The sequence below is a fragment of the Monocercomonoides exilis genome (assembly GCF_001643675.1).
Source record: "Monocercomonoides exilis strain PA203 chromosome Unknown scaffold16-1735695, whole genome shotgun sequence".
Lineage (NCBI taxonomy): Eukaryota > Preaxostyla > Oxymonadida > Polymastigidae > Monocercomonoides > Monocercomonoides exilis.
In genome coordinates this window covers 1,097,355-1,220,253 of record NW_027150561.1, presented here as the reverse complement: position 1 = coordinate 1,220,253, position 122,899 = coordinate 1,097,355, and the positions used below count along the sequence as shown (strand labels likewise).

The 122,899-nt window shown below is 35.9% G+C and overlaps 23 protein-coding genes across 23 annotated transcripts; 8 read left to right on the top strand and 15 right to left on the bottom strand.

The window, feature by feature from the left end:
- Positions 1 to 19,306: 19,306 nt before the first annotated feature.
- On the bottom strand, positions 19,307 to 19,510 carry MONOS_15270 (uncharacterized protein; the record flags this gene model as incomplete). Its single annotated transcript, XM_067868135.1, has 1 exon — positions 19,307 to 19,510. The coding sequence occupies one exon, from the start codon at positions 19,508 to 19,510 to the stop codon at positions 19,307 to 19,309; it is 204 nt and encodes a 67-aa protein (XP_067729677.1).
- A 3,152-nt stretch (positions 19,511 to 22,662) lies between these two features.
- On the top strand, positions 22,663 to 23,004 carry MONOS_15847 (uncharacterized protein; the record flags this gene model as incomplete). Its single annotated transcript, XM_067868747.1, has 2 exons — positions 22,663 to 22,816; positions 22,865 to 23,004. The coding sequence occupies 2 exons, from the start codon at positions 22,663 to 22,665 to the stop codon at positions 23,002 to 23,004; spliced, it is 294 nt and encodes a 97-aa protein (XP_067729676.1).
- Positions 23,005 to 24,101: 1,097 nt separating this feature from the next.
- Positions 24,102 to 24,605, bottom strand: MONOS_15848 (uncharacterized protein; the record flags this gene model as incomplete). The annotated part of the gene is made up of 2 exons (XM_067868748.1): positions 24,102 to 24,310; positions 24,506 to 24,605. The coding sequence occupies 2 exons, from the start codon at positions 24,603 to 24,605 to the stop codon at positions 24,102 to 24,104; spliced, it is 309 nt and encodes a 102-aa protein (XP_067729675.1).
- Positions 24,606 to 24,644: 39 nt separating this feature from the next.
- On the bottom strand, positions 24,645 to 25,421 carry MONOS_15849 (uncharacterized protein; the record flags this gene model as incomplete). The annotated part of the gene is made up of 1 exon (XM_067868749.1): positions 24,645 to 25,421. One exon carries the CDS (start codon positions 25,419 to 25,421, stop codon positions 24,645 to 24,647), a length of 777 nt encoding a protein of 258 aa, XP_067729674.1.
- Positions 25,422 to 25,616: 195 nt separating this feature from the next.
- On the bottom strand, positions 25,617 to 25,883 carry MONOS_15850 (uncharacterized protein; the record flags this gene model as incomplete). The annotated part of the gene is made up of 1 exon (XM_067868751.1): positions 25,617 to 25,883. The coding sequence occupies one exon, from the start codon at positions 25,881 to 25,883 to the stop codon at positions 25,617 to 25,619; it is 267 nt and encodes an 88-aa protein (XP_067729673.1).
- Positions 25,884 to 32,463: 6,580 nt separating this feature from the next.
- MONOS_16710c2 (uncharacterized protein) lies at positions 32,464 to 33,672 on the bottom strand (the record flags this gene model as incomplete). The annotated part of the gene is made up of 1 exon (XM_067869591.1): positions 32,464 to 33,672. The coding sequence occupies one exon, from the start codon at positions 33,670 to 33,672 to the stop codon at positions 32,464 to 32,466; it is 1,209 nt and encodes a 402-aa protein (XP_067729672.1).
- A 694-nt stretch (positions 33,673 to 34,366) lies between these two features.
- Positions 34,367 to 35,020, bottom strand: MONOS_13294 (uncharacterized protein; the record flags this gene model as incomplete). The annotated part of the gene is made up of 1 exon (XM_067865986.1): positions 34,367 to 35,020. The coding sequence occupies one exon, from the start codon at positions 35,018 to 35,020 to the stop codon at positions 34,367 to 34,369; it is 654 nt and encodes a 217-aa protein (XP_067729671.1).
- Positions 35,021 to 35,058: 38 nt separating this feature from the next.
- On the bottom strand, positions 35,059 to 35,508 carry MONOS_13293 (putative Reverse transcriptase (RNA-dependent DNA polymerase); the record flags this gene model as incomplete). Its single annotated transcript, XM_067865985.1, has 1 exon — positions 35,059 to 35,508. The coding sequence occupies one exon, from the start codon at positions 35,506 to 35,508 to the stop codon at positions 35,059 to 35,061; it is 450 nt and encodes a 149-aa protein (XP_067729670.1).
- A 607-nt stretch (positions 35,509 to 36,115) lies between these two features.
- Positions 36,116 to 36,421, bottom strand: MONOS_13292 (uncharacterized protein; the record flags this gene model as incomplete). The annotated part of the gene is made up of 1 exon (XM_067865984.1): positions 36,116 to 36,421. The coding sequence occupies one exon, from the start codon at positions 36,419 to 36,421 to the stop codon at positions 36,116 to 36,118; it is 306 nt and encodes a 101-aa protein (XP_067729669.1).
- An 8,711-nt stretch (positions 36,422 to 45,132) lies between these two features.
- On the top strand, positions 45,133 to 45,704 carry MONOS_13291 (uncharacterized protein; the record flags this gene model as incomplete). The annotated part of the gene is made up of 2 exons (XM_067865983.1): positions 45,133 to 45,220; positions 45,502 to 45,704. 2 exons carry the CDS (start codon positions 45,133 to 45,135, stop codon positions 45,702 to 45,704), a joined length of 291 nt encoding a protein of 96 aa, XP_067729668.1.
- A 460-nt stretch (positions 45,705 to 46,164) lies between these two features.
- MONOS_13290 (uncharacterized protein) lies at positions 46,165 to 47,220 on the top strand (the record flags this gene model as incomplete). The annotated part of the gene is made up of 1 exon (XM_067865982.1): positions 46,165 to 47,220. One exon carries the CDS (start codon positions 46,165 to 46,167, stop codon positions 47,218 to 47,220), a length of 1,056 nt encoding a protein of 351 aa, XP_067729667.1.
- A 1,061-nt stretch (positions 47,221 to 48,281) lies between these two features.
- On the bottom strand, positions 48,282 to 49,754 carry MONOS_13289 (uncharacterized protein; the record flags this gene model as incomplete). Its single annotated transcript, XM_067865980.1, has 2 exons — positions 48,282 to 48,886; positions 49,244 to 49,754. 2 exons carry the CDS (start codon positions 49,752 to 49,754, stop codon positions 48,282 to 48,284), a joined length of 1,116 nt encoding a protein of 371 aa, XP_067729666.1.
- A 44-nt stretch (positions 49,755 to 49,798) lies between these two features.
- On the bottom strand, positions 49,799 to 52,331 carry MONOS_13288 (uncharacterized protein; the record flags this gene model as incomplete). Its single annotated transcript, XM_067865979.1, has 4 exons — positions 49,799 to 50,115; positions 50,306 to 50,865; positions 51,530 to 52,022; positions 52,181 to 52,331. The coding sequence occupies 4 exons, from the start codon at positions 52,329 to 52,331 to the stop codon at positions 49,799 to 49,801; spliced, it is 1,521 nt and encodes a 506-aa protein (XP_067729665.1).
- A 2,955-nt stretch (positions 52,332 to 55,286) lies between these two features.
- MONOS_16710c1 (uncharacterized protein) lies at positions 55,287 to 56,495 on the top strand (the record flags this gene model as incomplete). The annotated part of the gene is made up of 1 exon (XM_067869590.1): positions 55,287 to 56,495. The coding sequence occupies one exon, from the start codon at positions 55,287 to 55,289 to the stop codon at positions 56,493 to 56,495; it is 1,209 nt and encodes a 402-aa protein (XP_067729664.1).
- A 5,267-nt stretch (positions 56,496 to 61,762) lies between these two features.
- MONOS_13287 (uncharacterized protein) lies at positions 61,763 to 64,648 on the bottom strand (the record flags this gene model as incomplete). Its single annotated transcript, XM_067865978.1, has 1 exon — positions 61,763 to 64,648. The coding sequence occupies one exon, from the start codon at positions 64,646 to 64,648 to the stop codon at positions 61,763 to 61,765; it is 2,886 nt and encodes a 961-aa protein (XP_067729663.1).
- Positions 64,649 to 75,229: 10,581 nt separating this feature from the next.
- On the bottom strand, positions 75,230 to 76,849 carry MONOS_13324 (putative Farnesyl pyrophosphate synthase 2). Its single transcript, XM_067866018.1, has 7 exons — positions 76,572 to 76,849; positions 76,434 to 76,520; positions 76,260 to 76,376; positions 75,910 to 76,212; positions 75,698 to 75,847; positions 75,572 to 75,637; positions 75,230 to 75,486 (listed from the first exon to the last, which is right to left on the bottom strand). The coding sequence occupies exons 1-7, from the start codon at positions 76,830 to 76,832 to the stop codon at positions 75,343 to 75,345; spliced, it is 1,128 nt and encodes a 375-aa protein (XP_067729662.1). The 5' UTR covers positions 76,833 to 76,849; the 3' UTR covers positions 75,230 to 75,342.
- A 71-nt stretch (positions 76,850 to 76,920) lies between these two features.
- MONOS_13325 (ORC1-type DNA replication protein 1) lies at positions 76,921 to 79,961 on the top strand (the record flags this gene model as incomplete). Its single annotated transcript, XM_067866019.1, has 2 exons — positions 76,921 to 78,366; positions 78,648 to 79,961. 2 exons carry the CDS (start codon positions 76,921 to 76,923, stop codon positions 79,725 to 79,727), a joined length of 2,526 nt encoding a protein of 841 aa, XP_067729661.1. The 3' UTR covers positions 79,728 to 79,961.
- A 2-nt stretch (positions 79,962 to 79,963) lies between these two features.
- MONOS_13326 (putative U3 small nucleolar RNA-associated protein 21) lies at positions 79,964 to 84,562 on the bottom strand. Its single transcript, XM_067866020.1, has 6 exons — positions 84,415 to 84,562; positions 84,311 to 84,338; positions 84,154 to 84,254; positions 83,588 to 84,104; positions 82,864 to 83,409; positions 79,964 to 82,509 (listed from the first exon to the last, which is right to left on the bottom strand). Exons 1-6 carry the CDS (start codon positions 84,541 to 84,543, stop codon positions 79,994 to 79,996), a joined length of 3,837 nt encoding a protein of 1,278 aa, XP_067729660.1. The 5' UTR covers positions 84,544 to 84,562; the 3' UTR covers positions 79,964 to 79,993.
- Positions 84,563 to 84,852: 290 nt separating this feature from the next.
- MONOS_16835 (putative Hsp40) lies at positions 84,853 to 86,257 on the bottom strand (the record flags this gene model as incomplete). The annotated part of the gene is made up of 3 exons (XM_067869704.1): positions 84,853 to 85,574; positions 85,688 to 85,727; positions 85,787 to 86,257. The coding sequence occupies 3 exons, from the start codon at positions 86,255 to 86,257 to the stop codon at positions 84,853 to 84,855; spliced, it is 1,233 nt and encodes a 410-aa protein (XP_067729659.1).
- A 125-nt stretch (positions 86,258 to 86,382) lies between these two features.
- MONOS_13328 (uncharacterized protein) lies at positions 86,383 to 89,275 on the top strand. Its single transcript, XM_067866021.1, has 8 exons — positions 86,383 to 86,480; positions 86,585 to 86,678; positions 86,762 to 86,850; positions 86,905 to 87,736; positions 87,926 to 88,108; positions 88,253 to 88,340; positions 88,451 to 88,628; positions 88,733 to 89,275. Exons 1-8 carry the CDS (start codon positions 86,424 to 86,426, stop codon positions 88,841 to 88,843), a joined length of 1,632 nt encoding a protein of 543 aa, XP_067729658.1. The 5' UTR covers positions 86,383 to 86,423; the 3' UTR covers positions 88,844 to 89,275.
- Positions 89,276 to 98,791: 9,516 nt separating this feature from the next.
- Positions 98,792 to 106,586, bottom strand: MONOS_13330 (uncharacterized protein; the record flags this gene model as incomplete). Its single annotated transcript, XM_067866023.1, has 2 exons — positions 98,792 to 105,291; positions 105,410 to 106,586. The coding sequence occupies 2 exons, from the start codon at positions 106,584 to 106,586 to the stop codon at positions 98,792 to 98,794; spliced, it is 7,677 nt and encodes a 2,558-aa protein (XP_067729657.1).
- A 2,657-nt stretch (positions 106,587 to 109,243) lies between these two features.
- On the top strand, positions 109,244 to 116,737 carry MONOS_17429 (uncharacterized protein; the record flags this gene model as incomplete). The annotated part of the gene is made up of 2 exons (XM_067870348.1): positions 109,244 to 109,729; positions 109,928 to 116,737. 2 exons carry the CDS (start codon positions 109,244 to 109,246, stop codon positions 116,735 to 116,737), a joined length of 7,296 nt encoding a protein of 2,431 aa, XP_067729656.1.
- Positions 116,738 to 116,771: 34 nt separating this feature from the next.
- On the top strand, positions 116,772 to 117,548 carry MONOS_17428 (uncharacterized protein; the record flags this gene model as incomplete). The annotated part of the gene is made up of 1 exon (XM_067870347.1): positions 116,772 to 117,548. The coding sequence occupies one exon, from the start codon at positions 116,772 to 116,774 to the stop codon at positions 117,546 to 117,548; it is 777 nt and encodes a 258-aa protein (XP_067729655.1).
- Between the last annotated feature and the right edge of the window lie 5,351 nt (positions 117,549 to 122,899).

Here is a 122,899-nt window from a genome sequence, read left to right as displayed (position 1 = left end):
TTTTTTAGAACAAGCAGAGAAGTGAATTTCGTTGGTGATGCTGTTCACTTCTTGTAGATTTCATAAGCTGGAACAGACATCAATGGACAACTCAATATTTGAAAATGATGCGATATATGTATCCACAAAACTCAAGACTTTCAGATCCAGCGAAGACATCACAGTTCCATTCCTCAAGGAGGATCACAAGCGAATATGTCCGGCAAGAGCTATTTTCGCCCTTTGGGAGAGAGTTAAAGCAACGTATGAAAATTGAGATTCGTTCCTTCTCAACACAACGCATCACACACCACTTACTGTGAAGACAATAAGGAAGCTTGCAAAACAGAGATGCTGAAAGGAGGAGAAACGTAAAAATTCTCCACAAACGCATCAAAACAAATTTCGATATCCAAGCTAGAGTCAAGTGGGATCCAAGAGGTTTGTGTCGCAAAACACGCACGCCTATCAACAACTGCTCACACACCGTCCAGATCATACGATAAAGCAAAACTGGCAAACCGGATTGCCCACGCGCTCTTTTCTCCAGAGAAAAATAGTTCACGATGGGAAGAAGACACCACAATTGAGAAAATTCGCTTTTTTAAACAAACTAATGGCATTTCCTTTTTGACGACACAGAAAACAACTATCATAATTTTGGTCTTCCTCCAATTCAATAATCAAATCTCGCAAACAAAGCAACCGCACAATTCTCGATACAAACAACACCAACAATGAAACCTCCATATCAAACGATTTCATATGGGCAGACTGGTTAATCAGAAAAACGAACAATGAGTGTCGAAGAATCTGAGGACAGTAATTCGGGAGAGAGGAAGGAAACAGACCCTGAAAAGAACAAAGAGATACCAGATATGCAAGGAACAATAATGTGCATTTCAATGAATAAAGATAAAGGATTATCCAGTGAAGAACACTTTCTTATTAATGAGTTGTTGCAAATCGATTGTTCTCCTCGAAAAAGAAAAAGTCCCAATAAAAATTATCACATATACATATGATTTCTCAGTATTTCTCACTTTTTTTTAAATTTCAACTTTCAGAATCACCAAAAAATAATTCCTTTGAAATATTTAAAGTGTTTTTAACAGTCGAACTTTTTGCAAAAATCAAATATTTTTGAAAAACTCAGAAATATGAAAAGAGAAAATTGTAACAATGACAAAATTACAAACATGTTTTTGATAATTTGTCTTAAAACTTCATTTTTTCTATTCTCAATTTTTGTAAGAAAAAAATTTTTCCCAATGAATCAACAAATAACAAGTCAAGATATTTTTTTTTTTTCGAAAAATAACTTTGGTTTTATTTTCAAAAAAAAATAAAAATTTCGTATTCTCATTAATTATCTGTAAACACTTTCTCAACTTTTCTGAAATGGAAATAATCACAGCTTAAAGGTTCTGTTTCCATTTTATTGATGTTTTATTAGTGGGAAAAGAAAATTGATGAAAATAAGAAAATTTAGCTTTATTTGAGAACAAAACGAAAAAAAGTTAAAAAAATTAGCCATGTTCATATCAAATAAAAATTCTATTCATTTTTATTGTAAAAACACATGTTTTAAATTTTCTTTGTTATTGATTTCTTTGTTTAAAACCGATATTGAAGCTCCAGTGCGTTTTCCTTTATTTGTTCCAATATCCTTCCACGCTTTTGAATGAGGCATTTAATATGCGACCACATTCGCTCGATGGTTTGAATGTGAACTTTTTTGTCTTCAGGTTTAACAAAATTTTTTGAATGATTCACATAATCGTGCTGATATCCTGCAATCTTTATTCCATTGTGAGAAGACCACATGTCGGAGTAAACAATGGCGCTTTTATCGATATTCTTTTCCAAAAAATACGTGAGTGTTTCTTCGGTTCTGTTTGCAACAAATTCCACTTTGAAATGTTGAGGTGCTCCTTCAATCTTTCTTTCACACAATCCCCACAGCCACTGTTGATCCTGAATTCTGCCAATTCCATTTTTTCTTTTGTGCACAAGAGTCTCGTCGATTTCTTCGATTCGATTTTTTCCAATTTTTTCTAAGCATTCCATCTCAATGAAACCGCATATTCTTCTTATTATTTGATTGAATTTTAGAACTGTTTTATTAGAAAGATTTGTTTCATGAGTAACTTCGCTAATTGAATGTTTATCCCTTTATAAAATAATTGGCAAATGAATAGAAATGGTTAAAGTTTGAACTCTGAAAAGATTGTGAAATGATTCCAGTTGAGTTTGTTTCCGTTCTTTGAAAATTAATTATTATATTTATCTTGTTCTCCACCATCAACAAAATGCATATGATTTCTTCAACGATGACAATTTGCATAGCTTATAATGAAATCGAAACAGTTCAATATCTTTATTGCTAAACTGCTGTTCCCATTTGAGCGATGAATGAATTCGCTAAAAGAAATTGTTTCGAAAATGTTTTTAATATTCTTTATCGTTCGTTTCTTTTTGAAATTGTTTAATATTTGTTTTTAAAATATAATTTTTGTATGAATGATCGATTTCTTAACAAAAAATCTCAATAACTCGCACATGAGCATTCGATAAGAAAACATTTTTTACCAGAATGATTTGCATTATTTGTCTTTCTTTTTCATCAAAAATCAATTTGTTTTTATTTTAAAACAATTTCAAATTGTTTTAAAAAAAAAGCAGATTATTAATTGGGATAATGCGTTTTTTCAAGCTTTTTTTGCACAAAGTGTGAAATATTTGATTTTCTAAAACTTTCTTTTACTTAGTCAGATTACAAAATATATCAAATACTCATAATTGATTGAAACCATCTCTTATATAAAAACAAAATGTGTTGTTATCTCACGAGTATTTCTAAAAAAATAAAACACCATTTAGTTCATGTTATTCGAGAACGAAAAGTCCATTCACTGTGCAATATTTTTCTTTGAAAAAGCTTTAAGTTTTGTATTTTTTCCTGTATTTTTTCATTTTTTCAGATAATCATAAAATAAATAAATTACAATAAAAAAATGTTTTAAAAAAGAAATATGCCAATAATCAACAAAAATAAACGAAACAATTTTTTTCTTGTTTTTTTTTCGAAATATGATGCAATATAATACTTACAAAAATAAATGTTCCATATGATATTTCTTCGTTCCACAAATGTTGTCCAGTGATTGTTAATCAAAAAAATTTAATGTATAAGAAAAAAAATATGTTTAATTAAACAAAAAATGGATAATGAACAAATGAGAAAGTGTCCTATGTGGCTATGTCAGGTGTTGAATGTTTATTAATGATACGAATAGAATTGAAACAAATTCATTTTCAAACAGGTGTTTCTCGTCCAACCATAGGCTTTTGGACAAGCGTTGTTCGAGTTGTTTGCACACAAATATAAAGTGAAACAATTCCAAAATTAGGAGGATTATGAGAAAGCACGGGAATTGATGAAGCTGTTTGGAGGAGAAGGAAATATGGAAGAGGAGGAAAGAAGGATTTGCTGTGGATTTTCGGAGGAGTTGAGAGGAAGGAAGGAGGAGGAGCTGGAACAAATTTTGTTATCATTGTTCCAAGCAGAACAAAAGAAACATTGATCCCGATAATTCAAGATAGAATTTTACTAGGAACAACAATAATTAGTGATGAATGGAAAAGCTATAATTGTCTGAAAGATATTAGCAATGAACATATTTCGGTCTGTCATAAAATGAACATCAAAGATACAGAAACAGGTGCATTTTCAAATACTGTTGAAGGGCTGTGGAATCATTTAAGATTGTTTTTACCAAATCACTGCATTCGAAAAAAAATCATTGCAGATTGCTTATCAATGTGGCTTGTGGTAAGGAATCTTAATCCAAGTTTTGCCGACATTTTCGAAAAATTGATTCATTTTATTCAGGAAGTCAAGCCCACAATTGCGGAAAAAGAAATTGATCTTTCAAAAAATTAAGATATTCATTATGCTGAACATATTCTGAATGATCAACACAATGCAGAAAATAAAGAATATTCTAATAACGTTCATATAAATAATGATATTTTTTTATAATTTTGATGAATAAATAGAAATCATCATTAAATCAGTTTGAGGAAAATTCTTTCATTTTAACTTAATCAAAATCGTATATGATTGCATCTGTTTTTGAACAACTTTTTGTGACTGCAATACAAACCGGATGTCATCATGTCAAATATCGTCAACATCAGTTAAATAGTTGGTGTTAATAATTGTAAACACTTTCAATAACTGTGGACAGTGTGATTATCTCAACAATCGTACAGTTGCTTTTAAACAATTAACCCAATTATTCCATTATAGAACACAAACTCATAAGTCACCTAAAATGAAACAACTTGCTCCCAAGAATAAAGAAAGACATATTTTCATTTTTCGGAGATATTTTGAGATTTAAATTTCTTTGGGTTTCTCCGAAAATTAAAAATGTTTTATTCAAAATTATGCAGAGCAAATTGTTTCATTTCTGTATGTCTTATAAGTTCATATTCATTGAGGGAATAATTCGGTTTGTTGTCAAAATGCAACTGTACGATTGTTGAGATAATCACACTGTCCACAGTTATTGAAAGTGTTTACAATTATTAACACCAACTATAGTCACATTTTTTTTCAATGCATCGATGTTTTTGACCGATTGTTCCTTATTTTCCACCACATATAATCACAGGGTTGAATATATTTAATCACATTTATTATTATTATGCATGATTTTTTCAATGAAAAACCGAATTTTTAACCAAAAAAGTCCATTTTTTCATTTTTCAAAAATGTGCTCAAATAAGTTCAAACAATGTGCATTTATGGCAAAAATAATTTTTGAAAATGAAAATTGTATATTTTTGAAGAATTTCAAAAAATAAAAAAACAGTCATAATATTAATTATTTCAAATATTTGTTTTTTTTTCATATTTCAATGTTGAGTCATATCGAATATTATCACAATCGGAAATAGTCACAAAAAGTTGTGCAACACCAGATGTTATAAGATCCGATATTAACAGTATTCAGAATTGATTAATTTGAGTATTTTTTTTAGAGATTTTTTTTTTGAGTTAATTTGGTTATTGTCTGAGTTTCGAAAAAGTGATAAACATACTTTATTTTGTTAATATTCAAAAAAATGTTGAAAAATTGAACATCGATTTGTGTTATTTGTCAACAAACATGAAATAAATGAATTTTTCTGAAATAAGTGGGTGATTATTTTTGTTATCATATCTTTTTTCGGGGTGTTGATTATTCAAAGATTGAAAGTCTTTCGAAAGAAATTTTTGTTTCAAAAGAAAAGAAGCATGACAATTGTATTTAAAATATAGGATTTTTTCAAAATATAAGATGAAAATGTCTTCAATAAACCTATTCACTTTTCAATTTATTTTATCGATATTTAAGAAATATATTTACACCGAAATTATTGTGTGTGAAAATATGATTTCATAAATAATCACCCAAGTCATCACAATTGAAATCAAATAATTTTAAATGAATTCATCTCCCATTGTTTGATTATGAATTGTGAAATCAAAAAACTTTATTTATGTTGATATATGTACAGGAAAATCATAAAAAAACAAATGAAGAAATCTTTAAGAACCTGAATTGAATATTTCAAATATGAAAAATTCCTGTTTTCATAATTTGTTTTTTGATAATAACGTTTTTTTGATTAAATAATTTATAATCCAATAATAGAAGATGAATTCATTTGAAAATAATCGAATTTCAATGATGATTTTTTCTGAAAAATAAAAAAATTCATATTTTTCAACAAATGGCTGTTTTTTTTTTTTTTTTTTTTTTTTTTTTTTTTTTTTCTTTTAGAAAACTTCCTTTCGTTATATTTTTAAAATAATACATAAATTTAATATTTTCTTCAATTTTTTGTTTTCAATTATATAGCTTTTCAAAAATATAAACAAAACCATAACAATGTTATTATTTCCATTTTAGAAAAGTTACTTCATTGTGAACAGAAAATTTATGAACATAAGAAAATTTTGTATTTTTTTTTCAAAAATATGGGAGAAAATATCTAACATCATGCATTTTCATAGCAAAAATTTTGCACATTTCATTGGATTTTTTTTATATCAAAAAACATAACAAAAATTGTTTCATTTTTTGACATTCGAGAAATTTTGGAAAACCTTATGTTTTGATTTCTACGATGCCTGTTAACATATGGGGGAAAATATGGACTTTCAAGCATTTATTGCACAAAGCATGAAAAGATTGTTTCACTAATAACTTTATAAATCTTTCTCAGATTTAGAAATTAATTTGACTTTCACATCCTCAAACAATCATCGTTGAAATCAAAACATAAAGTATTGTGTTGTTTCACGAATTTCAAAAAATGGACACATTTTTGTTGAGTTTTTTTGAAATAAAAAATTCAATGAAATGTGCATAATTTGTCAATGAAAATGCTTGAAGTCAAATAATTTGCACCAAAGCAATAAGTTATTCATTGAAAAATTGATATTATTCCTTTTTGTGATAGAAAAAATTCACCAAAAAAATTTTTATTATTTTTCGTTATCTGATTCGAAATGCAGAACTTTCAAATGAAATAAAAATTTATTCTATTTATATGAGAAAATGAATTATTTTTTAGTTAAATATATAATTCTTTCATTAATTATTCATTTTGAAAGAATTAGTTCTTTTTTGAATATTTTTAGGAATTACTAAAAACCATGAAATAGTTATTTATATTATTCAAACAATTTTTAAAAATGATTTCAAAAAATTTGTTCTTTAATAAAAACAATAACTTAAATCCAATTTTCTAAAACAAATTCTCCATTTCCAAAAAAAAGAAAAAATTAAAACTCAAGCTAATTAATTCAGAATATTAAAAACCTTTTTTCCTTCCAAAATTTATAAGAAAATAATTTTTAGTAATTATCTAATCATATCTCGTAAAATACTTTATGAAAACGTTAATTCACTTTTTATTAATAACAACTGATTTATATTTTTAGCTAAAAAATATTCTGAAAGAAATAAATTATTTATTAAATAATCAAATTTAAATCAAATGTTTTTCACAAACATAATTTTTCCTTTTTCAAAAATATCAAAACTTATTCATCAACAAAAATATAAGAAAATAATTAATTATGTTATAAAATAAACACTTTTCATAATAAAAAATAAATTTCTTCAGAATATAAATATTTGATATTTCTATTTCATTATTTATATATCTAGAATTTATCTTTTGTTTCCAATTTTTATAAATGTATTAATTCTGATGAAGGAAGTGATATAATTTTTTATCTTCAAAAAGTTTATTTAATTTTTTTCAAAATGATAAAGATAAATTTTATTTTAAAGATAATAATTGTTTTTTTTGAACAAATTTTTTGTTTATATTTTTTCTTATAATATCAAAATATATGTTTTTTTGAATCAATTCATCATTTCAAATAATAAATTAATAAGTATTAACTTTTCCATTTACAGAGAAATAGAAAATAATTGATATTATTTTTTTTCTTAAGAAATTAATTGTTAGAGAAACTATCTGTTGTTCGAGAAAACGTTTTCAAATAAATTGATTATTTTGATTCGCAGTTTCGTTAGTGTATCCATTTTACATCAGAGAATAATAAACTGTTCATTGATCAAAGAAAAAAATTTTTTTTGGGAGAACATGTTTTTTTATTAACGGAATTAATACTGAAGCAGATCGGTTTTCCACAGGGAAAACAAATGCTTTTCCTCCACGTTCCTGAGCACCGAAAATCCAAATTTGCTTTTTAGCACGTACTAATAAAAAAAAAAGGAAAATTGATAATTAAGTTTCAAAAGATTAAAATTCAGAACCTCTCTTGTATTTTAGCCTTCTCCAAACAGCTTCGTCAATTTCCACAATGCGGCCAGGACCTCCAATGGGAGTTTGGATTCCACCAATCATCCGAGCGCATGTTCTCAGGCAAATGCATTAATAATAAGAAACACTGTGTCTTTAACATGAAGTTAGAGATGATGTTTGTTTTATATTGAGCTGATGGTGAAAGAAGAAAAGGATCAGAATAAGATTTGAAATTGAAAGCCTAGATTTTGAAAACGGAGTTCCTGTTCTATAAGAGACTTCTTTTCAGTATTTGCTGCATCTGAAGAACCATTTTCCTTCGCTTCCTCTAATCAAAATCATTAATGAACGACATGTTGCTATAGAGCATTTTCATATAGCGTTCACAACGTTATAGTGGAGCCATTGTATGGTTTCTCCATAATAACATAAATTCTCCAAAAAATTCTATTTTTCATTCAATAAAAAAGATTTAATGAATATCGATCTTCACTTTTTTGTTTCAATAAAAAATGGAGGTGAATACGGACATTCAAACTGCTTTTGCACAAATCATTAAAACTTTATTATTCCCACAATAAAACAAAACTTCTTCAGATTTGTAATTAAATTGGATTTTCATTCCAACAAACAGGGATAAATGATTGCCTAACATTATATTTTATGATATTTCATAAATTTCAAAAATAGAACACAATTTATCAAAATTTTTTATTCTCAAAAAGTTAATCAAAAGTTCACAATTTATCGATTAAAACATTTGTTGTGTTTTATTTTTTTCCAAATAAAAAACCTCTGGGTCCTTTTTTTTCTATTTTTTTTGAGAATTTGTGAAAATATTAATTGATCTGAAAAAGGCCTCAAATGAAAAACAATATTTGATTGTTAAATACCCATCATATAATGTCTGTAAATATTTCTTTTAGCACATTTCGTTTATCATCAAATATTATGTTTTTATTTTGTATCAAATGAAATGTGCCATGATTTTAAAGGAAACATCTTCTTTCTTCCTTCTCTTTGTCAACAAGAACATCACTTTATGGGTCAGTCACGATCACTAATCTGAAAAATTGATAATATCAAATTCCTCTTTAGAAGTTGGACTTACGGACGAGCGTAACTCTGCAACGCTGACAGGTGGTCCTTCAAGTAGTTTCACAACTTTTTTGGTAACTTTTCCTTCTCCGTAAACTATTCCCTCTCCACTTTTGTATTCTCATGCTGGGCAAGAAATAAAAGAAGATTCAATCTCCTCCGACTCTCCTGCTGACCAGGGAATTAGTCTAGAGAATTCCTTCTTCGATATTTTTTGATAATCACCAGAAATCACCCTGCAAAACATGAATCTTTCAGTGAATGAGAACTCAAAAATAGTTTCTACCTTTTTGTGCAAAGATCTGTCTCCCTTTTTGTCGAACACTCCACCACCTTTTTCAAGAACAGCCACCTCTTGAAAAGACGAGTTGGATTGAATGGGAGAAAGATTCGAGACTTTTTTTAAACAAAGATGAAAAGATCACTATATTCTCACTAAATAACTTCAGAAAAATATTTCAAACAAAAAATGATTGCAGACTTTTGTCTCCTCCTTGGAAAAGCATTGAAGGATGCAGGACATGAACTCTTTGAAGCAAGATTTGTGTTTCCAGAAGCCTCGAAGATAAATGACGAATTTTCTTCAACGATTCTTATAAAAAGATAAACAGAATCAATAGAAGAATCAAAGAAACAAGAAAGAAAAGAGCAGTTGCACACATATATAAATATCCATATCTCGCCTTGCTATTCCAACAGCAAAAAGATATACTCGAAACCGTTTTTGTCTAACGTGTCAAAAAAACAATTTTTTCATCCAGAACCCCGGACGTTTGCCAGAAAGAGAATTCCGATCTTTTTCAACATCAGAAACCTCTCCAGGCAACGATCCATGGAGCAGAAGCAAAATTAATCATGAATGAAGACATTATTGGGGGAAGAACTGCAAAGCGTTGGAAAGAATGTGGAAAACCGATGGAGCAAAACTGGAAAGAAAACACTCATTCGCATTTTGGAAAATCATGCGAGTTCGGAAAAAACTATCCAACCAAAAGATAAATAAAACCAACATTTATCAATCAAAAGAAGCACAAAAAGCAATGAGCATAATGATATAAGAGATATTGAAGTTGAAAATAATCAAGCCGATCCAAAAGAAAGAAGTTAAAAACTTAAGTCCAGTTTTTGTTATAAAAAAGAAGACCGGAGGATGGAGACAGATAATCGACAACAGGGAACTGAACAAAACTCTCAAATCTGTCTGCTTCAAATTGGAAGACTTCAGATCATTGGTAAGAATCACAGAAGTGCGACATTTCTATGTTTCGATCGATCTTCATCAGGCTTTCAATTTCTCTATGGTGGATAACTTTCCTTCTCCCTATCTTTCATTCGAATTCAACGGAAATTTCTATCGTTTCAACGGAATGCCTTTTAGCTCAAAAAACGCCCAGAGGCTTTTTCCAATAATAATGAGAAAAGTTTTCATGTTTATTCGACAAAAATTCAAAATCAAGTTCATTACTTTCCTCGACGATATGAAACTATTCTGCAAAAATCTAGAATTTCTTCAGCACACAGCACAGGAAGTCGTCCGCCTTTTCAACAAGTTAGGGCTTCTTATAAACAAAGAAAATTGTCAATTTTATTTCTCTCAGACATTTTCGTGTCTCGGTTTTATGTGGAGCACAAAAAACTTCACTGTTCGTATGCAAAAAGGAAAATCACTGAAACAAATCTCAAAGTGTGGATAATTGAAAGAGAATCAATTCGCACAAGCCAGACTCTGGTGAGAAACTTGTCCACATTCATCGGAAAACTCAATGCAATAAGATTCGCTAACAAGGAAACATCCACTTTCCTCACACAGATGCAAAAAGTTCAAAACAAGAGTATTCGAATAACTTCATAAACATGAAAGATGAAAATAACTCAGCCAACTACGATCAGTCCACAACAATGTTGATTGAAACTTTTTTTGAATTTGCCGAATTTTCTTTGCTATCCGTTTCAGTCCAATGAAACTGTGACAACAGTTCCTTTCAAAAGAGCAATGTGAACTTGTCTAAAAAAATTGAAACACAACACAGGACTATCGTCACAATCTCCCTCCAAAGAAAGAAAAGAAAAGATCAAACTTTCGAGAGTTATGGGCAATGTGGAAAATTTAAAGCAATTTTTTGTCAACTTTAAAAAAAGGGACATTACAAACTTATTATCAAATCAAGCAATTCAACATCAAGATCCAACGTCATCTAATGGAATGCAGGATTGGAATGGGATCTTTGTAAAAAAAGGATCTGAAGGTTAACAAACAAGAATCAAATTCAATTGAAAGCGCGACTAATCCCGAGAATAAGGAACACAAGAGCAGACTCCCTGTCAAGGCTGGAAATGAGAGGCGATTACGCAATCAAACCGGAAGCATTTCGAGTACTGAAGAGGATGACGAATCTGAAATTCACTCTCAATGCGTTTGTAACAAGATTCAATCAAAAGGAGAAGCGCTACTGAGGTCTAGGAAAACCTGTGTGCGAAGAAGTGATTTAACTTACACAAGGAGGAGAGACAGTTTAAGCCAATCATCGTATTCCTCTTATTGCTCATGTTCTCATGAAAACAATGAAAGAGAAAGCGCGAGTATTGCTACTCATGCCAGACTGGAAAGGACAGATTTGGGAGCCAATTCTGAACAGAATAAGGACATTCAAATGGACGTGGAGGAACCAGGCGGTTCTGCTGAAGTTGGGGATTTGGATGAAACGAACAGAAGCCAACCTTCCGCCAGGGAAAATGAGAGTTGTTCTTCTCAATCCGTAACAATCTCTGGTGAAGAATTGTTCAAGGCTGTCCTCAAAGTGAAAGGTTTCTCAAACAATGTTATGGAAATTTGCAAATCCAGTCAAGCACAAACAACGTGGGACGGGTACATGTTGGGCCTGTCTAATTTTGGATCGGAATGGGCTCAACGTGGATATGGCCCACCTTCGGATGAGTGGAGTGATTGGGTTAGAAAATGCTCCGATATTTTCATCACCCTTCGCTTTTGATGAACAAACGAGTCTTTGTTGTTCCAAAAAAGATCTGCAATGTCAACAATAATTCAGCTTCTATTAGACAGATGATTAAGTGAATTTTAACTCATAAGAATGCAGTTTCATTTGTCGAAAAGAACAGAAAGGAAAAAAAAAAGAAAAAAAACCTGTTAATTTTATATCCAAAGATGATGTCAAACATCATCAAAACACTTGGGGAAAAATCAAAGCTTCAATTGCGACAACAAAACAAAGAAAACAATCTGCTTGTTTATGCTCTTTTCTGCATGCAAGTTTTCTGAGATTGAAAGAATTGATATATACGAATCCTCAATAAGAAAAGATTCAATTGTATGGGACACCGTGTTAAATACAACTCTCGGACAAACGGACAACATCATTCCCTTCTTCATTAACTCTCCATTAATATGTACCTCATCTGCAGTCATGGAGTTGTGGGAGGGACTTAATACAACACAATCCAACCCAGTCCATTTATTTGTTGGAAAAGACCAAATGAACACCTTATCAGCAAGGTCATTGAGAAAACTAGCAAAAGAGTTCCTAACTGAAGCAGGAGTTCCAGAGTTCTTTGGCCCTCATTCGTTGAAGCATGCTTCCATTTCCGCACTAACAATGGCCGGAGTTCCGGTGGCACAAATTGCAAGATATGCAAGGCTATCTCCTAAGAGTGGCACGATCTCAATACACTTCTTTCGTTCCGACGTGACAATGACTTGTGCAAAAACAATTTCATGTCAAACCGATACAACACTACTGGAACATAGCCAAGCGCAACATGAAACCTTCATTCAAACAGTGGAAGCAGGCACTTCCCAAAAGCAGAAAATTATTTATGATGACACATCAAATTGCAACACTCCCAGTGAATTCTTATGTTAGAGCGAGAACTGGGAAGATGAGAGGGAGCCAAACTTCAAAGAGGTTCAAACACCAGTTTTCTGTGAAAGGAAAAAGGCTCGCGCGAAAGATTACAGTTCATCAGCCGAGGCTGTTCAAGAAAAGACGATTTGACTGTCGGTGCGAACAAGATTCCAGTGCAAAAAGGAACAAATGTTTAGATTGTTCAACGTTTATTAAAAATGAGATAATTTTTAAGAAAAATAATCTCATAAAAGGCTCAACTACGTGTATTCTCTCCGAATAAAAAGAAGGAAGTGAGATAAATACTATCTTTTTTATTAATGTCATGTTTATTGACAGCTTAATCTTGATATTTTGTTTCGAAAAAATTTTTTTTGTTGCCATTTGGTGGAAACAATAACTTTCATTTATATGTTCATTCTTTTCTTACATTAATTATATTTTTTTATTTCAGAATGTTGAAAAATGAAAATAGACAGATGATCGTCAAAGTTGAATCTTCTTTTATAATGATTATTTGAAATATCATGAAAATAAAATAATCAAAATATTCATATTGAAATTAATGATTCGCAAACTTTGAATAAGTTGTGATGTTTATTTTAAACGGAAAATAAATTGCAGTTAGAATGTTGAAAAGAGCAGAAACCAAAATTTTGTGCAAATACTGTTTCTCATTTATTGATCAAGTTGTAAATCTCATTTAATGCAGCTTTCGTTCATTATTCATCTTTTCATTTTTTCTTATTTCAATACAAAGTCTGAAAACATTCAATAACTTTTCTGTCCACATTCGACCTTTTTGACACATCGAGTTTGTGGGGGTTATTAACGTTGGAAGCTAAGATGAACAAGACCGAATAATAAATATTTTTGAGTTGCATGAGGACACTTGCGTAAAAGCGCGAACATGCCAAAGTTGCTGATGCTGTATCCGCTAAAGCTGAAGACTTTGCGGGAATATGGATTATTATTCATGCAGTAATGTTTTTTCTGTCAAAAATTTCGATATGAAATATTGAATTCAATCTTGTTTTTTGAACATTGCAAAGTTGTTATGTCTATTTATATAACTTTTTTTTCTCTTTCATCTTTTTCATTGACTTATATTATTTATGGAATTGATATTGCATCAGTTGATAAAGTTATTATTAAATACATTAAATAAATGAACAAATTAATCTCTTTAAAAAAACAATCGATTTTTGTTTTATCGCACATATGTTGAAAAATTGAGTATTGCACTGTATTGGTGTGTTGTGAGTGTCTTCTACGTGGAGCTTTCTGCAATGCTTTAGGTTCCTCCAGCAGCTCCGCTTTCGTTTCTTGCAGTGTCTGTTGATACGAAATCGTTAATCAAGCGGATATTTGATGATACAGATGCAAATGCATTCACATCGATCGAAGATCTGTTTGAAACTTCGCTGATTCCAACGAAGATAGATTTCCTGATTTCCCTATATGAACAGTTAGAGATTGGCTTGGTGAAGCATGTAGATAAAGAGATTGGATGAGGTGAACTGCGTGTGAAGTGACGAAGACAAAGGTGATGGAGAAGCAGGAAGAAATAGGAAAAGGATGGCAAGGAAAAGAAGAGGAAAAATATGCAGGAGCACATGATACAGAAAGAGTATTGCAAGAGAAGGAGGTGAAGTTGACAAGTGGCCAGCAGAATTTTTGGCAAGATAAGAACAAATTCATCAAGAAAAATTAGAGGAAGAATATGGAGCAGAGAGATAAGCACGACTCAAAGGAAACGAGGTGAAGGAGGTGAAAGAATTGCCGGAGGCTATAAAGGAGAAGAAGGAGATGTTTGGTAGAATGAGAAAGAAGGAAAAAAAAAAAAAAAAACGAAAGATGCAACAGGGTGATGTGGTGAAAGTGGATAGTTGGTGAGAACTGCAGAGTAGGTGGAAATGCTTGTCAAAATTTCTTCACTCGTCACTGAAAGTGGAGAGATGGTTTTTATTTCTGATTCGTGGATTTTTCTCTTGCGGCTGTATGAAAAGTGCAAGGAGAAGTTCAGAGAAAGCATTGTTCATAAAAGAGCTGTGATGCTTGATCAAAACATAAATTGGAAGGAGGTCGTTGTGAAAAGTGAGGAAATGGGTACATATCGTGTGAAAAATAAACAGAAGTGGGGATGGAGGAGGCGGAAGTGAGGAAATGAGATGTGGGATCTGCGAGAAATCAGAGTAGAACGAAAATGGGGCCATTGGTGGTGGAAGAAGATATTTGAAAGCAACTGTGTGGTTGAAGTTGAAAAAGATGGAAAAGGAAACGAAGAGGCTGATAGAGCTTGCACGAAATTAGCAAAAGCAGAAAAAAATAAAGGCTACGTTTGAAGCAATGGGGAGAGTCTGGCTAAAAAAAATGAAACTTTTTGAAGAATGTCTGTTAAAGAAGTTCATTTGTGTTGGAAGAAAATGCATAACAGAAGAGAAATGGGCAAGTGAATTGTCTTTATCGATGTGATTGACTGCAATGGATAGGTTGATGAGTATAATGTTTGGGTTGATGGTGAAAGTGGAGAACGAAAAAGATCATGCACTTCCGATTCATCCCACACAGATGTTGTCGTCGTGGAAGAAGCATCTGTTTGCGTAACAGAAAACATTCTGCAATTGTCACACGTGTGAGTAATGCATATTATCCTGTGGATATGGGACAAAATATTTTGCTTCAAGCATTTTCATAGAAAATTTTTGCACTTTTAATGAACATATTTTTGTGATCAAAAAATTTGAAAAAATTGGGTTTATTTTTCGAAATACATTTGATGTCATAAAACATGATGTCATTATATCAATGATGTTTGTTAACAGTTATGAAAATCAAATTTATTTTGAAATCTGGGAAAGTTTAAAAATGTTATAAGTGAAACTATTTTTTCTTGCTTTGTGCATAAAAAGCTTGAAAGTCCGTATTTCCCCCCATATGTCTTCATTTTTTTTGAAAAGTTCCATTGGTTTAATTATCAAATAATATTAAAATTTCATTTTTCAATCAAATTTCTGTTCATGCTCACAAAACTTCGCAAAAAATAGAAATAATAACATTGTCAAAATTTTTCTTTCCTGATCTGAAAATTTGGTGAGTGGGAACATAAATTTGATTGAAAAATGAAATTTTTATTATATTTGAAAATTACACAAAAGGAACTTTTCAAAAAAATTTAGAAACTTATAGATACGAGATCATTGTGGATTATTGAAGACAAGAAATTTGATGAAAATGTGTAGCACTTCTAATTCTGTCACTTTTTTCTGGATTTTGTGCGAATACGGCTTTGTGAAATGAAACAGTGACAAATGGGTGATAGCAAAAAGCATAAACAATTATCATTTGAGAAGAGTTGTTTCAAAAAAGTTTAGCAGAGGAATAGACATATTTGAAGTTCGTGCAAGAAAAGTCAATTGGATGTGAGCTGAGGTTATTATTGTTAATCTATCAGTTGCTGCTTGCAGGATAGTTGGAGAAAAGAAAATAGATATTTAATTATGAGTTTGACATGTGGAAGAAAAAAGTTGGATACATATATTTTTCTTTTTCTTGGGGTTTTTCAAAAATGAAAGTTTGTGAATGAAAAAGATAATTAGCCATCAGTTTCATTAATGATTGAATTTCAATAATTTTGAAAAGAAAGATTTTACGAAAACTGAAAACTTTTTATCCTTTCTTTCTCTGAGGGAATAAAATATCCTCTTTATTGTCAACAATTGTTGAATTCAGATTCACAAAATTCACTGAAATAGATTGTAAAGATAAAACGATTGCATCTCATGCTTCATAAATCCCAACAATTATCGTCTTCATCAAGATCAACATTTGTGAATCAAAAGATGAAATTGTGAGCTCAAAATCAAAATTCGATATGTGACATGGAGCACGGAACTCTCAACATTGCTTTCTGTCTTTTTGAATATCTGCCTAAACTTAAAAAAATATATATATATATATTGTCTCGCTCCAACACTTCACAACCCTCAGCAGAATATCTTCTTCTCCTTAAAACGAATTTGTTGTGCAGCCCCATTTTGAATGTTTTTTCACAAAATGTTTTCTGATCAACAGTGAACTTACCAAGCTTTGAAAAAAGTGAGAATTTAAATTTTTATTTATATATCATGGATTCATATGAATGCTGAAGGAAAACCGTTTGATTTGTATATTTTTCACCTCTTCAAAAGTTGCAAGAAAAATCTTTCAAAGAAATATTGGTTATATGACTATCTTTTTTTTATATTTTTGAGACCATTGATAATTGGGAAGGTTTGATAATGTTAATTTGTTTGAACTGATATTATTTTCTTCGTGTTGTTTCTTTTCCAATTCTTTTTTTCTTTGAGATTGTGTGCAGATAATGAATTCAATCTTAATCTTGCTGATTGCTGTCTGTGAAGCATTGTTTTCTTCGTTGTCCTCTGGTTCTTCAACTTAATCTGGGTTTGCAAGAACTGTTTGTTGTTTTTGATCTCCGCTTTAACATATTTTCTTTGTTGGTGTTTGTTCCTCGGATTTTGAACTGGAATTTGTTTCTGAATAGGATTCCGCCTCAGAATCTGAATCGGATTCTGACTCATGCCCACTTTCTTAAGATTGGAGAATAGTTGAATTGCATCTTGCTATCACGTGGGCTAGTTTGCTTGACACATCTGATTGGACGTTATGCTTTATGATGGTGTTGCTTCTAGGAGAGAGTCTGGCAAACTTGGCAATTTGGGCTAATGGAATTCCTGCAATGATTGCTGGAGTCCATCTTCGTTTAATGCACTTCCTGGACCGCACTATCGGTACGCTTTCGTGTTCTCGTTCGTTGCTAACGCATCCAATGTTATTTTGAAATTGAGGTTTACCGTGATCTCGTTTGACTCTTCTTGTTTAATGGAGTAATCTCCCCCTCTTTCTAGCCTGGATAGAGCATCTGCTCTGACATTCTTCGTCCCTGGCAAGTGTTGGACTTTTATCTAAATGCGACTGTTCTGAACAAATGTCCATATTTTCATTAGCAACTTCCTGAGATTTGTTCCTGCATTCCATCGATTGACATTGAAAACTGCTGTTGTATTGCCTAATCTGATTAGCAAACTGTGGGCTTTGTTCGCCTGAAGAATATATCTGAAATGGTTGAGTACTCGATTGATTGCATATAATTCCCTGTTATTCGAGCTCTAGCATCTCAACTTCCCTGGAAGCGATTGACGGAAATCGTATTTCTTGTTGTTCATTAGCAGGACCGCTCCCACAGCTCTCTCTGATGTTTCTGTCATTATAGTTGCTTGTGGTTGGAATATTTTGCTAAATTGTCTCCGTTTGTTCACGTTCAGTCTCGATATCCATTTTTGAATATTCGGAAGGATTGATGAGTTGATTTTTATCTTTCCTTTCCACCCCACGTATCTGACAATTTTGTTCAGCAATATATTTTTCGATGGAAGAAAGAGTGAAGTTTCCTTGAAAACGAAGCGTGTTGCACTTAGCTTACCAATGCACGATATGAAATCTCTCATTCTTTGTAATTCTCTCCATAGATCGATGGTTCTCTTGTTTGAAGTGAATCGTTTTTGTCGTATTGTTTAACCTCCTGCAATCCACAATCTGTTTCCAGCTCCCGTTCCTTTTCCTGACTTCAAATATTGGATTGACAAATTTCACTTGGTTTTGGTGATTTTCCTGAGAATTCCAGTTTTCACTTGAACTTTGATTAACACCGCCAAGGCTTCCCTTGCTTCTTGTGATTGCTTCAGTCTCCTGCAATTCACCTGAGAATTGATAAGGGTTTTCCGAGCTTTGGCACTCCTCCAAACAGGAACAACTCCTCTTTTGATCATCTTTTCTCCTCCCACCATTTTCCAACCCTTAGCAAATAATGCCGTTCTTCCACCAATTGTTAAGTCGTGTTTTATTGAGACTTTGCATTGTCTCCTGAACTCCCTTTTGAGTAACCTCTTGGAGCGCTGTTTGTGATGAATGATCGTCTTGTGCTGGTTTTCAAGTGACTATCTCGAAAAAAAGATAGTTCTTTGTACAGCTTTGATATCCCCTGGTTTGTTTCTTCCTTGCATTTGAATTTTTAAGACTTGCCGATCCCCATTTCAATTTAGTGGATGTTTTCTTTGATTTTTCTCATATTTCTTTTTATCTTTGAGTTAACAGCTATAACAAAAAAAACTCGTCTTTCATTTTTTTCTTCTACAAAAAATCCATATCTTGCATGTTTTCTAACGTGAAGAGCTTCTTTCAGTGCCTGAGCTGAAAGCAAACATAAATCTGCAATTATTTCTTTTGTTGCATCTCCTGACTTGATTGTTGAGCATGCTGAGATAAGAAACTTTATTGCCGGATAAAGATATGTTTCCGTCCGTTCCCTCCGCACGATCGAGCGCATCATTCCAAAATATATTGGATCTTGTTAATGGTGGTGGAGCATTCTGAAGAAAGGGACTCAAATCTTCGTCTTTCATTAATGAAAGCGCTTCGTTAATTTTCTTCTCTGAAAGATGCATATCGTAATGTGAAACCTCTGGTGGCTATCCAAATATTTCCATGAAAGCTTGCTGCAAAGAAGAATCTCCTTCAACTTCTTCAGTTCGTGGTAGATCTGTCCTGCCATCAAGCGACGACTGAACGCTTGTTTGTGAAGCGGAATAACTCTCTGATATTGAGGGAATTGCATTCGGAGGGACACCAGTCAGCGGAGCTGAGCAAGGTTCGGTCGCGAGTCCGGTTCCCATGAAAATAGTCGAAATTCTTCTTTTTGATCAGCGATCGTGACTGACCAATAACGTGGCGCTCACAAAAATATAAGAGAAGGAAGCGAAATAAATGCTATCTTTGTTATCAAAACGCTTGTGTTTTGATGAGCATAAAAATAATAATGAATGACGTGTTGAAACACGAAAGCAAAAAAATCTATAATAAATCTTGTTTTTTTTTCCAGAAAAAAATGTTATCACATATGTTTTGATTATTTTTTATTCTATCGAATATGTTGGAATATTTGTTTTATCTTTCATGAATTCAACGATTTTGAAAACAATATTTTTGTTTGATGAACAATAAGATGGGAAAAAAAAATGCCATGATAAAGAATAACATCTATTGAAAAAGTTTAATCTTGTAACATGGGACATTATTTAGGATTAAATACATTTTCATTTGCAAATTATGCCCTTCTCAATAAATAATTCAATAACTCGAAACATTAACCAAATATTAAAAATCATTTCATATAAATACAAATATAATGTTTGAAGTGTTATTTGGGTATTTTTTTTTAATGAAAAGTCACGATAGATCAAAATCTTCTCCCATGGAAGTTTAATTGAAAAACACTCCAAAACTATCATTTATTTAAAATCTGTGCATTTTTCTATGAATGTTTATTTGATAATAAATTATCAATTTATTCAAAAAGCATTTCCTCTTTAATATTTTTTTTATGTTATTTTATGATCAATTTAAAATATTATTTTCTATTGAAATTGAATTTGTTGTTTTGTGGAGTATTTTCTAAAAGAAGAGACAATTAAACGACAAGATGCCTCTTGAAATACATCATTGAAAAACAACGAGGCTCTTTCCAACTCATATATTTGCAATAATTGCATTTAATTTTGTCAAGGCTATACTGAGGATGCACAATTTCTATGCATAGCTGGCATCAATAATCTATTAAAGCAAATTCCATTTTCAGGAGTGAAAAAATTACAATCAGAAACATCTACAGTTATAAACACATTTTTGGGATTCCGCAATTCTTCAGTAGAACTGAAAAATGTGGCACTTGAACATTCATCTTCGCCATTTGTGCTAATAACAGAATGCTCAACTCTGATGATGGATTCCTGCATTTCCAGTCAAAGGTCAGGTTCTCCTTTTCATCTTCAAAGCGGATCAATCAACATGGTGAATTTGAGTTTGATCCCCCAAAAGAATCTTAACCCTTCAGGCCTCAAATTTTTATCTGAAGATTCTTATTCAGTAGTTTTGAATAATTCCATTATAACAGATCTGACTTTCGCACCATCAAACTGTTTATTAGCGTCTGTAAAAACCGAATGCAAACGGATACGTGACCATTCCTTTTGAAACATAACCTTGAAATATGAAAAGAATAGTGATTATCAAAAAGAGGACCCGTTCTGTGTGAGATTACTGGAATAGGAGAAATACAAATTGGTATGTTTGGCATGCCCGTTGGAAATGAGATCACTCAAAATACAAAATTTAACGCAAAATTGATTGATACTCAGAATGTTCTGCTTCAGAGAGATAAGCTCAATCACATGCATTGGTATAAGCTCAATGGAACATCGTTTTTTGAATCATTCTCCACACTCAACAAGTGATTGGAGAAGCGAGACCTACCAGCCTGCTGATTCACTTGAAGCGGGAGGCTGAAGAGAAGCGGAATGTTCTTAATGAGAAAAGATGGTGTTCATTCTGCATCGAAGTGCAGAAGAGGTGCAGAAGCGGTGAAAAAGGAGGAAGTGATTTTTGGGAATTTCAAAGTCACTTTTAAGAAGGCACGAAATCAAACAGAAAAATAACTACTACGTAGAGAAAGTCTCATTTAATCCAATACATGCAACCAAAGTTATACGTTCTCCACATCAAACATATACAACATTGACAAACCTTTCTTTTAATTATCTCTTTTCAACGAAATTTCTCCGGTTATCTCCTCGAAAGTTCATAATTTCAACAATGAACTTTTCATTAACTTCACAAGAAGATAGTCTTGCCAACATGCACCTGCGCCAATATCAATTTCTTCAAAGTTTTAAGAGTGCAACGAAACGGCAAGTGATATTTTCACATTCAGAATTTGCTCTTCTTATTCTTCTTATCCTTTCGCACACATCTTCGCCCCACATCCACTTCATCAATAACTGAACGCAAATCCTTTCAAAGCATTTCCTCAGCTCACATATCTCACTCAAAAAGAATTTACATGCATTCTAAAAACAACTTAAAAAAGAAAGAAAGAAAGAAAGAAAGAGCCTATTCCAGTGCCATTTTCTCTTCAAGAAGCTCCCCTTTCCCTTTTTCTTATATTACAGTCACACCTCTTTCCTCGTCTGCGCCTTCAAACTCGTCTTCTCCTGCTCTTTTGCCTCTATCTTGCATATTTCCGTGGAGATATTCTTCTTCGCCAGGATCACATAATTCAAAAATATTTTTTTTCATTATCAATATCATAATCATCACCTTCTTCTTCTTCTTTTGAATCATTCACTTGAATATCCCTTGACATTTCCCCCGCCTTTACCAGCACGGCCTTCAAAGAAGGAGTGCTCCTTGTGGGACTGATGAACTGGAATTACAACAAAGAATCGCAGTTCAATCGAACTGCTGCTCTTTTCGCGCATCGACACACTCAACCATTGTTCATCACATCAACAAACCACTTCGCTCATGGCTCTCGCACTTCGAGTTCTTCAGCCAAGACCTATTCGGTGCACCGGTCTTCACACGTCTAATTCCTTACAACCTAAATACAACCTGTCCTCCTTCATGAGTATGTCTCTCTTGTCATCAAGTTTCAGGAAGCTAAATCGTTCAGCACACAAGTCTCTCAGAACTCCGATACCGATACCAACTCCATGAGCACTTGGTTCGAATAATGCTAGAATTTGGATTTTTTCATTTCACAATATCGCAATTTCCAAAAGACATTGAAGTCGCTTATCCAGCGTTGCCTCGCAGCCAAAGTGGAGCAAAGAAGATATGTGTAAGCAAAAAGCTTTCTTCCAGTGAGTTACGTGATATGTCAATTGGCTCGTAAGTCTCCTTGTGTCTGGATACGTTTGGAGCGTTGGTGAAGAAGCTAAACATGCTGAAGGCAAGCAAATCCTAATCAAAAAACGAGTTGAGTGGGATGATGAAGGCTCTCGCTCAACAGCTTCCTCCTTACGTTGCAGACAAAAGATGCGTTTCAGGAGAACCTGAAGGCTACGATGACGATTATGATAGACGAAAGAAGGCTGTTTTTGAAGCAAAGGTGGCAGATCAAGCAGAACATGCATGTCATGCAGGTTTATGAAGAGACAAACTATGATGCTATTTCGGCTTTTTTTGCAAAGCTGAAAGAGAAATTGAAGAATGCAGAGAGGGAGATAATGAATGTTCCTCTGACAAACCTGCTCTTTACCATTCGGTCTTGTCAGATGATAGTTCAGGCTTCCCTCTTTATTGTGGAGAAAAAACAAATGCTTGCGATTAAAAACAGCCTGCCTTCGAATGTTTATTCTGCACTTGGCTCGAAGGCAAAAACAAATTTACCACAAACTTTTTCTTTGGATTCACTTTTGATATTATCTGCTTCACCGCTTTTTTTAGTGCTCCAGCTGAAGATGCAGAAGATGATGCGTTCACCAGGTTGTGGGCGATTATCTTCAACTTCTTTTGTTTCTTCTTCTTCTTCTACCTTGATAAACTCTTTCAATCAGACCTATCTTCATCGCTTTCAAGAAAAAACTGTTCATTTGACATCAATTTGTTCAACATCAACAACACATTCTTCTTTTCATTTTTATCATCATTCTCATCTTCCTCACCATCCCCCGATATCAACCACTGTGACGATATCACATCATCCACCTGCTCGACTCCACAATGGAGAAGCTGTCAGATGTGATGAACTTAATGACTTCACAGATATCAATGACGTTTCTACATAGTTGTCGACAGAGAACTTTGAGACAAAAAAACTCTTCTTTTCTGTCCGTGATGAAATGATTATATTCTCAAAGTTAAAGATATATTCACTCGATAAGACGTTTGAGCTCTTTCTCTCATCATCCAATGAAGGCAATAACTGTAATAATTAAGATGAAGGCAACGATTATCACAACTCATTGAACGGTCCGTCAATTCCTCTCTTCACACAATTTTCTGAAAAACTGGTTTTGATGAGCAAGCAATTGAACAAAAAAAAGATCACGAGAAACGAATTGCAAAAGCCAGGAGATGCGCATGCGCTAACTGATGAAAAGATGCAATTGCAGTTTCAGGCACAAACACAAACAGGAAAACAGATTAAGACACAACATCTTGTAATTATTCCTCCTTCTGGAAATAATTATTTCCTTCTTCTTCGACAGCTGCTGAGCTCGCGTCCTCAGCTAATGTGGCAAAGTTTGTTGTGTCGTTGATTTTGTTTTCTTAATCTGCATCAACTGCTTCATCAACGTTATATTATTCCTTTTCTTCCTCTGCTCCTCATCGATGTCACTTTGACACTGCTCCTTCTACAACCTGCCCATCTTTCACTTCCACTTCCTCTTCCTCTTCCTCTTCCTCCTCCTCCTCTTCTTCTTCTCACTCTTCTTCTTTCTTTTTATCCTGTTCTTCTTCTTCATCTTCAGCAGCAACAATGCCATCATCTTCAAACACTTCAGCTTCCTCTTCCTCCTCCTTTTCTTCTTTCTCTTTTTCTTCCTCCAACACTACGCCTTCATCATCAACATCATCATCATCTTCTTCTCGTTCTGTTTCCACCCACAACTCACTCACTTCTTCCACTTCATCTGTCAGAAGCACCACAAAATCCAAACAAACACCACTAGTTGGATCTTCCTCTCCTGTTTTTCGTTCTCATTCGTCTCAAACAAGGCATTTTCAACGATGCTCATCCACAAACAACATTTTTGTTTGCAGCAGAAAAGACGCGAAAGACAAAGCAGCCAGCGGGATTTTCTTACAGCCTGCAAAACGAGTCAGACCTTCCAGTGCAACAACATTATCAACTGCAACATTATCTTCATCTTCGTCTTCATCTTCGAGCGCTTCTTTTGCAGCAGCCTCAGACACACTGAACTCCATCAGGCTGGACAGAAGCAAGTTGGGCGTGTCGAATGTCAGCTACGTTGGTCTTCGTGCGATCAACAAGAGATTCATTGCATCGACGCTGGAAGGATTTTCAGGTGGGAGAGGAGGCTCTGAGAATGGAAGTGAAAGAATGATGGATGGAAGTGGTGGAGGAGGAGGAGGAGAAAGAGAAGGAGATAGAAGAAGTGGAAATGGAGGTGCAAGTGAACTGACAGATAGAAGTTGAGAATCAGGTTGTTGTGAAGAAGGGAAAGAAGGAAAAGAAGGAGGAATGCAGAGCAGCGGGAGAACAGGAAGAAAAGGAGAAAAGGAAGAAAGCAGTGCAAAGCAGATACAAATTTTGAAGGCGCCTATTTTGATGAAGAAGACACAGCCGATGAATCTGCGTGTGTCACCAAAGCCAAAACAGTTCCGCACACCAAAAACAGCTTCTTCTTCTTCTTCTTCTTCTTCTTCTTCTTTTTCTCCTTCTTCTTCTTCCTCCTCCTCCTTTTCTTCCTCTCCTTCTTCCTTCTCCAAATCATTCGAATTACCCTCTTTTCCTTGCTCCTCATTCATCCCCAAATCATTCGTATGCATTTCCACCTGTTCCTCATCTTTCCCCACATTTTCTTCTCTTCCATCTGAAGCTATTCCCAAAGACCTGTTTGCTGCTTCTTCTTCTGCTCTCCTGTTCTCCTGTTGGATGCTATCAGATGGAGAAGAACTGCACACTTCAGGTTCCACTGAATGCAACCTGTCCGCCTCAGCCTCTGCCTTCACAAACCTCAGCCCACTCAGCCCATGCGCCTCCACAACCAGCGGCGCCATCGCTTCTTCCAGCTTTCCCTGGTTCTCTTTGATTCTCTCCACAAACTCTCTGTGCGCTGTCAGATGCCCGCCTTTCTCCTCATTCCCTTCACCTTCCTCTGCTTCTTATCGCTCCTCAAGCTTCAACAGCGCAATCGCTGCTGGAGAAAGAATCACATCCTCCATCATCACCCTCGCAGCCTCCAGAGCTATCTCCTAATTCTTCCATTCATCGCATACTCCAATCACTTCTCTTATAACTTCATCGTCCATCTTCACCACCAAATATTTCAACGAAAACAATCGCCATTTCTGCAGCGACGGGTCGAACAGATCGTAGATCGACGGGAGCGCATTCACATCTGCTTCCACAAAGATCCGCTTGCTCCCCAACTTCGTGCCTTCCGATGCATCAAGCGATGGAAGCGGTTCCACCAGCGTAACTGAAAGCATCGCAGAAAGCACTGAATTATACGCACACATAACACCTCTATGCAACGCAGCCCACCGCTGCACAACACAACCATCGAAGTTTCTGTTACTCCCTCAGAAACAACTATCTGTGATTTTCTTTCATCCCAGCCGCAACAGACAACACAATCTGCAGCCGTCTTTCTATGTTGTTTTTCACTGCTGCTGAATATTATGACAATTCATCTGAATCATCCGATGAGTCAATTGCAGACACAGATGCTGATGATGACTTTTTATCTTCTTCGATTTTCTTCTCTTTGCTAATCAAGTACGCATGAATCGAGTTTGAAATGAGCGTGCTGCTCCAGTGAAGAAAATGAAGAAGTTGAAGTGCTCAGTAGACATCATTACAAAGAATACAGGAAAAAGAAAAGAAGGAAAGGAAATGCTTCAAAAAATGTTAAAGAAAATGCAGCTGTTAAACACAATGATTGCAAAGATGAAGAGATCTGAAAGACTACAGAAATTGACACATCTTTAGCAAACGTCAACAGGATGCAGAAGTTTAACCGACAGAAGAAAAACAAAAAGAACAGAGATGGAAAGAGATGAAGTGTTTCAGATTGAGATAAATATAAAAGCTACATTTGCAAGGTCATTGGCTAAAGATACAATTTTTCTGATGGAGACAAAGAGAACATATTATGAAGATTTCTTCAAGAAGAAGAGATAGATACCAAAAAGAAACAGAAAATTATTATATATTTGATTAATCTATAAATAACGCAAAGGAAAATATTAAATATTTGAAGTCAAAGAAGAAGAAAGAGACGTCATAAAAATAATGCAGATGAGGCTGAAAGAGATAACAGAAAAAAGGAAAAAGAAAACGATGAAGTTTTGAAAGAAATAAGAAATAAATTAGTTAAAATCGAGAAAAAAAATTTAATTGAACCAAAATGATTGAGAGAAGTGATCCAGCAGGAGAGATTCCACCAGAAATGGAAAAAGAGTTAAATGAAAAGCAGAAACTGATAAAAGATCTGATCAATTTGGTTACTATGCTGGAGATAGCAGGAATCACATTCGATGGAGAAGTGATCAATGAGCAAATGAAAGGCATTCTAGCTGCGAATACGAGAATCTCAACGTTGAACAGTAAAAGAACAAGGAGCTAACGGAAGAATTCAGCAAGCGAGAGAAGAGGGGGATATTAAATAAGTCAAATAAATTTAAGCAGAATAACAGAAAATGTGAACATGTGAATTCCTGAACGAATTAATAGTTGAAACTTTTGAATGAGCAAAATCAATTTTTTATTTTCAAAATGTGAAACATTTACTGGTTCTTCTTTATTCAGTCGTTTCAAATGTGATTTGAAAAGTACTATTTTTTTCTTTTCTTTTTTTATTTGAATGTCATTCGCTAAGCTTATAAAGGGATCGATCTTTCTGTGAAAGATATTTACAACATTGAAGATAGAAAACACACAAATGCAACCAAAACAATACACTCTGAGCAAGTGGTCCAGAAAGCTGTGGGAATATGCCACCTCCATTTCTGGAGATTACACTTTCGAGTTATTTGACTATTTCATTTTTTCATTTCGAAAAATGAAGGAAATCAAAGATTCGTTATATAAAAAATCAAATGGTGTGTGCAGCATTTCATAAATAATTGAAATTTTATTGTTTGATTTTTTTTTATTTATGCATGTGCTATTTTACAGATCAACTTGATGGAGTGATGAATTCTTTGAGTTCAATATTTCCAAAGCTTCAGAATAAAATGCAAGTTGAATTACTTAAAAATCTGAGCACTTACTGTTCTTATTCACAATTGAGAGATTACCATTACGATATTACGCAGGGACAATACAATTATGCGAAATATGGATCAATCCTTCATTACTTGGATGAGGAGAGTGATTGTGAAGATAGAAGATGCAAAAAAAGGCATTATCTCGATGAAGAATCACTTGAAAAAGTGAATAGGTTTTTGCTTGAAAACACAGATGAATCCTCAGAGCTCCAAAAAAGAAAAAATAAAGTCAGAAAAAGTCTCCATGACTCAGAAGGTCTATATTTTTTTATTTTCGGTTATTAATTTTGTTTTTTATTTTTCAAAAAAAAAAAGATCTCGACAATGATGATAGTTGGGGCATTTTGAGCGAAAATCGTTTTTCTTCAGGTGTTGATGCACAACAAAATGAATATTCCAACGAAAACATTCAAAATTTCGATAAATCAATTCAGGCATCTGTTTCACACGTTCCACAATTTATTGTCAATGTTCAGAAGACACATGAATTGAATCTTTGTTCTCCATCAAAATCAGTTGGCTTGAAAAATTTAGGAAACAGCTGTTACTTAGCTGCAGCTATCCAAATGTTTGCATCAATGAATAAATTCCATTCGTGGGAATTTCAGAAAGAAACGAAAGATATTCTTTCTTCAACAATTATCAATATTTGCAAATCAATCAATGATCAACAGGAGAATGTTGGATCTTTCTGGAACGAAGTGTTCTACGAAAAATGGAACAATAAAAATGATATTTCAAAAATGGAGGAGCACGAATTTGATGATGCAGTTGAGTGGTTTCTGAAAAAAATACGTAAACAATCTCCTACTGCCATGAACAATTTGGGTTGTCATTCAACAGATAATATCATTTGCCTAATGTGTGGATATGCATCTTTTGAAATGCCACAAAAAGTTGATATTATCATTCTGCAAGGTCATTCAATTGAACATTCGTTGAACAAGTTTCAAATCCTTCAATCTCAAAGAAAGAACGAAGAATTGAGCTGTCCATTGTGCAGATCGATTGGTGGAGTGATTCAGCAAACTCAATATGCAAACAACTCAGATTTCTTGTTATTTCGATGTGAGAATAATTCTATTTCTACAAATGAACAAAACGAAAAAACAGCTGGATTGAACAAATCATTATGGATGATTGAAGTTACCAAAAGCATGCAATGCACTGATCAAGATTCAACTCAGAAAGAGAAATACAATCTTCTTTCTATTATTTTGTTTAATCCAACAATCCATCATTACATTTGTATTACATTATCCCATATTGAACAAATCGAAAACAGCAACGAATACAATTTCCATTGGAAAATATGCAACGATGAAAATGTGGAAGTTGTTAATGATCTTGAAATTAAAAGCAAATATGAAGAGTTGTGTTCAAACGGATGGAAAACAAGTTTTCTATGTTATGTTAAAAGTTCATTTATTCAAATAGAAACTCAAAGACAATCTGTTTTTCTCGATTCATCTTTTGATCACTTCAGCAATGATTCAAATAGTTCAAACAATGCACCTGAAAACAACATGAATGATTCTATGTTTTGTGGTGGAGTTAACAGAACAACTTATAAAACTAAAAAACAACTTCACAGTGAATTGGTGTTAAAAACAGGAATCAATATGTCCTACTCATATTTCTGCAAGAAAACACAAGGAATCATCACAAAACCTAGAAACAGAACTGACTTGTGCTCCATTTGTGAAAGGGCAAGATATTTACAGAAAATATCTCAAAATAGAGAACTCAGTGATCAGGAAAATGAAGAGCTGCAATACATAACGGAGCACAAAAAATGGGCAGAATGCCAAAAACAATCATTTGTTGATTCAAAGAGCAAATTGAAAAATGGAGATCTTCTTTTGCTGCTAGACTTCAAAGAGAATTGGCAGCTTCCGCTTTCAAGAAGAGAAATCAGTAAAGATTTTTACTCAAAAAAACAAGTGTCAGACCTATGCATTATTTCATACACAAAACAAAATGATTCACTTCACAAAACATGTAATCACTTCATTTCGGACTGTTTAACTCATGATTTCAGATACGCCATTGAATGCTTGAACATTGTTATCGAAAAACATATATCGGAATCACACCCACTTCAATCAACTCTGACAATTTTTTCAGACTCTGGCCCTCACTTCAGGAACAAATACTTTTTAAGTAATTTTCTGAATGACAACCAAAATCTCAAACAATTTTCTTGTATATTTGTGAATTATTTCACAGAGCAGCATGGAAAATCGGAATGCGATGGAGAGTTTGGATTAATTTCATCCAAATTGTCAACTTCAAGCTTAGAAACTGGAAGTAATGCTTCATCATTTTGTGCCTTTTTGAAACAAGTTTTTGATTCTTCAATTCAAAGCACCTCAAATGAGAAAATGAGCAGACAGTTTCACTTGTGTGTTTCACTTTTTTTCTTTTAATAACGTTGAATTTTTTATTTTAATTGATTTTGGCTTCAGATACACTCCTTCAAATAAAAAAACTTGGAGTTGGCTGAAAATACCATCGATGATGATTTATTTATCTTTCAAAAGACAAAACGATCATATATTCACAGCATCTCATTCACAATTGTTAGAGGATAAATGGAAAATCATCAGTGATTGCAAAAGTGGGCAAGAAAGAATAGTTGCAGAAAGAAAGAAGTTTGCAGGAGCAATTGCAGATCATACAAACAATATGCCCATCAATGATAGAACATTATCTCGAATAAATCAAAGAATGTCAATGGAAAAATCAGCAGCCTTTTCACTTCCAAAGAAAACTGCATCAAAAGGTTGTTCATATTCAAATCAAAGCATTCAATTCGAAAGAAAAAAAGAGACCGGAAAATTGCGAAACAAAAATGATTCACATATTATTTACCACACGCGAAGGAATTCTTCTAATATCGATGATGATTTGATGATTGTTGAAACAAATGAAATTATAAAATTAAATAAAAAAAAATCTTCCAATTCAGAAATTGACAATCACTCAAACAAACGAAAATGTTTTTAATCTCTTATGAGTATTTTGTTGTTCAAATAAGTTGAAATATTGTGTTTATTGTTTTTGAACTGTTTCCACAATTGTTAATTTATTCATTAATTTCAAAACTATTTTTTCAACTGCAATGATTTGAAGTTCTTGTGCATTTTTTGATTTATGTTGTTATTGTATTCTAATTTTTTTTTTGAGTCTTCTTGACTTTATTGCTCAGCTCATTGCAGTCTAGTCGGTTCCGAAAAAAAATATTCATAAAACATAAAGGGGTTGGGGTTCCCGAAACGCAGACTCCCAGGAAAAAATGATAATACTGTTTTTCAAACTTTATTGTTATTTTTTTGCTTAGCTTGCAAAAGTCTAGTCGGTTTCGCTTTGTGTTAAATGAATATTTGGGGTTGGGGTTCCCGGAATTATGACTCCCAGGATGAAGTTATGATAAATCTGTTTTTTATTTTTTCATCCTTTTTTCTAAAAGCAGTTATATTTATTTTGAAATTGAATGAATTAGTAACATTTGTGGAAATGTTTCAAATTTTTTTGAGTTTTTTTTTTGATTATTTTCACATTTTGAGAACATCAAAGTACTATTATTTTTTTCTAATTTATATTTATTGGAATGTTGAAGTTTGTTTTGAGAATTATTTGTTTTTAATATGGAAGAATTAAAAAATCAAACGTTATTATCATTCAAACATTTATGATGAAGAATTTTTATTTTCAAAAAAAACAAAAACTATTTCCCACAATGAAATTTATTTCTTTGAAGATAAACAAACAAGGGCATAAAAATTATGATTTTCCGTATTTTGTCCCATATGTATAACAGATCATGAAATATTCAAAATTATTTCTTTTGCAACATTCATCCAAACTGTTTGTTCGTTGATATCAAATAATATAACTCTTCTTTTGTTGGAAAAGAAATGATTTTTCAATTAGCAAACCATTTCTGGAAAAAAAATTTTGATAGAACGCAGTGAGACAGGTTTGCTCGGAGATAATGAGTATTGATCACGATTTATGGGAGGTTTAAGTGAAAACTCCACCTTCCCAAATTCGACGTGGAAAAAAAGGTGAGATGGAAATATGGACAATGACATGTTAAATAATAAAAAGAACATTATGAATTGTACACTTTTATTCCCCACAGACTTCGCCTTTTCGCCTTGGTCTTGAAGACCAATGGGCAGGAGACATTGCCCCTCGGAGCTGTCTCCTGCAGGCTGTGCAGGGATCCGGTGATGCGAGTATTCTTGTTGGAGCAGAAAGAAAAACCACTCTCGCTTTCGCGAGGCGTGGAAAAGAAAACTGCCTATGCAGGACTCTGCCTCCCGCACTTCTGCTGGTCCAGTTGCACAAATTCATTCACCACACGCTGTGTGGGCTTATCTGCCTCTTCTCTTCGCAAATAGTTCAAAAAACAAAACAAGGAGTAGGATTATTCATAAAACTTTCAATTTATTCCATGTTTCTCTATTCAGGTTATATGAACACACTGATCTGTTCAGTCGGTTGATCCTTCTCTTTCTCCTTCCACATCTCGCACCTTTTTTCTCGTCATCTTCTCACAAGCATGTCGCTTTCCTTCGCACACAGCCGCTTTGAGTCTATCCATCCGCGTTTCCATTATCTCGGAGCAAACCTGCCTCACTGTGTTTTTATTAATTCGCAACGGAGCGAATCATCAAACGCAAGGAGCAGGTTTTCTCCTCAATAATGAGTCTCGAAATCCCTTTTCTTTCCGTATGTGTGATCTAAAACCCCTTTTCTAGTACGCTCTAGTGCTGCGGATGAGTTGAGAGCGTGCGTGTAGTGGTGCTGACCTCCTGCTCTACCCCCGCTCCCTCTTGGGGTATCTTTGGGGAGACATCGATCTGACCCTTGCCTCCTCAGTGTTATCCCCTATCTGTCCTATTCTTCTTCCACTGCGCTTCCTCCGATCCTTTGCTCTCTTCTTCAGCGGAGTTGAATCCTTCTCTCCCATCAGCTCACAGATATTATTGGGAATAATGGAGGGTGTCTTCTGGCGACTCGGTTGTCGGGGTGTTGAGCTTTGTGACTGAGCCATTTCACCTCTGTTTTCATCTCCACTCTGCAATTTCTTTCTTCCTCTTGATCGCTTTCTCGTAAGCTTCTTCCCTATCTCAGATCCCGCTTTGTGTAATTCCTCTGTGCGATCCTTCATATCTGCATCTGCTATCTCTAGCGTCCCCTCCTTCGAATCTCCACTCTTATCTGGCTTGTAATCTTCTCCCCTCTGGAGTACTGATCCACCGATTGTCTCCAGGATCCATCTCGTGTCTTGAACTGGCAGCACGGTGTAATACTCCTTGGCCACTCTCGAACCCTTCGCCCATCTCGCATAAGCATTGATAGCCTTCCAGTCCACTCCTTCTTGTCTTGCAAAGTGTGTAATCACTGCGTGTCTTATAGAGTACGCGATGAAAGTTTCGGGAATTTCGTTCTCTCTCAAAATAGCTGTTAGTTCTTCTTTGATCTTCTGTAGGTTAGCGGGTCTACTCCCCTCTATATCGAACCACACATGTTCGCACTTAAAGGTCGTCTTCACATAGTCCATCCAACATTGAAGCGCCCATATTGCATCGATACGTGGGTTGGGATGTTTCCGTTTTATAACTTTGATAATCTCACCTCCCGACGTCTTTGTTCGCACTTGTGTCTGGACAGAGTTATCTTTAAATATCGTTGTCACACTTCTCATTCTTTCCAGCTCTGCTGGGCTTAAAGCACCAAAGATCATGGTAAGGATGAGGGCTCTCCTCTGGAGGATCTGTGGGTCCGTCATCTCATGGGTGGCTTCTGCCCATTGAATGATTATTGTGAGATCCCACATCGTCTTGAACCGTTTGCCCTTTCTCGGCTTATCTCCCACATAAGTTTTTAGAAAAATTTCTATGTCCTCTCGATCAATCTTTGTTTCTCTAAATAGGTTGATGGAATCCAGTATTTTCCGTACTTTCTGATGAATCACTCCATTTGAGAGGTTTGTATTCGAGAGTGTTTCGGTGAACTCTGCCATAATCCATTTTGCATCTTTCTCTATAAGGTGTCTGTTTCATCTATTCTTTCTCTGTCCAAAAATTGTTAAAAAATTTGTGCAGCGCTCTTCACGTATCTCTCTCACTCTTTTGATTTCTATGTATTGCTGCTGCTATGTATTTTGCTCCAATGTGATCTCCATATGTTAAAAAGAGATCCATTCCAGGGGAATTTTCCTCTCCAGTGTGATGCTTATCACCTCTCCTGGGGGTAATTTCCAGCCTTCCCTTCTCATCTTCGCTCCTAGGATCATGCACTCCTGAAAGGTCCTGAGGGTCTTTGTCAAATGCACTGGCTGCAGCAGCGGGGTCCAGGTCTGCCCCCGCCAGGCTGGCAGAATCAGAATCGTTAGTTCCCTCTGAGCTTCGTTCATCTTCTCCTTCAGCACCCGTCCAATATTTCTCAGGAACGTGTGGACAAACACTGCTTCGTTTTCTTACATTTCTCTCCCTCTCTTCTTTCTCAGATAGGATAGTCTCCAAGTTCTTCCGCAGGGAACCTGTGCAATCTGTTCTAAGATTGTATCTAGTATTTTCGGTGCGATTGTTTGTAATATCTCTGCGACTTTTTCCTCTCTCAGTGCATAGTCCGGCTTTTTCGCTATCCGGCTGAGTGCATCTGCTTCCGTGTTCTGCTCTCCCGGGAGGTGTTCCGTTTGTATCGTAATGTCCAGGCTATTCAGTTTCTTCTCCAATGCTCTCAGTGTTGGAATGAGCGATGGCGCTCCCCTCTTCTTCTGTATTGTCCATCTCGTGGACATATTGTCTGTCTTCAGACGAATATGGTTTATCTTCTGTTGTTGCAGCCATGCTCCTTTCTTTTCTAAAGTCCTCAACACTGCTCTGGACTCCTTCACGTTGATCGCTAACGCATTCTCCTGGAGGGTCCAACTCCAGAAAACATATATCTTTTCCTCTTTGTTCTCTGTCGGTATTGTTAATACTGCACCCCATCCCAGCTCCGAAGCGTCCGTTGTTAGCTCTGCTGGTCTGTTCCTTCTCCTCAGACTCCTTGGTCTGTTCTCTCGCAGGGTTTTCCTCCAATGTGTTAATTCTCCTAACATCATTGGGTTGACTTTTACCGTTCCCTTCCAGCCCCCGCGGGCTATCGCCTGCCTCAGCACGGATTGCATGCGTTTCATCCACAAGCTCGCTGGCGGGTGTTGTAACCTCACAAAATTCAACCTTCCGAGGAGTGCTGCCAGGTCTCTCGTCTTCTGTCTCCTTCTCTTCTTTGCCAGTGCTATCCAAATTTGCATATCCTTTAGAAGCAGCACTCTCTTCCTCTCCTGGAGTGTCACTTCCATCTTCTCTGAGTTCCACCACCATCGCAGAAACTCCACGCTCCTTGTGCGTTCCAACTTCAGTTACTCTTCCGACAGAATCCAGCCCAGATTCCTCAGGAACTGGGCTATCTCCTGTGAGATCAATCTCAATGCATCCCTGTCTGGGTGCATGAGGAGGATGTCGTCCAGATATATTACAAGCTTTACCTTCCACTGTTCTCTGATATATGACGCTGCCCGTCTCATTATCTTCGTGAAAACTCTGGGCGCATCCTTAGCCCCAAATGGTATCCCTACGTAAGCGGAACATTGACTTTGAAAGCTGAAACACAGATAGGGACTGAGCTGCTCGTCCACTTTGACATGCTGGAATGCACTCGTTATGTCCAGAGTGGTCATCCAATCGTTCTCCTCCAGGAGTTCTACCACTGTCTCCTGGGTATCCATCTTGAAGTGTTTTCCCTGCACTTCCTCGTTTTGCGCCCTGCAATCCAGGATCTTTCTCCACTTTCCGTTATTCTTTCGCACCATGAATGTTGGGTTGAACCACTACACCTCCGATTCTGACACGGGCTTCACCGCTCCATCCTTCAATTCCTCCTTCAAGAAACCCTTTCACGTTCTCCCAGTTTGACTGTGGTATGACTTTCAATAGATAAATGCGACTTATACAGTCAGTAACAAGGGTTTTAGCACAGAAGAGTCCTCAAAGCCGCTCTTTCTCCTCCTCTGACTTGTGAGTTCTCTTCAGCTCCTTTACTGTTAGGGCTGCGATCGCTTTCGCTGCTTCAAATCCCGATTCCTGAACCAGTTGGAGCAATTCAATAACCCGGGCAGCTTCTGGTGAGTCCTTTCTTCCTTCAGCGGTGACCCCCATCACCGCTAAGGCGTTCCAACTCGCATCAGTGTGTCTGGTGAAAAAGTTCTTTTCGTTCTCTGGGATGAATGTGTTAAGAATGTCCTCATTAATTCTGATTGATCCGGCTTTTCAGAATTCCATAAACTTGTTCAGCTCACCAGCCTGTCTCTGGTGTATCAACCATTTATCCGGGAAATTTCTCAAAAAGTGAAGTGATCTTTCTAGTTCTTCCCGCTTTTCTGTTCTTCAAGAATCGCTCTCGCTGTCTTCTTCTTCGTCCTATCTCTTCATTTGGTTACGTCTGCGACGGATCCTCAACGAATGTCTGTGTTTCTTCTTTGTGATCATCTCTGAAAAATTAGTTTCGGACTTAGATTCACTTGATCTCGACAGAGATCTTCTTCTTGGCTGGTTCCTCTTCGTCTTTCTCATTGGTAATATTCCTTCTGCTCCGGAGTGACTTAGTCCTCCTCTGCTCCTCGACATTTCATCGATCCAGTTTTCAACTCTCTTGAGCCTTTGAACAAGATCAACGGTCTTCTCCTCGCTGTCGCTATCTGCCATACTAACAGGATTTTGCGTCATTTCAACAACGGACAAAGGTGGAAACAAGAAGTCAATTCGTTAGCGAAATTTGATCTTTAACCACCCATAATTTAAGATCAAACTCATTATCGAGGAGCAAACCTGCTCCTTGTGTTTGTTGATTCGCTCAATTGCGAATTCATTATGAAAGAAACTTTATTTAAAAGTTTTCGTTTGTTATCTAATTTGATAGTTCCAGACACATCAAATATAACAAGCATCTTTGCAAGCAGTTAAAACAAAAAGAAAACAACGAATTCTATTTCATCATAAAAACAATTTTTAAAAAATTTAAAGAAATTGGAAAAAATTATTATATAAACACCCAAAATTTGCTCCTCAATAGTCAGGGAGAAAACATGTGCCAGGGAGGAAACCCGAGCCTCGCCCAGAGATTGATTTTTGTGATCTCTATTGAAAAAAAACAATAAATACTGCATCAAGGCTTTGCCCAATCGCTGAAATTCTTGAGTTGGAAGATGCACATGCAAAAACAACTTATTTTCCAACATTTTGAACATTTTGACAAGAGAAATAGATTGAAGTTTGTTTCATTCTCTTTTTTCAATGAAAAGAGATCTTGTTGCAGATAAAAAAACAATACACTTGGAAAATGTGGAAGACCAACTCTCTTTGACAATTTGGACGAACAGTATTTAACCACAGTGATTACTCGCAATTCAGGGCATTGCACATTTCATTCAATAATGGAATTAACACAAATGGTTTGTATTTAACTTATTATTATTTGTCTTATTTTTTTTATTATTCAGACAAATGATTTGTGAAAAACAAAGGGAAAAGAAGGAGATGAAGCAAAAACTGTAGACAAACATTGCGTGAAACGATTTTTGAAAAGGCACATTGAAACAAGTCTTGCAAAACCAATTTTTTTGCCTTCAAGGAGAGCAGCCCACACTTCGAGATACACAATCATCTCCTTCTTTGACGAAGTGAAGAAATTGTTAAAAAGCACCTATTCAATTCCCCAGCTATTATTTTACAAAGATGAAACTTCCACATTATTATCCAAACAACAACCAGAACTTGTTGCTTCTTCATCCTCTACACCTTCAGCAGTTGTTCCTGAAGTTCACTAACCAACTTCCACTTCAATTATCTTTGTGAAAAGTGCAGACTGGTGTAGATATTTGACACACATATTAATTCCATTTTCAACGCTTCCAGAAGAATTCAAGCTCGGAACAACTTCACACGAAGTATTAATTCCTTCTTTATCTGGTCATCTGACATCAGAATTTTTTTTTGGACTTGGACAAGAAGTGAGCAATTACAGAAATCAGAAATAAAAGAATTGCAGTCGAAAAGAAAAAAAGCATGCGGTCCTCATTACATACGGTGGAGTGGGACATTTTCAGCCGGAAATTCTTCAATTATAAAAGGATAATATTATTGATCTTGTGAAACTTCCATCACACACTTCACTCATTTTGCAGCCTAATGATCAATACATCTTCGCAAGTATGAAAAGGTTGTTTGGAAAAGCCAAAGAATGCGGAACAACAACCTCAGCATCTTCAAAAAGAGAAATTTTTATTGAAATCCTAAGAAATGGACTTGCAGCCGCTTCGTATCCAGAAACAATAAAATCTTCTTGGAAAAGCACAGGGCTATAATTGTTCAACTCAGATAAGATTATATCAAAGCATCCTGATAATCCTCCTCAATGGGCATTTCATGAAGTTGAACACAAATTAACATCAATGGGATCTGTATTAGAAGCTGTTAATAACTCTTCTGATGATTTTTGTGATCATTTTCCAAAAACAATTAGTGTGATTTACTAATTCGAATAATTTTTTTACCAAAAAATTCTTTTTAAAAATAAGTATAATCAACCAACTTTTCATATTTTATTAATTGTTTTTTATATGCATGAGGAAAAGTCAGCAATTAGAATTTCAGATTAAATTACTACACCTAATCTCTGATGGGAGGGGGAAGATGGGTGGGTTAGCTCCTCCATCTCTGATTGGTGCCTCCCCTGAGAAGATTAGGGAATACTAACGGGGCTGACTTAGAAAGAATTTGATTGAAATTTTTTTTCAATTATTTATTTTTATCATTTCAAAAATAAAAAAAAAGATCATTACCAGAATTTTTTTGAAATGAGTGTTGTCGAAAATAAAAAACAACAAGGATTAATGAAAATAAGAAGTTTAATGAGATCCTTTCAATATCGGCATATTGAAAGAAGATGAGAACGAATTGCTGCAATTATTGCAAATGGAGAAGCTCGGGTTACTGATGCTGCAAACATGAAGGATTTAACTCGCTCGACAATTGATAGGGCTGTTATTGCTGTGGAAAAATGAAGAAAGGTGGGAAAGAATGGAAGACCAGAATTATTCAATCAGGAAGAAAATGAAACTATATTTGGAGTGCTTGAAATCGAATGTGAAAGTGGGACAAGTTTCAATGCTACGCAAATGAGGAAATAAGTTTGTAACAATTTTTATAATATGTTGTGTTCATCTTTTTTTATATATTCAGATGAACACTGTTATCAATGATAGGAAAAAAGACCACTTCGATAAAGAAGATAAAGAAGTGAACATTTCAAAAGCATATCCCTATCAATACACCAAAAGGAACCCCGAGCTTAAGGCTTCACATCCTCGAAACGTCGACATCCAAAGGCTCTCTGCATCAAATCAACAAACTCTTCTTCCATTTTTCACTCTTCTACAAAACCTTCATGATAAGCATCATTATACTAACTCTCTCATCTTTTATATTGATGAATCCTCTCTTTAACTCTCTGATTCTTTCTCGGCTCTTGTTTTCCATCCTTCAGACATGCCAGCTGGTTTCTCCAAAACACCGATGAATATGCCGAATGCAACTCTCGTCGTTGCAGCTGCAGCTGACGGCTACTCCCTAAAAAGCGTCGTTCTGTGGCCTTGTCACAAATTCCCTGATGAACTGCGCCTCGTTCTGAACTTATGACTTGATGGGAAGGGAGAATATGCAGAATGGATGATTGAAGCGTTGTTCCTCAATTATGCTGAAGAAGTGTTGCCTCCAGGGATCACACAAAGAAGAGAAACTATGAAGAAGAGTGATGAACGTTGACTTCTCCTTTTTGATTCGCATTCATCGAGAGTGCAGCCCGACTTATGGAAGAAGTTTGCAGATTCTTCAATAGATGTCGTCACCTTCGTGCCACACATTACTCACATCGCACAGCCTTTGGATCGTGGAGTGTTTGCTGTGTTTAAAAAGACAATAAATGCTAATTATGAAGCACCTTCTTCTTCTTCTGTTGTTTTGCGACGAGAAGCGCTAGCTGTTGTGCTTCCACAAGCTTTACAAACTTCTTTGTAGCCTTCAACAATCAAATCATCATTTGCGAAGAGCGGAGCGCTGTCGCATCAGTGGCACAAAATGTTAGCGAAGCTGCCAAAAGAACCTTCTGTAACTCTGAAGAAAAGAACAAAAAGGTTTGATTATTTTGGAAAATTAATTACCGATGAAGAATTTTTAATAGAATGGAAAAAGGAAAAGGATGAAAGAAAAGAGTCAAAAAATGAAGAAAAAGATAATGAAGAAATTGAAAAGGCTTTGTTTGAAGATGAAAAACAGAAAAAAAGAAAATTCAACTTATTGAAAATTTTAAATGTTGATTTTTCTGATGATGAAAAAAAAAGGAAGAAATACTCGAAAAATTGTGAAACGAAAGCTTGTTGATTATATTTATTATTAAAATTTTTTCAAAAACGAAATCAATACACAATACACAATAACAAATTCATTTATTTTTTGTTCGAGTTTAATAAAATATTCGGGTTTATAAATCACCCTAATTATTAATTCCATGTTATCGAAGTTTTTTTGGAATACACTGCTTATTCATCATAGTAAAATATCTAGATGTCAAATTTTTTTTGAAAAGTTTCTTATGTAAAAAAATTTTCTAATGGAATAAAAATATCATATTCCCATCATATTTCTGTTCCCAATCATGAATATTCACAAAATTGGAAACAATAGCATTGTCAAAATTTAATTTTAACAACAGCAAAATTTAGTGAGTGGAAACAGAAATTTGATTGAAAAATGAAATGTTCAATTGATTTGATAATTACACAAAAGGTTCTTTTCTAAAATATGGGTAATTATTTTTGCAATCAAAATTTTTTCGGGGTGTCCGTTTTCAAAATTTGTCAGTTTCATAAAATAAAATTTTTATTCAAAAGTTAAAAAGCATGAAAAATTATTAAAAAAAATGGTTATTCGGAATCAAAGATTTAAAGGAATTTAAAAAGCCTTTTCACTTTTCAATGTTCATTTGATAAAATTCAAAATCATTTTCATAACCAAAAATTATGTTTGAAAAAATTTGATTTAAAAAATAATCACCCATATAAATTAATATTGATATAATTTTGTTAGAATAAATAAATATTTATTTTTTTGAAGTATTTTAAATTTATTTTTGAATTTTCAAATAATGAGAAGACAATTAAAGTTGATTATTATTTTTTCCGCAATGAAAAAAAATTTTAGAAATTTTTAATTAACTTCAAATATTTTTTTAAATTTTTTAATCGAATCTTATTAAATATATATTCAAAATGAGAAAAACACTGTTTATTTTTTATGTTCAATTGTTAATTGATCAGAAATTCAACATATTCAGTTGAATTTGTTTTTCATAATTTTTTTTATTGTTTTATGAGTTCCATTTCTCGTCAAAAAATTCCCATATTTTGCAATTTCATTGACTGGATCGGTTTATCGACAATGTTGTCAGCTAAAAGGGTTCATAATGGATTGGAATTTAGAAGCCTGCAGAAGGATATGGCCCAACTCACAAATTTTTTTCAAAAGATGTCACCCGCTCATGCAGAAATGGTTTCATTTATGTTTTTCCAACAAACACAAGTAGGAATGCAACTTTTCGAAAGTTTATTGAATACATCAAATGGCGTGCTTTTTTTAAACTGTGTTTTATTTAAGTTATTTTTCTTTACACAATGTTTTTTCAATATATTCTTTTTTTATTTACAAATACTTATTATTATTTCTATTTTTATTTTGAAATATGAAAATCCATTGAAACGAACTATCAAAGAGTTGAGCAATATTTTCAATTGCCTCTCCTATGAATTACAAAGTGAAATGCTGTTGATTCTTACGAAAGAATTTTCTCAGCAGACACTAAGCCAAGAATTTGGATTAAACATTAAACCAGCGCCTTTTCGAGCATCCTTTTTCGATCTTAAGAAAGAAATTTCAACAGACAGAATACCGTTAATGAAAAGGAAACAACGTTCTTCTCAACGTGATTCTTCAAAATCATATTTTGGATATCTTGGAGCAGAAAATGAAATTATTGAAACAATTGAAATGGAAATGGATGATTCAGAAGATTGCATTTCACTCAATGACACTCCAAAATCATCTTCATAATCATCATCAATTTCAACATTATCATCATCCTCATCTTCCTCAATCAACCCTCTCTCCTTTCCATCTCCTTTTATGTTTTCTGCTTTTCCTCCATCAGGAAAATCAATTCCATCATCTTCTTCATTTTTCCCATCATTCTCATCTCCTTCCTCCTCCTCATTCCCATCGACTTCATTTTCTTCCTCATCCTTCCCTTCTCCTTCAAATTTATCCTCTTTCCATTCTTCGAATATGGCTTCTCCATCTTCATTTAAATCTTCTTCCTCCCCATCATTTCCATCTTCTTTCCCATCAACTCCTTTAAATATTCATCCTTCAACAGTTTCATCCTCATCCTCATCTGCTTCCTTTCCTGCTTCCCCCTCTTCCTCTTCCTCTTTGTCTTCTTCTCTTTCTCCTTTTCCTTCCCCTTCCACTTCTCCTTCTCCTCCATCTTGCTCCTCTCCTTCCTCTCTCTCATCCTCCTCTTCCTCTTCCTCTCCTTTATTTTCATCCTCTCCTTTTCCTTCTCCTCCATCTCACTCCTCTCCTTCCTCTTCCTCCTCCTCCTCCTCTTCTTGTTCTTCTTGTTCTTGTTCTTCTTCCTCCTCCTCCCCTTCCTCTCCCTCGTTAACTTTGTCAACTTTTTCACCCTATGAGCCAGAGTTAGCAACACTCTTTCACAGCAAAAATAAAATATCTTCAAACGAAGATGACGATATGGAATCCAATTCAAAAAAACCCTTCAAAAATTGACACAGTTTATCTGATTTTTGCACCAATTGAGAGATTTATCGACTGTTTATCAATGCATGTGATTGATGGTGATGTGGGTTCAAGATCTTGTGTTTTCAAAAACAAAATGTCGAAAAGAGGATTGAGGAATCTGGGAAAAACTTGTTCATTCAGTTCATAATGTCAATGTTTTGTATCTCTGGATTCGGGTAGGAGCTTTTCGAGCAAAAAGAACTGAACAGATTGACAATCGCTTCAATTGGTTCTGCAATGTTTGAGTGTGTGATTTTTAGAAATTCTTTTTGGGAACGAAGAGAATGATTCATATGTATGAGGATAATTTTGGACCATTGTTGGAACCAAAGGGTTCTCTTTCAATATATGAAAAATTTTTGGAGTTATTGTCGGAGGAGGATGATGGTGTTATTAAAAAGTTTCAACTTCACACTCATTAGTTTATGAAATGTCAGTCTTGTAATCATTTGATTTCAAAGCCAAGTGGAATAATGTTGGAGGAGACAATATCAAACGCTGACATTGTTGAAGGTTTTAATTCTTATTTTTCTGTTGTGAAAGAGGAGGAGGATCAAATGAAACAAGAATGTGGAAAATGTTCAACTGGAAGAATTGAATTGAAATGGATCAGGCTTGATGCTTTTCCCTGTGTTTTGTGTGTGTTTCATAACAATCTGACACCTTCATCAGTCAATCCCCCTCCAACTCAACTGTTTGTTGCTGAAAAAGGAAATGGCACTTTTGATATCTGCTTTATTGATCCTTTGAGAGCAAAAACTGCACTGAAATTCTTCTCTGACAATAATATGATTGCAGCAAAATATCAGGTTTGTGGAACTGTGATTCATTCAACATCAAAATTAAAAGATGGACATTTCATTGCTGTTGTGAAGGATAAAAAGCATTTGATTGACGAGAAAAGCATTTTCTTTGAATGCGACGATGAGGTTGTGTCGCTGCCAGCATTAGATAAATGGTTTCAGTATTTAAAATACTTTTCAATAAAAGTATGGAAATCAGGATTAACCTTTTATAAACTTTGTAAATAAATATTAATTTATTTGGACATTATTTTTAAGCTTCTGTCAATATTTTTAATAAAAAAAAAATAAAATATAGCAATAAATAATATTTATTTTTTTCCACCTATATTCAAATAATAAAAAATACTAAACTAATTTCTGATGACATGTTGGCATTAATAAAGCAATAATATTCACAAATTAAATAAAACAAAAATATAAAAATATCATTCATTTTTGAAATTTTTGATCATAAAAAATACAAATTATTATTAATGGCACCATTAAGAATACCTTGATCTATTTTGCTCAATGTGAATAAATAACGATAATAAACATGTCTGATGCTTTTTTTGAAAATTTGTTTGTGGAAAAAGAAGGTAATAATTTGTTTTTTTACATATTTTTTATTTGGGATGAAGTGTTGTGTGAAATGAATTGTTTCCCATGCACTGTCTTCGAAGATTTTCTCATTTTTTTGCAGTTATTCTATATATTTAATGTGCGAAAACGTTTGACATATAATGACAAAGCTGTATAAAAGGTTTGGAACAAATCTTTGTTATTTCACCTTAATATAAGAATTTTGACCTATTTGTTTAGAAACTGGTAATTCTGTTTGGCACATAGACAATTTTTGATGAAACAAACAGAAAGATTATTCAATGTGAATTTGATAACTGTTTTTCATTTTTGACGAAGTTTGTTTTTATTAATAATTCACAAAATACTCAAAAATCAATTATTGTATTGCTTTTAATATGTAATATGAAATTATTATCAAATTATCAATGATTCTCTTCATTAGGAAGTGCATCAGAAATATGAACTGTCACAGAACAAAAGCATTGTGTGAAAGATTGGAAAGTTAAGAAAAGAACTATATAAAGTACTGGATAAACTCCGCAGACAGAACAAGAAAGATGAAGAATAATAGGGGGTGGAGAAAGATACAGGAGATAGTGAAAGTGTTCAGAAGAAAAGAGGAAGAGTTAGACGACTGCGACTGGTGGAGCATAAGCTAAATGTATGGATGGTAGTTTGAAGAGGACTATGCAGATGATGAGAAGATTCTGAAGCTGATGAGCTATGAGAATATGGTGAATGTTGGGGGAATTCTATCAGATGACGAATCAACTGATAGTTTGGAGAGCGATGTGAGTGAAAAGGAAGGAGCATATGATGATGATGCGAATGACACTGAAACAAGACAAAGTGCTTCGATGAAAAAGAAAGGAAATGAAAACAATAAAGCTCAGGAAAGTGTTGAAAGACTTCAAAAGAAAGACAGTCAAACAGAAGAAGAAAAGAATGCAAACACCAAAGAATCAATAAAAAACAACAAAAAAGGCGAAACAAACAATGATGAGCCAAAACCAGAGCCTCATTCATCGCTCGCACAGCAAAAACAACTCCATTTCCCCCACCTTCACCTTCATCTCCTCCGCAACATAAACAATATTCTTCAGGAAGAGGCGACTTTGGAACGATTCATTATACTCGAGGGAAGCGAATGGACGGAGGATGGAGATGGGGAGAGGAGATGTTGGTGCAGCAACAATGCAAGTGTCACCTGCTGTTGTTGTTGTTGGAGGAGAAGTGGTGACGTTAGGTGTGATGGGTGTGAAGGATTTGAACAAAGAAGTGGCAAGGGCGATGCCAGATGAGTTTCAGAACGAGAAAGGATAAGAAGACGATGAAGAGGCGAAAATCACGTTTCATTCATTGGAATCTGATGATCAGAGAGAAAAACTGCTTTGTCTGATGAAGAAACAACAGTAAATATCGAAAAATGGGAATGAGAAAGAAGAAAAAGAGAGGAGGAGATAGAGGAAAAAGACAAAAATCTGTAAAGAAAACTCCAAGGAATACTACAACCACACCTTGGAACAGGCACACAGATCAACCAGAAGGAGAACAAAACGGTAAGCGATGCACAACAAGAGTCAAAAGATAGCCAAACGCCACTTTTGTCAAGAGAAAGGAAATTGGACAGCATGCTGAATGATTTAGCGAATTCTGGCTTTGAAGATTTGAGCGATGAACAGGATGTGCCCTTCCGTTATGTGCGTATCAAAAGCGAGGAAAATGGGTAATTTGTGTAGAAGATGCGAAAAGTGCCCATGTTTGCAGCAGTCGACGCGAGACAGACAAGAACGCGGTTGGATCTGATGAGAGCGCTGAAGAGCGTTCAAAAGAAAACCTGTGCGGAACTGCGAAGAGGAGACAGAAGAAACACACAGAAAGGGATAGAAAGGAGTAGGGAAAGGATCGCCTCTGCTGTTTCAGAAGGAGAAAGGGATAAGAACATTCAGTCAGAGCAGTGTTCCTGGAAGAAGAGATGCTCTGTCGAAGCAGTCTTCTTCGCTTTCGTTCTCAAAGTTGGTGTCTTTCTTCACTTCGCAGAATTCAATGGAGATGAATCTAATGCAGAAATACCCTGCCCTCAATTTGGTTGCGCCTTTTGATTCAGCTGCCGATTTTGCTTCAAATGAGAATATTTCTCTTCATCCTCTCTCTAACTGCACTTCTTCGCTTGTCATTTCGTCCTTGTTTATGAACATCCAACTTCAATTTTCTCCTTCATTCAGAATCTCTTCATCTCTCTTCCTTTTATCTCAAGCTGTTCATCCATCTGCTTCTAATCTTGCTGCTCCTGGTTCACTTTCTCCGCTATCCTTGCCTGCTCTTTCTTCGTCTTCTCTTTCACCATCGTTATCTTCTGTTCCTTCTCTTTCATTCCACTCGCCCTCAAGTTTTGTCTCTTCGCTTCATCCATCTTCATTTCTCACAGCAGAAGAAAGAACTCAGTTTCTTCTGTTGGCCCTGAAGACTTTGGATGCTCATCTCAAAAAGGATCACAAAATCGACTCAGAATCAACAGCTCTTTCAACCTCTTCACCAAGTTCGGGTGCTTCTTCTCCCGCTATTCAACCTCAGTCCATTCCTATTCGAACGAAGGAAAATGAAAAATCCGCAACTCAGCAAACTTCTTCTTCTTCGTCTTCTTCGTCATCTTCTTCATCTCCTGTTTTTTCCTCTGCTTCTTCTGATTCTATTCCTCCTGCTATTCGACAGCTTGCCATGGAAGGAGGGAATGGTACTTTAACTTTAAACAAATTGCACCTTTCTTCGTCTGAGCAAATCGCTTTTGATCCTTTGGATACAGTCAACCAGGTGAAAGAACAAGCACAAAAGACAGAAACAAACAGAAAAGAGGTTTCACCAAAAGAGCAAACAGGAAATCTTCCTATTGAAAATGTGAATGAAACTGCTATTGTTCAAAAGAGACAATTGATTTCAGATGAGTTGCTTCAGCTTTCCATTTCAAGGAATTCGTTTCCAGTGCATCCTGTTCCTTCTCAACAGCAAGCAACCTCAATGAAAAAGAAAGCTGCTTCAATGTTGCCACCGAAGCCAGAGGACCTGCGAAAAGTAATGTGGCTGTGTGAGCTGACAAAAAAGTGGCATGTGTGTGAAGCTGCAGACCAGGATGCATGGAATAAGATGAGAGAGATAGCTGCAAACGAGAACAAGGAAGGATTTGAATATGAAAGAAGAAGGGATGAGGAAGAGGAGGAAGAGGAAGAAGAAGAGGTTGATGCTGAATAATTTGTGGGTTGTGGATGAAGAGCATTCAAAACTTGTGGACTCAGCTTCAAAGGGAATGAACATTAATATTGAAGAGCAAAGAGCTGAGCAAGAGAAAAAGGAAATGTTAATAACAAAAGGCAAGCGAAATAGTTCAACAGGCAAAAAGGAAGAAGAAAAAGAGCAAGGAAAAGAAGAAAACGGTGCAAAGAACAGAATTTGCAATTCATCTTCTTTCGCAAGTTTTCTGGCAAAGTCAGATTCGTCTTCTGTTATTTCTCGTTGTGTAATTCCAAAGAATTCCAACTCTTCATTTTCTGTTCAATCTCCAACGTTTCATAATTCTGTGTCTTCCACTTATTATTCATCGATTATTCAATCTCCGCGGCTTGGTTCATCTTTCCATTCTTCTTCTTTCTAATCGAATTCATCGTTTTCGACCTTCTTCAACTCTGACTTCATCATCAATGAGTTCTCCAGATACATCTTTTCTTTCTTTCGCTCCATGTCTTTCATGAAATTCCATGTGTTCACTCTTTTCAACAATTGAATTTTCTCATGTGTGGATTAAACCACTATCCAGTATTATATTCTATCATTCATTAAACGATCAGGTTATTCCATTTTCATCATCACGCTCTTCTTTAAAAAAGAAAGTGGAGAATCAATTCGTTCTCTTGTTTGAGAGACGCCACAATCTTTGGGTCAGTCGCCCGTTTGTGTGTTTTGGTGAATTGGATGAAAGCCACTTTGCGCTTATAAAACCAAAAGGCGCAAAGAGAAGGAACTACAAAAAACACGAACAGTTTTGAAAACAGAACTTCAAAGGATGGGAGTGAAAACGGTGGTGGGCAAAGAGAAGGAATTGATTCTTTCCTTTCTTTCTTAATTCAAGTGCATAAGCACCTTAATTATCAAGAAAGTGTTTCATCAATTCCTTCTCTTTTTGAGAGAATCAATTAGTTGGATGATGAAGCCATCATTACTACAACAGTGTGCGTCTTCTTTGCGTTGTTGCTCTCTTCCTCCTTTTTTGCTTGTGATCTTGTTCGAATAATGAATTGTTCTCCAAGTGACTTCTGTTACTCCATCTCCTCATCAGGCTCGTCTACTCTAGAAGGGAATTCAACAGAATTTTTAGCTTCTTCCTCACTCAAACATGGCTTCATCAGGCGCTTCTTATCCCTCAGTACCATCCCAGATTCCATTTCTCGTCTCTCCTTTTTGTTCTTCTGGTCTCTTTCTGGTCTGACGCACATCTTGACACCATTTTCTGCACAAGGATTGTTTGCTAACTCTTCACTGGGAATACTCAAAGTTGAGGCAATCACTTTCCCCAAAGTTGAAGCAAGATTGGCCTTCACATAATGCTTCACCAAAGTGTCTGTTCTAGGGGAAAGACGGGCAAACTTCGAAATCTGAGTTGGTGGAATTCCAAACATCGTTAGCGTTGAAAGTGTTGCAGCCTTTATTGAATAAGGAGTAAAATGGCTTGGAATTCCTGCTTCCTTTAACGTCTTCTTTGCCAATCGTCTGATTTTTTCCACCGTTAGAGGATGAAATGTTTCGGTATTTAAAAACAATTTCTTTCCATCTGGTTCTCTTTTCTGTATCTCTTCCCACAAAACCTGAATGACCGAAACTGGGCAAACAGAAGAGTTTTCATTCAAAAATGGAACGGAAATCACTGTTCGATTAAGTGATGTTTTTTGCCTAGTGTCCAGGTATATTCCTTCCTGCTCGAATCTGTATCTTTCCATGTCAACTCATTCCAACTCTGTCAACCTGCACGCAGTGAATAACATGGTGAGCACAATGGCTTTCATTGTCAGATGTTTGAAACTCAAGCTTTGATTTTCTCCAAGATTAGAAAAGTATGTCAGAATGGTCTTCGGATTCCAGATCTCTTGAATCTTCTTCTTTCTTGTCATCTCCGTTCTTCTAAACCCTCTGAACAATATTTTCAAAATAGGAATATCCCCCAAATTTGTGTTGAAAACCAAGCTTGTGAAGTATGAAACTGTTGAGCGGATGAGTTGCAAACATGACAGTTTCAATCCATTGTCTTTGAGAGTAATAAATATACTGGAACATCGAGCTGCCCACTCGTGAATATCCTCTGGAATTATGCACATATCACTCTTTTCCCACTGTTCTCCAAAATGCTCGAAGCCGAATAAATATCCGTCCCAAGTCGACTGAGCAATTCCCGATTTACACTCCTCTGCCAATGAAACTGGGAAAGATCTCTCTTCCAACGCTCTCTTCCACCAACTCTCGCCTTTCTCTCTGGTGGATTGATCAATATGACTCTCAATCTGCCTGGAGGGAGACATGCACCTGTGTTTGTTATTGATGGCCCCTTTCTCAACACTGTTCTCAGACTCCTCCATTCGAATGTCCGATGATGTGTCTTCTCCAATAACACATCCCAGTTCTGCCCCTTCCAGTTCGGCAGGAGTAATACTACTGGTGCTCTCTCCTTCTGTGCCTTCCGAATCGTCATTGGAATCAGTGGAATTGGGGGGTGTTCCAGAACGCACTCGTTCTTCCATGGATATGTCAGACCGTCTTCTCCCAATGGGCTTCCTATTCCGCATCAACGCTCGACCTTGTGATTGTGTTGAGCTGCAAAGGTGTCCAGTGTCGGAGTAACATGAAGTACCTCCAGAATCTGAGAGAGATCTTCGTCCGTAATACTGTAGTCTCCTGCTCTTTCCAGGCGGGGCAAATCATCGGCTCTTGTGTTCTGCAATCCGGGGAGATGAACTGCTTTCAAGACTATTTTCAATTTCTCCTTCAATGTCCATATCCTTTTGAGTGTCGGGCGAAGATTCCTTCCTGCATTCCATCTGTTCACGTTGAAAACGACTGCCGAATTGCCTGATCGAAGTTGTAACTGTGATATCCGACTTTCTGATAAGATTGAGGCAAAGTGAGTTAAAGCAAGTTCTACTGCTTTTAATTCTCTGTAGTTGGATGATTGGCTTCTCACGGAGAATGGAAAACGACTGTGACAATCTAGTGACATTCTGTTTATTCTGAGGGTTGCTCCCCAGGAGCATTCAGATGCATCTATGGTTATAACTGCTTCTGGAATAAACACTGGATTTAGTCTGCGCCTGGTGTTCTTCCTCAATGTCCATCTCCTTCTTCTTATCTGCTGGAGGATTGAAGCATTCAGCCTCATCATTCCATCCCATCCGTTTGTTAAAACTCCTTTCTGCAACAATTTGAAGATTGATTGGAGGTGCAAAGATGCGTCTGGCAGAACGAAGCGTGTAGAACTGAGCTTTCCTACGAATGATGTTAAGTCCTTCACTCTGACAGTCTTGACTCTTATGCACCTTCTCTCCCACTTGTGACACAACTCTCGCACTGCCTTTCTTCTCTCCTCCGTGAGACAAACATCGAAGCTGGTTGTGTTCCATTCGAATCCCAAAAAACGGAACTGCGAACTCGGTATGAGGTTGCACTTCTTCTTGTTTATCAGCAGACCGAGGCTTTCCAAAAATACGATTATCTCCTGTATTATGTTCTTCAAGATTTGCTGATCTTGATACAGAAAAAGAAGGTCGTCCAAATAGGCAATGACTCTGACATCCCATCTCCTTCTTATTTCCACTGTCACCTTCCTCATAATATGTGTGAACAGGCGCTGTGCATCTACAAAGCCGATAGGAATGCCTTTGAAGGAGTAGTCTTTTCCCATGAATCTGAAAGCAAGATAGGGCATTAGTTCTTTTGAGACTGGGATTAGGAAATAAGCTTGTTCCAAGTCTAGGGATACAGCGTAATCCTTCCGTCTTATCAGCCGTTCCACTGTTTTCTCTCCGTCACACTTGAAATGTGTTCTTTTCACCGCTGCATTCAGTTTCCGACAATCGAGAATTTGTCTCCAGCTGCCTGACTTCTTTTGAATGAGGAAAACATTATTTCTGTATTTCACATCCTCCTGCTCCATCGGGATAACGACTCCTGTTCGTGTTTATTCTTCTAATATTTTCTTGAATTCCTTGATCTTTTGTTGGTTGAGAAGCAACGCTCCGTCTCTGAATTGAGTTTTTCTGAGAGCTTTTCTGGCTTGCTTGCTCTTCCACGTGGCCTGCACTCCTCTGCTTATCAATTTCTCTCCTCCGATTCGCTTCCGTGCCGAGATAAACAATGCTGTTCTTCCTCCTATCTGCCTCCTCTGCTCTGTCTCCTTGTGAACTGAACCTTAAATTGTTGACGCCCCCTTGGTCTCCTGCTCCAACCGCTCTGGCTCCTCCTTCTTTCGAATTGCTGTCTTCTTTCGAGCGCTTAGGACCGGGGAGACTTCCGAAAAAACCGCGGGTTAGTACGAGGAAGGAAATAACTAAATCTTCTTTTAAGTGTATCTGGTTGTTCTCTTGCAGAAGGCTGAACTCGTGTAAGAGGAAATGCTGGTCTTTGGAAACCTCCTTTTAATTTAGCTTCTTGTCTTGCTTCTCTGAGAATCAGTTCCTGTCTCTCTGTGAGGATTCCCGTTGAAGCGTCTGTACTCATTAATGTGGCAGCTCTGAAACCGAACCTGCCTTGAATTCGAACCGTTCGTGCATCTTGAAGCGCCTTGGTTACCAAAATCAAGATGTCAGCCAGCCTTTGTTTTGCACCTTCACTTGAAGTCGGTATCTCGGCGAAGCCTATGAGCGCAGCTTTAATCGCCTGGAAAAGAAAAATCTCCACCTTGGAACCCGCCTGATCTAACGCGTCGTTAATCCAGTTCTTTGTTCTCTTGGAAACTGGTGGTTCTTGAGATAACAAAGGGCTGAAATCCTGTGTTGAATACTCCCCAACAACATCTTGGACGGATCATGGGGAAAACCTTCGATCAAAAATTGAAATATTCGGCGTTTGTCCGAAAATGTCCTCAAACTCCTGACCAATACGTTGAGATATCTCCAAGTCATCTTCATTTTCCTTTCTGTCATCCGAATGTGTTACCTCCTGTGTGTTAAACTTTCCGATAACGAAGGCGAAAAAATTGAAGCGGAAGAAAAGATGTTCGGTTGTGACAAGGTCCCTGGTTGGCTTTGCGCACCACTGTTCTGCATTGCAGCCTCAGCAGACGGCGTAAGTCCAACAATCGCAGGGAATTGTGAAGAAGACATCATTGATCAAATGTGGTGACTGACCCATAGATTGTGGCGTCTCTCAAACAAGAGAAGGAATTGATGAAACACTTTCTTGATAATTAACGTGCTTATGCACTTTTATTGAAAAGTTCTGCACCTCTTGCAGCCAATTCATCTTTTTCTTCGAATTCACTTAATCTTCAATCCTCTCATAAGGAATTGCTTTGAAAGGCTCAGAGTGCGTTTTTGAATGCTTGCTGCAAAGAGAGAAAGATAAAGCATCAAAGGAGAAACCGGAATCGACGATCTTCTATGAGACGATTACAAAAATCAAAAAAACAGAAAATGGACGAAGATAAGTATGAGGAAAAAGAAGATGCATCTTTTGGAGACTCAAAAATTCTCGATGTTTCGAAAAGAATAAAGATTCCAGCAGAACAAATGTACAATCCTTCAAAATTAATAGCATCTCCTTTAAAGATTATTAAAAATGATTCAACTTCTTCATCTTCTTCAATTTTTTGTATCCTTTTCCTGCCAAATAAGATCCTCCAAATCCATCAAACATTCAGCTCAATCTCTTTCTTTCTCTCCAACAAATAATATGAAATATTGAGCAATTCCTTTTTCATTCCATCTCTTCTTCTTTCGCTTCCCTTATTTCACAAAAAATCTTTTTTCCTCAATTCGCAATAGAGCGAATCAACGAACACAAGGAGCAGGTTTGCTCCTCAATAATGAGTATTGATTACGATTTACGGGTGGTTTAGGATCTAACTTCTCCAATACTCGAATTCAAAGAAGATCCAAATTGTCCGCAATGAAAATGAAGCAACAGCCTGTTACCAAAATACAGAGACGGTGATGGAAAAGATTTTGATCGAATTCTGAAACTGGCAAGAGAGGAAAATATTATTGAAGAACTTTCCAGGATCTGAGCATGTTAGACATCATCCAGAATATGAGATAATGCACAGCTAATAAAGACGAATAGAGAGCCGCGCATAGTGAAAAGACAATACAAGAATAGAAGCTACAAAACATTGAAAGATAATCATTGGACAGAGTTCAACGTTACGCCGTGAAACAATTTCAGAAATTGAAACCACGAAAAATCGTTAACCATTTTCATAGAATAAAGATATGTATTTCAATGTATTTTCAAGGAAAATAAAACTGCAAAATATTTTTTAATTTATTTATTAGGAAAATGAGCCATCAAATGCGGCGAGATGTAGAAAAATTTTGAAATCTTTATATATTTCAAGAATTAAAGAAGATATATGAATATATTGCAGAGAGATTTTAATAGAGAAAGAATCTCCTTTTTATTAAGATATAATTAATTAAAATAAAGACATGCATACTCAAGAGTTTATTTCAGAGAATGAAAAAACATAAGAAAGAAAAATATTTACACAGACTAAAAGGGAAAAAAAGCCGCATATTGCAGCGAAATAGGGATAAATAGATAATTTGCTAAATATTGAAGGAAGATTATAAGAGTCAGGAATAGCGCGGTTACGCAAGATATGGATAATTGCATCAACAAAACATATTCATTAATAAATCGCAAGTCTAAGGATAATTATATTGCCGCTGAAAAATAATCAATAGAAATGAGGCTGTGCATATTCAAGAGATTTTCACATAGAACAAAACTACGTTAAGTCTTGAGATCATGAGTATAGAGATAGAAAAGAGATTCTCGCTCTGCCGCTAGTCCAAGAGAGGAGAGAGAAACAGCGTTTTATCGCGAGATCATGTGAGGAGATAGAGCAGAGAACCGCGCTTCGCATTGAGATGACAATAGAGATAGAAAACTCACTAAATCGATAGGCTTTGCATAGGAAATATCGACAAGCTGTATTACGAAACAATATCAAAACAAAAGAAGTGAAATATAATTAATTTATAATTAGAAATGAAACGACTCATTATAAAAGAAATTATCACATAAGTGAAACCGCGAAATATAACGGGACTGAGAGATATAAGAGAGCCGTGTATTGTCGCGAGATTATTATAGAGTGACAAATTGCTTTTGATCGAAAGTGTTTGAGGGAACAGAAAGCTGAGTTTGCTGTGAAAAAAGGAAAGAGAAAGAAATTGAGAGAAATTGCGAACTGATAATAAGGTCAGAAACAGCGCATTAATACAAGATAGGTGCAGATATTGAAACCTCGAAACTTTTCGAGAAGACAGAAGAGGTGTAATCCGCGAAGAATCGCGAGGAGAAGACAGAGAATGAGACCGCTGAAGAACGCGAGATGCGGATCCAGAAAGAAGCCGCATAGTGCGGTGTGATGATACTCGGAGGAGACTCCGCATATCTCAGCTTAAATGCTGATAGACGCACTCAGCCGGACTTTGAAAAAACCGAACCATGCACTGAGAGAGGAAAAAGTCGCAGAGATATTACAAACAATCGCACCGAAAATTCTAGATACAATCTTAGAACAGATTGCACAGGTTCCCTGCGGAAGAACTTGGAGACTATCCTATCTGAGAAAGAAGAGAGGGAGAGAAATGTAAGAAAACGAAGCAGTGTTTGTCCACACGTTCCTGAGAAATATTGGACGGGTGCTGAAGGAGAAGATGAACGAAGCTCAGAGGGAACTAACGATTCTGATTCTGCCAGCCTGGCGGGGGCAGACCTGGACCCCGCTGCTGCAGCCAGGGCATTTGACAAAGACCCTCAGGACCTTTCAGGAGTGCATGATCCTAGGAGCGAAGATGAGAAGGGAAGGCTGGAAATTACCCCCAGGAGAGGTGATAAGCATCACACTGGAGAGGAAAATTCCCCTGGAATGGATCTCTTTTTAACATATGGAGATCACATTGGAGCAAAATACATAGCAGCAGCAATACATAGAAATCAAAAGAGTGAGAGAGATACGTGAAGAGCGCTGCACAAATTTTTTAACAATTTTTGGACAGAGAAAGAATAGATGAAACAGACACCTTATAGAGAAAGATGCAAAATGGATTATGGCAGAGTTCACCGAAACACTCTCGAATACAAACCTCTCAAATGGAGTGATTCATCAGAAAGTACGGAAAATACTGGATTCCATCAACCTATTTAGAGAAACAAAGATTGATCGAGAGGACATAGAAATTTTTCTAAAAACTTATGTGGGAGATAAGCCGAGAAAGGGCAAACGGTTCAAGACGATGTGGGATCTCACAATAATCATTCAATGGGCAGAAGCCACCCATGAGATGACGGACCCACAGATCCTCCAGAGGAGAGCCCTCATCCTTACCATGATCTTTGGTGCTTTAAGCCCAGCAGAGCTGGAAAGAATGAGAAGTGTGACAACGATATTTAAAGATAACTCTGTCCAGACACAAGTGCGAACAAAGACGTCGGGAGGTGAGATTATCAAAGTTATAAAACGGAAACATCCCAACCCACGTATCGATGCAATATGGGCGCTTCAATGTTGGATGGACTATGTGAAGACGACCTTTAAGTGCGAACATGTGTGGTTCGATATAGAGGGGAGTAGACCCGCTAACCTACAGAAGATCAAAGAAGAACTAACAGCTATTTTGAGAGAGAACGAAATTCCCGAAACTTTCATCGCGTACTCTATAAGACACGCAGTGATTACACACTTTGCAAGACAAGAAGGAGTGGACTGGAAGGCTATCAATGCTTATGCGAGATGGGCGAAGGGTTCGAGAGTGGCCAAGGAGTATTACACCGTGCTGCCAGTTCAAGACACGAGATGGATCCTGGAGACAATCGGTGGATCAGTACTCCAGAGGGGAGAAGATTACAAGCCAGATAAGAGTGGAGATTCGAAGGAGGGGACGCTAGAGATAGCAGATGCAGATATGAAGGATCGCACAGAGGAATTACACAAAGCGGGATCTGAGATAGGGAAGAAGCTTACGAGAAAGCGATCAAGAGGAAGAAAGAAATTGCAGAGTGGAGATGAAAACAGAGGTGAAATGGCTCAGTCACAAAGCTCAACACCCCGACAACCGAGTCGCCAGAAGACACCCTCCATTATTCCCAATAATATCTGTGAGCTGATGGGAGAGAAGGATTCAACTCCGCTGAAGAAGAGAGCAAAGGATCGGAGGAAGCGCAGTGGAAGAAGAATAGGACAGATAGGGGATAACACTGAGGAGGCAAGGGTCAGATCGATGTCTCCCCAAAGATACCCCAAGAGGGAGCGGGGGTAGAGCAGGAGGTCAGCACCACTACACGCACGCTCTCAACTCATCCGCAGCACTAGAGCGTACTAGAAAAGGGGTTTTAGATCACACATACGGAAAGAAAAGGGATTTCGAGACTCATTATTGAGGAGAAAACCTGCTCCTTGCGTTTGATGATTCGCTCCGTTGCGAATTAATAAAAACACAGTGAGGCAGGTTTGCTCCGAGATAATGGAAACGCGGATGGATAGACTCAAAGCGGCTGTGTGCGAAGGAAAGCGACATGCTTGTGAGAAGATGACGAGAAAAAAGGTGCGAGATGTGGAAGGAGAAAGAGAAGGATCAACCGACTGAACAGATCAGTGTGTTCATATAACCTGAATAGAGAAACATGGAATAAATTGAAAGTTTTATGAATAATCCTACTCCTTGTTTTGTTTTTTGAACTATTTGCGAAGAGAAGAGGCAGATAAGCCCACACAGCGTGTGGTGAATGAATTTGTGCAACTGGACCAGCAGAAGTGCGGGAGGCAGAGTCCTGCATAGGCAGTTTTCTTTTCCACGCCTCGCGAAAGCGAGAGTGGTTTTTCTTTCTGCTCCAACAAGAATACTCGCATCACCGGATCCCTGCACAGCCTGCAGGAGACAGCTCCGAGGGGCAATGTCTCCTGCCCATTGGTCTTCAAGACCAAGGCGAAAAGGCGAAGTCTGTGGGGAATAAAAGTGTACAATTCATAATGTTCTTTTTATTATTTAACATGTCATTGTCCATATTTCCATCTCACCTTTTTTTCCACGTCGAATTTGGGAAGGTGGAGTTTTCACTTAAACCTCCCATAAATCGTGATCAATACTCATTATCTCCGAGCAAACCTGTCTCACTGCGTTCTATCAAAAATAATTCTTCTCCAAAGGTTAATACCAGGAATCTTCGATTTATCTCGCAATTCATCTGTCCTTCTTTATTCTTCCTTCCCTGCTTTTCTTCTTCTTCTTCAAAGCCATATAATCCTTCATTCTTTCAGCATTCTTGAAACAAAATAATAATCACTTCAAAAAAAACAACAACAAACCTTCAGAACCTATTTTTTTAGCCAATGTCTATATTCTATTCAGTTGGTATCTGTTTCCCTCCAATAAAAATTCATTATTCCTTCCTTTTTCAAGTGTATCATCATCTGATTTGCAAATCCATATTCCAGAAGTCATTTCTCAATCAAATCCATCAATTTCCCTCCCTTCTGAAACATGAGAAATTTACGTTTTTTGCTCAAATTCCATTATTCAAAATGAAAAATATCATTGTATTTGCTTGTGAAAATATCATCTCCAAATCACTCCCCAATCCCTTCGCCCTGGACACTTTCCATATGGGGCAAAACATTTCACTTCAGGCATTTTCATTGAAAAATTATACACTTTTGATTTTCTTTTTGCGATTAAAATTTATTGAAAATGAGAACGACTTTTGAATTACGTGTGAGTTCACAAAACATTTTGTTATTATATCTATGACGTTTGTTTGCGGATAAGAATAATTCGATTTAATTTTTAATCTAATTAAGTTTAATTATGTTATAAATGAAGCAATTTTTTCGTGCTTTGTGCAAAAAAAGCTTGAATGATAGTATTTTCCCCCATATGAAGAATTAAGAGAAAAAGAAGAGCTTATGAAAGATGTTATCATAAATTATTGTAACTCCTTCATTTTTTGAAACAAAATTCACTAAGTCTGTTGAGCAGATCAGCAGATGTGGAAATTTTTGATGAGGTTTCAGATTGATTAATGGAAAACACATTTCTTTTTCTTCGTATTTAAAAAATTCACAAATTTGTTGCATTTTTATAAGTTTTTTCAAATGTTTTTTCCTTTTATTATCTTTGTTTGATATGTTAAGAATCTTTTATTTTATATTTTCGATGAGTTTTGTTGGTTTAACTTTATTTATTTTTGGTTAATTTTTTTTTCTTGATCAAAAAATCCTTTTTAACTAAAAACATAAAAAAAGGTGTGTTTTTTTGAATATAACAATAAAACAAATATATATGACAGAAATAAAAGCTTAATACTGTTATAAATCAATTTTCTCTTTGATCAAAGAATACCACAATAAGTATTATTATTTCGATTTTTGATCTTTTTTTATGACGTCAAAAAAAATCACCCATATAAAAAAAATATGATTTCAAAAATGAACACCCATATTTAGACAAATGTTTACTATTTTTCTTTGTTTCTATTCATGAAATGAAATGCAAACATTTCGAAAGTTAAAAATAAAAAATTCCCATTTGAATATCAAAGGCCCTGGTTTCCTCCCTGAAGAAATAATGAATGACAATATTTTTGACTTACAACATCAAATTACAGTTATTTTTGTTTCTCTGATGTGTCCACATCAAGAAAGAGTGAAAAATGAATAGATGGAGATGGTTTCTTTGAGAAGAAATCTCGGAATGAAGCAGGACATATGATGGAGAATATGTTCTGACATTCGAATACCGAAAAAAAAATTTTTCTAAAATTCAAGCAATATTTGATGGTTTGGCAATCAATTATGGAGTTTTCAATTTTGACATTTTTGTTCAATATGCAATTTTTGAAGAATAAAACAGTAACGTTGATGCAAAAATAACAAGTGTGTATAACTCGCAAACAAATGTTCACAGCAAAGTTGCATTGCTAAAAGCTGTATCTTATAATTACAGTTTTCAGAAATGATAAAAAATTCGGATTTGATTAGACACAAGGAAAACACCACCATACAAGGCAGTTCTGCTCAGATAGAAATTTTGTCATAGAAAAATCTACAAAATCCAGTGTCTTATTAATTTGATGAATTATTAATGATTTTTTTTTAATATCGGGAAAAATATAGACTTTCAAGATTTTTCATTCAAAGCATAAAAACTTTGTTTCTCAAACGACTTTACAAATCACTCTTCTATTTCAAAAAAAGTTATATTAACATATTGGAAAACAAACATCATTGACATAATAACAAATGATAAAAAGTGATTTTTTTTGAATAAGAAGAAATGTGCTCATTTATTTAAGTTTTTTGATAACTAAAAGTCAATTAAAAGTGTTCAATTTTTCAATGAAAAGGCTTTAAGTTTCATTTTTTTCCATACGAAAAAAAAGAACACAATTTTCATTAGGTTCAAAAAAGAGGAAACATCGTCTTTGATCCAACTTCAATATTGCACTTTAAAATTAAATGGAACGCATTCATTATTCGAATGAAAAATTATTTTCGATATTATTAATTTTTCATTGATCAACTTGCATAAAAACGAAATGACATAAATAATAAACAAATATGAATCAACACAAAAAGGCTGTGATAAAAGAAAATCAAAGCATAAATTTTTACATCCAACGTTTCTTATTTAAAAGAACAGATATTCTGTTAACATTGAATTACATGAAAATCGTATCCAGAGGGCTTGAGATGTCACAGAAGCGTCTGGCGTTCATTGTTGTTGAACAACTGCTTGACTTCTTTTGTGAAGTGTTTTATCCAAGTTCTCGATTCGATTAAAGACCATTCGAAACGAATTGCACAAAACAACAAAGAAAATTCTTTGCCGAGTGCTATTTGAGAGATGACAATAAATAAAAGCATTATTGTTTAACTTACAAAAAAAAATGACATCGGCAGGACAGATAACAGCATAATAACATGGGTTCCATTGAACGATTTTATTTCAAACGGTCACCTAAATCAGAAGTTTATGTTAAAACTTATGGAATGGGAAGCAGTTGGGATGGATTTCAAGAGTCAATTGTTAACATTCGAAAATTCAATTAATTCAGTTGATCATGTGAATATGTTAAAATTTTAATGTAAAGTTCCTATTGTTTTGTTTTCAGGGTGAAATGCAAACTGAAGATTCTAATCAAAATTTTATTCCAACTCATTATGTTTCAACAATTTGAATGTAAATGATAGATAATGTTATCACATCCATCGTGGTGAACAATTTGGAGTGTCGGTATGAAATTTTGATGAAATTATTCAATTTTCATTTTTTCCTGAATATTTAACAAAAGGAACTTTTCAGAAGGATTTAGACATATTTTGAAGCATTCTATGTAACCTCAAGCTGATGCAAAGTGGTCTTTTTGCTGGAGGTTCAAACATGATAACACACTTATTCTTAGAACAAAACTTGAAAAAAACTTCTGTGAAGAAAATCGAATACTCATTGTCCCTTGTACCTCTTCAACCCCTGATCTCAATCCAATAGAAATAAAATGGAAAATGATGAGTGATAGAGTTTTTGAAGATGGCATCCCTAAAACAACGATTACAGATTAAAAAGACTTTCCAACTACAAACTGATTTAGATCTTTTCCATACTTGATCAATAATGCTTTTACGTGAAAATCAGATTGAGTGTTCTGAGTGAAAGAAACAAAATGAAGTTACAGAAAGAATTAAATTGTTTTTCAAAGTTTTTGGTTTTTTTTTGAACCTTTTTATGGATGTATCATTTTTGGCTCATCTTTTTTTTTGAAACAATTTTGTTTAATTCACAAAAGAAAAATGTTACAATTATGATTCCACTTATGTCTATTTGTTATCATATTATCGTTTATACAAAAAGAAAAAGCATAACACCCTTCAATTGAAAGAAAGAGAAACTAACCATGAAAATATCTGACAGTTTTCATTTGCACTGTTTGTTAGAAGAAAAGCAATCAATCCCTTTAGATAACTATTGATAAAGCAAGCAAACAAAAAGACAAGTAAATGAGTTGTGATGCTGAGACAGAAATATCGAAAAAAGAAAGGAAATAGTTTAGAATTTCAAAAAAGTCAAAGCCAAGAAGAAAATTGAACAAAAACATTACAGTCAGTTAAAAAAATTTCTGAAATTAAACGAATAAAGTGAAATGCTTCCTACTAATACTTCCTGTTGGAAAAATACACAAACACAGCATTTGCAAAAATAAAATTATTGAATAACAATGAATACAAAATATTTTGTGAAAGAATGAGGTACAACAGTAATGGAAACAATCTCTGGTTCATATTGAGGCAAAGCTATCCCGACTCTTCTCTTTTAAGAAGATACAGCAAAAATGTTCAATTGGGAGGATCTTTCATTTCGCAAATGAACTGATTTTCATGGAGCACTGCAGTTCCATCAGCGCTTTAATCATTTGAAAGTTCTTTCATATTATTATTTTTTCTGTTTTCTGAGCTTCATTCTCCCCTCTCTCACATCCTCCTTCATTTTCTGAACCAACCACAACAATATTATCTATCTTGATCAACAGCCTTTTATCCCGCATCAATCAACCCCATTTCAGCAACATCCTTAACAATTTCCGATTTATCTTCCCTTTTCTGATTTTTCTTTTTCTTTTTCTTCCTTTTCTTGAGTTTAATCACTTCTCCTTCTTCTTCTCTGACTTCTTTCACCACTTTTCTTTCTTCTTCCATTGTTCTCTTCATCCCCTGATCTTCTGAATCGTCTCCAATCATCGAAAAATGGCTATTTGGTGCTGAACATATCCCAATATAATATTCTGTTGGACTTCCATTTCTTCCATCATCAGAAGCTGCTCCACCCAACTCATTCAATCCAATCTCCGAACCACCCCTCTCATCCCCAATTTCATCAATCTCTTCCACTTGCCTTCGTTTCTTCCCCTTCCTTCTCTTCCCCCTTTTCGCTTTTCCATCTCCTTTTCGCATATTCTGATCTTCTATTCCACCCGCACAAGCAGCACTCTCCATGCTTCCATCCTCTCCACAGCTTTGAAGCAAAGCAACTGTTTGCATTTCAACATAATTCACTGGCATCACTCCGATCACTTCCTCACAATCAAATGTATTCTCAATAACTTCTTTGTTCTCATGTACATCAAGCTCCTCGACTTTCTCTGTTGACATTCCCATCTCATTTCCCGTTTCTCCATCCAATACTACTTGCACCTTATCTTCTTCCTCCTCCTCTCTTTGCACAACATCTTCTTTTCTCCATTCCCCTCTCACAATATTCTTTGTTCCTTCTATATCTCCATCTCCAACTTTCCTTTTACCTTTATTTTGTTTCTTCTTAAGCACAACAATTATTATTATTACAAACAACAGAATCGCAACAACTATCACACAACCAATGAATGCAATCAAACTCCATTCGATTTTGTTATCTTCCTCAGATATTCTTTCGTCATCCTTCACTTTAACACTTCTATTCTTCAGAATGATAGAATCAGTGGATGATGGACTATTTTTATCTCCAAACAAAATGTATACACTCACTTCCACCTCTTCTCCACAGTTGCTGACGAGATCTTTTCCCACGCTCCCTTCAACTTCTCTTTCCGTCAAAAACCCATTTGTTTCAAAATCATGTTTTTCAATCTCTTTCTCTTCTCCATTCTTCTTAACAACTGCGAATGATAGATTGCATGGAACAAGAAGCATCCCTTTGAAAGTCAACTTCATTCTATCTGTCTCTTCTTTTGCTTCCACACTCTCCAGAACAGGAATAAAGAATGATGAATCCCTCTCTGAAACAATCCCTTCAAAGCTGCATCCATCATTCAATATCCAAAGTGAAGTATTTCTTTCCAATCCATCTCCTCCTTTCACACTCATCACATTTACAACCCCAAAATCTGAGCAAATGATGTTCCGTCTTACCGATGGATAGTGCAAAATAGATGGATTATTGTTGTTGAAATTGCATGCTTCAATCGTCACAGCACCGCCACTCGCTGTCAACCCGCCTTTCGAGGAGTCGCAAACTGTTGTGTCTCTTATCTCAGTGACACAATCAGAGAAATCAACAACAGAGCCGTTCCATTCGCAGATGCCCTCTTCAGCAACATTCATTTCCTCTGAACCACCAGCAAGATTCCCTTCAAACTTGCACTGATCGACCATCATCTCATCGGCAGAGACCATTGCCACTTGACTCCCTTTCGCAGATGCTGATGCGCATTCGCAAAATGAACAGTTGAACATTTCAGAGGCAGACTTTGCGTGAGACGTGAAAATAACGCTTGGTCCAGATGATGATCGGCTGATGTTCGCAAATGATGATAATGACAATGAAAAAAGCAAAGAAGAACTCTCTTTCGAAGAAATCATACAACCATTTTGCAGAGTTGTATTTTCTGCTTTCAATTTGGAAATGCTAACACTCTGGCTAATACCGCACTCTATCACTGAGCTCAGGCATTGAACATTGCTGATTGTGAGATCCTGAAACTTTACGCTTTCAGAAGTCAACACACGAAACGCTGACTTTGCTAATTGCAAGCTGCATATGCTGCACTCGCTTCCCTCGAGCAGTCCATCCTCAACAGTTAACAATGAAAAATCTAAATTGTTCTGTGAATTCCAAAGTGATCCACTCTCAGCCAGAAATGAAACAGATCCCAAAAAGAGAAATCCATTCAATTGGCGTATTAAGCACGAGCAGGCAATGTTACACATTCCATCAAAAACAAGTGACACTCTCTCAAATCGAACAGATTCCGAAGTTCTCACAACTTCCTCCCCTGCCAACTCAACCTCACTCACTTTTATCTCGGCATTCCTATTCGATTCCATTGACTTGGTCGTCACCTTTTGAGCAGAGCACGAGCCTGTTAAAGCTGTTTCATTCCAGATAAACAGCTGAGAATAATCAGACGGGATGATGTGGCTCACCCCAACATTCAGCGATGAGCATGCGCTCTTCATTTCCCCACAATTCTTGCTGTCGCTGCTGTTCCCCACAATCGATGACACAAATATGAATTCGCTCCTGAACACATACACCCTTCCCAACAGATCCTCTTCATCCTCATAATTGTCTGCTGTGCATCCCCATATTGCCAGCTCCTTCACAAATGGCTCCCCAAAATTTATTAGGAACTGTGATTCACTTATCTGCGAGTCAAGGTCAGTGCACTTCACAAACACATCTCTCCCCTTCAATGCAGCATTCCCTCGGAATGTGATGTTCGATAGCACAAATGGCAATGCCTTCTGCGAGGCACTTTGTGATTTCAAAAACATCCCTCCTCCTCTCCCAATATTCGAGCAGAAACACTCTGTCACATTTGTGTGGTTGATTTCCAACAACCCGCCTTCGCTGAGTCCAAAGAATACAGATCCCCCTTCATTCGAGCTTGTTGATCCACAATCACGGATCGTTGAATTATTCATTTTCAATTTCACAACATTTTGCTCACCACAACAAAGCAATGATGGATTTCCCGATGAACTGTGCTTCACATTCAGGAATGCACATTGCTCAAATATGGTGTTCCATCCTTCGTCGGCTGCATTGCTTCCACCTCCAGATATCCGCGTTTCGGCCAGAGCAAAAACACTTCCTCCATTCAAAGAAATATCTTCGAATGCTGCATTCTTCATCAACACTTTGCAATCAACTGATATGCTCATTATCTCGTGCATCGATCCCAGCTCTGTGATCTTTGTCGATTCTATCTGAACAATTCCTTTTGCAGCCAAAATCAGAACAAAGGATAAATTGTTTCCAGCATTAGAATATGCATGGATTGAGCAGCACACAAGACTCGCTTTGATTGAATCTGAACCTGTCCAGATGAAAATTTTTGCTGGATTGTCAAAGGATGATGGAATCGAAATCTCCACTTTTTCAAATTCAGTAACTCCGTTGCATTCAACAACAACGTCTGCATTTCCCTCAATCGCTTGAACAAATTTGATTTTGTCTGATTCGTCATTTGTTCCTTCCATTTTCATGCTGCGCAACCTTATTTCCCTCTTCACATCGCAAATCCCCTGTATTATCATCCCTTCAAGAGATAGGTTGCTTGCCCTATTGAGCGCATAATCAACGGATCCGCACGGATATTCTTCTAATCCACATACAACCACGTTGTTTCCTTCTCGTGAAACATAGACGCTCGATCCAATAGATTTCCAGAAATAGATCAGCGGGATTGCACACTCTCTGTTTCCTCCGTCATATCCTCTCAGAGAGTCTTCAGTCAGCATCTCCAATCTATCTCTCACAAATGGAAGTGTTTCGTTCTTGACGCTGCTGGCAAGCGATGGAGACGAAACGAACAGATCCTTCCCATATTTCGCATTGTTTGGCTTGTTTGGTGAAAAAACAGGTGAGGATATCACAAACCATCCATTAACCTCTTCTTCTCTCAGTATCTTCAGCATTATTCCTCCACCATATCCAACAACTTCACCTTCATATGGTGCTGTGCAACCATCAAATGTGCATTCATTTGCCACAAGATTCGTTTTTGGAGATGCTTCAAAAAAGAATGCCCCTCCACCGCACTCTTCTTCCTCCCCATCAACGGCACATCCTTCGAATGTGCAGTCATTTATTTCCACTTTGTGATCTCTTCCATCATTATCGTTCTCGTTCGTAATGCTGATGCACCCTCCACTTCCCTTCGAGCGTGTAATCGATGAAAATGTGCAACCAGATATCTCTTCGATATTTCCGTTGTGGCACGCAACAACACATCCATCAACAAATGAGATTTCTCCAAAATTGCTGTTCGTCATATTCATCGAAGGCACACTTTCGGAATTTCCTTCAACAATGAAAAACGAAAAACCCCATTTGGCAACACTTTCTGATCCAAACTCAATCACTTCCACAACCCCTCCAATAGCTTTCACAAACACTGTTGTTATAGCCTCAGAGCCTCCTTCCATCCCACACTTGCTCAGTGTGAGCTTCTCTGAACGACAACAAAACACACTTTCATGATATGTCAGCGATTGAGATATCGAAAATACAATACCAGTTACAGATGTTGTGACTGTGCTCTCCATCAATCCACTTTGTGCTCCTTCTGCCAGATCAGCAACTCCGCACTTCATTTCATTCTCCTTTGCTTTGATGCTCCATTCTTCCGAATCAAATCCCAATTCATCCCCAAAGACAAATGGCTCAAGAACAGTAACATCTTTTTTCTTCCCTTCAAAATGAACAGATGCTGCCTTTGCAATCGTGGTGCATGGAAACGCTTCATATCCACACATCGAAAAATCATGGCTTGACGATCCTCCTCCAACAAATGCTGATGCAGAAAAGTTGTTCCACAAATACACCACCAGCGGAATGGCAAATGTCTCATTCAGCGTTGATCTCTCAAATCCACTCAGTTTTGAAAAGTTATTCAAATCAACATCAAATCTAATCGAGTTTCTGTCAATCACGCCTGAAAGATCATGTGCATTAACGAAGATCTCTTTCCCTTCTCTCGCATCGCACCCAGGAAATGAAACATCCTTCAAGATGAATGAACTCGCTCCATCATCCAAATGAACATAAATCCCTCCCCCATATCCACGCTCCCCACCTGCTGTTTGTGTTGCCTTGCAGCTCACCAGTTGCAACAAACCACTTTCATCACTCGAAAATATTGTCCTTGCTGAGTTAGTATTTGTCATGTTTCCCACAGTGAATGTCGATCCTTCTTTCATCTCAACCCACAACCCTCCCCCATTTCCTCCTTTGCTCTCACACCCAGATATCAGCCCTCCAACTATTTCCAGAGAGCACTCTCTCCCAAGTGTGCATTCAAAAGCTCCTCCATTTCCTTCAATTCCTCTGAATCCGCTCATCGTATTGTTTGTGAACTTCAGCAACTTGGCGGAATTTGTGGAAATAACTCGAATAGATCCTGATGGCAAATCTGCCTGTGAAGATGCTTTCACTGAAAGTGTTGAATCTTCACTCGTCAAAGATGCTCCATTCGCCACCCCAAACAAAACACTATTTTCTGTCGAGCTAATATCCTCAACATTCATGGAAGTGAATGTTCCAGCAGCATTGTTTCCATCAAGATTAATCAACGGACAGTTCCCAATAACCAAAGACAAGACATTCAACGATGAAACAGACGCCTCACCTGCTGACACTGACAAAAACACAAAAGACAACGCTGATTGGGAATCTTGAAAAGTCAGTGTGCAATCTTCAAGCGAAAATGATTGTGACGAAGAACTGAAGAAGATTTCGTGATTTGGAAGAGCAGAAGGAACAGAGAAAATGAGTGAGCTCATGTTCGCATTTGCACTGACAGTTATCATGCTTCCTTCACTTCCATCAGAATCATCAATAACCTTCCATCCACTGTTTCCATCTTTCCCTCGGATTGTGTGCTTCAAGGAGTCAAATGTCAGCTCACTGTTCACTTCCGCCATCCCAAAGATAACAATCTTCTTTTCTTCTTCTTGCCTTGTCAAGCAATGCTTCAGAGTCTGACACGGAATTTCAGCGTATCCACAATAAGAATTGTCAGAAGCATCAACATTGCTCACAACAATCTCTTCTGGCAAAGGAATCAGATAAACGCATAGCGGAATTGGAGCTGATTCATCTCCATTGTTGAATCCTTGCATCTTGCTCTTTGTATCAAATGAGGGTGTTAACGAGGCAATTTTCCCACTTGTTGCTGTTGACTCCAGATCGATCGAATCAACAAAAATATCACTCCCAAATTTTGCTCGATTTCCTTCAAATGCTGATGAAATAAGAAACTCTGCATTTGTGTCTTTCACTTTCAGCCCAATCCCTCCTCCTCTCCCTTGAGTGGCTGAGGCATAACAGTTCTTCACAACACCTCCATTCATCGTAAATGAACCAACATTCCCCATTTCAATCATCATTCCTCCTCCAAACTCAGAGACTTCACTTCCACACCCATCAACAGTGCATCCATCAAGAGTTATTGAGTTTGATCCTTCACCCACATTCATCAGTGATGATCCAGCTGTTGTCCTCACAATGTTGTTGAAAGTGCAGTTATCCAGAGGCAATGAAACAGGCGATCCTTGAGGCAGAGACATCACACTTGTGGCGCTGAATGTTTGGATCCATCTCACATCTTTCATTTTCAACTCTCCCCCTTCCAATTTCACAAGCGAGTTCTGGATGCTCCTCTCTTCTGAATGAGCTGCATCCATCGATATATTCATTCGCTTCACGTCCATTAATCCACTTCCCCGAACCTCAAACAAACTGCATTGTCGGTTGTTTTCAAATGAAGAATTGTGAATCACAGACAGATCGCTCACAACCAATTTCCCTGTTCTAACACAAAGCAGACTCAGTCCACTTTCCTCAAACTTTGTTTCAATGGCCGAGCCAGCTGGTGAAGCCCCATTCATAGTGATCGTTTTCTCCCCAACATCAACTCCTTTTCCTTCCACAACTGTTCCAGAAAGCACTTTGATTTCCTCCACAAACCCCACAATCATTTGAGACAGACAATGGCTGATTGTGAGACATGCACAACTTTCATTCAACCCACAGCTGAATGTGTCTTTTGCATTTGCTTGATTCTCCACCGAAGCGACAAATCTGCAATTTCCACCAGTATTCGGAAGCCAATCGCTTCTGTCTATGCCTGCAAAATATCTATTTCCATTTATGCTTGTTGAGAAGCACCATGAGGTTATGGAGTTCATGGAGTTATCATAAACATTTATATCGATTCCTTGAGGTGAGCTGTTGTTGTGAAAAAAACAAAACCACATTAGATTTCCATTATATCCATTTGTCTGAATACATACTGCACCGCCGGTGCAGTCTGAATGGCACCCTTTAAAAAGGCAGTTGTGCGTAACTATTTTGTCAACTGTGTTCCAAAAATTAAAACCTCCTCCACCCGAGTTGTCTCGGTTATGTGCACTGCAATTCTGAACCAAGCAGTTCAACACACAGTCTTTCATTTTTGTTGCTTTTGAGCTCCAAATCCCCAATCCTCCACCATCATTTTCTGTCCATCCATCTTTGAACAAACAATTGTCAACAAGAATTTGAATAATTAAACCTTCAAATTCCACTCCAGCACCTCCATGATCTCTTGATGAAAGACAATAACATTCAATAAATGCGGAATGTTTCACTGTGCATTCAGCAATTTTCTCGGCAAAAATACCTCCACCTCTGGTTTCAGTTGCGTTGCATTTCACAAAAGATGAATTCTCAACAGTCAGCGTTGCACTCGAATTGTCATGCACATACAGCGCTCCTCCACATGGAGCAGAGCATTCAATCCATTCAGCATTCTTATAAGTCTGTGTTTGAGTTGTTGTATTTCTATCCGTATTTCTCACTCTCCTATCCATTCTTTCATTCTGAACAAATGTGCAATTGTTGCACAAAAATGAACCAGATCCTTCTGTTCCACTTACAATCCCTCCCTCAAGAACGTTCATAGAAGATGACGTAAGGCAATTCTCCATCAAACTTAAACAAGAAAAATGATCAATATGGTGATAATTGTTTTTGTCATGCTTTACAGAAAGGTTATAAAAATGGCAGCTATCAATTTGTTCGCTTTGGCTCTTTCCAGAAACGAGGAAATTATCTTTCGAAGACATGGTCAAACTTGAAAAAACGGAATCACTCAAAATAATAGAAGAAAATTCGTCAGATGCATTTACGATACTGTTGGGGTACGCTTCTGCTTTTTGAAGAAAGCTTAAGTTCCAAATAAAAATTGAACTTTCTCGTAACATAAATAAAAATGAAGAATTTTGGTAAACGAAGCATGATTCAATTCTTGTTTTAGAATACGTTGTTGAAAGTAGAAAAGACGAAATAGCATGATGATCCATCGTTAGCAACCTCAATCCAATCGAAGAATTGGAAATTGAGAAAAAAGTAATTATCTCCGTGTAAAAGGTAGGATGTTGCTCACTCGCATTAGAAAAAGAATATAAATTATTCGCAGTCGCATTAAGTATGTTTGTACTCAACTCTACGGGAAACAGCTCTCGCTGACCAGAGAAAATGTGTCATCAAAAAAAAATCAATACCAGAACAAACATAATTATTATTTGATTCACTACATCGAAAGACATCTTGCATTGCAAGTGCCTTAGCTATGAGCAAACAAATTAATAGAAGTAATTGTCCGCTCATATGTAAAATAAAACAATTGATAAAATCAAGACTTAATATTACAATTATTGATCTGAAAGATATTTATTTGTATCAAAAGCAATCAAATAAATTTGTTTAACAATCAAATAAAAATTAAACATATATTTCTGAGAAGTATTTCACAATTTTTTTGAACTAAAAGTGAAAAAAAAAGAAATTCCAATCACACATAATAAATTTGCGATGATAAAATGAAGATCTGAACTCAAAAATTCAAATAATTTTATTTTTTGTTGAAAATATGTGAAACCGAGTTAATTCATGTTGAAACTTTGTGCATTACAGTTGAATTCATGGGTTTTATAAAAAAATAAAAATTAAAATTGGAAAAAGCAGATCATAATTTATCAATCTCTGTCCAAATCAAATAAAATCACATCGTGTTTTGCAATTTTACTGTGATAATATCCGATTGTGATTAAAAGTTGTTTCTGTTTTTACAGAAAAAAATAAAAAAAAATTGATAATTATTTTTGCAAGCATTTTTTTCCTTTTAAGGATTTCTGTTATCAAATATTTTTTTAGAATCAACAAAAGAATACTGAAAAATGAAAACGTTAAAAAAAGTCATCATCGTCTTTTTTTTGAGCAAAAATATTTGTTATTAAAGCAATTGTGATAAATACACAAGTTATGGACAAAATTTCTTTGCTGTGACAAACAATCTTTAAAAAACAAACACACTGAAAAAAGTTGTGATTTCAAAAAATTATTTCACAATAAATAAATAATCAATAAAGTTTTGGTCAGTTATTTGATTTTTAAATATTTTTCAAGAATACTCGTTTTTCTTCATCAATAAAAAAGAAATTCGTTTTTATTTGTTATTTGGACTTGTTAAACATAATTTTGAAAAATCAAACAATTGAGACTTTCGATCAAAAAAACGATTTATATAAGAAAAAAAATCTCACAGTAATTTAAAATGTGATTAAAAATATTTGGCTCTACGATAAAGAGTGATTGAAAATAAATGAAAAAACATCACATGAAAATTGTTTGTCTTCAATAAGAATCATAAAAATATTGAACTCAGAAAAATCTATTCAAATCATGAACTTATTTTATGTGCGTTTCTTGGTTTTCTAGAAAATATCCTTTCAACTTTAACAAAAAAACGAAATTGGCAAATGAGTTGTGAATAATTAGAAATAAAACAAACAGTAAATAAATTGTGTGAATATTGTATTCAAAATGTTTTTTTGAAGAACTGAAAGCCAAAAATGTCTTTTCAGTAGCTTGCAAGCAAATACAAAAAAAGTGTAAATCGAAAAAAAATGTTACATAAAAAATTTGATCATGAAATACAAAATAATAAAAAAATGAATAAAACAAATTTCAGGATGCTTTTATATGTTATTTTTGACCAAGGAAATAACGTTGAAGTGATATTTTTTAAACTCAACAAAGATTATTGTCGAAATCCTGAGCAACAAAAAATAATTTTCGAAAGTTTGGAATATTTAACAATATTGTTGACTATCTAACGATAGAAAATTGTGATTCCAATTCGGTTTGAGAGAAGAAAAGAAAGTTGAGTATTTATTCATGAACATCTCTAAAGCACTTTCAAAATGTATTATATGGGTCATTTTTTTTTTTGAAAAGTCACATTAAAAAAATTTTCAAATTGAATAAAAATTACATATTTTGATCCAATATCTGTTTCCTCTAACGAATCAACAAAAAATTGAATGAAACAGTATTATCAAGAAATAGATTCCCCATTCGTGAAGTTTGGTGTATGTTTATTGAAATTTTAGCAAAATACGGAAATTAATGATCTGTTTGAAAATTTTCCATTTGCTTCTTATCAAAAAGAAATGCCAAAATGAACAAAAGTTAGAAAGTTATGAGAATCGAGTGATATCAAATTATATAAAAAAAACATGTTTCAACACATGAGCAGCAAATTAGAAATCTCACTATGATGTCTATCTAAAACAATTACTTTTTCTTTTCCTTTTTTTTTCTTATCTTATTTCAGAAAACAAATATTTCACTGCTCGCTGATCGAGACAAATAAGAAATTTATTTGCTATTGTTTGTAGAAAGCTATTAATTGAACTGGAAAACAATTGATTCAAAGAGCTTCTAAAGAATCATTTATGTTTTGATCAAAAGAATCCAATGAGAAATTTTGCAAGTTTTTATGATAGAATTGTGTATTTATCCTGAAGATAATGATATAAAATGAATGTTGAATGAAAATGAAATACTAAATCCAAATGGCAGCTTTCGACTGGAATATGAAGAAAAGAAGACAAAGACGATCCATCAACACACATACTATCACAAAAAGTCGAATTTGTAGTTTTCTGGGGAATTGGACGTGAAGGGGGGACAGTCAAAACGGGATATAATCACTTCGAAAACAATCACATACGTATATTGTCACATTTTTCCATGAATCGACATTTTTGGCCTATTTTCATTCACTTTCTATTTCATATTATCACATGGATGAAAATATAAAATCACATTTATTATTATTATGCATGATTTTTTCAATGAAAAACCGAATTTTTAACCAAAAAAGTCCATTTTTTCATTTTTCAAAAATGTGCTCAAATAAGTTCAAACAATGTGCATTTATGGCAAAAATAATTTTTGAAAATGAAAATTGTATATTTTTGAAGAATTTCAAAAAATAAAAAAACAGTCATAATATTAATTATTTCAAATATTTGTTTTTTTTTTCATATTTCAATGTTGAGTCATATCGAATATTATCACAATTGGAAATAGTCACAAAAAGTTGTGCAAAAACCGATGTGATTATGTACTGTTTTAACTGTATTATTCAATTTGCAACAGCATGTATGTTTTTTTAAAAACATTTCGTAAATCTTTGGTGGAAAATTTTGATGAAATATCCTCCTCCTTTCCGTTAATTATTTCTTTGTTTAAAAAAACCAAAGGTGTCAAAAATATCACGAGAACAAAAATTTCAAGAAGAAAAACTAACGTTTGAAGTTAGAAACAATAATTCATTATTCGAAAAAGTTATTGTTGTTCTTGATGCTTATCCACAGAAGGTTTGTTTGATATCAGAAGCGTTAAGCATAACGATACAAAAAAATTTTAGCGCTGTCAGAGGATATTGCTCCGGACAAACTTCGAACGAAAAAGAAATTCACACAAGGCCATGTTTGCTTAACTTCGAGGGTGAAGAAAAGGTGCTGAATATTGTTCATGAAAAATGTCATCAACATGATGGAATAACAACTCAAGAATTATGAGAAATTATTTATTCGGAAATACAAAGGCAAAATCTGAAATCATTCAAGATGTCTCTTCACTTTGGACTTAGTCCTTTTATCAAGCATTTTGATTAACAACTTGATCCACATTCTCAAGCATATGTGTCCGGATTCATTTTAAAGTTCAATTTTGAAGTTTTCTCTTATTCTGAAAAAACCCCAGCCAAATTGAACTCAGCATTCGCGTCAAACATCAGAGCGTGGTTCGATTTAATGTTCAACAAAGATTTCAAGCCATCTGAAAACAAATTTAATATATCTTACGCAGACGAATGGAATGATGATTTTTGCTCTTCCCATAAATTAATCGTGCCAACCGAAGCCAAAAGAGCACATGCTTTCACAGAAGATAACTCAATAATCATATATCAATAATGACCACCATTGGACCATCTTGCATAGCGCCTCCGCCATTTATCATTTTTTTGCCTTGAAAACAGTTCCCTCTGAATTATTGGATTACAAAAAATCATGTTCTTGTAAAATCCACGTAATTGCATCTGGATGAATGGACAGAAATGCTTTCCATTGTTATGCTGTTCATTTCTGCTCATGGAAAACAATTTGCAGGTCGCTTGGAGTTATTCCACTCAATTCTCCTGTTTTTTTTGATTCTTTATGGTCATCCATCTCGTCTTTGCTCTTCAGCTTTGGTTTTATTTGCAAAACATTTAATTTTCGTTTTCACTCTGCCTGGAAATATGACTCACATAATGCAACCTTTTAATGTTGGAATTGCTTGTCCTCTTCGAAATGTATTCAGAAAGCTGACGAGGAGAAGGAAAATCTTATGGGTGGATGAGCACAATGATGGACAAAAAATGAAAGCCGCTGACAGAAGGAAATTAATCGTTGAGTGCGCAATCGATGCAGAAAAGACGGCAACATCATTACTGAACAAGGAAAGCGCATTCAGGACAACTGGATTGTTCCCAATCAATACAGAAATCTTGATTTTAAATCCATATGTTTCTGATGATACAGAAGACCCAAAGTATCTAGAAGGGATTGGGACAGGAGAATTTGAAGTTTCTTTTAAATGGTAAACAAGTCTTTGTTTTATTTTTGCACTTCAAAAAAGAGAAATGGAAAAAAGAAAATAATTAACGTATGGGGGAAAGAACGGACTTTCAAGCTTTTTTTGCACAAAGCACAAAAAAAAAAGAACAACTCTTAACTTAATTTAACTTAAACAAATTTAAAAATAAATATGATTCTCATATTTGTTCACAAACATCATTGACGAAATAACAAAATGTTTTGTGACCTCACATGCATTTCAAAAAATAAACTCATTTTTTTTGTGTTTTTTATTTATTTCAAAAGTCTATTAAAAGCGCATAATTTTTCAATGAAAATGCCTGAAGTGAAATACATCGCCCCATTTTAATAACAACTGCTTTTATTCATTCAAAAAAAAAAAAAAAAAAAAAAAAAAACAATAATGATAAAAATAATATTTATTCTGGAACCGCAAAATAATGAGAACAGACAAGCGTAATAGTTAATGATTGAATATGAGTACATCTTATTCTTTGAATTTTGTAAAAAATCTATTCACTTGTATTTAATAACGTCAATTGTTTTTTTAATTTTGTGTGAAAAAATTAAAAAATGAACTTTCTATCCCATTCCTTATCATTTGTAATTTGTTGTTTCCATACCTTGTGTTAACCTTTTCATTTCTTTCTTTCTTTTGATAAATAACACAAATTTCTGAGAATTGTGTCAGGAATTTCTTTAACTTTGATGTGCAAAGAATCAATCTCCTTTTTAATGATCTCAACTTCTTTTTCAGAATATTCCTCAAAAAGCTCTTGTAACTTTATTTCAGTGGAAAAAAAAAAGTTAACAGTGAAGGAGGAAAAAAAAAAAAATAACAAAGAAATGATATTTTGAAAAGCATACTTTAAATTTTGCATAAAGCTCTTTTATTACCTTGACGGAATCAGGTTCGTTTCTTCCATAATGAGTCTATCAAAATCATAAAATAAATTATTATCATTCAAGATAATAACGAAGACATATTCATACAATCATAGTTTTCAGGATATTTGCTTTTTCTTCTTCGGAACATGAGATTGATAAGATTTTTGATGAAAACCAAGTGCACTTCCCATCTTCAATATCTGTACCGATTTTTCCTGTAATTGCAGGATCTCCATAGCAATCAAGATAATCGTCCTCACAAACAAATTTCAATTAAAAGTGCAAAATTCATCTCTTATTTTAATAATATCAAATACCTTAGCTTGAAACAAAATTCCAATGTGTAGACAGACATCTTCCACAGATTTTAAGGCTTCTTCGCTAAGGTTTATCCCTCCATAAATGCACCCCAAAATAAATGGATGAAAGAACGTATAGACTCCAGTTTTCAAGCTGCAAGTATTCCTATAATTTTCAGATGTTAGACATTTTGTCAATAAATCAATTTGCTGAACTTCTCGCTTATTATCTTCGGAAGGCAAAGCAGTTATTGACGGATGGTTTGGATGATAGCACAACTTTGTATCAATATATTCTCCAATTGTCGTTCTCCAAATGGTCTGTTTTATATTTATAAAAAAAAAAATAAAAATAAATTTGTTCAAACATTTTGGAAAACAGAAATTATCCGATCTAACAAAATATGCTCTTTAAAAAAATGCCTTAGAACAACATAGACTGTATTTTCCAACATGAAAGCGTCATTTATCCCAGAAAGTCCAATCTACAGTTACAGAAGAAATTTTGTGAAGCAATTAAATATTATCATATTATAACACACATCTGGGAGTTTGTACCAAGTTGGTTTGCCTCTACGAGTCGGCGATCGGTCAATAACATCATCGGCAATTAGAAAACTTGCATGCATCTTTGAAAGCAATTTTTTTAAAATTTGGTAATGCTTAATAACTCATCGAACCATTTCCGTGCAGACTCCAAGAATTGCTGCCTGTTCAGCATCAAATTTTTGTTCGTTCGCTTCACAAATATATTGTGCTGTATTTATAATAATGGAAGCACGAAAATATTTTCCTCCAAGTGTGTTATAAGTTACAAGTTTGGATATATGTTCTTCCTCGTGTAACTCAACAATATCAGGATGTGAAGCTAAAAAAAGACGAATTCTTTCAATGGTAGATTCTATGAGATCAATGTTATCGGGAAAATAATCTTTATTCATTTGATAATTTCCGATTCAAAAGAAAAAATTTGCGATTATTTTTCTGATCAAAACAATTAAATTTTTTAATTTTGTTTTGATATTAACCATGGAAAACATTGGGCCTACGCATAGAGAAATCTGTAGCTCATATAAATTAAGGTTTTCACAACTATTAGAAGCATATCAAAAAAAAAAGAAAGAATTTAAGCAACTTCGATCAAGACTTCGTCTTGCATACGTTCCACAAAAATTTTTGTGCAGATTAAAGGAAACCACACAAATCTCTGCATTTTTAAATCAGCGTCTTGAAGATGGAACAGGAGGACTTCTTCTTTCATTGGGTATTCCTGGAACAGGAAAAACAGTTACAATTTTATCAATAATTCGCCAAATTTGTGATGCTCTTTCAAACGAAAATAATACTCATCACAAAAAAGTGAAATCAGTTTTGCACTTCCTAGAATTTAACGCTGCAAGGGTTCCTGATCCTCAACAAATTTACATTTCATTATATGAATTTATTGCCAAAGTTGAAGAGTTTTACAAAAATAGTGACAATCATTTGGACGAATTAGGAAGTGGCTGGGGAGTAATTGAATCGCCTGGTATTTTTCATCAAATTAAAAACATTCAACTTGAAAAACAAGGAGATCCTTTAATCTCTCCAGCTAAGATTATGTTATCTCCACAGTCATTTGCATCACCTCGTACACCGCAAACTTCGTTTCCTCAAGGATCATCTTTTTTTTCACCTGTTTCGCAAACAACAGTTTTCAATTCTATTTCCTCAAAACACGCTCTCAACGAATTGAATCGAATCTTTGATGCAGCTGATGAAAAAGAATCTGCAACTAAAAAAGAAAAGCCAATAACTTTAGTTGTATTAATTGATGAGGTTGATTATTTTAACAAAGAAAAGCCTTCTGAATTGGAAAATCTGGTTGCATGGACAAAATCTCAGGCATCATCAGCCCCATCATCAAGTCGAGGAAGGCTTCAAACAACAAGGCCATACAGGCTCTGCATCATTGCCGTGGCGAATGAGCTGGGAATGGCGAGCGACCTCAACACGCGAGTGGGGTCGCTGTTGCGTGGCTGCCCGAAAGTTATCTTCCAGCAATACAACAGAGAACAGATAGGCACAATCATCGAACAGCGAATTGGAAAAGAAGAAGAGGAAGAGGAAGAAGAAGAAGAATCGGATAATGAAGAGAAATCAAGAAAGATTGAAAGGAAAACAGCAACGCTATCGAGAAGCACACAACTGCGAGTGGAGAAAACGCCTTTTGGAGCAGCAGCAACGCCAGGCGTTGGCAGAGGGATGGGCACGCAAATGCTCCAAAGAGCAGCCAAAGCAGATGAGCCGCGGAGTCTGTATGACTCGTCTGCTCGGAGTGTTCTTGTGGGGAAGATCAACGGAATGTCCCTCAATTTCAGGATGGCACTGCAGTTGGCACGTGAGGCAGCGATCATTTCTGAGCGAAAGCTGAAGGCGCAAATTGTGAGGGAGAGGATTACAAGAGCAGAAGATGTTGAGCAGTGGAAGATATCTGTATGCATTTGACAGATCTGTTATTTCCGTCTTTTATTCATTCTTTGTTCTTTATTCTTTAATTTTTATTCTTTATCATTGTAATTATTTTCCAAATTTTTTTTTCTCATTTTGTTTGTTTTTTCAAATATCTTTATTTGATCTAAATTTCTATCATTTACAAACTTTGTTTTTTTAAAACTTCATTCAATTATTCTTTATTTTTTAAATGCTTGTTTGTTTACGTGTGTGTGTGTGTGTATGTATGTGTGTATGTATGTGATTGACTTCTATTTGCTCAGACGAGCGATGTTCTGGCAGCCGCAAAGGCGCTTGACGAGAAGCCAGGCAAAGAAGGACTTGTTAGCGAGACATCTCACATTGAAAGAGCTCTTCTTGTGGCGATGCTGGCTGTGAAGAGGAACATCATCCTTGGCGAAAAACACACTCAAAATGAATCTTCTACTTCTTCTTCTTCTTCTTCTTCTTCAAAAAAGGGAAAAAAGGCTGATTCAAGTTCATCAGCACAAACTTCGTCAACATCATCATCTTCTTCTTCTTCTTCTTCTTCAGCACCATCTCTTCTGAATCTCTCTGCCTCTCCTCGTCTTCCTCTGCGCCAAGTGCTTTCTGTGCTCCGTTTCGGCTCGCCAGAATGCCTGCAGAGTTGGATTGAGTCGCAGAGCGGGAACAATTCTCTTCTGGAAAGTGCGCTGCTTTCATTGGAAAGACAAGGGCTGATCACACTCTGCAAAAGAAGAGCAGCCATTTTCGGAGGAAGCAACGGCGGTGGAAGAGGCGGAGGAGGAGGTAGAGGAGGAAGAGGAGGAGCAGCTGTGGTTGGAGTGACAGCGGGTGGAGAAAGACTGGCATCGATGGATTTGTTGGCATCTTCTTCTTCCATTGCGACGAAGGCGGGGCGCTATGGAAGTGCAACGGAAGGTGGGCTGATTGAAGGAGGGGCAGCGAAGCTGAGGATCGAAGCAGAGCAGCTGTCGCAGTTGCTGGTGGCGCGGATAGCAGGATACAGAGCAATGCTTGAAATGGACGAGTTCTGCGGAAGTGAGGAAGAAGAGCTGTTTGTGGAAGACGGGATTAAACAGACGCCGATGTATCTGATGAAAGAATGCGAGCAGAAGATGGATATTGAAACAGAAGGTGAAGATGGAGAAAAAAGTAAAGAAAGTGAAAGAGAAGGAGAAGATGGTGATGAGTCTTTAAAGAAGCCAATGAAAGGGACGCTCATGTCGATGCTGCATCCAACAAGAGAGGAACTTTCTGTTGACAAGACAGTTGAGGTGAAGCGCTCTTTGATTCTGGCTGATCTGTCGATTGATGAAGGGCTGAAGAGATGGGTAGATACCATTCGCACTCAGAGGTGAAAGTGATTGAACGATAAATGTGAAAAAATTAAACGATAAATAAATAAATAAAGTTATAATCATTTCAAAAAATAAAACATTTCACATTATCATTAATGCAATTATTTATTGTATTCAATTGCACTTCATTTGACACTTCAAACATTTCTCTCTCTTTTCTAAATTGTTTTTCACATAAAGAGCAATCACTTCATCGCTTCTGTGAAAAACATGCACTCAAAAAGGAAAAAAAAACATTTTTTTAGTGTAATGTGACATTTTCTGTTTTAAATGTTAGTTTTTGTTAAAAGTGAAATGAGAGCAAGGCCATTTTGGAACAAAGTATCCAACGCCTTCCAGCGGTGTTGTGTTGTCTCCAGCAGCTTTTTGAAGAGCTGAGGAAACCTTTTTGAGAAGCTGGAAGCAGAACTGAAAGAGCTCGAGTCAATCCAGTTGTCTTCATCATCTACTTTCTCTTCAGAAGAAGAAGAAGATGATGATGATAAATCTGAAGGTTGCTCTGAGCATTTCGCACGGATCGCATCGCTGTGCGCCTTCAGAAACACATTCAGCATCGCCATCAGCATATCGAATTCTCTTCCTTTCCCTTTCGCCCCAAGCTCAGAATTAAAGAACACACACATGTTCGTAATGTCGTCTTCATCCATCTCTTTCTCTGCTCCTCCGCCAATTTGCAGCGGCGGCAGCTCCGAAAGCATCACAATGGCCGAGTGAATAGAAGCCGGCGAAAGTGTGTGGATGAACTGGTAAAGCGGGTCAAAGCAGTCGTGTTCAGAGGGTGTGCGCCTGGCAGACTGGGGCGCAATCTTAGACAAGCTGAGAAGGCATTTCTCTTTGTGTGCTCTGACACACCTCATCAGAATAGACGAAAACTGTGAGCGATGTTGAACCTGGTTCCTGAGGATTTTGGAGGCTGGGGCAGAAGATTTTGCTTCGTCATCAGCAGCAGCTTTGCCAGAAAGAGAAGAAGATTGTGAGTCAGTTGAGCCAGACGTGAAAAAGGCGACAGAGCCAGACAGCTCCTTTGATGAAGATGAACCTGATTCTGCAGCACTTTGCAGCAGCTCAGCCATCGCTGCCTCCAAATTGAACGGCTTCTTTTCTGACTGGCTGCTTTTATTAGACGAAGCATCTGCAGAAGAAGAGGAAGAAGCAGAAGAAGAGGAAGATGCGGAAGAAGAAGAAGAAGAGGAAGAATTCCCTTTCTCCTCCGCTTTATTCGGAGCAAACGTTGGTTTCAAACCCGGAATGGTCGTCAAAAAGAACGGGGTGGAGTCAGCGCCTGCTGCGAAGATGCTTGAATGCGATGTGGCAGACACGGTAGCAGCACGCGCTGCAGACTGTGCTTGTATCACTGCTGTGATGGGCAAGTTCTGGGCGACGCTGCGCGGGAGAGAGGAGAAAGTGGCGAGGGCATATCGGACATGAAGTGGGGTTAACGAAGTGGTTGTTTGGAACGGGAGCATTCTCAAAGACAGCAAAGAATGCTCTTTTAGAATGTTGTGCTTGAATGAAAGAGCTAACTTTGCTTTTGCACTTTCTTCATCTTCTTCAAACGCTTCTTGAAACACCATCTCATCCTCCTCATCCACGTCTGTCTTCATCTGCACTGTCCACAGCTGTATGCCCCTCCAGCTTGCATGTGCTGTTGCTATTCGCATTCCAACTGAGCCCAACAGACTCGCATCGTCGCCAACCCCACTCGCCACTCCTTTGCTCACTCGGTCAGCACACACCGTCAGAGCCACAACTGGACTGCACACAGGAATCAGGCGAGGACGCTTGGGAACTGAAGAGGAGGAAGAAGAGGAGGAAGAAGAGGAGGAAGAAGAGGAGGAAGAGGAAGATGATGAAGAAGACGAAGACGAAGAAGATGACACAGATGATTGCAATGGCTGTGGCATAAGTGGGTGAATGAGAGAGCATATGCCCACACATCTTCCAGTTGGGATGTCCCACAGTCTAATTGTCTGGTCGAGTGAGGCTGACACAATCATTCGCGAGTCAGGTGAGAACGAGACAGCTGTGATGTCGTCTTGATGGCCGCGCAGACGGCGCACAATGTGGCATTTGAATGTCTCGCTGCCAAAGCCCATTTGAATGGAATTGTTGAGTGATTGAAGTTGAGATGATGATGATGATGATGGAGAAGAAGAAGAAGAAGAAGACTCATCCAATGCAGGAGAAGTCACATCCAGCACAACAATCTTCCTTGTGTTCAGTGCAACACACAGCAGACTCTGCTCTGCGGCAAACGCAGTCGCTGCCACATTCGCATTCAGCTGATAGTCCGATGAAGGCGGAAGCGCCTCGTCTTCAGCCAGCACCCGCTGCTTTGCAGAGAACTTCGCGATGTTCCAGTGAACAACTGCTCCGTTCTCACTCACACCCAACAGAAACCGCATCGCCCCGTCAAAATACACAGCCACAAGAGGCGAGCGGGCTGAGCTAGCATTTGCTTCATTCACAGTATTGCCAATGAATTCTTCATCTGATTCATTCGTTGCAGGTGTTGAGTCAAACCGCCACAGATGCATTCCAGACTGTGCTGAAACCACCTCTGCAAAGCCCGCAGCATCGCCAAAAGCGACCAAAGAGCCTCTCCCTCCTCCGATAGAAGCTGTTCCACAGTTCGAAATGGCGACGCATCTGGCAGGTGTTGCGAACTTCGTGTGAGGTCTGACTGAAGAGACGACTCTGTTTTGCCAATGCCACAGGTGTGGCTGGGGGTCTTGCTCGTGCACGGTGGCTACGCCTGGCCATAAGGGATCACGCAATGTGGCTGGTGAAGAAGAGAAGAAGAAGAAGAAGAAGAAGAAGAAGAAGAAGAAGAAGAAGAAGAAGAAGAAGAAGAAGAAGAAGAAGAAGAAGAAGAAGAAGAAGAAGAAGAAGAAGAAGAAGAAGAAGAAGAAGAAGAAGAAGAAGAAGAAGATGATGATGATGATGATGATGATTGATTGATTGATTGAAGTAAATGAATGTTATACAAAATGAATATTTGAATAAAAAGGAGGGAATAAAATCGTTTTTAAGGAGGACATATATAAATATCAGCATATATCATAATAAATATATTGAAAGAAAAAAATTAATATTATTACTTTTAAAAAAATTTATAAAGAAAATTTCTTCAAACCAACAGCCATATCCGTAACAGGTCTGAGCATAGTCTGGTCGCTGCTTGAAGAATACTGTCCATCCGACTTTTGTGTGGCATGCTCAGTGAAAATCGACGAAGGAAGTATCTTTCCTTTCTTCTTCGTCGCGCCGCTCTGCGAAAACGACGTGCTCTGCTCGTCTTTGACTGTATGAAACGCTCTCAGCGAATGGTCAGAAGAGGCAGAGAGGATGAACACAGCAGGGGCAGTTGAGCACACATTCGACGAGGCTGTGGGAGAACCGTCCTCGTTCACAAATGCCAGCGCAGTGGGAGGTTGCGAGTGGCCCTGGCGCGACCGGACGAGCCTGGGTGCGTTGGTGTGCTTGTCGAATGTCCACACGCGAATGGCGTTGTCGTCGCCGTTCGTGACTGCCAGTGACATCCCATTCACAAACACACAGCCGCGGATAGAGCCCTGGTGCGCGTGGAAGGCTGGCACACAGAGCGTGCGCTTTGTCAGGTCCCAGACGGACAGGAAGCCTGTGTTGGAGGCACTCACAAGAATGGAGTCCTCATCGCCAACTGGGGGAACGAAGGTTGAGGTGTGGGTTGATTAAAATAATGTGAGTGTGAAGATATCGTTCAAAAAAAAAAGAAATGATAAAATTTTAGAAACAAATTGAAAGACAAAAAATAAAAAAATAAAAAAATAAAAATAAAAAAAGCATAAAGCAAAAAGAAAATTAAAATGGAATCGAACCTGTTCTGAAAGTTACTGCTGTGACAGTTCCCTTTTGCCTCAAAGAAAACAGAATAACATCATCTCTAATGTTGACCAGTCGAATAACACCTGAAACATCTCCAATAGCAACACAATCCAAAGCAGGAGAAACTGAAATGCATGTAATAGCAGCTTTTTGCAAAGGAGACCCAACAAAGGATAAGGATCCTTTCTTAACTTTTGCCATTTCTTCAAATACATCAAAATGATCATCAGTTGTATGATTTAATGAAAGATTAACAACTTTGCCTGAAACAAAATTGAGAAGATAAATGTTTCCTAAGATTGTTCCAATCAGCAGCATGTTCACATATGTTGGTGGGTGTGCAATCGCAGTTATTAGATCTTTTGGAGGAAGAGAACAAGAAAATATGCAATTCCCTCTTCTAAAATCCCAAACGCAAAGAATATTTGTTGCAGTAGTTGTCACTATATAACTTCCCAGTTCCATAATATTTGTAACAGGATGATCAGGGTGACCAGGTAAAATACGCAACTGAAAAAAATGAGTTTGATAAGAAAATGCATATTTATAGAAAGCAAACCAATCTATTTCTGCGATAAATTTTAATTGCTCCATTAACAGAAAGAAATGTGATATTTTTAGTGTCCAAGAAAGCAGTTATTTTTGTGGATTGTCGAACACCTTTTTAAAAAGATTTCCATTTAAACGTTTCAAAAAAACAAATAAAAATAGCGTACCTACATAACATAAACGCAATTTTGATAGCTACATTAAAGACATATATAAAATAGTTTCGAATAATCAACAACAATGAAATATATTACGAAATTGAAATATATACATTATATATTTGATAAAAATTCTCGACTGCACATGAAATATACGCATCAATTTTTTCATGACGAAATGACAACGGTAAATCACCGGAAACGAGTCCAATCGTTCGAAAAGGAGAAATGATCAGACTCATTGAAAATAGAAGAAACTATGGGATAACTATATTTTATTACATGTAGATCACTTCTAACTCTTTTCAAAAATGTTCTTATTGCTGAACAGAAATAAGAAATCAGATTTCATACGCAAAATAAAACATAAAATTATTCAGAAAAACGGTAATGTAAAAAACTATATTGATAAATAATCTTTCACTCCTTGAAATGAATTATCTGAGAGAAACATTCGGTGAATTCTTCATTAATTCCGATTCCATCAAGAATGACATGAAGCAGAAACTGAAGTGGAGATTGAAGAGCAGTTATAGCTGTAGTTTTCTGTGTTAAGACAGTGTTTCGATGATAGCTTTTCGTTGTTTTTCGCTGAGTTGCTTTGGATATTGAACATGGAAAGTGATGATGAGATCAGCCTTTTGTGTCTTGCTGTTGTTTTTCTTGCTCCATGAGCTCATCCACGAACCGCTCTTTTTGCCTATTGGCAGTCCTTCTCCTTTTACAGTGATCACTTCTCCTTCTCTTGTGAACTTATTCTTCCTGTCAACCGTCACAAGGCGATTGCCAAAATGCGGAATTTGAAACACTTCTCCAACAATCGACTCCAGAAGAGTGATGGTGAAATTCACATGCAAGTTGTTTTTGGAGTCCCGAACAAAGAAAGGCTTCTGCTTGAGGTTTGGAGTGCCTCTTTCCTTCAAAACGCCCTGCGACACCAAAGTCTGCTTCTCCATCTCTTCTTCCCTCACTCTCATCACCAGCTTCGATCTGTCTCCAGAAACGAACTGGTCTCCTTGATCGGGATACACAATCTCAAAGCCATCGCTCACGCCAGGCGCAACAGTCACTTTAATCTTATCTGTGCCCATAACTGTGCCCCCTCCTTTGCAAACGCTGCATCTCTGAGAAATAATCGACCCTGCCCCTCCGCAGACATCGCAAGTCTCCTGCGATGTAAAGTACCCAAACGGCATAGCTCGCTTCACAGTGATCACTCCGCGACCTTTGCACTTATGACATTGCTTCATTCCATTTGGGGCTGCACCTTTTCCTGCAAAAAGAAAGAGTTTCATAATTCAGATGAATAAGAAATGAATTTGCACAAAGAATGATTTTAAAAAAATTGACAGCATAAAATTGATTTTTTTAAAAAAACTCTCATGCCTTTGCAGCTCTTGCAAATAATTCTGTGTGAAACAACTGCCTGTGAAAATTCGAAAAGAGAAAAAAAGTTTAAATTTCAGTAGAAAAAATAATGCAAACATCCAATTCAATTCCATTGTATATTTCTTCCAATGTGAGTGGTAACGGAACTACGAGATCTCCACGAGGACGAGATGCACGTTGTTGATGTGATGTGTCATGGGTTGTGAATGTTGCATGGAATTGATTAAAAATGTCAAATGGATCAAAGCCTCCCCCTCCTCCGCCAAATCCTTGTTCCTCTCTTCTTAAAGCTTCTTCTCCTCCACTGTCATAAATTTCTCGTTTTTTGTCATCAGAAAGAATTTCATAAGCATTTGCAATATCAGCAAATCTTCGTTCTGCAGTCTCCTTGTCAGTATCCTTGACTTTATCTGGATGATACTTCAAGGACATTTGTTTGTATGCTCGCTTAATGTCTTCCTTTGAAGCAGACTTATCAATGCCAAGAACTTTGTACAAATCTTCTCCGGCATGTGATAAAAGCACAAAAAACATAATTGTAAATGTAGTTAAAATATTTAAACGCATGATTAATTTTTAAAAAGAAAGGGAGCAAGATTGAAGGTTTAGATGGAGCCAATTGGTCGCAAAATGACGAGAAAAGGAATCAATGAACTTACAATGGGATAGATCGATTGAAAACAATAGGGGATAGATCAAATAAATCTAATCCGAAGATTGCAAAGGCATTTCAATGTCTTCAAAAAGAAATCCAGCGGAGGATGCTATAATTGTTAGTGAGCGTCTTGATGTTTGAAGAATTTTGTATTTTGATTTTTGTTTGACAAATTGAAATTCAATTATTTATTTACGCTTTTGGATGCAATTATACTTCCTCGTTTGTTATATTTTTAGGCAAAAAATTTAGGAGAATTGATTAGGGTTTTGAGGGATGAAGAGGGAAAGGAATTAGAAACAATTAGAAAACTGTGCATGTTTGCGTTGAGAAGTTTGTATTTCGCTGATTACTTTAAAGCAATAAAAATTATTATAATTGCCATTGAAACTACGTTTATTATTTCTTCATTATAGAGAAGGATTGCATTCTTGATATGGTTTCTCAAGGACTTCTTTCAATTATCACAACATTGATGAAAGATAGACCTCATGATGAACTATTTGTATGAATTGCGAGAATTATTTATATGTTCATTTAGTTTAACATTGTGTTTTAGCTTGCATGCTCTGATTTATTATGCTTAATATCTAATTATTTAGAAAATGAAATTACTGGAACTGGAATACCTCCAATTGTTCTTCCTCTTCTTGCTCTCCTGGAGTGCCCAAATCAAAATGTTATTCTTGCAGCAAAAAAAGCACTTCTCATGTTAATTCCGAGTTCTTCTGAACTTAAAGCAGCTCCACATGGAGTGGCTGGACCAGGCCCAGAGAACTTATCTCGAAAAGCAGTAACAAGTACAATTGTTTATTCTGGGTTTGTGGACAGACTTCCTGCTTTATTGGATCCTCTAAAGCCAGGAACGATTGCCACAAAGAGGGCTGCTCTGGAAATCCTCACTGCCATTTGTGAATCAGACATAGCGGCTGTGGATGTTAGGTTGAAAAAGGGAAAGTTGAGAGATAAAATAATGTCAAGTTTGGATGATTTAAGCACAAACGAAAATCCGGACATCGCACGCGACGCAGCTGGCACTCTTCATGTCCTTCGCACGAAAACATCGAGCGAGGCTAAGTTGTCAGACAGATATCAGCCTGGTGGAAGCAGAATGTTGTCTTCATCAGCTTCATCTTCATCAACACCATCTTCCGAGAGCGAACCTCCGCTTCCTGCACCTCCTCAAGCGCCATTTGGAAAAGACGACGAAAAGAGGAAAGAAGATGAGGAAGGTAAAGAAGGAGGAATGAAGCGCTCTGCATCAACGTTGTCGATGTCGATGGTTGATGCTGGTGGGACGATGATGCCTAGCAAAAAGAAGTCGGGAACGCTCAAACGGAGCAGCTCAACACCAGCAATCACCATTCCTGTTATCCTGTTCGATGACATCAGTACGCTCAATGCATTTATGAGAATATTTTTCTCTTTTTTTGTTTTATTTTCAAAAAGAAATATATTGCTGTGTTTTTTTCACTGCTTTTATTGTTTAGATATTTGTGATATTATTCTTTTTTTTTTAATGCAATTACTCCAAATATTGAATGTTCTCATATTTTTTTTCATTCTTATCTGCTGTTCAGTCGCTGAAGTGGATGTCCGCCGCGATCTCTCATTCAAATTCCCTGATGTCTATCACTGTGTCCAGAAGGAGAACAAAGTGCTTGCTGTGAAGAAAGGCACAACTTCTGTTATTGTTAACAAAATCATCGACAGAGGCATCTGGTACTGCGAATTCGTGTTCACAAACATTGACAAGCAGCAGAGTTTGTTCAAATTGATCATTCTGTCATTATGAATATTTTATGAATTAAATTTTATTTTTATTTAATTTATTAATTTGAAACAAATTTTCGTGTTTCTTTCTCCTTTTTCTCATTAATGTCATATCACTTCAACTCCTTCTTCAGCATTTGGCTTGTGCCATTCTAATTTTACAGCACCTGCTGATTACAGACCCGGAAGAGATAAGAATAGCGCTGGATATTATGGTGTTGAGTGTGCAGTGTTTTTTAAAAAAATTCATTCTGTTTCAATTAATCTTGTTTTATCTGTCAATTGATTTATGTATCTCATGATTCACACTTTTTGATTGTGTTATGAATCAGATCTGCTCCTCTACGTCAAGATGGGCGGTGGACGCTTGGTAACAGCCGCTACAACGAAGGCGATCAGGTTGGTGTTCAGGTGGATATGACAGCTGCTCATCGTACAGCCCACTTTTTCGTGAAAGGCAAACAGCAACCCAATTACTTCGTTGACATTCCTGAATCTATCAGATTTATGGTTTGGAGTGATTCACATTTTTTTTTTTGATAATTATTTTTGCAATGTTTATCTTGTATTTAATAACAATAATTGTGATTATATTAATTGAACGTAACGTGCAGGCACTTGTGAGCATTGAAGGATCGTCGTTTGAAGTCACAAGGCTTCTTGAACTTCCAGCTTCTCAGGCGATTGTTCATCCAAAAGGGCAAAAAGTTGCATGGCGTTATTAACTCCGTTGGTTTGTTTTAATTTAAAAAATCTTTAGGAAAAGCATGAGTTGCTTTAACTTCTCATAGGTAGTGTTTTTTATCAGACTTACTGTTTATTTTGTTGTTTCTATTATCATATCATTTAAAAAAAATTGTATTTGATGTTTTTTATTTTGTTACCTATATTCCAATTCAAACTTCGTATATTTTTTGTGTGCATGTGTTTCTTTTATAATTGTTTGGATTGTTTGTTTTTTTGTTGATGGAAATTCTTTAAAATAATCCAAATATATGTGAAGAGTCTTTGACAATGTTTGAAAAGGAAGTTCCATTTGGAATTAGAATTCATTTTTTAAACAGTGTGATTTTTTTGCACATTATCCTCTTTTGGCATAATGAAACTTGGAGCACATCAGTCATTTTTTAATAAAAAAACTATTTTAAAGTTAATATTATAGTTTTTGATATTTATAAGTTGAATTGTGTCATGAAAGTGAAAAATGAAATGGATTTATTGAAGAGATTTCGTTCTTTTTTTCGTCATTTCTGTATCTGACCAGTCGCTTGCTCCACTGCCTTCATTAATAATGTCATCTTTTTCATATTCGAAATCGTTTGATGAATCTGATGATATCTCATCTTCTGAAGGATCTTGATCGATGTCATCATCAGGAAAGAATTTTCTGAGTTCTTCGTGATATTCATTTTCATTGTGATAAACCATAATTTTCAAGAATTCCAAAAAGGTTTTATCTTCATGATGCTGACACAAATATGCATATAGATATTCTTCCAGACCAGTACATAAAACTTCAAATGCAGGCATATAACGGCGCAAGTGGGCCTAAGATCCTTCGAAAGTGTTTGTTGATTCTCCCTTTACGTTAACAAATTCTTTTGAATGATTAACAGTGTGATGGATATATCCTAATTCAGAGAGTTTGGAATATGTTTTCCATTGATCCGAAATAACGATGGAATCTGGCTTAATTATTTTTTGAATAAGAGGAAGAAGCACGTTTGCTGATCGCCTTCCCACAAAAAAAGCTGCCATTAAATGTTTTGATCCAATTGATTTTTAACGTTCAATTAACCCGAAATGCCTAATAAGTTTCTTATTTTGACCTTGAACAATTTTTTAAAATTATGAGAAAATATGTGAATGAATCAAACATCTTTTATATTTCCTTCTCCGCCAAGCCGATTTATCTATTTCCACCTCAACGCCAGGATCTCCTATCGTTCTTGGATTTTTGAACAAAAACATCGAACAAGCTCTTCTGAATTTACTGTAAAATGCACCAACAGAGTGGACTTCAACCACTGATATAAATGAAGCTTGAGTGTCACTGATATGAATCCAAATACAATAAGCCAATATCAAAATTGTAGAAATTTTCAAAGGTGATCGAGCAAAAATCGTTCCAGTGCGGATTGACATTCTTTTTTTGCATGTGGAACATGAATAATTAGATTTGCATCCATGTTCAGAAACAATTGAAATGTTTGAATGACCATTTTTGCATTTTAGGGGTTTGACAAAAATTTCAATCTCGAAAAGAAAGTCTGTTCCACTGCTTTCAAATAAAAACCTCTGAAAAATGGAGTGTAATTGTTTGTGAGGTTCTGACATGTATGACATTCGAGCAATAGCGATAAATGTCGAACAAATTCTTTTTGATCATTCCATTATTTATGAGATAAACTAGATTTTCTTTATTTTTCATCGGTTGAAATCGTTTCGTTTCTGTTAATAAAACCTTCAATTGTTCATTAATGAAACAAAATAACAAGGAATAAGTGATAATCGCGAATTTTCATAGATGTCCTTTTCATTTCAATATGCCCCACTTTTTGCTATTGAAGTTCATTAAATGTTAAGCAAATAATTAATATGTCAAACTGTCAAAAAAAAAATTTGAAAAATTGATTGGTTGTTTTTCTTCAATATATAGGTCATTCTTTTTGAAAAATCGCAAATGTGAAAAAACTTGGTGAAAAAAAATTGAATATTTTTTGTCATTTATTTGTGGGAAATCCATCAAACGCTATCACTTGGCACATTAGAATATTCGTACTTATCTGATGTGAAAATTAGTGCGTTGTGGAGAAGTATCATGGATTCACTTCAAAAAAAGACTTCAAAAAATCAATTTTGTTAAATGCTGTTATTAAATGGATACGATTTTTTCAAAAGAATGACCATATCCGATGCCATTAATTCAAAATTCATATATTTGGAAAAATGTTTCAGTTAATTTTTTCGAAAAAATTAAAACAACGCATCATTTTTCGCTCATAAATCGAGAAAGAAAAATCACAAGAAGGATAAATGGAACAGAATTCTGTGCTTCAGGCTTTTTTTTACACCAAAAAAACTGCACTTTTGAATAACTTTCACACATAAAAAAATTTTGAACTCATTAAGTTTATTGTTTCGAATTCGAATTTTTTTTGAATTACTAAATATTGTTATATGGGGTAGAATATTCACTTTAATGAAAAAATCAATAATTTGTTTCAAACTTTAACTGAAATCGTTAATTTATTTCTCTGACATTCTCATGCAAAATATGATATAGAAATGTTCAAAAATCAAGGAAAATCTTTGAAAGTTCCATGTGGAACAAATTTCATATTGCAAAAAATATTGTCCCATATCTATAAAGTTCGTCTCAAATATCAAAATTTGATAGGGTCTTGATTCTATCTTGACCTTTTTTCTTTTATGTTATGCTTTCAGCTATACACAAGCTTGTGATAAATAAAAAATAACCAGAAATGTTTGAAATGTTTTTATTTCCTTATTCTGTATTTTTTTTCAATATTTCATATTTGACAAAAAGATCAAGGATTATAATAATTTTAAACATTGATCATTGGTTTTCTGCTTTTCCAACGAACACTCATTATAAGAAGTTTCAAGCTTTCATATCATAATACATCGTTTCTTTTTTATGTGATTTGGTTGATTTGAACTTTCTCAAATTGTTTTTTTATCATTTTTTCTCATTTCACACATTTTTCAAAAAAACACAATTTCAGAGGCATGCATCCATTTGTTTTAAAATTTGTTGAAATGACAAATAAACATTATTAAAATAAAACGATTCTTGTATGCAAAGATGATTATTTGTTTGTATATGTTTGGTAATTTGAATAACAAAAAAATCATATAGACTTGCTTTTCAGTTCAAATCCTTGCAAATATCCTTTTCATTTCAAAACTTAATACAAATAAACGATAATTGAGACTTTGTTTTAATTTTTTATATGATTTAAAATTAACACAAATTCATATTAATTCCGAAAATCGTGTTTTTGATTAAAACAGAGAAATTAGAAAAAAAAAATCAAAAATTAAATTGAAAAAGTTAAAAACTAGATAAAATAATAGTATAGGAATGTCGAATTGCGACGTTGTGGCTTTTAACGCTCGATTCAAAATATTATCAAGATGACCATCAAGTCTTTGATCTGGGTTCTTAAATAAAAAAAATATATACAATTTTTTATGAACAAAAATTTTCCAAAATAACAAATAACCGTAAGTTGTAAATAATCATGAAAAAATTGTTTATCTGCGGGAAAATACGGACTTTCAAGCTTTTTATGCACAAAGCATGAAAAAAATGTTTTTCTAATAACATTTTTAAACTTAACCAGATTTCAAAATAAATTTGATTATCATTACTGTAAGCAAACATCATTGATATAATAACATTATGTTTTGCGACCTCACATGTATTTCAAAAAATAATCCTGTTTTTTTCAAATATTTTGATCACAAAAAGTCAATGAACAGTGCATAATTTTTCGATGAAAATTCTTGTAGTTATATATTTTGTCCCATCTATTTATTTTTAGTTTCACACCTTAACCAAGCTCGAAAAAAGCATCAGAAAGTTTCAAAAAAAAAAGGTTGAGATTAATTTTTGAGGTCAAGATTAAATATGTACCATATAATATTATCAGAGTTTGTTAAATAATGTTAGAAATATTGCATTGTTTGTGTGCCTTTTGCTTCACAGCTCAAAAGTCTGAGTTTAATCCATATTATAAAAGTCATTTTTGTTTCTTTCATTGAAAAAATGGCTGACTATCATCGAAGTCATTCTTTCGTTAAAGAAAAAATTTAATTAATAGCAATTTCAATAAAAATTGAAAAAAAAATGTGATTCCGAAATGATAAACAGAATGTTTTATTCACAGTCACTCACCATTCATGTTATATTTTAAATATTAACAACAACAGCAATTCATTAATTATTATGGCTGTTTCAGTTAAATATATTTGACAATCTTTAAATTAGAAATGCCGTTTGTATTATTTAACTTTAAGTGTTTCTTCATTTGAAACAGTTTTGATAGGACACTTTTTTAAAATATGACTTTCACTTCATTTCATCCTTCTTATCTCGAAACACTTCAAAAATGAAAGAATCTTTTATTCGTTCCATCTTCAACGCCTGAAAAATGACGAAAGTTTAAATTTCTTCATGGGTGCGAATTGCAATGGTACTCAACTGCACACCGAGCCTTGTCTGCCAGAGTCGAACAGGATACAAAAGGAAAAAGGTTATTGAGAAAAAGAATATGTTGATGACTCGAAAGCAAGAAAAACGAGTCATGGAAATACTAAAAAAAATTGAGAGATAAAAGAAAGCAAATCACACCAAAAACGCTAAGAGCCGTTGTTGCGAAAGCTTGTCATCAATAGCTTTCTAACAATTTTCAATCTTCTTTCAAAAAAAAGGCATAGCGAGGAATTAATGATCGTCCATTCAAGCGTGAGAAACGAAAAATGAATGATAATATTTGTACAAAGCATTATTTCATGAGAAAATCATTTTTCTTAATATGTTGGTGGAAAATATTCATCCATGATTTTCTGTGCTAATGACTCAGGTTATCATTCCCATGAAGATTCAAGGAAGATAAATCTGATCGTGGGAACAAATGAAAATCGTGAAATGGATCACACGCCTGTTGAGAGAGGAGAAAAAAGAAAATCATTGCTCCACTGCATTTCACTTGATGGAACTTTTGTTCCTCCTTGTTTTCTGGTGCAATAACCGTTTAACGCAAGATCCCTTCGGTCTCTAGGCTATCAAGCCGGAATTCATGGTTGTGTGGAAATCGGAAATTCGTCATATTTCACAAAGGAGTTGTTTGAAAACTGGATTGAGAAAGTTTTCATTCCTCATGTCAACATGAAAAGAATGATTTTACTAGATAAACACGCACAGGCAGTGCTGATTCTTGATGGCTGCAGAATCTACCTATTGGATAATGTATTGACTCGTCTTGCTAATGAAAATATTTTGCTTTTGGTTTTCCCTCCGAATACAACACACTTGTTGCAGTCAAAGGATTTATTAATTTTTTCGCTTTGCAAGCTTCAAATCCAACAGGTTATGTCGGGTTCAACACACGACAGCGTGCAACAACTTTTGTGGGTTGGAATGAAAGTATTATTGCAAGTTTCTTCATCGATAAATATTCTTTTTACATTTAAAGAAAGAAGACTTGTGAATGATTTTCATAAAACTCCTTCAACAGCTCAGATTTTCGAAGAAAGCTTCCAAAAAGTGATCGAAATTGTGAAATTGGACAACAAATCATTGCCGCTTTCATGCACAAGAAAAACAAGACAAACAAAGGGAGGTGAATGGGGAATAATGAACATTGACAGAATGCCAGTTTATTTTGGACTTCCACAAAAAACAATTCTTGGTGAACAATAGATATGTTAATGTGTTTTTTTCATTCATATTTCATGGAGCATTTCAAAAAAAAACTTGATAGAATAAACAAAATATTCATCAAATTTTTATTTTTCTTTGTTTTTATAAAACAAAAAGTATTATCAATTAACAAAACCTGTGAACACCTGTATTGACGTTCATATAATAACAAAAAAAGACTTTTTTCATTTTCAAAAATAATTATAAAATCTGATTTCAAGCGAATGTGTAATTATATAAACAATTAGCCAATCACTAAAATATTGTGTTATGAAAATCAGACAAAAAACATTTCTTTAAAACCTCTGTGACCTGATAAATTACTTGGAGCCTCGTCCATCACAAAAAAAGGATTTATAAATTTTATAAAATTGAAACAAAATAATCCAAACGATATCAAAATCTTTAGAAAGCTTCATTAAAAACTTTGGAAAAGAATTGATGATCGAAAAAGAAATTTATGTATAATTATTTTTTATATCATAACTTTTTTCGGGGTGTCGATTTTTCAAACATTGTTTGTCATTGGGAAAAGGATTTGTATTAAAATTGTTGAATTATCACAACTGTAATCAAAGCAAATGTTAAAGCTCAAATAAAGAAAATGATATTTTTTTCTAAGCCTTTTCGCTTTACAGCATTCTTTTGTTGATATTCAAGAAATATTATCGAACGGGATTCTTTGAATGGAAAAATATGATATCAAAATTAATCACCCAAATTTCTTTCACTCTTTTGTTAGTGACGGTTTATGACAAATTGTGACAAAAATATTCTTCAACTGAGATTTCCTGGACAAAAAAATATACATAAGGAACTTGATTATTATAATTAAAAATTTGATTTTTTTTAAGATTATAAGAATTGTTATACGTTAATTTTCAAATCAATTATTATTGCAATACAGAATTGTGAAATCGTTTTAAATAACCATTTTTGACAAATCGTAAATGTCTTTTCAGTCATTTTGTCATTGTTTTAATTTTCTTTTGTCATGTCGCAGATGTCTAATTTCTTTTAAGAAAAAGATAACATTTCTTATATTTCATAACATGTTTCACACATTGAAGATTCTTCTTCTTTTAAAAAAAACACCAAATGAATAAAATCTATTATGTTCATTATTTTTTTGTTTCGGTTTCATAATTCGATTTGATAGCTCATCTCAACACTGAAAAAAAGAAGTGGAAAGCTTAAACATTTGTATTGAACGCTTATTTGAAAAAAAAATTTATTCATTAGAAAAAGAAAATATTTATTTATTCATTTTAACACCCTCATAATTGGAATTCTTATTTTTTGATGCGCTTTCAGAAAAAATGAATTTTTCAACAGACTATTTGACAAAAAAAGTTTTCTGGAAATGATAAATTGTTTTATCAAATTGTTCTTCAACATAAACAACAAAATCAAAAAAACTAACACAAAAAGTTAAAAAAAAAGAATCATTCTTCAGAATTATCATTTAGAAAAAACTACATTGAAATAGCAAGTGTTTTTCCAAACAGTCTGTATTTCATCGGGTTTTGCTGAATCTTTTCAGTTTCCAAATAAATAAGATTCAACCAAAACAGGATGTGAGTACAACGCAAATAACAACATTCGGTAATATTTTCGATAATCCAGATTTGAATATTTATTGTTATTTTTTTATTTTTCAGACATAATGAAACTGGAAGGACATCAATGAAACTTCGAAATAATCAGTTATTATTATTATTCTTATAATTAAAATTTTTGTATTAACTAACTGTTGTTCACGTTATCGAAATAAATGAATTTATTCACATGTTATTTTTTCACAGTTGGAGGAAAATTCGGACTTTCAATCTTTTTTTGCACTAGGCATTAAAAAATTGCTTCACTCAAAACTTTATTTTCGCTTTCTCAGATTTCATTACAAATATGATTTTCATCTCTACAAACAGGCATCATTGAAATCAAAACATGAGGAATTGAAACATTTTATGAATGTCAAAAATGGACCCAATTTTATTGTGTTTTTTTATCTCAAAAAGTCAATGAAAAGTGCATAACTTTTCAATGAAAATGCCTGAAGTGAAATATTTAGCCCCAAATAAAAAAATAAAAATAAAATAAAAAAAAAGCTTGAAAGTCCGTATTTTCCCCCATATCAAAAATAATCGCTCTTATTCATTTATTTATTTTCAAGTTTATCCAAAAATGAGAGAATTTCATTTTTCAAATATAAGGTTGATGTATTTCTGATGAAATCAAATAAAAAATTAGTATTTTATATTGTGGGCAATCACGCTTCAAATCAAATATTTTTTTCGGTGAATAAACAGTTGAAGTTTCAAATCATTAGTAAGTTAATACATACTGAAATGTTCAATGCATTTCAATTATCGCCGAAACATATGTTTCAGATAAAAGTGAAGCAGTAAATAAATTTCATTGTGAAATTCATCTTTGAGTTGATCTCCAAACTTTGTTCTTTTTCAAAATAACAATATTTTATTTATTTATTTATTTATTTATTTATTTATTTTTCAGTGTGAAATCTTGACTTGTTTGTTTCTTATTGAATTTCAAAATTTTTTTTTATTTTTCGAAATCAGTCATCAAGAAAAAAAAGTTCAGTTAAAAAAGTTTTTTTTCGAAATAAAGATATTAATTTTCGAATTTGAATTATTTTTTTTTTTTGTGTGTGGTCCTTGACATAAATAATAGGCAAATGGGTATGATACGACCAGTGAAAAATTCATATCATAACGATTTCTTTTTCATATTCCTTCCAGAAAATCATCAGTTCAATGAAGATAAAGTCTATTTTTATCATCAATTATTCAAAGAAAGAAATTTTTAATTTTTTCAATTTTTGAATAATGATAAAAAATTAATTTTCGTATTGAAGCCCTAATGTCTTTATAAATGAAGAAAAAATGAAATTTCTTTTCGGGTTAACCCTAATTCATAGAGTTCTGTTGTAAAAAATAGTTAATTGAAAAAAAAAAAAAAAAAAAAAAAAAAGAAAACATGACAAAATTAAATGATGGGCTTGATCGAAGATTATTATCTCTGAAAGATTGATAATGTTGGAAGATAAATAAATTTTTTAAAAATAATTTAACAACTGACCTTATCTAACGAGTACGTCAAGCTCGGTTTCAATACAGTTTTAGATATTTTCAAGAAAAAAATCATTACTGGCCGTATAATCCCCTTTTGCCAAATAATATTCTCCTTTTTCAAATTAAAATTGAATATCTCATTTGTTTCTCAAGAAAATATTTTTCATCGGATTCAATGCAGTCCATAACGTTCGACGAATAAACTGACAGTTTAAAACAATTAAATTATAGCATGCGTCAAATTTGAACACTTTCACCACTTCTCAATTTTTGGAAAAAATTTTGATGTCAATGATTTCAAATTCTCTTTTTCAAGAAAATAAAATAAAAATCACCTTTTAAAGAAATAAAAATAAAAAGAATCTGTTTTTGATATTTTGTTTATCAGTTTTTATGACATTATCTTATTCTATCGATTTCTACAATTTATTGATTTCATTTTAAAAATATATTTGTAAAATTAAATAATTCCCATTCTAAGATGATTATTGATTACCTTACGATTTTTATACGATGACAACCAACGAGAAAAGCGTAGAAAATAAAACGACATTTCATCAACCAAAAGAAATGATTTTATTTGTGATCTTGATTGCAAGCGACGCCATCGTATCCGAGCTTCTCTGAATTGAAAATTGAACATGTGCTTTGATAATGACAAATAATAATATTTGCTCGAAAAGGAAATATCCTGCGATGAAGGCTTTTAAAGCACTGCTTTTCATATTCTTGCAAAACAAAAAGAGTTTGATTGAAATTTGATGAATTTTCAATATCTTTGAAAATAATACTTTATTCTTAAAAAATTTCTCAGAGAGCAGCGCATATTCTATTTATAACGCCACAGAGAAATGTTCCATGCTTTTGCTGGTGCGGGCTTTCAAGCCATAAGAATCATAAACAGAAAACGAACAAATAAACATGAAAAAAAGAAAAGTTCCATTTTTGCTTTGAAAATGGTGCAAAACGCCTCTTGTCACACCCAACAAAAGCAGCAACACAACTACTCACACCCCTGTTAATGGAGTATATATACATATTGCAAATGAAAATTCCATTGCCGTTCCTGATAAATGCCCCAGATTCCATTTGCACTTTGCAATCCTTTTGCCGAAATGCAATTTTTATTAAACACTTCCAGAGTCGCTCCCTTCGGACTCTGCCCCAGAAGCCTTGCACCGACTGCCGCTGCTGCTCGAATAAGCGTAGCCAATTGCATCAGACATCGTGAGCACAGCTGCGCCTGCAGGAAAGTGCTGGATGAACTCGCGCTTGAGGCCGACAAGTGTTGGCCTTGCCGGGGCATTGCTGTCCAGGCACGACAGAATGCAGCCAGAAAATGGGTTCTTTTCGGTAATTCCCATGATAGGTCGTTCTCCATTCACAATCTTCTGCCCTGCCACCTCTGCTGGATACTCCCCAAATGGGATCTGGAGCGTAAGGCACTCCCACAACATCATCCCAATCGAGAAGGCAACCGACTCCTTTGTTGCTCTCATCTTCTTGCTCATCAGCAGCTCTGGCGCCTTCCACCTCATGCACTCTTTTCTGTTGTCATCCTCATCCTCAAAGGCAGATGAAGGAGGAGGTGATTTTGTGAATCTCTCGCTCTTCACAGAAACATCAGAGGAAGATGTGGCAATGGTAGAGGTTGAAGAGATGGAGGAAGTGTCAGAGTCTGACGAGCAGTCGGAGTGGAGGGCAATGCAGATGACCATGTGTTCTGAGAACAGCACGATGTGGGGACTGAGATTGGCCAAAGAGGAAAGCTCATTTTCCATTTCGTCAAAGGAGTGGAGCGCAAGATTGGCCACCCAGAACAGGATCTGTGCAGCTGTCTGCTTCCTCTCCTTCAAACTCCCAATCGCCATTTCTTTCTTCTCGTTCCTTCCATGAAGCAGCATGAACAGCGAATCTCTCAGATCCACAATCAGCTTCTCATGAGGGGATGAGCAGGCCATTGCATCCACCAAGTTCGACATTGATGAGGTGGTGGGACACAGATCCTCTCCCCGAACAAATGTTGAATCTGAATCAGTTGTGGATGTGGAAGAGATGGAAGGTGAAGGTGTTCTCTTTCTTGTATCTTCCTCTTCTTCCTCATCTTTCTCCAGTGCCCATTCTGGAATCTTGTCTGAATCTCTCCCCAAAATGTATTCGGTGGAGTCACTCTCGGACAGAAGATGCTCTGATGATTCAGAGTGTTGCATATTCGTATCATATATTCTCTTCTTGATCCTCTCTTCATTCTTTTTCTCGGCCTCTCTCTCTGCTCTCATCCACTGCTCCTCAGGTGACATCTCCATCGTCACCATCTCAAACGCCTTTGGATCCTTTCTGATGTTGTCATTCACAATCTCTCTCAGATCTTCTGCTTCGTTCTTTGCTTTCTTCCACCGAACAGCCAGAATAACAACAATTACAAGCAGAAGCACAACAAATACAACACACACAATCACAATAATTGGCCAAAATGATTTTTCTTTCTTTCCACCTTCGACAATCTTTTCATCTCCACTTGTTTGGGCTACACTCCTGTTCTTCAGAATAAAATGTTGCGTTTCGCATTTGTGTTTCTCATTACCGAAAAGAAGAGAAACAGATGCTTCTGCATTTTCTTCTTCTCCAATAGTTGAGCTTGAAATATCTGCAGCTATCACACTCTCGTTCACAAATTCATCAAAATCATATTTTTCCACACGCTCTTCGTCTCCATTCCTCAGACTCAACTTCAAACCCACGTTGCAAGGAAGCAACAATGTGCCTTTCACATACAATCTAACTTCGTCTCCTTTCTTATCTATCTTTGCTGATTCTATTGTGGGGATGAACAAAGGAGAAGGCCTCTCTCCAGCAATCCCTTTCATCGTGCATTCATTATTCAAGATCCATAATGATGTGTTTGGCAGCAGCCCATCTCCTCCTTTCACACTCATCACATTTACAACCCCAAAATCTGAGCAAATGATGTTCCGTCTTACCGATGGATAGTGCAAAATAGATGGATTATTGTTGTTGAAATTGCATGCTTCAATCGTCACAGCACCGCCACTCGCTGTCAACCCGCCTTTCGAGGAGTCGCAAACTGTTGTGTCTCTTATCTCAGTGACACAATCAGAGAAATCAACAACAGAGCCGTTCCATTCGCAGATGCCCTCTTCAGCAACATTCATTTCCTCTGAACCACCAGCAAGATTCCCTTCAAACTTGCACTGATCGACCATCATCTCATCGGCAGAGACCATTGCCACTTGACTCCCTTTCGCAGATGCTGATGCGCATTCGCAAAATGAACAGTTGAACATTTCAGAGGCAGACTTTGCGTGAGACGTGAAAATAACGCTTGGTCCAGATGATGATCGGCTGATGTTCGCAAATGATGATAACGACAATGAAAAAAGCAAAGAAGAGCTCTCTTTCGAAGAAATCACACAACCATTTTGCAGAGTTGTATTTTCTGCTTTCAATTTGGAAATACTAACACTCTGGCTAATACCACACTCTATCACTGAGCTCAGGCATTGAACATTGCTGATTGTGAGACCTTGAAACTTTACGCTTTCAGAAGTCAACACACGAAACGCTGACTTTGCTAATTGCAAGCTGCATATGCTGCACTCGCTTCCCTCGAGCAGTCCATCCTCAACAGTTAACAATGAAAAATCTAAATTGTTCTGTGAATTCCAAAGTGATCCACGCTCAGCCAGAAATGAAACAGATCCCAAAAAGAGAAATCCATTCAATTGGCGTATTAAGCACGAGCAGGCAATGTTACACATTCCATCAAAAACAAGTGACACTCTCTCAAATCGAACAGATTCCGAAGTTCTCACAACTTCCTCCCCTACCAACTCAACCTCACTCACTTTTATCTCGGCATTCCTATTCGATTCCATTGACTTGATCGTCACCTTTTGAGCAGAGCACGAGCCTGTTAAAGTTGTTTCATTCCAGATAAACAGCTGAGAATAATCAGACGGGATAATGTGGCTCACTCCAACATTCAGCGATGAGCATGCGCTCTTCATCTCCCCACAATTCTTGCTGTCGCTGCTGTTCCCCACAATCGATGACACAAATATGAATTCGCTCCTGAACACATACACCCTTCCCAACAGATCCTCTTCATCCTCATAATTGTCTGCTGTGCATCCCCATATTGCCAGTTCCTTCACAAATGGCTCCCCAAAATTTATCAGGAATTGTGATTCACTTATCTGAGAGTCAAGGTCAGTGCACTGCACAAACACATCTCTCCCTTTCAGTGCAACATTCCCTCGGAATGTGATGTTCGACAGCACAAATGGCAATGGCTTCTGCGAGACACTTTGTGATTTCAAAAACATCCCTCCTCCTCTCCCAATATTCGAGCAGAAGCATTCTGTCACATTTGTGTGGTTGATTTCCAACAATCCGCCTTCGCTGAGTCCAAAGAATACAGATCCCCCTTCATTCGAGCTTGTTGACCCACAATCACGGATTGTCGAATTATTCATTTTCAATTTCACAACATTTTGCTCACCACAACAAAGCAACGATGGATTTCCCGATGAACTGTGCTTCACATTCAGGAATGCACATTGCTCAAGAATGGCGTTCCATCCTTCATCGGCTGCATTGCTTCCACCTCCAGATATCCGCGTTTCGGCCAGAGCAAAAACACTTCCTCCATTCAAAGAAATATCTTCGAATGCTGCATTCTTCATCAACACTTTGCAATCAACTGATATGCTCATTATCTCGTGCATCGATCCCAGCTCTGTGATCTTTGTCGATTCTATCTGAACAATTCCTTTTGCGGCCAAAATCAGAACAAAGGATAAATTGTTTCCAGCATTAGAATATGCATGGATTGAGCAGCACACAAGACTCGCTTTGATTGAATCTGAACCTGTCCAGATGAAAATTTTTGCTGGATTGTCAAAGGATGATGGAATCGAAATCTCCACTTTTTCAAATTCAGTAACTCCGTTGCATTCAACAACAACGTCTGCATTTCCCTCAATTGCTTGAACAAATTTGATTTTGTCTGATTCGTCATTTGTTCCTTCCATTTTCATGCTGCGCAACCTTATTTCCCTCTTCACATCGCAAATCCCCTGTATTACCATCCCTTCAAGAGATAGGTTGCTTGCCCTATTGAGCGCATAATCAACGGATCCGCACGGATATTCTTCTAATCCACATACAACCACGTTGTTTCCTTCTCGTGAAACATAGACGCTCGATCCAATAGATTTCCAGAAATAGATCAGCGGGATTGCACACTCTCTGTTTCCTCCATCATATCCTCTCAGAGAGTCTTCAGTCAGCATCTCCAATCTATCTCTCACAAATGGAAGTGTTTCGTTCTTGACGCTGCTGGCAAGCGATGGAGACGAAATGAATAGATCCTTCCCATATTTCGCATTGTTTGGCTTGTTTGGTGAAAAAACAGGTGAGTATATCACAAACCATCCATTAACCTCTTCTTCTCTCAGTATCTTCAGCATTATTCCTCCACCATATCCAACAACTTCACCTTCATATGGTGCTGTGCAACCATAAAATGTGCATTCATTTGCCACAAGATTCGTTTTTGGAGATGCTTCAAAAAAGAATGCCCCTCCACCGCACTCTTCTTCCTCTCCAGCAACAGCACATCCTTCGAATGTGCAGTCATTTATTTCCACTTTGTGATCTCTTCCATCATTATCGTTCTCGTTCGTAATGCTGATGCACCCTCCACTTCCCTTCGAGCGTGTAATCGATGAAAATGTGCAACCAGATATCTCTTCGATATTTCCGTTGTGGCACGCAACAACACATCCATCAACAAATGAGATTTCTCCAAAATTGCTGTTCGTCATATTCATCGAAGGCACACTTTCGGAATTTCCTTCAACAATGAAAAACGAAAAACCCCATTTGGCAACACTTTCTGATCCAAACTCAATCACCTCCACAACTCCTCCAACAGCCTTCACAAGCACTGCCGAAATAGCCTCAACATCTCCTTCCATCCCACACTTGCTCAGTGTGAGCTTCTCTGAACGACAACAAAACACGCTTTCATGATATGTCAGCGATTGAGATATCGAAAATACAATGCCAGTTACAGATGTTGTGACTGTGTTCTCCATCAATCCACTTTGTGCTCCTTCTGTCAGATCAGCAACTCCGCACTTCATTTCATTCTCCTTTGCTCTGATGCTCCATTCTTCCGAATCAAATCCCAATTCATCCCCAAAGACAAATGGCTCAAGAACAGTAACATCTTTTTTCTTCCCTTCAAAATGAACAGATGCTGCCTTTGCAATCGTGGTGCATGGAAACACTTCATATCCACACATCGAAAAATCATGGCTTGACGATCCTCCTCCAACAAATCCTGATGCAGAAAAGTTGTTCCACAAATACACCACCAGCGGAATGGCAAATGTCTCATTCAGCGTTGATCTCTCAAATCCACTCAGTTTTGAAAAGTTATTCAAATCAACATCAAATCTAATCGAGTTTCTGTCAATCACGCCTGAAAGATCATGTGCATTAACGAAGATCTCTTTCCCTTCTCTCGCATCGCACCCAGGAAATGAAACATCCTTCAAGATGAATGAACTCGCTCCATCATCCAAATGAACATAAATCCCTCCCCCATATCCACGCTCCCCACCTGCTGTTTGCGTTGCCTTGCAGCTCACAAGTTGCAACAAACCACTTTCATCACTCGAAAATATTGTCCTTGCTGAGTTAGTATTTGTCATGTTTCCCACAGTGAATGTCGATCCTTCTTTCATCTCAACCCACAACCCTCCTCCATTTCCTCCTTTGCTCTCACACCCAGATATCAGCCCTCCAACTATTTCCAGAGAGCACTCTCTCCCAAGTGTGCATTCAAAAGCTCCTCCATTTCCTTCAATTCCTCTGAATCCGCTCATCGTATTGTTTGTGAACTTCAGCAACTTGGCGGAATTTGTGGAAATAACTCGAATAGATCCTGATGGCAAATCTGCTTGTGAAGATGCTTTCACTGAAAGTGTTGAATCTTCACTCGTCAAAGATGCTCCATTCGCCACCCCAAACAAAACACTATTTCCTGTCGAGCTAATATCCTCAATATTCATGGAAGTGAATGTTCCAGCAGCATTGTTTCCATCAAGATTAATCAACGGACAGTTCCCAATAACCAAAGACAAGACATTCAACGATGAAACAGACACCTCACCTGCTGACACGGACAAAAACACAAAAGACAACGCTGATTGGGAATCTTGAAAAGTCAGTGAGCAATCTTCAAGCGAAAATGATTGTGACGAAGAACTGAAGAAGATTTCGTGATTTGGAAGAGCAGAAGGAACAGAGAAAATGAGTGAGCTCATATGCGCATTTGCACTTACAGTTATCATACTTCCTTCACTTCCATCAGAATCATCAATAACCTTCCATCCACTGTTTCCATCTTTCCCTCGGATTGTGTGCTTCAAGGAGTCAAATGTCAGCTCACTGTTCACTTCCGCCATCCCAAAGATAACAATCTTCTTTTCTTCTTCTTGCCTTGTCAAGCAATGCTTCAGAGTCTGACACGGAATTTCAGCGTATCCACAATAAGAATTGTCAGAAGCATCAACATTGCTCACAACAATCTCTTCTGGCAAAGGAATCAGATAAACGCATAGCGGAATTGGAGCTGATTCATCTCCATTGTTGAATCCTTGCATCTTGCTCTTTGTATCAAATGAGGGGTGTTAACGAGGCAATTTTCCCACTTGTTGCTGTTGACTCCAGATCGATCGAATCAACAAAAATATCACTCCCAAATTTTGCTCGATTTCCTTCAAATGCTGATGAAATAAGAAACTCTGCATTTGTGTCTTTCACTTTCAGCCCAATCCCTCCTCCTCTCCCTTGAGTGGCTGAGGCATAACAGTTCTTCACAACACCTCCATTCATCGTAAATGAACCAACATTCCCCATTTCAATCATCATTCCTCCTCCAAACTCAGAGACTTCACTTCCACACCCATCAACAGTGCATCCATCAAGAGTTATTGAGTTTGATCCTTCACCCACATTCATCAGTGATGATCCAGCTGTTGTCCTCACAATGTTGTTGAAAGTGCAGTTATCCAGAGACAATGAAACAGGCGATCCTTGAGGCAGAGACATCACACTTGTGGCGCTGAATGTTTGGATCCATCTCACATCTTTCATTTTCAACTCTCCCCCTTCCATCTTCACAAGCGAGTTCTGGATGCTCCTCTCTTCTGAATGAGCTGCATCCATCGATATATTCATTCGCTTCACGTCCATTAATCCACTTCCCTGAACCTCAAACAAACTGCATTGTCGGTTGTTTTCAAATGAAGAATTGTGAATCACAGACAGATCGCTCACAACCAATTTCCCTGCTCCGACTGCAAAAAGAGACAGCCCAGCGGAATTCAGTTCGGTCATAACAGCACTTCCTGTGGGCTCCACCCCACTGATAGCAAACGAATTTGCCCCAGCATCCACTACATCTCGAATATTCATCGTTCCCCTCAGAATCTTCACATCCTCTACATATCCAGGAATAAGCTGTGAAATGCAATGCCCGATTGTCTCGCATGGATGTGTTTCATCAAACCCACAGAAAAACGAATCTTTTGAATTTTCATAATTGTTTGAATTGAAAACATATCTTATTCTACCTCCAACATTTCTCAACCAATCGCTTTTATCCTCAATTGAATTCCATATGGTTGATACTCTATTGCTTGAAGTTCTTGTTGTTGCACAAGTCGTATCAATCCGATTCATTGTTTCAGAAGATAGAACGACATCATGACCTCCAAATTGAGCTGTGTTGTTGTGAAAAAAGCAGAAATACAGCAACTTTCCACTGATTTTGATTTTATAATCAAAATATGTTCCACCACCTCCTCCTTCTGAATGGCAATTCATGAAAGAACAAGAATCATAACAAATATTCGAAAGACAATAAACAACATCGCTTCCTCCTCCAGCAGAGTTTGACTCAAGATTTCCACTGCAATTATCAAACAAACAAGATAACACACACTTCTCTTGTTCAACACATGTGCAAAACCACACACTCAAACCTCCTGCATCATCTGCTGACCAAGAATTCTGGAATAAGCAATTGGATGTTATGGTTTGTCTGCTTATTTGATAATAACCAATTCCTCCTCCTCCTCCATTGTCTTCGGCAGTTGTGCATGAACAATTGACGAATATGCTGTTATTAACTTCACATTCAGAAATATTTTTTGCGAAAATACCACCTCCTCTTGTTTTTGTTGCAAAACAATCGAGAAACGAAGAATTCGTCACTGATAGTGTTGCCTCAGAGTTGTCATGCACATAGACTGCTCCTCCACATTCTGATGAACATCCAACCCATTCACAAGAGTTAAGAGATTGTGAATCTGACGTTGATATTCTGTCATTTCTGTTAAATGAGTTGCTCACCCTTGTATTAGATTTAAATGATGTATTAAATGACGAAAAAGAGAATGAAAAAGTGCATCCGCAAACTAATCCTCCTTCAAACACATTTGTTGAACAAACCACAACACAACTGTCAAAAACGCTTTTTCTTGAAAACAACGAAGGATCTTTGCAATGCTTTTGATGATTCTGAGTGACGTTAAAAAATAAACACTCTTTGATTTCCTCAAAAGAACATTCACCACGATGAAGAACACTTCCATCATCAGATAAACAAAGATTAGAAAATATCGAACTTGAAAGAAATATGTTGGAAAGATTCGTTGATGATGTCAAACTTCTCATTTGTTGCTTTACAGAAGAGGCAAATGAAAAGTTGTGAACACAAATTGAGCCACAACATTCGAAAGGAGAAACACTTATCTTCTCAGAATTCTCTATTGTGAATGACTGCAAAAAACACATCGAAGTTTTATCAATGAATAAAAAAGATTTTGTATCCAATAATTTGAAGAACACCGATGTCACAAAAATGGAAGAATTCACTGTATTTATTTGAGTTTGAACACGAGAGCTGCTTGCTGATAAATTGAATAATCTCTTGTCCTCATTTGAAAAGTTCCTTAATACGCCGGGTTCCTTGATTTGAATATCCTCTGTGTCAAAATAACGAGAAACACTTTGAAAATTTGATTTCCCATTTATTTCATCGCTGAATATTGACAACGCACTCAATTCAGTTTTCTTGGATTTTGCAGATAAATGACTGCATCCAAATAACTCTGTTAATTGGAAAAATAATATCAGTGAGACTTTGAAACGAAAAAACTGGTGGCTTTAAAGGATCATGATCATTTGATTCATTATATGATCAATAAACCCATTTCAATGATATCCGTAAAGAAAAAAATTATTATTATTCATGTTATTTCGAATATGAAAAATAAATAAAAAATAAATAAATAATGACACAAAAACTTTCATTTCGAATTAGTTTATTATGCAACACGGAAAACAATCTGAAATATTTTCAAAGGAAGATGAAATGGCAAATAACCAAAAAGAATTTTTTAAAAAAATATATTTCCTTCTTTTTAAAAAACTTTTTTAATGAATAAAATGCTCATTAACAAATGCTTTTTTAACATTCACGAGAATTTGGAAAAAAGAAGAGATATTTGGAGAATCTTGCTCACAATGGAATGTGATGTTTGGATTAATTTTTCTTTCCATCGAATTCCTTTAAAAGAGTGAATGACTATTTCTAAATAAAAATAAAAAAAAAAAATTAAGAAACTATTTTTGGTTATATATGTTTTAGAAACTTTTTCTCTTTCAAACAGAAATGGTCTTTGAAGTATTTTGGAAAAATAAAAAAAATACTAGATTTATTCAAACTTTGGTTTCTTGATCTTTTCTTTCATTATTGTGTTCAGCAAATACAATTTTCAATGTCGACTGCATTGTTATTGCTAATTCTCATTGAGAAATGTTGGAGCTATTTTTCACAATCTGGATGTGTTCCTTCACTTTCTTTCACAAAAATGGGAAAAAATTGTGAAGATATAGAAAGTACCATCGATGTGTTTTGTGACATTCATAATGGATCAGTTGAGTTCAGAAAGATATCATTTGAGAGGAGAAAAGACAATTGTGCATTTGAAATTTGCATCAAATCTAATTTGCAACTTGATGATTGCCATTTATTCGAGGAATGCAAAGAAGTTGACTTTTTTGTAATCAATGGTGGAATGTGTTCTCTCACAAATTTTTCCATTAAATTGGGTACGAACGTGATTATGAGAAATAGCATTGTGAAGATGACAACTGAAGAATCAATATTATTTGCAAAGAAATGTGATTGGAGGAACATTGTATTTTGTGGAAGTGGAAATTTTGTTAATGAAGGAGCAGGGAAAGGTGAAAGCATCTCAAGAAGTTGTTTTGTGAATATAACTGAGCAGAGAAGTGAAGCTTCCCGATTCTGTTGCAACAAAGTTGTGGAAATAAAAATGAGTGAATTGGAAGACTGCATAATCAAAGGGTCAACAAATGTTCTGGAAGGTGGAATTGTGTGTGGAACATTAGGTTCTGAAATTTTTATCTGCAACAATTGTTCGTTCATCAAAAACGAAAGGATAGAACAAAAAATGACGAACACAGAAAACGTCTCAACAACTGAATCTCAATCTTTGTCCTTGTGCGAATGGATCGGATGTTCTGCTGAGTGCGGAGGGGCAGTTTATGTGCATGACAATTCTGAGGCAAAACTGATAGTGACGAATTCTTCATTCCAAGATTGCAATGCAACAAAAACAAGAGGCGGAGGAATTTATGCTCTGAAAATTTATGAAAGTTCAGTGAAGCATTGTTCATTCAAAAACTGTTCTTGTGCTGCAACAACGGATTACGGAGGTGCAGGGATTTCAATGGAACTGTTGTTGGCTCAACCTTTTGTTGAAAACTGCATGTTCAAAGATGGGTGGTCGGGAAATGATGCTGGAGGTGTTGGAATATATTCGTCTAAAGCAACAAACACAAAAGATTGTGTTTTGGACTGCTCTTTTTCAAACTGCAGTGGTCATCATTCAGGAAATTCTGATGGCGGAGGAGCATGCATTTGGAATAATCTTGAAGTTATCGTTGTTCGCAATTGCCTCTTTGTGAATGGATATTCCAATTGTTGGGGAGGAGGAATAACAATTCAAATTTTAGGTACCAATGATGGTACCTTGCTTTATTACTGTTTTTTTCACAATAACACTGCAGAGCTAAATGGTCACGATATCTGTTTCAATGGAAATGTGAATAACAATATTGATATTTCATGTAAGTCAACAAAAAACATATCAAACAGAGTTGGAATAAGATACAGCGATCTCGATTTAAGTGAGTTATTAGAATCTGTCCCAAAATTGAATTTATATGTTGCAACATCAGAATTTCATGATGTCTTAATAAACACGTTTTTCTGTGGGTTTGATGAAACACATCCATGTGAGACAATAGGGCATTGCATTTCACAGCTTATTCCTGGATATGTAGAGGATGTGAAGATTCTGAGGGGAACGATGAATATTCGAGATGTAGTGGATGCTGGGGCAAATTCGTTTGCTATCAGTGGGGTGGAGCCCACAGGAAGTGCTGTTATGACCGAACTGAATTCCGCTGGGCTGTCTCTTTTTGCAGTCGGAGCAGGGAAATTGGTTGTGAGCGATCTGTCTGTGATTCACAATTCTTCATTTGAAAACAACCGACAATGCAGTTTGTTTGAGGTTCAGGGAAGTGGATTAATGGACGTGAAGCGAATGAATATATCGATGGATGCAGCTCATTCAGAAGAGAGGAGCATCCAGAACTCGCTTGTGAAGATGGAAGGGGGAGAGTTGAAAATGAAAGATGTGAGATGGATCCAAACATTCAGCGCCACAAGTGTGATGTCTCTGCCTCAAGGATCGCCTGTTTCATTGTCTCTGGATAACTGCACTTTCAACAACATTGTGAGGACAACAGCTGGATCATCACTGATGAATGTGGGTGAAGGATCAAACTCAATAACTCTTGATGGATGCACTGTTGATGGGTGTGGAAGTGAAGTCTCTGAGTTTGGAGGAGGAATGATGATTGAAATGGGGAATGTTGGTTCATTTACGATGAATGGAGGTGTTGTGAAGAACTGTTATGCCTCAGCCACTCAAGGGAGAGGAGGAGGGATTGGGCTGAAAGTGAAAGACACAAATGCAGAGTTTCTTATTTCATCAGCATTTGAAGGAAATCGAGCAAAATTTGGGAGTGATATTTTTGTTGATTCGATCGATCTGGAGTCAACAGCAACAAGTGGGAAAATTGCCTCGTTAACACCCTCATTTGATACAAAGAGCAAGATGCAAGGATTCAACAATGGAGATGAATCAGCTCCAATTCCGCTATGCGTTTATCTGATTCCTTTGCCAGAAGAGATTGTTGTGAGCAATGTTGATGCTTCTGACAATTCTTATTGTGGATACGCTGAAATTCCGTGTCAGACTCTGAAGCATTGCTTGACAAGGCAAGAAGAAGAAAAGAAGATTGTTATCTTTGGGATGGCGGAAGTGAACAGTGAGCTGACATTTGACTCCTTGAAGCACACAATCCGAGGGAAAGATGGAAACAGTGGATGGAAGGTTATTGATGATTCTGATGGAAGTGAAGGAAGTATGATAACTGTAAGTGCAAATGCGCATATGAGCTCACTCATTTTCTCTGTTCCTTCTGCTCTTCCAAATCACGAAATCTTCTTCAGTTCTTCGTCACAATCATTTTCGCTTGAAGATTGCTCACTGACTTTTCAAGATTCCCAATCAGCGTTGTCTTTTGTGTTTTTGTCCGTGTCAGCAGGTGAGGTGTCTGTTTCATCGTTGAATGTCTTGTCTTTGGTTATTGGGAACTGTCCGTTGATTAATCTTGATGGAAACAATGCTGCTGGAACATTCACTTCCATGAATATTGAGGATATTAGCTCGACAGGAAATAGTGTTTTGTTTGGGGTGGCGAATGGAGCATCTTTGACGAGTGAAGATTCAACACTTTCAGTGAAAGCATCTTCACAAGCAGATTTGCCATCAGGATCTATTCGAGTTATTTCCACAAATTCCGCCAAGTTGCTGAAGTTCACAAACAATACGATGAGCGGATTCAGAGGAATTGAAGGAAATGGAGGAGCTTTTGAATGCACACTTGGGAGAGAGTGCTCTCTGGAAATAGTTGGAGGGCTGATATCTGGGTGTGAGAGCAAAGGAGGAAATGGAGGAGGGTTGTGGGTTGAGATGAAAGAAGGATCGACATTCACTGTGGGAAACATGACAAATACTAACTCAGCAAGGACAATATTTTCGAGTGATGAAAGTGGTTTGTTGCAACTTGTGAGCTGCAAGGCAACGCAAACAGCAGGTGGGGAGCGTGGATATGGGGGAGGGATTTATGTTCATTTGGATGATGGAGCGAGTTCATTCATCTTGAAGGATGTTTCATTTCCTGGGTGCGATGCGAGAGAAGGGAAAGAGATCTTCGTTAATGCACATGATCTTTCAGGCGTGATTGACAGAAACTCGATTAGATTTGATGTTGATTTGAATAACTTTTCAAAACTGAGTGGATTTGAGAGATCAACGCTGAATGAGACATTTGCCATTCCGCTGGTGGTGTATTTGTGGAACAACTTTTCTGCATCAGGATTTGTTGGAGGAGGATCGTCAAGCCATGATTTTTCGATGTGTGGATATGAAGTGTTTCCATGCACCACGATTGCAAAGGCAGCATCTGTTCATTTTGAAGGGAAGAAAAAAGATGTTACTGTTCTTGAGCCATTTGTCTTTGGGGATGAATTGGGATTTGATTCGGAAGAATGGAGCATCAGAGCAAAGGAGAATGAAATGAAGTGCGGAGTTGCTGATCTGACAGAAGGAGCACAAAGTGGATTGATGGAGAACACAGTCACAACATCTGTAACTGGCATTGTATTTTCGATATCTCAATCGCTGACATATCATGAAAGCGTGTTTTGTTGTCGTTCAGAGAAGCTCACACTGAGCAAGTGTGGGATGGAAGGAGATGTTGAGGCTATTTCGGCAGTGCTTGTGAAGGCTGTTGGAGGAGTTGTGGAGGTGATTGAGTTTGGATCAGAAAGTGTTGCCAAATGGGGTTTTTCGTTTTTCATTGTTGAAGGAAATTCCGAAAGTGTGCCTTCGATGAATATGACGAACAGCAATTTTGGAGAAATCTCATTTGTTGATGGATGTGTTGTTGCGTGCCACAACGGAAATATCGAAGAGATATCTGGTTGCACATTTTCATCGATTACACGCTCGAAGGGAAGTGGAGGGTGCATCAGCATTACGAACGAGAACGATAATGATGGAAGAGATCACAAAGTGGAAATAAATGACTGCACATTCGAAGGATGTGCTGTTGCTGGAGAGGAAGAAGAGTGCGGTGGAGGGGCATTCTTTTTTGAAGCATCTCCAAAAACGAATCTTGTGGCAAATGAATGCACATTTTATGGTTGCACAGCACCATATGAAGGTGAAGTTGTTGGATATGGTGGAGGAATAATGCTGAAGATACTGAGAGAAGAAGAGGTTAATGGATGGTTTGTGATATACTCACCTGTTTTTTCACCAAACAAGCCAAACAATGCGAAATATGGGAAGGATCTATTCATTTCGTCTCCATCGCTTGCCAGCAGCGTCAAGAACGAAACACTTCCATTTGTGAGAGATAGATTGGAGATGCTGACTGAAGACTCTCTGAGAGGATATGATGGAGGAAACAGAGAGTGTGCAATCCCGCTGATCTATTTCTGGAAATCTATTGGATCGAGCGTCTATGTTTCACGAGAAGGAAACAACGTGGTTGTATGTGGATTAGAAGAATATCCGTGCGGATCCGTTGATTATGCGCTCAATAGGGCAAGCAACCTATCTCTTGAAGGGATGGTAATACAGGGGATTTGCGATGTGAAGAGGGAAATAAGGTTGCGCAGCATGAAAATGGAAGGAACAAATGACGAATCAGACAAAATCAAATTTGTTCAAGCAATTGAGGGAAATGCAGACGTTGTTGTTGAATGCAACGGAGTTACTGAATTTGAAAAAGTGGAGATTTCGATTCCATCATCCTTTGACAATCCAGCAAAAATTTTCATCTGGACAGGTTCAGATTCAATCAAAGCGAGTCTTGTGTGCTGCTCAATCCATGCATATTCTAATGCTGGAAACAATTTATCCTTTGTTCTGATTTTGGCCGCAAAAGGAATTGTTCAGATAGAATCGACAAAGATCACAGAGCTGGGATCGATGCACGAGATAATGAGCATATCAGTTGATTGCAAAGTGTTGATGAAGAATGCAGCATTCGAAGATATTTCTTTGAATGGAGGAAGTGTTTTTGCTCTGGCCGAAACGCGGATATCTGGAGGTGGAAGCAATGCAGCCGATGAAGGATGGAACGCCATTCTTGAGCAATGTGCATTCCTGAATGTGAAGCACAGTTCATCGGGAAATCCATCGTTGCTTTGTTGTGGTGAGCAAAATGTTGTGAAATTGAAAATGAATAATTCGACAATCCGTGATTGTGGGTCAACAAGCTCGAATGAAGGGGGATCTGTATTCTTTGGACTCAGCGAAGGCGGATTGTTGGAAATCAACCACACAAATGTGACAGAATGCTTCTGCTCGAATATTGGGAGAGGAGGAGGGATGTTTTTGAAATCACAAAGTGTCTCGCAGAAGCCATTGCCATTTGTGCTGTCGAACATCACATTCCGAGGGAATGTTGCACTGAAAGGGAGAGATGTGTTTGTGCAGTGCACTGACCTTGACTCTCAGATAAGTGAATCACAATTCCTGATAAATTTTGGGGAGCCATTTGTGAAGGAACTGGCAATATGGGGATGCACAGCAGACAATTATGAGGATGAAGAGGATCTGTTGGGAAGGGTGTATGTGTTCAGGAGCGAATTCATATTTGTGTCATCGATTGTGGGGAACAGCAGCGACAGCAAGAATTGTGGGGAGATGAAGAGCGCATGCTCATCGCTGAATGTTGGAGTGAGCCACATTATCCCGTCTGATTATTCTCAGCTGTTTATCTGGAATGAAACAACTTTAACAGGCTCGTGCTCTGCTCAAAAGGTGACGATCAAGTCAATGGAATCGAATAGGAATGCCGAGATAAAAGTGAGTGAGGTTGAGTTGGTAGGGGAGGAAGTTGTGAGAACTTCGGAATCTGTTCGATTTGAGAGAGTGTCACTTGTTTTTGATGGAATGTGTAACATTGCCTGCTCGTGCTTAATACGCCAATTGAATGGATTTCTCTTTTTGGGAACTGTTTCATTTCTGGCTGAGAGTGGATCACTTTGGAATTCACAGAACAATTTTGATTTTTCATTGTTAACTGTTGAGGATGGACTGCTCGAGGGAAGCGAGTGCAGCATATGCAGCTTGCAATTAGCAAAGTCAGCGTTTCGTGTGTTGACTTCTGAAAGCGTAAAGTTTCAGGATCTCACAATCAGCAATGTTCAATGCCTGAGCTCAGTGATAGAGTGTGGTATTAGCCAGAGTGTTAGCATTTCCAAATTGAAAGCAGAAAATACAACTCTGCAAAATGGTTGTGTGATTTCTTCGAAAGAGAGTTCTTCTTTGCTTTTTTCATTGTCATTATCATCATTTGCGAACATCAGCCGATCATCATCTGGACCAAGCGTTATTTTCACGTCTCACGCAAAGTCTGCCTCTGAAATGTTCAACTGTTCATTTTGCGAATGCGCATCAGCATCTGCGAAAGGGAGTCAAGTGGCAATGGTCTCTGCCGATGAGATGATGGTCGATCAGTGCAAGTTTGAAGGGAATCTTGCTGGTGGTTCAGAGGAAATGAATGTTGCTGAAGAGGGCATCTGCGAATGGAACGGCTCTGTTGTTGATTTCTCTGATTGTGTCACTGAGATAAGAGACACAACAGTTTGCGACTCCTCGAAAGGCGGGTTGACAGCGAGTGGCGGTGCTGTGACGATTGAAGCATGCAATTTCAACAACAATAATCCATCTATTTTGCACTATCCATCGGTAAGACGGAACATCATTTGCTCAGATTTTGGGGTTGTAAATGTGATGAGTGTGAAAGGAGGAGATGGGCTGCTGCCAAACACATCATTATGGATCTTGAATAATGAATGCACGATGAAAGGGATTGCTGGAGAGAGGCCTTCTCCTTTGTTCATCCCCACAATAGAATCAGCAAAGATAGATAAGAAAGGAGACGAAGTTAGATTGTATGTGAAAGGCACATTGTTGCTTCCTTGCAACGTGGGTTTGAAGTTGAGTCTGAGGAATGGAGACGAAGAGCGTGTGGAAAAATATGATTTTGATGAATTTGTGAACGAGAGTGTGATAGCTGCAGATATTTCAAGCTCAACTATTGGAGAAGAAGAAAATGCAGAAGCATCTGTTTCTCTTCTTTTCGGTAATGAGAAACACAAATGCGAAACGCAACATTTTATTCTGAAGAACAGGAGTGTAGCCCAAACAAGTGGAGATGAAAAGATTGTCGAAGGTGGAAAGAAAGAAAAATCATTTTGGCCAATTATTGTGATTGTGTGTGTTGTATTTGTTGTGCTTCTGCTTGTAATTGTTGTTATTCTGGCTGTTCGGTGGAAGAAAGCAAAGAACGAAGCAGAAGATCTGAGAGAGATTGTGAATGACAACATCAGAAAGGATCCAAAGGCGTTTGAGATGGTGACGATGGAGATGTCACCTGAGGAGCAGTGGATGAGAGCAGAGAGAGAGGCCGAGAAAAAGAATGAAGAGAGGATCAAGAAGAGAATATATGATACGAATATGCAACACTCTGAATCATCAGAGCATCTTCTGTCCGAGAGTGACTCCACCGAATACATTTTGGGGAGAGATTCAGACAAGATTCCAGAATGGGCACTGGAGAAAGATGAGGAAGAAGAGGAAGATACAAGAAAGAGAACACCTTCACCTTCCATCTCTTCCACATCCACAACTGATTCAGATTCAACATTTGTTCGGGGAGAGGATCTGTGTCCCACCACCTCATCAATGTCGAACTTGGTGGATGCAATGGCCTGCTCATCCCCCTCATGAGAAGCTGATTGTGGATCTGAGAGATTCGCTGTTCATGCTGCTTCATGGAAGGAACGAGAAGAAAGAAATGGCGATTGGGAGTTTGAAGGAGAGGAAGCAGACAGCTGCACAGATCCTGTTCTGGGTGGCCAATCTTGCGCTCCACTCCTTTGACGAAATGGAAAATGAGCTTTCCTCTTTGGCCAATCTCAGTCCCCACATCGTGCTGTTCTCAGAACACATGGTCATCTGCATTGCCCTCCACTCCGACTGCTCGTCAGACTCTGACACTTCCTCCATCTCTTCAACCTCTACCATTGCCACATCTTCCTCTGATGTTTCTGTGAAGAGCGAGAGATTCACAAAATCACCTCCTCCTTCATCTGCCTTTGAGGATGAGGATGACAACAGAAAAGAGTGCATGAGGTGGAAGGCGCCAGAGCTGCTGATGAGCAAGAAGATGAGAGCAACAAAGGAGTCGGTTGCCTTCTCGATTGGGATGATGTTGTGGGAGTGCCTTACGCTCCAGATCCCATTTGGGGAGTATCCAGCAGAGGTGGCAGGGCAGAAGATTGTGAATGGAGAACGACCTATCATGGGAATTACCGAAAAGAACCCATTTTCTGGCTGCATTCTGTCGTGCCTGGACAGCAATGCCCCGGCAAGGCCAACACTTGTCGGCCTCAAGCGCGAGTTCATCCAGCACTTTCCTGCAGGCGCAGCTGTGCTCACGATGTCTGATGCAATTGGCTACGCTTATTCGAGCAGCAGCGGCAGTCGGTGCAAGGCTTCTGGGGCAGAGTCCGAAGGGAGCGACTCTGGAAGTGTTTAATAAAAATTGCATTTCGGCAAAAGGATTGCAAAGTGCAAATGGAATCTGGGGCATTTATCAGGAACGGCAATGGAATTTTCATTTGCAATATGTATATATACTCCATTAACAGGGGTGTGAGTAGTTGTGTTGCTGCTTTTGTTGGGTGTGACAAGAGGCGTTTTGCACCATTTTCAAAGCAAAAATGGAACTTTTCTTTTTTTCATGTTTATTTGTTCGTTTTCTGTTTATGATTCTTATGGCTTGAAAGCCCGCACCAGCAAAAGCATGGAACATTTCTCTGTGGCGTTATAAATAGAATATGCGCTGCTCTCTGAGAAATTTTTTAAGAATAAAGTATTATTTTCAAAGATATTGAAAATTCATCAAATTTCAATCAAACTCTTTTTGTTTTGCAAGAATATGAAAAGCAGTGCTTTAAAAGCCTTCATCGCAGGATATTTCCTTTTCGAGCAAATATTATTATTTGTCATTATCAAAGCACATGTTCAATTTTCAATTCAGAGAAGCTCGGATACGATGGCGTCGCTTGCAATCAAGATCACAAATAAAATCATTTCTTTTTGGTTGATGAAATGTCGTTTTATTTTCTACGCTTTTCTCGTTGGTTGTCATCGTATAAAAATCGTAAGGTAATCAATAATCATCTTAGAATGGGAATTATTTAATTTTACAAATATATTTTTAAAATGAAATCAATAAATTGTAGAAATCGATAGAATAAGATAATGTCATAAAAACTGATAAACAAAATATCAAAAAACAGATTCTTTTTATTTTTATTTCTTTAAAAGGTGATTTTTATTTTATTTTCTTGAAAAAGAGAATTTGAAATCATTGACATCAAAATTTTTTTCCAAAAATTGAGAAGTGGTGAAAGTGTTCAAATTTGACGCATGCTATAATTTAATTGTTTTAAACTGTCAGTTTATTCGTCGAACGTTATGGACTGCATTGAATCCGATGAAAAATATTTTCTTGAGAAACAAATGAGATATTCAATTTTAATTTGAAAAAGGAGAATATTATTTGGCAAAAGGGGATTATACGGCCAGTAATGATTTTTTTCTTGAAAATATCTAAAACTGTATTGAAACCGAGCTTGACGTACTCGTTAGATAAGGTCAGTTGTTAAATTATTTTTAAAAAATTTATTTATCTTCCAACATTATCAATCTTTCAGAGATAATAATCTTCGATCAAGCCAATCATTTAATTTAATCATGTTTTCTTTTTTTTTTTTTTTTTTTTTTTTTTTTTTTTTTTTTTTTTTTTTTTCAATTAACTATTTTTTACAACAGAACTCTATGAATTAGGGTTAACCCGAAAAGAAATTTCATTTTTTCTTCATTTATAAAGACATTAGGGCTTCAATACGAAAATTAATTTTTTATCATTATTCAAAAATTGAAAAAATTAAAAATTTCTTTCTTTGAATAATTGATGATAAAAATAGACTTTATCTTCATTGAACTGATGATTTTCTGGAAGGAATATGAAAAAGAAATCGTTATGATATGAATTTTTCACTGGTCGTATCATACCCATTTGCCTATTATTTATGTCAAGGACCACACACAAAAAAAAAAAATAATTCAAATTCGAAAATTAATATCTTTATTTCGAAAAAAAAACTTTTTTAACTGAACTTTTTTTTTCTTGATGACTGATTTCGAAAAATAAAAAAAAATTTTGAAATTCAATAAGAAACAAACAAGTCAAGATTTCACACTGAAAAATAAATAAATAAATAAATAAATAAATAAATAAATAAAATATTGTTATTTTGAAAAAGAACAAAGTTTGGAGATCAACTCAAAGATGAATTTCACAATGAAATTTATTTACTGCTTCACTTTTATCTGAAACATATGTTTCGGCGATAATTGAAATGCATTGAACATTTCAGTATGTATTAACTTACTAATGATTTGAAACTTCAACTGTTTATTCACCGAAAAAAATATTTGATTTGAAGCGTGATTGCCCACAATATAAAATACTAATTTTTTATTTGATTTCATCAGAAATACATCAACCTTATATTTGAAAAATGAAATTCTCTCATTTTTGGATAAACTTGAAAATAAATAAATGAATAAGAGCGATTATTTTTGATATGGGGGAAAATACGGACTTTCAAGCTTTTTTTTTATTTTATTTTTATTTTTTTATTTGGGGCTAAATATTTCACTTCAGGCATTTTCATTGAAAAGTTATGCACTTTTCATTGACTTTTTGAGATAAAAAAACACAATAAAATTGGGTCCATTTTTGACATTCATAAAATGTTTCAATTCCTCATGTTTTGATTTCAATGATGCCTGTTTGTAGAGATGAAAATCATATTTGTAATGAAATCTGAGAAAGCGAAAATAAAGTTTTGAGTGAAGCAATTTTTTAATGCCTAGTGCAAAAAAAGATTGAAAGTCCGAATTTTCCTCCAACTGTGAAAAAATAACATGTGAATAAATTCATTTATTTCGATAACGTGAACAACAGTTAGTTAATACAAAAATTTTAATTATAAGAATAATAATAATAACTGATTATTTCGAAGTTTCATTGATGTCCTTCCAGTTTCATTATGTCTGAAAAATAAAAAAATAACAATAAATATTCAAATCTGGATTATCGAAAATATTACCGAATGTTGTTATTTGCGTTGTACTCACATCCGAGTTTTTCAATTTGGAAAATTTAATATATACTGTAAATATCCAAATTAAGGAAAAAATTAAATATTCTAACACATAAGAATAACATGGATGAACGTGAAGATGGAATTTATATAAATTCACACCTGTTTGAATTATCAATACTTCGGAACACGAATGGAGGAAACATTTTTCATTCATATCATTATTATTCTGATATCGTTCTGCTAAAAATGAAAGATTATGTGAAAAATGATGACAGAATATTATTGAGCAATTGTGTGCTTATCCTTAACGTCAGAATTTCCATTATTAGATGACAAGAGTGATTATCATTGTTTTTGAGATATTTTATCAAAACACACATACGCTGCAATTATTCTGAGGAGAAAAAATTTTTTCCCATAAAAATTTTCAAAAATGTTTATGTGTGATGAGATATTTTTCATTCACAAATTATTTCTTAAATTGGACTTGAATTTTTTTAACAATTCCATTTTCTTAAAGAAGAATGCAAAATGTGGTGAAGCTGAATTTTTTGGATCAGCATCATTATCAATATATCTTTTGTATTTCTGAACCTCAAAGTGAACTTTTTTTAGACAATGCAAACCCTAAATCTTTTATCAAATTTAAAACTTTTATATCTTGCCTCAACCACAAAATTGAAGATTTTCGACGAAATCCTATTTCCTGTGATATTGTTAGTGTAAATAATGGTAGATGCTTTTTGTAACTGTGGACTGTGGAAATATCTCAACAACTGTTGATATATGCATTTTGATAATAAACACACATATTCCCTTAACGTTTGCACAGTCATACGATATTCAGATATGGAAGTGAGTTGTTTCATTTTTGTATGATCTATGAGTTTGAATTCATTGAAAGAATAAATGGGGTTATATCAAAATGCACCAATCAACGGTTGTGGAGACAATGCAACAGTCCACAGTTATTGAAAGTGTCCACCATTATTAACACAAATTGAATCAATTTAATATGGAGTTGAAAATTATTATTGAGCTTAATAAAACATTTAACTGTTTCTTGACAAAATAAATACATATGCATTCTTATTAACTATTTCATCTCTCAGTGCAGAAAATAACTTATTCCAAGCTTTTTGTTCATTGAATGCACGAATCATCATTGAAATTGACTTTTCTTTTCAAACAACATATGTTTCATTCAAGAAAAATTGGTGATATTTCTCAAAAAATTTAAATATTTTTTGTTCAAGAAATTTTCGTTAATTTTTTTTTCAAATTTCGACACAAATTCAACAACTTGAAATAGCATAATTAATCATTATTAAAAGAAATAAATAAATAATATCGATTTTTGAATGTTCCAAAATAATACACATATGCCTGTAATTGTTTAATGGAACAAAAATTAGAAGCAAAAACAAATCTTTTCAAATAAGAATATATTTTTTGCCTTATGTATTTTGTTCCATTCAGAATTTCGAAATTGATTTCTCAATTTTTTTATTTTTCAAAACATTTTTGTCTGAGAATGTTTGACTTGTTATGATATGAAGGTGGAAAAAGTTTGGAACAAATCGTTGTTTTTTTCAAAAAAACAAGAATTTTGTCCCAAATGGCTGATCCTTTTTGAAATCAAACTTTCGTTCGAGTTTTGATCAAAATTTTTTGCTCAATAGGATTTATGTAAAAATTTGTTTTTGCAATTGCAATATCATAAACAATAAGTGTTCCCTGTTTCAACTCATTTTTTTCTAAATCCCATTGAGAAAAGAATTTTGATAAAAACTCGAACGAAAGTGTGATTTCAAAAATTGATCAGCCAATTATTATCAAATACCTTTATTTTTTTAATTCTTTTTTTCTTGATTTTTTTTTTATTTTGTTTTTCAGAAGCACATGAATGCTCGCTCTTGTACTTTAAAATGCATCATTTAATAAATTTGAATGCCATTGGAAGAAAAGATTTGGAAGTCGTAATTTGATGAAACAAAATATTATTTTTCGAAAAAGAGACATATTTTATAAAAAGGAAAAAATCAGTACAGTCTAAACCGGATATAATCACATCGGTTTTTGCACAACTTTTTGTGACTATATCCGATTGTGATTATACGCGATGATTCTTTTCACAGAAAAAAATAAAAATTAATTTTTGAAATAATTAATTTTGTGTAGATATTTTTATTTTTGGAAATTTTTCATTAAAATGCATTTTTCACTTGCTTGAATAATTTTGATCCTAAATACACATTATTTTGACTTATATGAGCACATTTTTGAAAAAACGAAAATTTGAGATTTATGATCAAAAAGTTGATTTTTCAATGAAAAATCCACCCATAATGAAACAAAATGTGATTATATATGGGTGATTATTTTTGAAATCATAACTTTTTTCGGGGTGTTTATTTTTAAGAAATTTCATTGTTATTTGCTTAATTATTTCAAACAAATTTTGTATGTTTTCATATCGTTTCAAAAGCTAAAGTTTGATTTGAAAAAAATAGAAGAGGCGTCACATTACAGCTCTGTCACTTTTCAGGGTTCATTTATGAATTGTCATAATAAAAACTCAAACCGAAAATTTTGACAGAAAATATCGGGTTTCAAAAATAATCACCCATATTTTCAACCCTGTGATTATATGCGATGAAAAATGAATGAAAAACTACCATAAAATATCGGTGCATCGTTAAATGTG

Coding starts and splice junctions, on each gene's coding strand:
- MONOS_13324 (XM_067866018.1), bottom strand. CDS start 76,832: ATGAATAAAGATTATTTTCCCGATAACATTGATCTCATAGAATCTACC. Junction 75,848..75,909: donor GAATTTTGTTTCAAGCTAAG/GTATTTGATATT, acceptor TTTGTTTGTGAG/GACGATTATCTTGATTGCTA. Junction 75,638..75,697: donor ATATCCTGAAAACTATGATT/GTATGAATATGT, acceptor TGATTTTGATAG/ACTCATTATGGAAGAAACGA.
- MONOS_13326 (XM_067866020.1), bottom strand. CDS start 84,543: ATGAGTCTGATCATTTCTCCTTTTCGAACGATTGGACTCGTTTCCGGT. Junction 84,339..84,414: donor ATTTTTATCAAATATATAAT/GTATATATTTCA, acceptor TCTTTAATGTAG/CTATCAAAATTGCGTTTATG. Junction 84,255..84,310: donor ATTGCGTTTATGTTATGTAG/GTACGCTATTTT, acceptor CTTTTTAAAAAG/GTGTTCGACAATCCACAAAA.
- MONOS_13328 (XM_067866021.1), top strand. CDS start 86,424: ATGTCTTCAAAAAGAAATCCAGCGGAGGATGCTATAATTGTTAGTGAG. Junction 88,109..88,252: donor AAACATTGACAAGCAGCAGA/GTTTGTTCAAAT, acceptor CTCCTTCTTCAG/CATTTGGCTTGTGCCATTCT. Junction 88,629..88,732: donor CTGAATCTATCAGATTTATG/GTTTGGAGTGAT, acceptor CGTAACGTGCAG/GCACTTGTGAGCATTGAAGG.